This window comes from Thalassophryne amazonica, chromosome 12 (genome assembly GCF_902500255.1).
Source record: "Thalassophryne amazonica chromosome 12, fThaAma1.1, whole genome shotgun sequence".
NCBI lineage: Eukaryota > Metazoa > Chordata > Actinopteri > Batrachoidiformes > Batrachoididae > Thalassophryne > Thalassophryne amazonica.
In genome coordinates, this window is record NC_047114.1 from 6,405,934 (window position 1) to 6,529,034 (window position 123,101).

Consider the following 123,101-nt stretch of genomic DNA (forward strand, 5'->3'; position numbering starts at 1 on the left):
AGTAAAAAATCATTTATATGAACACTTCACTAAGACGATTAAATCACTTTCACAGTTTTCTTTAGATTAGTCAGCAGATGAACATTTCCAAGTCACTGAACTTCATTTATATAGAGATTATTAAGTAACACAAAATCAGTTGTTCTGTGTAGAAAATAGAGTGTCAAAAATTGAGGGAAGCCACCAAGACACATCTGACAATACTGAAGGAGTAATAGATTGAAAAGGGATACTTTTAGAAATCTGAATAGTGGTAGAAGCCTGAATGTTTAAAAATGAGTAAAATCCCAAACATGTCCAAAACATTTGCATGCCCATGTAATAAAAATAAGAGAAAACCAAAAATAAACCTGTAACTGTATCAGACTAATAAAATATCTGCAATAGTTTCTGATTTTAATTATGAGTTTACATTTCCTTCAAATTTCATAATATTTATATAGACTACTGTGAGAGTCTAAAAAGATTAAAATTCCGATGTAATAAATATGCACGTGTTAATTGTCTATAAAGAAATGCAAAGACTCATAGCAATTTAAAGAAAACAAAGATATTAAAACTGCAGTTAACTACAAATAATGAATAAAACAAACATTTAAATATTCACCATATTAATTTCAGTGTAGTATTACATCAACACCTGCTATATAATTATTATTAAAGTTAAACAAAAATGAATTTTGGTATATATTGTCAAGATTTAATTAATTTTTTGTAAATTACACTTAATTACAGATTGCAGACTGTTTTGCTTTTTATCTGTATACAGTTACCATCAAAATTCCTTAACTCACTGACCATTTTTAATAACTTAAAAATAAAAATTCATGTCATACACTTATTTCTTTGCATAAATCTTTTCTGAATGACAATAACTGCACAGTATTGTAAAACTTTTTTTTCTGCATTGTCTCTGATGATTTAAGAGTTAATAAAATTTAAATACGTATTTTCATTTGTACACAATGAACATTCATGACCTGAAGAATCTTAACTTTATCTCAGTAAATATTATACGTATTACGTTTCACAATATCTTCCTGACAGCTTTATTTGGCATTGAAACAGTCTGTTGCATTACGATTAGATTGTGAGGGTCGTGCAGCGGGCGGAACATGCACTGGACCAGTTTTAGGGTCGTGCAGCGGGCAGCACTGCATTGGAACAGGTTCAGGGTCCTGCAGCAGTTGCATATGCACTGGATCTTTTTTAGGGTCACCAGGCTGTATGTGCACTGGACCAGGTTTAGGGTCAGGCACCAGGTTGCACATGTACCGGATCGTTTTTAGGGTCATGGACCGGGCCACATGTGCAAAGGATGAGGTTTAAGGTCGTGTAGCAGATGCATTGAACTAGATTTAGGGTTTTTGCACCAGGCAACTCATGAACTGGACCAAGTATTAGATAGTCCACCACGCTGCACATGCACTGGATGAGGTTTAAATTCCTGCACCAGGTAGCACATGCATTGGACTAGTTTTAGGGTCAGGCACCGGGCAGCACTGCACTGAAACAGGTTTAGGGTCCTGCAGCAGTTGCATATGCACTGGATCTGTTTTAGGGTCACCAGGCTGTACGTGCACCGGACCAGGTTTAGGGTCGTGCACCGGACTGCATGTGCACTGGACCATGTCCTGGGTCGAGCACAGGGTGAGGTTTAGGGTCATGCACCGGGCGGCATGTGCAATGATGAGGTTTAGGTTCATGTATCGGGCTGCACATGCACTGGACCAGGTTTAGGGTCATGCACTGGGCAGCGCATGCATGTTCACTGGTGGTGAGAATGCGATGAGCATATGATCGTGGTAACAGCGGGGGGGTGGGGGGGAGTTGAAATCAAAACAGAGTTTGTGTTCAATAAAAATAATTTATTTACAGTTAGACAATCCATAAATTAATCAGCAGACTTGGCAAATGCAACATTAGAGTCAACAGATTCTATAAAGTGTGAATTTTGCACAATAAAAAAAAAAACAGATCTGTATTAAACAGTGTTGCTGCTGAGACATTTAATATGAACATCACAGCAGGAAGGATTATTTAAAAAAAAAAACCAAACACTTGTGTAAGCGTCAAACTGCTACATTCTCATTTAGTTTTAATATAATCACTCCCTTTTACAATAAAAATGTGAAAATTTTTCTAGACATCTAAACAACAGGTCAAATAAACTCAGAATAAACACTTTATGACATCACAATTCTGGAAATATATTCTTCAGATGGGCAGTAAATATGTTTCTAATCGGACGTAGCACCAAAAATAAATAGAAATATTCTGTTTTTAAACAATCTCTGTGGCTCAGCGTGGTCACTAAATTATTTTCTCCCCACATTTCTGGCAGTTCATGGAAGAATAACTTTGGACCCATGAAAGTGACTATAAAAATGCAAAGTGATGGGATTCCTATGAGTCACCAGCAGAGATCCACAGTGGTCTGTTGGTGCTTTATGCGCAATTCAAGGTGCAACAAGACTAGGCAACTAAAATAATAATAATAATAATATATATATATATATATATATTTACACTTAAACCATGTGTTACACAAAGCAAACAATGTTAATGTGAACTTCTATTGATACAATGATCAGACAGATAGTAAAGTGTCACTGCTTAGGAGCAAATGTAAAAAAAAAAATGTCAGTCTAATTACGACGCCAATGACAAAGTAAAACACCAAAATGACCTCACAGTTAGTCAGCAAACCCAAAGCTACAAATCTAAGATACTATGCAAAAGTACCTTTTCAAAAAATATAAACCGCATGAGTGAAACCCAAAAGAAAAAAGATTTACTGATTGAACCTTTGAAAAGAGTCTGACATCCAGAGAAGTTTCATAACTTACATCTTTTCTTGGGGCATTTTTGTAAAATCGTTCAAGCTTTACTGCAGCATATAGGTTTACAGTACAGGAAGCTGAGACAATATTTTAGAGTGACTGAAGAAGAGCTACAAAAGAAAACAAAACAATATTTCAAATAGTCAGGATTTTCATAAAAACTAAACTCTCTTTAAACAAACTAATGTTTAATTTTAGTGTTTCATTCCTGAAACGGTCAAAAGATTTAAACATACAGTAGTAATTATTAGTATCATTATACAATACAAATATTTTTAATAAATCATGTCCTCAAACTTTAATATTTTACATTTTTTATGTGCCATCTTATTTATTTATCATAAAGTGTGCCGATTTGCCTCATGTATGAAATGTGCTATATAAATAAGACTTTTTGTTGTTGTAATTGTTTGTCAGTTTGTTGTTTTGGCATTTTTCTTCTGAGAAGAATTTCAAAATAGAAAAGAAAATTGTGAATTTGCTTTTACAAGTTAAAATTTTCAGTTTCATGTTAATTAACTGACATCTTCAACTTTAGATGTCCAAGCTTCCAAACTGATGGATGTTACAAAGGGAAGCATAAGTACTCTCCTTTTACAGAGGTGTCTTTAGATTTGTTTGACTGGGGTGCCCTCTTACCCCCTTACAGGGGGTACAAGCACACGCATGCAAACACACTGCTCGAGCTTATGTGATTAAAAACAAAACATAACATTCAGGCTCAATTGGAGTGATGACATCATCAGCATTTTTCTACGTAGACTAAAAGATATGAAGCTCAGCCCACATCAAGAAAACAACGCAACAACTTCCCCTGCATTCACCCTGACAAAATGTTGAAAAACGGTCGTTATTATTGACCAATCACAGCAGTTAATAACGCAAACGCTAAATTTTGTTGCAGCTAACGCAGGGTTTTGCACACTATAATCGACAGGCTTTCCATCAAAGAGTTGAATCTAGCCAATCACATTTCAGGGTTGCCACAAATGGCATGAATATTTAAAGATCATCTGCAATTAAAAATGTATGCCACCACAAGATTTTCTTTAAAGCAACGAAATGGCCATTTCTGAGTCATAAAAATCTTGAGAACTTCATCAAAACTCTAAAAGTGTAAAATCAATTTCATGTTTTCAGTCAGGCTCAAATACGGAACCGTAAAGCTCATTTATTCTCTGAATACATTCACTCGGACGTCACAAACAGCAGTTGTGTGGCTTTAGTGGGAATACATTCATGTGAGCGGAAACATGCCGCAAGTTCATGAATGTGATTAATTACACTTTTTTATTTCAGCAGGACTCGACAGAAAGTGTGAAACGAGTTTCACCTCAGAGCACAAACTAAATTAAACTTGACTTGTAGAAACTGAAGCATCAGTCGTCTCTGATTTCTGCGAGTTTCCCATTTTCCCTGACCGATGCGCAGAAGGAGCTACAACAATCAATAAATGTAAAAAAAAAACAAAAAAACAACAAAAAAAAAAACCTCTGAACCTCCAGTGTGGATTTGGACCGGCTGCACAGAGCAACATGCAGTGCAGCAAAGTTTCTGGATTCCAGCGGACACAGTTGCCATTTTCCTGCCCAGCGCTCACTTTTAACAGGTATGTTGGTCTTAAAATGCACTTTGTTCAGTGCAGCATTGGCACAACACCATCGTGAGGCAGCAGGAAGGAACTGCACCATCGACCAACAAATGGCAGCACAGTGGATTAGTGGTTAGCACTGGTGCCTCACAGCAAGAAGGTCATGGGATTGATTCCCGGCCTTTCTCTGTGGAGTTTGCATGTTCTCCCTGTGTCTGTGTGGGTTTCCTCTGGTTTCCTCCCACAATCAACAACATGCTTATTTAGGGTCTGCTCCTTTCTCTGCCCCTGATCAAGGCAACGTTTCTACATCTGGAGTTGGTCCCCGGGCGCCGGACTGTGGCTGCCCACTGCCCCTAGTGGTTGGACTGTGTCTAGGATGGTTAAATGCAGAGGACAAGTTTCGTTGTATGTATATATGTGCAATGACAATAAAGTTTCTATTCTATTCTAAATGTCTCGTGCAGGGATTTATGGATCAATGTGCCTTACATAGGCGGGTTCACAACGGGCAAACAAGCTGTGTGTGCCTCAAAGAACAATATTATATATATATATATTTTTTTTTTTCCAAAGGCATTTTCAGTGTTCTTCAACTCTTCAGTCATTTTCTCATGGCTGATGTGTCCCCCACCCCATTTTCTAATTTATTATTATTATTATTATTTCTGTGTATTTTTTTTAGTTTTCTTTATTTTTAAATTTAGGTATTTACATTTTAACTTATTTTTCTTTGGCTTACCCTCTCATTAGGCTTACTTTTATTTAGTAGGTAAATACCTTAAAAATGTTTTAAGTAATTAAATGCTGCTGAATATATAATATTTATAAGAAAATGGTTGATCACAATATAATATTTTGAAGGAAATAAAAGTAAAAACTAATGGAAAAAATACAAAAACTTTCATTATTTAGTCCTCTGTGAGTTTGCTGGTGGGAAACCTCCAGAGTGGTCGGGACCCCGCACCTTACTTTGCGCTCAGATGACGTACCGTGTAATAAATAAAGAGTTGGACACACCCAAAATGGACTGTGTGCTTTAGCCTGCGCACTATAAACTGTCAAGGTCAGGTCCATAAAGTTATTAATTTTTAATTGTGAAGTCAAAAGGTTCTTCAAAATAAATTTAAAAAGAAAAAGTTTTCGATGAGGCTGTCAGCATCCGTTAAACTCCCTGACAATGAGCTTATTTGTTCCTGATAATTACAGTGTAACTTAAAATCAACCCCCTACTTACAGAAGCCACTCGTCTTCATCTTTACAAAGTTATTGTGCAGCCAAGTGTTGTTCAAACCCACAAAACCTTTTCTTTTTTTCAACAGTGGCAAGTGTAAATCATCAGATTTGCGCTGCTTTGGTTTTCCGTCATTCGTTCTTTAGCTGTCAGGATGGTTCAGGTTGCAGTTTTCCTGTAAATTCAGTTTTTGCATTAATTCTTAAAACCAGTGTGGATGAGGCCACAGTGTAGCATGTTTCGGTGTCCATGACATTTTCCAATCCTTGACCGTAGAGCAGATCATACCTCAGTGTGTCGGTTCGGTGATGAAGACTCAGACACAGCCAGGGTCAGCAGTAATTCTATGAAAGAATCACTTTATTATATAAACTCCAAATCATGTGAAAGTTAATGTAGTAGCACATGTTGAACCAAACAATCAAAGACCACTCCAAACATTAATTAGGTGCTCATGTTGTGTCATAAAAATTAAGAACAAACAGGGTCCTAACATTGAGCCCAGAGGTGCACCGCACTCCTATCTGCACATACAACAAAAACTACTTACCAAAACAAAAGGAACCTTTTCACCTCTTCTTGCAATAACGCAGTAAAATCAATGGTTAAAAACTAAAATGGACCAGCACATAACAGTGGCAGCTGCTTCTGTCAGGTTCAGAATTTTTACAAAAAAAAAATTAAAGCACATAACACTACATGAGCTAAATTGTATGATCAATACATACATACAAGAAAGAACACATACAATGAAAAATACTAGACAAACTGTGTTTTACTTACAGAATTAGCTTCATCATCCTGTGTCAACATGTTACTTCCTGTCAACTGTTCCAGGATGAGGCTGCTGTCGCTCACCTGTACAGGAAAAGTCATAACAGCTAAAAAAGAAGAAGAAAGCTTTATTCTTTGCAACTATGTAGATATGTATATGCTGTTATACTGGAACCTTTGTGTTTTGTTTTGTTTTTTTTGGTGGCGGGGGAGAGGCTGTCTGGAGAAATATTTGACTTCTTTTATCTGTAGCTATGTGCTGCTGTTGTTCAGACTGTGTTGGATATAAATGTCTATGGACAGGCATATATGCCTAGTTTTATGTGATTTTATACAGGGGGGGTATGCACTGATAAGTGTTGCTTCTGCCTACACCTTTAGACACCATGTATTTTGTTTATTTTTTTTCCTTATATTTCTTTTCCCCTTTGACTTTTCTGTTATGAGTTTGGTTGTTTGTATACGAGTGAATTTCTGTTATGCATGAGTGTCTAATAAATTCAAATTCAATTCAACTGATGTCACAAACCATCATCAACCCTCACGGATACAGAACCCAGTTCACTAGATGACTTTGAAAGACATCTTGAGATGAGAGTAGATTTTAAGGTTTTGCTGTTGATTTATAAAGCTCCACATGGTTGTGCACCCACGTATTTGACAAAAACTTTTTTAACCTTATGTGCCTTCTGTGGTCTCGAGGACTGTGGTAGAGCCTTTACTTATCGTGTTCCTACTCTGTGGAAGACTTTTCTGGTCGATATTAGAATATCCACTTCTGTTGAATCTTAAAGCTGAGCATATTTATTTTCTATTTCTCACAATTAGTTTATGGACTTACCTCATTAACTACATTTGTTGGTTTGATATAGTGGCTTGCAAAAGTATTCTGCCCCTTGGTATTTCACACATTTTGTTTGTGGCATTTCAAATACAAAAAGTAAACCAGGCTTCTCAATATAACAATTTCTAAAATTATCTTCCTTAAACTCAAACTGAAAGTAAATCTCTACAACCCAATATAAATTTATTAAAAATATAAAAGCCAAGATGATAAGTAATGGGCCTCTTTGGTATAATACCTGGAAATAATCAGTTTTATTGACAGTTTTCTTCAGACAAGTAAGGGGATGGATACATAAACATTTCCATGTCACTGAATATGTCTTGGACTTTATTTACATCAGTTAAAAAAAAATACAAACAATATGGCGTTCTATGGTAAATCTGTGTGGAGTAGACAGTTCTCAAAAACTGAGTGACTGTGCAAGAAGGAGAACAGTGAGCAAAGCCACCAAGACACCCAGACAACCCAGAAGAAGTTACAGGTTTCTGTGGCTGTGATTGGAGAACATGTGCACAGTGCATGTTTTGGATTTTATATCCCCAGTTATACAGCTTCATGATGAAGTGGAGCAGAGGAGGATTTTCTTACAAAGAAGATCTGAAAGTTCACCTACAATTTGCCAGAAGGTCCATCTGAGATGCAAGCCTAGATTTGATGTTTTAGTGAAAGAAGACCCTTGTCTATACCACTTCATCATGAAGCTGTATAACTAGAGATACAAAACGCAGAATTTGCACTGTGCACAATTTCTCCAATCACAGTAACAGAAGCCTGTAAATAAAGTTCAAGACATATTCAGTGACTTGGAAATGTTCATGTATCCATCTCCTGACTTGTCTGAAGAAAACTGGCAATTAAACTGATTATTTACAGGTATTATACCAAATGGGCCCTTTACTTATGGAGCCCATCATCTTGGCTTTTATAGTTTTAATTAATTTATATCAAGTTGTTGAGATTTGTTTTTAGTTTGAGTCTAAGGAAGATAATTTTAGAAATTTTTATATTGAGAAGCCTGATTTACTTTTTGTATTTGAAATGCCATAAACAAAATGTGTGAAATACCAAGGGGTTGAATACTTTTGCAAGCCACTGTATGTGTGTATTTGGTGTTTATAATGTGTTCTTGTGGATGTTACTTTTTTATCTGTTTAATGTTGCCCGTGTTTGTGTGGGTTCCCTCTGGGTGCTCCGGCTTCCTCTCACATCCAAAGACATGCAGGTTAGATGGATTGGAAACTTTAAATTGTCCGTAGGTGTGCGCGGGGCTGTGAATATGTTTGTCTGTCTATATGTGGCCCTGTGACAGACTGGCATCTTGTCAATCAATCAATTTCAATCAATTTTTTTATATAGCGCCAAATCACAACAAACAGTTGCCCCAAGGCGCTTTATATTGTAAGGCAAGGCCATACAATAATTATGTAAAACCCCAACGGTCAAAACGACCCCCTGTGAGCAAGCACTTGGCTACAGTGGGAAGGAAAAACTCCCTTTTAACAGGAAGAAACCTCCAGCAGAACCAGGCTCAGGGAGGGGCAGTCTTCTGCTGGGACTGGTTGGGGCTGAGGGAGAGAACCAGGAAAAAGACATGCTGTGGAGGGGAGCAGAGATCAATCACTAATGATTAAATGCAGAGTGGTGCATACAGAGCAAAAAGAGAAAGAAACAGTGCATCATGGGAACCCCCCAGCAGTCTACGTCTATAGCAGCATAACTAAGGGATGGTTTAGGGTCACCTGATCCAGCCCTAACTATAAGCTTTAGCAAAAAGGAAAGTTTTAAGCCTAATCTTAAAAGTAGAGAGGGTGTCTGTCTCCCTGATCTGAATTGGGAGCTGGTTCCACAGGAGAGGAGCCTGAAAGCTGAAGGCTCTGCCTCCCATTCTACTCTTACAAACCCTAGGAACCACAAGTAAGCCTGCAGTCTGAGAGCGAAGCGCTCTATTGGGGTGATATGGTACTATGAGGTCCCTAAGATAAGATGGGACCTGATTATTCAAAACCTTATAAGTAAGAAGAAGAATTTTAAATTCTATTCTAGAATTAACAGGAAGCCAATGAAGAGAGGCCAATATGGGTGAGATATGCTCTCTCCTTCTAGTCCCCGTTAGTACTCTAGCTGCAGCATTTTGAATTAACTGAAGGCTTTTTAGGGAACTTTTAGGACAACCTGATAATAATGAATTACAATAGTCCAGCCTAGAGGAAATAAATGCATGAATTAGTTTTTCAGCATCACTCTGAGACAAGACCTTTCTGATTTTAGAGATTGTCCAGGGTGAACCCCGCCTCACGCCCTATGACTGCTGGTATAGGCTCCAGTCCCACTCTGACCCTTAGTGGATGGATCATCAACTCCAGATCTCAACAAAGTTATGATGGACAATGAGGTACGTATGAGGCATTCCACCTAATTACTAATAAATCAGTTTGTTTGTTTGTTTGCTTTTTTACAAAAAAGTTGGCAATAACTCAGTTATGTAGTTTTCTGTCACATTCCCCTCTTAAAAAAAAAAAAAATAAATAAATCAGATGTAATTTATTCATCATGCTATATTTGTACAAAAACAATAAAGTTTATCAGTTTGAACATTAACTATCTTGTCTTTGTGTTTGTATTCAATTGAAAATACGTTGAAGAGTATTTGCAAATCATTGCATTCTGTTTTTATTTACATTTTACACAACGTCCCAACTTCATTGGAAGTGGGGTTGTATAAACTTTCACAAATAAACAAAAAGTGTTAGAAAAGAGAAATGAACTCATTCCATCTTGTTATTGTGTTGAGGTTGGAACCAATCCCAGCATTCACCGGGTGAGAGGCAGAGCCTATCAAACAGGAAAACTGCTCATCTCTAAGGTTCAAAAATCTGCATGACTCTAGGCTGCGGTCTGAAAGGTCAGGCTAGAACCCATGACCTTCTGGCTGTGAGCCAAAAGTGGATCATTTTCAAAGCAATCTTCCTGACGGGGCAAAATAAACAGAGCTCGTTTCGTGCAGCGCGATAGCGAACGTTATCCTCTGAGAAATTGTCTGACCTGCTCCGGCATCACAGCGCCCATCTGTGCGGACATCTGGTTCAGGCTGCCAGAGCCGGCGCTCAGAGCGACTCTTGGGTTCACACTGCCGCCATGGTACATTCCTGCGCTGGCTTGTGTGGAGTACGGTGACTGCTGGGGGTAAACGCTGGAAGGAGACGCACAGAACGTTCAGTTTTGTCGTATAAATAATCTCAAAAACAGAAACTTTACTCATCAAATACATGTGAAAATTAAATTTTATAATAAATGAATAAATCAGCAAGTGTGACATCAAACATCTGTGTGAGCATATGAATATATTAATACTAATATTCATATATGAATGCATGAACAGTTTTTACCCATTACTGGAGGACATGTTGGAATGTTGGGGCCACCCATTGAGGTCGGTGCTTAGCTGGTAGCTGGAGGGAGCCTGGTTTTGTCCCTGAGCTTGGATTTGGCTCTGGTTCTGTGGCAGGATGGGATTGTGACTCTGAGCCATCCTGGGGGACAACAGGGAGCTTGGGGAGACTGCAGCCCCACATGGAAAACCTGATGCTGGATCCTGCTGGTTCACTCCTGCAGTGGAAAAGAAGCCTGATGACGATTCACCTCGTAAGAACCAAATACAAGCCAAGTTAGTTGATCCCTGCCCTTTGATCTTAAAAGTGTCTTCAATGACACATTAAACATTAATAAACTTTCCAACAATTATTTTATATAAAAAGATGTCATAATTTAATGGCATCCTGTGTGGAGAATGAGACAACACTCCCTCTGTGCTCTGCGCTTTTCTGTCCTCTGTTTACATTCCTGGTGTGGCCACTCATGTACACTGAGTACATGACATTTACACCTGTGCATGATTAGCGCATGTGAGTGCTGTCCTATGAAACTGTATTCCCTGCTCTCTGCATAGCTGTTTAATTTTTTAGATGGCAATAGTGAACAGCAGAGACTTTTCAGGAATCAATCCATATACTGTGTGTATATATATTTACAGGCTAAAAAACATTCTCTGAGCAAGAACATGGTCAGACTGGACTCCACATACATAGGGCTTTATCTTGTCTGTTAGACCTGTTAAAAGTGTCTGACCATTCTTTATGCTTGATACAGAGGTAGGACGGTTGAGGAGGAGTGGCTGAGAAGGGAAGCATTGTTTTGACCCTGAAGACAGAGCACGTCTGACATCTAGTGGCAGACAAAAAATAAATAAATAATGTAGGGGACCTTTAATAAGTGATGACAATATTTTGAAGTAGAGATGTTCTGATCACATTTTAGTTATTTTGCCTTTGTTCCAGACAAAAAAAAAGAATGAATAAATAAAAGTAACACCAAAACAAAAAAAACAAATGTCAAGTCCAGGTTTTGATCTAGATTTCAAAATGCGAATGTGACCAAAGAATGTAGTAAACTGGTTTGAGCCTGCATAAAAAAACTATGAACCAAACACAGCGAGCTCTCAAACACACACACAAAATAAACCGTATCATCAAAAAAGCATCTCGTGGTGTCGTGATGTTGCAGACCTGCATTATGCCATCATCCATCACATTTTTGCTTCTTTGGCGATGGGGATTCATGCTCTCTTATCTTCTTGTGATCAGTAATATGTACGATCCTTCATTTCACAAAAATTAAGTTTCTCAAACTTGTTAGCCTGCACTAGTGACCAGTAGATGGCGTATTGGGGAGCAACAACTGATTTGTCTAATTCTTCAGTCTTCTAGCCGGATGTGGAAAACGGCATGAATATGGTCCTTTTGGGCTACCGGGCATTTCTATGGTCACGGAATTACAATGACTGCAAAATCTGGCCATATTTTATTTTACTATTGAAAATCTACTCTGATTATAATCCCGTTACTGTACAATTTCCTGACTGTATCAACATGAAGGTGCACCATGGCGGCCTCCACGAGGGGGGCGGCTCCCAGAGAGACATGAAGGACTCATTCTAAGCTCATGAAAACACATGGATTCATTGCTGCAGCTAATTATATGCTGATGAACAGATGATTATGAATGCTACATTACATGCTTGCCAATAAACACACCTAAATCTTACACACTGTAGCTTTAATGGTTAAACTGACTTGGAAATCAGTCCCTCCAGAAATTTGCATGCCAAGATTGCAACAATTAATCCAACTAGTATCTCTATACATTTCTGTAAACACATATATCCATCTGTCTCTCTATTTTTGAACATTGGTTGAATTAATTGTTCTTGGCTTTGCATATTTCTGGACAGTCTGAGAAATGTGCTTACTGTAAAAGTGATGATTTCATTGCTTTAAACTGAGTTCTTGGGCAATCCAGGAGTAGATTTTTTTTTTTTTTTTGATGTTATAAAGGAAAACCTTGTCTGAGGCTGTCCGCCGCTGTGCTCTGTACCTGAACAGGTGAACTGGAAGGCACTGTGCTGTGATGGTGGACTGATTACCCCGCTGTACTGCCCATCTACATTTCCCATCATGCCCTGGCTAGCCAGATGAGGACCGGGGGACACAGGGGAGGAGAAAGGGCTGGAGGAGCTGAAATGAGGAGGATGGGGAGGAGATGGAGGGGACAGGCCGGTACCGTAGCTGGACACCGGGTAAGGGAATTGATGATGGCTGCCCTGTAAGAAACGAAGGTTAGCCCCGCCCACTGATGCAGGCATTGGGGCGGGGCCCCCACTGGGTACACTGAGGTCTTGAGTACGTAGTATCATGGGACGTTGCTGGTGCGCTTGTTGCTGCTGCGCTTGTTGCTGCTGCTGGCGTTGGCGAATGTGGTTGCTGAGGTACTCGCGCTGACGCTGGGCCAGCATCTGGGCATTCAGGGTTCGCTGGAGGAGAAAACACGCCGACTCATGAGAGAAGCGGTGAGCAAAGCTGTGAGAACTTTCAAACTTTGGGTTATATTGCTGAATAATTTGAACATTTGCAGTATTTTAACTGTGTAAACGCAATGAGCTGTGATGCAATGCCAGGTGTCAACGTGCTGAACGACCCGCAATATGAATTTGGCGGTGTGGTGAGAAGTCAAAATCCTCTCACACCATTACTTCTGATAAACATGAGGCATGTGGAACAAAATACATTTCACAGCTGTCTTGGGAACAGCACTGAGAATAGAGAAGTGTGGGATGAGCTGCTCAGTCTGCTGCCACCGAGAACCGGACCCGGATAAGCGGCAGAAAAATTTATGAATGTTTGCCGTCTCAGAAGGAGGATAAGTAAGGACAAAGAGACAGAGGACTGACCTGGTTTGGTACGTTAGACCTGAGGGGTAGATTCATGTTGGACACGCTGCTCATCTGGCCAATCACTGGCTGACGGCTCTAAAAACGACACAGCGACAACTGAATAACGCTTTTACACAGTTAGCCACAAATCAACCAAATCAATGTGTGTTAACTGAGTCAGTTCATCAATTTAAACATCAAACAAATAAAATTCAAACTAATTTGATGTGGAATTTCACACTGGGAGAGCAGCACTTTTATAATAGTGGTTGCAACATCTATTTAAAAATTGTCACTACTGTCATACTTATTATAATAATTCAAATAATTATAACTCTTAACAAAACTCTATCCCTGTGACGCTTAACTGGAGTAAGCTGTCGAAAATGAGCGAGTGAACAAAACTCTATTATGACAATAATTATTTCAAAAACTATATTAATTATTGCAACAATTGCAATCATTGCAGTTCTTAAAACTATATTAATATTACATTAATTATTCCAAAAATAGGACATTAACAGCAATCATTACAATTTTTAACAAAAGTGTATACAGTAGTGTTCAGAATAATAGTAGTGCTATGTGACTAAAAAGATTAATCCAGGTTTTGAGTATATTTCTTATTGTTACATGGGAAACAAGGTACCAGTAGATTCAGTAGATTCTCACAAATCCAACAAGACCAAGCATTCATGATATGCACACTCTTAAGGCTATGAAATTGGGCTATTAGTAAAAAAAAGTAGAAAAGGGGGTGTTCACAATAATAGTAGTGTGGCATTCAGTCAGTGAGTTCGTCAATTTTGTGGAACAAACAGGTGTGAATCAGGTGTCCCCTATTTAAGGATGAAGCCAGCACCTGTTGAACATGCTTTTCTCTTTGAAAGCCTGAGGAAAATAGGACGTTCAAGACATTGTTCAGAAGAACAGCGTAGTTTGATTAAAAAGTTGATTGGAGAGGGGAAAATACGCAGGTGCAAAACATTATAGGCTGTTCATCTACAATGATCTCCAATGCTTTAAAATGGACAAAAAAAAAAAAAAACAGAGACATGTGGAAGAAAATGGAAAACAACTATCAAAATGGATAGAAGAATAACCAGAATGGCAAAGGCTCACCCATTGATCAGCTCCAGGATGATCAAAGACAGTCTGGAGTTACCTGTAAGTGCTGTGACAGTTAGAAGACGCCTGTGTGAAGCTAATTTATTTGCAAGAATCCCCCACAAAGTCCCTCTGTTAAATAAAAGACATGTGCAGAAGAGGTTACAATTTGCCAAAGAACACATCAACTGGCCTAAAGAGAAATGGAGGAATATTTTGTGGACTGATGAGAGTAAATTTGTTCTTTTTGGGTCCAAGGGCTGCAGACAGTTTGTGAGACGACCCCCAAACTCTGAATTCAAGCCACAGTTCACAGTGAAGACAGTGAAGCATGGTGGTGCAAGCATCATGATATGGGCATGTTTCTCCTACTATGGTGTTGGGCCTATATATTGCATACCAGGTGGTATGGATCAGTTTGGATATGTCAAAATACTTGAAGAGGTCATGTTGCCTTATGCTGAAGAGGACATGCCCTTGAAATGGGTGTTTCAACAAGACAATGACCTCAAGCACACTAGTAAACCAGCAAAATCATGGTTCCAAACCAACAAAATTAATGCCTCACAGATGTGAAGAAATCATGAAAAACTGTGGTTATACAACTAAATACTAGTTTAGTGATTCACAGGATTGATAAAAAAGCAGTTTGAACATATTAGTTTTGAGTTTGTAGCATCAACAGCAGATGCTACTATTATTGTGAACACCCCCTTTTCTACTTTTTTTTTACTAATAGCCCAATTTCATAGCCTTAAGAGTGTGCATATCATGAATGCTTGGTCTTGTTGGATTTGTGAGAATCTACTGAATCTACTGGTACCTTGTTTCCCATGTAACAATAAGAAATATACTCAAAACCTGGATTAATCTTTTTAGTCACATAGCACTACTATTATTCTGAACACTACTGTATTATGACAATAATTGTAATAATTGCAATTCTTAACAAAACTGTATTATTATAATAATTATTCCAAAGATGTATTAATTATGAAAATAGTAATTTATTTTAAATTAAATTGATATATGTTATATATATTAATTTTATATTTTTGTTCAAATAATTATTACAATATTAATACAAAAAATGTATTATTACATTATGTATTATTATGTATATTATGTATTATTGTCTGATGACACGTTTTTAGTCAGATAACTGCTTTCATAATAGTCAATACAACAGCAAGTTAAACTGTACATCAACCACAGTTGTAATAATTAACAGAACAGACCGTCCCAAAGGGTTGTGAGATAAATCTGATGGGTGGCTCAATGACCTCATGGGGACCAAACTAACTACCGCTATTACCTAAAGTAAGTCAATCTGAAATTAGTGAACATCTGAATCAACTTGTGTAGTTGTCACATTGTCAGTCCCTGGAGACCAATCAGAGAAAGGGGACAAAACAAAAACAAAATGCACACTAATGTAGCACCAGCACATTTAGTACCACCTACCACCTGAGCCTGGAGCCTGTGCTGCAGCTGGAGCCTCAGGTTGTTGGGCTGAGAGGGAACTACTGGAATGGAACTCACTGGCCTCATTCCGCTAGGTCGAGACCCCAGTCCTCCAGGCATCCTCATCATAGGAGGGTAGCTGGGAGGCATTCGCTGAGGCTCCACGTGGTTATGGAAGCCAGTATCCAGAGACAAGCCTCCGTAGCCGGACTGTCCAGGGTAGTGCTGGCTATAGTGGGGAGGGTGAATACCAGCCGTTGGGTCAGAGGAGCTGAGGTACTGGTTCTGGTCTGACAGAGGGTCCTGTAGGGTGGGAAGAAAACAAAAAACACTCAAATCTGGTTAGGAACCAAAGAAATTCAGCGAAAATGTGAAGAGATCAGACTGATTGGTGACCTGCCCCATTCAACCAGATTTATGACCAATGGGGCTGCGGCTAATCAGGAGCCAAGTCCTGACTGGACTAAATTCTTCAGACTGCAGCTTTAACGGCCAACTTTAATGGTCAAAGTCAAAGAGAGAAAAGCTCCCAGAAGACTTTGATTCTGGACCAACACCAAACAAATAACACAATAAGTGATTTAAACCTCTCTTTGATGGCTGATCACCAGCCTGTGTTTGCACATGAATCAGAAAAATCAACATGTTTAAAAAGTGGAAGTGGCCAAGAATAGAAATGTAGAAAAATAATTTAGCTTCACTGCATGTTTGAGTAGTTTTTACCAGTTTGTCCTCCAGATCAGACTAATTAAAATTTAAATTTAGGGTTAAGATTTTGGTCTTTGTTGGAATTAGAAGTGAAATGTCATGTTTATGGTAAAATCAGAGTAAACCTCCAGGGACTGAATATACACCTCACCTGTCCAGCCAGTGTGGGGATTCCTAACATCTTATCGATCTCCTCCAGACCCTCAAAGTCCATCAGCACCGAGCACAGCTGGTTCATCAGAGCTCCTTCATCTGGTTGTCCATCATGCCCCAAACCACAGTAACCTACCCCGTCCTCCTGCGGGACGATGTGCGGCAGCCTGGAAGATAAAGGCCTATCGTAACAGCCTGTGAAGGTTCAAGAGTTCCGGTACCTCTGTCCCTTGTCGAGGTCAGAGCTCCCAAATGTGGTGCAGGGCTGCTGAAGTTGACCTGATCAGCTGAGATGGAGTGTTCTACATCCTGAAAAACCTGACTGTCCACATGGTCTCCTTAACATTGTCATATTCTTTCATGGGGTTCTATCAGATTCATTAGGGCTAAATCTGAAGTATTCAATATCATAGCATACTATAAGGACTTTTAAATTCCAAAAAATAAGCAAGATGTACAAATAAACATACAATGGACAACATATTGGATGTTAATTGATGCAGAAGACCACAGATTAGTGACCCACAGCATTGGAAACACTACAATAAAACATGAGCCCAGTTCTTTTCTTTCTTTTAATGAGTTCTTTAATTTTGGATTTTTGTACATTGTTGTCGTGTACTTTTATTATTGGAGTTTCTTTGGTTAAGTGCAGTAACTCCTGGGAAAGACCTAAAGCAGCAATAACAACATCAAATGTGTGATTTTTTTTCAGTACATAAGTTGCACTGGAGTATAAATCACAGGAATCCAAACAAACAAAAACCTCTCACTTATACTGTACATTTTTGAACGTTTTTTTTTTTTTTAAATCATGACAATTTCTACCACTAGTTTTAATGTGTCAGTAAGATTTGTATCATTAGTCAAAGTCTAATTTGCATTGAAAGACTCATATTCTGAGTTCCTGGTTGGGACTCGCTCAATACCTGTTTTGGTTTCCGTAGTGATCCATAGTCATCATTCGATCTGGCCATGGAGCAGATTGACTAGGCGGTGCTTGTTGCTGAGTGTAGGCGGGGTTTACCATCTCTACCTCTGATTGGACAAATGCAGGGAGAAAAACTATAAACAAAATCTGCCAATCGGGTAAAGATTCCATAAGAGCTGACAAGAAAACAAGTCAGCAAGTAAGCAGGCAACAAACTGAGCAAACTAAAAATAGAAGCTATAAGTTAAGAAGTAAACATGTAAAGATGCTTGTAACAAAGTAAGACAGAAGGACTTAAACCAGCATGTAACCAAGCAGCAATTAAACTAGTCAGCAATTAAGGAAGCAACTAGGAAGCAAGTAAGTAACTAACTAAGCACACAAAGAAACAAAGAAGCAAACAATGACATGAAAAAAAAAACATGCATACACATTAGCAAGCAAGTAATCAAGGAAGCAAATACATACTGTAAGTCAACAAGCAAATCAGTTGGTCTACTCACCACTGCCCATAGGTCTGGATCCAGGCTGACTGCTGACTCTCGTGGATGGTACAGTGTTCATATTTGGAATCATCCGACCAGGTCCAATCCCTTGGTTCATTGGTATCCCTGGAGTGCCCCCTAAAGGCCCCTGAGGGCTCCAGCCCTGCTGAACAGAACTCCGGGCTAACATACCACTTGGCATACCTGGTTTAAAAAAAAATGCAAATAAAGTTCTTTCATTAACTTTCTTGAATGCCATAGAATTTTGTTTTGTCCTATGATTCATCTGGATGTAACATTTTAGATCAGTCATGCAGAAACATTCATACTGGACAAACGTTTGTCTATTTTACGTGAATCCGATATCGACCCCGAGGCCCACTGGTCTGGCTGCTTATCCCCGGTGAAGCAAATGAGCGGCTACAACTACCCTTGGACAGAATCCAGTCCATCGAAGGTTACTTCCACAGCCAAGGCTGGTACCAACTTACAGCTGGGTGGATGGGGACAATGCCGGAGAAGTGTCTCGTACAAGGACACAGAGCTGTGGCATGACCAGTAGTCAAAGCAAAGACTACAGTCCTGAGCTTCTGCTATGTATTGCTCTAAAGTAATTCCTTTTTCCTCTCACCTGCACTGGCCATTGCTGTCTGGTTGGTCATGCCTGTGTGAATTGCCATTATGCCTTGCTGCAGCAACGAGAATGGGCTGTTGTTCCTGTGTGATGACAGGAAGGGTCTGGGGGTGCTGGGGTTAGTGCCCGCACTGCTGTCCAGAGACAGACTCCTGACCGGAGGAGCAGCTTGGCTTTGCTGTCCCAATCTGGCAACGTGGAAGTCTGTTGAAAAGCAGACAATGAGTATATTTGCTCACATTTGATGCAGAGTGTAGATTTATACAGAAACTAGGGCTGCAATGATTGTTTCTTTACTTAATTTACACAAACATATACATACACACAAACATACATACATATGTATGTATGTATGTATATATATATACACACACACACACACACACACACACAGTAGTGTTCAGAATAATAGTAGTGCTATATGACTAAAAAGATTAATCCAGGTTTTGAGTATATTTCTTATTGTTACATGGGAAACAAGGTACCAGTAGATTCAGTAGATTCTCACAAATCCAACAAGACCAAGCATTCATGATATGCACACTCTTAAGGCTATGAAATTGGGCTATTAGTAAAAAAAGTAGAAAAGGGGGTGTTCACAATAATAGTAGTGTGGCATTCAGTCAGTGAGTTCATCAATTTTGTGGAACAAACAGGTGTGAATCAGGTGTCCCCTATTTAAGGATGAATCCAGCACCTGTTGAACATGGTTTTCTCTTTGAAAGCCTGAGGAAAATGGGACATTCAAGACATTGTTCAGAAGAACAGCGTAGTTTGATTAAAAAGTTGATTGGAGAGGGGAAAACTTATACGCAGGTGCAAAAAATTATAGGTTGTTCATCTACAATGATCTCCAATGCTTTAAAATGGACATGAAAACCAGAGACACGTGGAAGAAAATGGAAAACAACCATCAAAATGGATAGAAGAATAACCAGAATGGCAAAGGCTCACCCATTGATCAGCTCCAGGATGATCAAAGACAGTCTGGAGTTACCTGTAAGTGCTGTGACAGTTAGAAGACGCCTGTGTGAAGCTAATTTATTTGCAAGAATCCCCCGCAAAGTCCCTCTGTTAAATAAAAGACATGTGCAGAAGAGGTTACAATTTGCCAAAGAACACATCAACTGGCCTAAAGAGAAATGGAGGAATATTTTGTGGACTGATGAGAGTAAAATTGTTCTTTTTGGGTCCAAGGGCCACAGACAGTTTGTGAGACGACCCCCAAACTCTGAATTCAAGCCACAGTTCACAGTGAAGACAGTGAAGCATGGTGGTGCAAGCATCATGATATGGGCATGTTTCTCCTATTATGGTGTTGGGCCTATATATCGCATACCAGGTATCATGGATCAGTTTGGATATGTCAAAATACTTGAAGAGGTCATGTTGCCTTATGCTGAAGAGGACATGCCCTTGAAATGGGTGTTTCAACAAGACAATGACCTCAAGCACACTAGTAACTGAGCAAAATCATGGTTCCAAACCAACAAAATTAATGCCTCGCAGATGTGAAAAAAATCATGAAAAACTATGGTTATACAACTAAATACTAGTTTAGTGATTCACAGGATTGCTAAAAAAGCAGTTTGAACATAATAGTTTTGAGTTTGTAGCATCAACAGCCAATGCTACTATTATTGTGAACACCCCCTTTTCTACTTTTTTTTTAACTAATAGCCCAGTTTCATAGCATTAAGAGTGTGCATATCATGAATGCTTGGTCTTGTTGGATTTGTGAGAATCTACTGAATCTACTGGTACCTTGTTTCCCATGTAACAATAAGAAATATATTCAAAACCTGGATTAATCTTTTTAGTCACATAGCACTATTATTATTCTGAACACTACTATACATCCAGGTTTTGGAGCAACACATGCTGCCATCCAAGCAACGTCTTTTTCAGGGACGTCCCTGCTTCAGCAAGACAATGCCAAGTCACATTCTGCACGTGATACAACAGCGTGGCTTCATAGTAAAAGAGTGCAGGTACTAGACTGGCCTGCCTGCAGTCCAGACCTGTCGCCCATTGAAAATGTGTGGCGCATTATGAAGCGCAAAATACAACAACGGAGACCCGAACTGTTGAACAACTGAAGTCGTACATCAAGCAAGAATGGGAAAGAATTCCACCTACAAAGCTTCAACAATTATAGTCCTCAGTTCCCAAACGCTTATTGAGTGTTGTTAGAAGGAAAGGTGATGTAACACAGTGGTAAACATACCACTGTCCCAGCTTTTTTGAAACGTGTTGGCATCCATTTCAAAATGAACAAATATTTCCACAAAACAATAAAGTTTATCCGTTTGAACATTAAATATCTTGTCTTTGTGGTGTATAATTGAATATAGGTTGAAGAGGATTTGCAAATCGTTGTATTCTGTTTTTGACTACAAACTCTTTAACAAGTAAGTGCTGAAATCTTTGATATCAGATTTAACAAAGGTTTTTAGCTGTTAATGCTTGATTCACTTCACCTGTAAAAACATATTAGCGATCTAAAAAGTATCGGACCAAAATTTATCGGAAGATAATTGGTCTGATGATGCTTTTCAAAGTTATCTGTAAAGCTAATCAGATAATGAAAACATTAGCTTCAATAATTAGCAGTTAGCGGATTAGTGGAACTGTGCCCACCACTGCTATTTAGTCATCTATTTCTTTGAATGTATTTGGTATCAGGTCCATTAATGTTGCACATACATAGTACGTCACTCTCTGTGTACGTCACTCTCTGTGTACGTCACTCTCTGTGTACGTCACGCTCTGTGTACGTCACTCTCTGTGTACGTCACTCTCTGTGTACGTCACGCTCTGTGTACGTCACGCTCTGTGTACGTCACTCTCTGTGTACGTCACTCTCTGTGTACGTCACGCTCTGTGTACGTCACTCTCTGTGTACGTCACTCTCTGTGTACGTCACGCTCTGTGTACGTCACGCTCTGTGTACGTCACTCTCTGTGTACGTCACGCTCTGTGTACGTCACTCTCTGTGTACGTCACTCTCTGTGTACGTCACTCTCTGTGTACGTCACTCTCTGTGTACGTCACGCTCTGTGTACGTCACTCTCTGTGTACGTCACTCTCTGTGTACGTCACTCTCTGTGTACGTCACTCTCTGTGTACGTCACTCTCTGTGTACGTCACTCTCTGTGTACGTCACTCTCTGTGTACGTCACTCTCTGTGTACGTCACTCTCTGTGTACGTCACGCTCTGTGTACGTCACTCTCTGTGTACGTCACTCTCTGTGTACGTCACGCTCTGTGTACGTCACTCTCTGTGTACGTCACTCTCTGTGTACGTCACGCTCTGTGTACGTCACTCTCTGTGTACGTCACTCTCTGTGTACGTCACTCTCTGTGTACGTCACGCTCTGTGTACGTCACTCTCTGTGTACGTCACTCTCTGTGTACGTCACTCTCTGTGTACGTCACGCTCTGTGTACGTCACTCTCTGTGTACGTCACTCTCTGTGTACGTCACTCTCTGTGTACGTCACGCTCTGTGTACGTCACTCTCTGTGTACGTCACGCTCTGTGTACGTCACTCTCTGTAGCCTTCTAGTTGTGCCACAGTGAGGTGATCTGTATGTTGATTCAGCTGTGTCTCCATGCTGAGCAGGTATTAAGCTCTGAAACTACACTGGTTAATAGTCCAGACAGTACCTTTTAAAATAGTATATTACAATCACATATTTTAAGGTGCTTTATTTTCTACCATACTCGTATGGTGGCCAGAATCTGTACGTGTTCCCAGGCTACGAGCGTAGAGTCAATATCCTTTGGTTACTTTACCAGTAAATAATAACAAATTCTACTAACTTTCAACTTTGGCTTTAAACAGTTTGTCATAAAAACTATTTATTTTATGAATTAAAAAACCCAACATATAAAGCATATAAAATTAATGAAAAGGAAAAAAAACCATGAAAAATCACGCTAACTCTGCCTCCTCTTGAGACACAAGAAGAGACCACTGTCTTTTTAACTACACAAATTCAGTGTTTTTATGAAATTATTCTCACATATTCACACATATTCAAGGTATTCCACATATTCTGGAGGGTTAAATGAATGTTATGAAGCCCCTTTGGTTGGAATTTGATGGACGATGTTAATGTTTTAAGATCAGAGTTTGACAAAATGCTGTTGTAATGATAATTTCTTCAATGTACTTTTTTAAAAATAAAGATACTTTACTGGAGTGTTAAAATATCAAGTAATCAGATTAGCCCTCGCTGCTGACAGAGACATCCAAACATGCAAACATACTTGAAGAACCGACGGTAATAAAGGTCCTGGGCTGGGTCGGGGGGCTGCCGCTGCTGCTGTCAGTCATCTGGAGGAAGTCACCAGCGAGGGTCTGTTTTTCCACGGGGGACGACGGCGGCATCGAGGTGGACGCGGACAAGGGGGCCATCCCTTTGGATGGCGGCTGGTCCGGGAACAACGAGTGCTGAGTGCCTTTCTGCAGGTTGTCCAGCAGGTCGTCCAGCTCACTGGTCTGAGATCAGCCAGGGACAGAGACAGAGTCAAAGAAATGACAAATCTAATGTTTGGACAGACTTTGACATGATGAATTTGGTTTCTCAGTTTACTAGTCCAGGTCCAGGTATGTGAAAGTATCCAAGTGTAGCAGGTTGATTTAGGGTTTAGTTAATCATCTCACCATAAACAGCTGTCAAGTAGAGATTAAACATTAAGACAGAGCTTAAAAATATACGTAAAAACAAACTTTCTTGTGATTTCATAGAGACATAAACTGAAACATTTCTAATCAGATAGAGATCATAGAGTGGAATGATACATTGCGTATCATGATGAACGCATTGTATCCTATCACAATACCATGAAAAGTTAACCCCTGCATGGAAGAAATAATGACCTCTTGCAGAGGAATCATAAATGATTCATAAAATATGAAAATAGGAAACAGATACAATGTCGGACTCTGTAGTTTTCTCTGGGCCCCTCCCCAATCGGACCGGGAGTGACATGTTTAGCTGCATGTTCTCCTTGAATTGCTGGCTGTCTGAGTGGTGTCCAAAAAATGAGGTGGGCTTCATAGATAATTGGCAAAGCTTCTGGGGAAAACCTGGTCTTGTTAGGAGAGACGGCATCCATCCCACTTTGGATGGAGCAGCTCTCATTTCTAGAAATCTGGCCAATTTTCTTAAATCCTCCAAACCGTGACTATCCAGGGTTGGGACCAGGGAGCAGAGTTGTAGTCTTACACACCTCTCTGCAGCTTCTCTCCCCCTGCCATCCCCTCATTACCCCATCCCTGTAGAGACGGTGCCTGCTCCCAGACTACCAATAACCAGCAAAAATCTATTTAAGCATAAAAATTCAAAAAGAAAAAATAATATAGCACCTTCAACTGCACCACAGACTAAAACAGTTAAATGTGGTCTATTAAACATTAGGTCTCTCTCTTCTAAGTCCCTGTTAGTAAATTATATAATTGATCAACATATTGATTTATTCTGCCTTACAGAAACCTGGTTACAGCAGGACGAATATGTTAGTTTAAATGAGTCAACACCCCCGAGTCACACTAACTGCCAGAACACTCGTAGCACGGGCCGAGGCAGAGGATTAGCAGCAATCTTCCATTCCAGCTTATTAATTAATCAAAAACCCAGTGTTATGAAGGTGTCGTAGCACGGACCCACAACAGGGGGCGCAAATGAACGGACAATGAGTAAGCCAAAAGGTAACAATTTAATGTTGTGATATTACACAACGAAACGTGTCTTAATGTTCACAGTCAATAAACACCAGGTGACGTGTGGGCAGGCTCGAAGATAGAAGACGCCCGACGAGAGAGAAGCCGCGTCCCACACGGCCTCCACCACCAACGGCCTGAAGAACACCGGAGCCGCCAAGTCCCGAGTCCCCAGGTGGTCTCTGTCTTCGGCTGTCGACCCTGGTACTGCTGGCAGAAAACAGAAAGATGATGTGTGAGTGTGAGTCCGCACACTCAGTAATTAACAGTCCAGACACCGTTAGGAGGGAGCACCTCCACCTCCAAATCACACACACTCGTGCAGCTCCTGATCAACCACTTATCTGGGACGGGGTGCGAGGTGAAGCCGTCACTGACACACCAAAACGCCAATCCTCCAGACAAGGAAACACTTCAGGAAAACGGCTGCAACAGAAGTTCAGTTGGTTACACAATGTGTCAGTCAGCAGAGAAATTACCTTAGTACTGGTAGTCGATTTCTCGGCGGGGAGGTGGAGTTGCAGTCCGGCTTATATGGTGGTGTAGATGAGTGACAGCTGGAGTAATGAGTGACAGCTGTCACCTCCTCTGGGTCTGGCGCCCTCTTGTGCTTGGAGCCCGCACTCCAAACAGGGCGCCCTCTGGTGGTGGTGGGCCAGCAGTACCTCCTCTTCAGCGGCCCACACAACACCCAGACAGAGCTTTAATTCATTTGAAAGCTTGACTCTTAGTCTTGTCCATCCAAATTGGAAGTCCCAAAAACCAGTTTTATTTGTTGTTATCTATCGTCCACCTGGTCGTTACTGTGAGTTTCTCTGTGAATTTTCAGACCTTTTGTCTGACTTAGTGCTTAGCTCAGATAAGATAATTATAGTGGGCGATTTTAACATCCACACAGATGCTGAGAATGACAGCCTCAACACTGCATTTAATCTATTGTTAGACTCGATTGGCTTTGCTCAAAATGTAAATGAGTCCACCCACCACTTTAATCATATCTTAGATCTTGTTCTGACTTATGGTATGGAAACTGAAGACTTAACAGTATTCCCTGAAAACCCCCTTCTGTCTGATCATTTCTTAATAACATTTACATTTACTCTGATGGACTACCCAGCAGTGGGGAATACGTTTCAGTACAGTAGAAGTCTTTCAGAAAGCGCTGTAACTAGGTTTAAGGATATGATTCCTTCTTTATGTTCTCCAATGCCATATACCAACACAGGGCAGAGTAGCTACCTAAACTCTGTGAGTGAGATAGATTATCTCGTCAATAGTTTTACATCCTCATTGAGCACAACTTTGGATGCTGTAGCTCCTCTGAAAAAGAGAGCCTTAAATCAGAAGTGCCTGACTCCGTGGTATAACTCACAAACTCGCAGCTTAAAGCAGATAACCCGTAAGTTGGAGAAGAAATGGTGTCTCACTAATTTAGAAGATCTTCACTTAGCCTGGAAAAAGAGTCTGTTGCTCTATAAAAAAGCCTTCCATAAAGCTAGGACATCTTACTACTCATCACTAATTGAAGAAAATAAGAACAACCCCAGGTTTCTTTTCAGCACTGTAGCCAGGCTGACAAAGAGTCAGAGCTCTATTGAGCCGAGTATTCCTTTAACTTTAACTAGTAATGACTTCATGACTTTCTTTGCTAATAAAATTTTAACTATTAGAGAAAATATTACTCATAACCATCCCAAAGACATATCGTTATCTTTGGCTGCTTTCAGTGATGCCGGTATTTGGTTAGACTCTTTCTCTCCGATTGTTCTGAGTTATTTTCATTAGTTACTTCCTTTTAAGGTGGCAGTAATTAAACCATTACTTAAAAAGCCATCACTTGATCCAGCTATCTTAGCTAATTATAGGCCAATCTCCAACCTTCCTTTTCTCTCAAAAATTCTTGAAAGGGTAATTGTAAAATAGCTAACTGATCATCTGCAGAGGAATGGTCTATTTGAAGAGTTTCAGTCAGGTTTTAGAATTCATCATAGTACAGAAACAGCATTAGTGAAGGGTACAAATAATCTTCTTATGGCCTCAGACAGTGGACTCATATCTGTGCTTGTTCTGTTAGACCTCAGTGCTGCTTTTGATACTGTTGACCATAACATTTTATTACAGAGATTAGAGCATGCCATAGGTATTAAAGGCACTGCGCTGCGGTGGTTTGAATCATATTTATCTAATAGATTACAATTTGTTCATGTAAATGGGGAATCTTCTTCACAGACTAAAGTTAATTATGGAGTTCCACAAGGTTCTGTGCTAGGATCACTTTTATTCACTTTACACATGCTTCCCTTAGGCAGTATTATTAGACAGCATTGCTTAAATTTTCATTGTTACGCAGATGATACCCAGCTTTATCTATCCATGAAGCCAGAGGAGACACACCAATTAGCTAAACTGCAGGATTGTCTTACAGACATAAAGACATGGATGACCTCTAATTTCCTGCTTTTAAATTCAGACAAAACTGAAGTTATTGTACTTGGCCCCACAAATCTTAGAAATATGGTGTCTAACCAGATCCTTACTCTGGATGGCATTACCCTGACCTCTAGTAATACTGTGAGAAATCTTGGAGTCATTTTTGATCAGGATATGTCATTCAATGCGCATATTAAACAAATATGTAGGACTGCTTTTTTGCATTTGCGCAATATCTCTAAAATTAGAAAGGTCTTGTCTCAGAGTGATGCTGAAAAACTAATTCATTCATTTATTTCCTCTAGGCTGGACTATTGTAATTCATTATTATCAGGTTGTCCTAAATGTTCCCTGAAAAGCCTTCAGTTAATTCAAACTGCTGCAGCTAGAGTACTGGTAGGGACTAGAAGGAGAGAGCATATTTCACCCATATTGGCCTCTCTTCATTGGCTTCCTGTTAATTCTAGAATAGACTTTAAAATTCTTCTTCTTACTTATAAGGTTTTGAATAATCAGGTCCCATCTTATCTTAGGGACCTCGTAGTACCATATCACCCCAATAGAGCGCTTCGCTCTCAGACTGCAGGCTTACTTGTAGTTCCTAGGGTTTGTAAGAGTAGAATGGGAGGCAGAGCCTTCAGCTTTCAGGCTCCTCTCCTGTGGAACCAGCTCCCAATTCAGATCAGGGAGACAGACACCCTCTCTACTTTTAAGATTAGGCTTAAAACTTTCCTTTTTGCTAAAGCTTATAGTTAGGGCTGGATCAGGTGACCCTGAACCATCCCTTAGTTATGCTGCTATAGACTTAGACTGCTGGGGGGTTCCCATGATGCACTGAGTGTTTCTTTCTCTTTTTGCTCTGTATGCACCACTCTGCATTTAATCATTAGTGATCGATCTCTGCTCCCCTCCACAGCATGTCTTTTTCCTGGTTCTCTCCCTCAGCCCCAACCAGTCCCAGCAGAAGACTGCCCCTCCCTGAGCCTGGTTCTGCTGGAGGTTTCTTCCTGTTAAAAGGGAGTTTTTCCTTCCCACTGTTGCCAAGTGCTTGCTCACAGGGGGTTGGTTTGACCGTTGGGGTTTTTCCGTAATTACTGTATGGCTTTTGCCTTACAATATAAAGCGCCTTGGGGCAACTGTTTGTTGTGATTTGGCGCTATATAAATAAAATTGATTTGATTTGATACAATCAAGGACAACAACTTACACTTCAGAATAATTTGTTTCTTTAAAAGTTAAACATTCACCAAAAATTACTTTCCACATAATTATTGCAAACAGCAACTTTATGACATTTCATGATCTGTACTGACTCGTGGAGCTCGTGTATCGTTCCAAATTAGCACAAACATTTAACCAGCTCCTTCCTGACCCCCATAAAACTTCAAACAAATTCATCCTGTACTTTTTGAGTCACCGCCTGCAAAATATCCTAAAGCCCGCAGCTTTGGAGGAAACAAAAAACTCTGCTGAACACTGTATTCCAGCAACACACACACACACTAATGGTTTCCTCCAGCACTTTGACTGATGAAAGAGGTGGGGCATTAATGAGGTCATGTGTTCAGTACAGTTACACACACAGTCACAACTGTTTATCCACAGCACACAAACAGTTTCTAATTTCTACTGAGAACGTGACCAAAAGTCCAACACTTGTCAAAGACCAGGATTTCGTGGACCAAATAAAGAACCTATGACACACTCAGCAAGGCCACATAATCATTTTAGTTCAGCTTCCTGAAGTGTTGCAGATTGTTACACTTTCCCAAATAAAAGTCATTCATGTTTCTAGCACGTCACACCCGACTGGAGCCAGGTTCGCCCAGAAACCTGCGCGAGGGTTTGCCAGTGAAAACACCTGCACCGCTATTTATCTGTTTATTGTAATTCCATTTTATACAGATTTTTTATTTCATTTATTTATTTTTGACTTATTTTGAAAGGTTTGACGTGGTAGGCCTTATCAACGCAGAGTTAATTGTCACACACAAACATCTAATGTGACAACCATTAGGTTAAATATTTATTTATTTATTTTTTATTAATTATGTGTTAAAATAATAACCAAGGCGGTTCTGTAGTGTGGCAGATGTGGCGATGTGCGTCACCAGCGCACACTCCCACACCTGACCTGTTGAGCTGAATATTTTATAATGATCACATCATGCTCTTAAATGAGGTAAACAAGCTTGTTTTATGCTAGGTACAGGCTAACTAGCCGAGTTAACTAGCACCATGTGTTACCGTGGTGACTGGCCTCAGTTAGCGAGCTTGCAATCCAGTTTGGTCATGGTCTTACAGTTTGTTTTTGGAAGTGCAGAATTTGGTGGAGCGGGATTTGACAAAACGGGAATACGTTACACTATTATTATAGCAGCTTCCACTTCGGATAGAAACATTCGCTTGTCAATGTGTTGCAGTTTTCAAGGCATGACCCAGCAGGCAGGGTGGGGATGGATGGCTTGTCTGCCATCTAGTACTCAAGGTGGGACTATAGTGTGGTGGATGCAGCAACATGGTGCACCAGCATCCAGACCAGACCTGACCTGAGCATGGACAGCTCACCTCTCCATCACTTCACGGATTAATGCTATCAAAGCTACTCTTCATTGCCCACCGCTGAAAATGATTTTCTACAAAAGCCGAAATCAAAGCAAGCTATTCACACAAACTACTGCTTGACATGATCCAATAAAATCCACTGGTCGTAACTGCACCAGCTTTAAACTTTATCAAATAAGAGCAACGCAAAGTGTAGCCTATGTCCTGCTCTTATGTAAAGTTGGTGTATGGGTTTATGGTAGAGGTGACAATGACATCTGGAAGTGATTACAAATGGTCAATTTGCATAAAGAAAGATTGATGCTTTACAGTTTGTATGTTGTGTATTGATGCCCATTTTCAAAAGGAACCTTCTTAAAGTCTCCTGCAGTACACCACTAAGAAATAGTTTAAATCACACAAGATGTCTTTTAGTCAGTCTGCGGAAAAGAAACTCAAGATGGCACCTGTGGCGGCCATATTGGATGACTGACGGCCATTTTCAAAAGGAACATTCCTCTGGCCTCCCTCAATACACCACTAAGAAATGATTTCAGTCAGACTAGGAGTTTTCTGCATGGAAATTAGACTTTTTTTATGTGGGGGATGCCCAGACGGACGAGGCAAAAACACCCCCCCCCCCCAAATCTTGTTGAGCGGGGGTAAATAAATTAAGTATCAAAAAGCTAATTTGACCAGTTCCTACAAACATTAGGTTCAACATTTGTGTGATGTGTCTTTGGTGAGTTAATCATTATCTAGTCTTGCCCACTTTGTTGCCATACTGTGACTGAACATCCAAACCTGATCACTGACCCGGTCTGACAGGTTGACTCCCACTTCTTGCTTCTCAGCTTTTATGCAGGACGGCGTGAGGCTGTCACCAGGTTCCAATTTAACACCTTTCTCCAGGATGCTGTTATCATCCCTATCCAGCAGATAACGAAGCAATGCATTGCCCTTCTTTTTGGAACTGCTCGTCTCCTGTTTGGTGTTGATTTCACCCAAGACGCCCGTGGCGTCCCCCGTTGCAGACTCTGAACCAAACGAATCTTTGCCAGTAGCTTCTGCTGTTATCTTAGCCAACTCAACAGGTGAGGCGCTGTTCTGGAGTAACCTGTGGAGGATCTTGTGTTTCTCCTTTAACAAGGTGGAGTGGCTGTTATTAAGACACACACCCAGAGTCCCACTGATGTCGTCTTTAGCATTCTGTTCATTTCCTGAGGGGTCGTGCGGCGAGCACGGTTGGGGAATTTCAGACTCGGTGGTGAGGAGCTGAAGCAGCTTGGTGTGGCCTTTGTTATTCAAAAGGTGGTTTGGTGCCATGCTGAGCTCCCCCGCCCCTTCATTAGCTTCAAGGCTCTCAGTGAAACCATATTCGTCTTCGCCTCCCAGGTTCTGAAATGGCAACAGGCTTTCGCGGTCCCCAAAAGTCCCAAATAGGCCTGTCTCTGTGTTGGGTTTGTGTTTGGCCAACTGGTTACTGGAGCTGCTGTGACTGTGAAGGCTGACCAGGTTTCTGTCAGGAGACTCTGGATTCTGTTCGATGGTGAGTCCGTGAGAAGCTCTGCGGCCCTGGTTGAGGGCCTGAAGAGCACTGAGGGCGTTGTTGCTGAACCCTAGTCCACTTCCTGTGCTGCTGCATGCAGATGATGGTGAGTGAAGACCTGCTGTAGGAGAAAAATGTTGAGGCAGGTGAGGGCTACTACTGCTGTTCGCCACCATGCTGGGGCTCTGACAGTGACATGGAGACAAAATAGGGTCTAGGACCCCTGAGGTGATGCTGGGGCTTCCAAGGGCTGCAGGACTGGCCTGCTTGAGTCCGTGGATGTTTTCCTGAGGTGCGGGTGCTTGGCTCGGTAGGGCACTCTTGTACCCAAAACTACTTGCAGGGGTGTTGGCGGCTGACATGGGGCGGGGAGTGTTGCTGCTAACACAAACATCAGGGGAAAGTACAGGAACACATGCAGTGGGCGGGGACATGGGGTGCACGCTAATTGGCTTAGCAATGCACTGACTGTCAGGCATATCTGGGTTCATACCACCAGTGTTCTGCTCCCTGAGGAAAGACAAAAAAAACAACAATTAACAGGACTCTGAGTGAATAACACAACCTGGCACCAAACCTGCAAATCAAGGCCAAAATCTAAAGGATTCTAATCTAGGTTGGCCCCATTAAGAGGAATCACCAGGTACAACCTTGACCATTTGGCATGCTTTATTTTGCACGATGTGTTGTAGTATCAAGGACCCTGGTAACTGAATAAGACCACGGGGATGCCTACATATCAACCGGGGGCAAATCAATGGGTACTTTCAGTGGGGGTGGATCGGTGTAGTGTGCCTTAATTGAGAGAGTGGCGACATGACGAGTTGGGGGGGTCACATGACTTATGGTGCCATCTTGAGGAAAGTGGACCAGAGTCATTTCTGTGATTAAAAGTCTGACCGTTTAGTTTTTTCACACCATGTTCAGACTGGGACCCGAAGTCTGACGTGCACCTGTTAAATCAGACACAAAAGGCTGTGATTTGACACTTTTCTGCTTTCAATCCTTTGTCTGCCATCATATTAGAACAGTTTTTACAGTGTGCACTGATTAAAAATGGATCAGAAAAGTCCACAACTTTACAGCATGAAGTCGGAAAAAGAGGAAATTGTCCAGTTTACCTTTGATTTGGAGGTGATGACTGTAGAAAGAAAAACTTGTTGAGGGTCAAATTAGTCCAGAATAAAGAAAAATCCAGAGACGGAAACCTTTAAAAGTGTCACACACCTCATTGCAGGACACAGAGTTGCAGAGCTGCAGCTGCATAAATCAGGCTTTAAATTAATTAAATAAATCATCATAAATTGTACATTTATGTCGATTTGATAGCTTAACTATGTTGATATTTATTTTTGATAGTAACTGTACCTGGATGTGTTGCTGTATGTGGTTAAATAAAAAAAATGTTGAAAAATAAAAGGTTCATTCAGTAGTTCAGCACAGTTGGAACCAAAATGGCGCCATGTTCTGAGTTGATGTTACTCTCTCAATTAACGGACTCTAGACCGGTGGCCTGCCTGGTGGTTGGGATAAATGTTCCAGAGTACGACTGATGCAGGGACACACGGCACTGTGTTCCTGGACGTGACCAAGCCCCAACATTTTCAGCAGGTTTTGTGAAAATGGGTTTAACAACATGCGTTTTACATAACAAAAGGAGTGCGTTTAAACATTCCTGGCATCACGCATTATGTCACTATACACTAATTAACACACAGTTCTGAATGCTATATTCCATTTCTGCTAATAAACACCCCTAATTGCTGGTGTATGACAGTACAAACACTGAGGAACCTTAGCAGATTTTCAGAGCGGGACCAGGCGGCTGGTACCTCTGCAGGATGTGTAACGACATGTAGAGCTGCGGCTCATTGGTGGACGAACACCGGACCAGTTTGCTTTTAGTGTGAGCCGAGACGGCCGTACCGTCTGACAGAGTGAAGCGGTACAGAGGGCTGAGTGCATGGCCGTGTCCCAAAACTGCAAAGAGACCAACAGAAATGGACAAAGTTAACATGACTATGATGAGGGAAAAAAAATTAAAATAAACACACAATGACTGCCGAGTTGGCCATGCTTTTTCTGCAAATAAATTCTCAAACAAATAACAAAAGACAAAGTGATGAGGACTCATGGTGACCAAAAGAGCAATGAAACAACAGATAAACTGACTGACTGGAAAAAAAAAAGAGTTTAAGCCCAACAACCGCACCAAATCTAACCCTGTGAATCCTGTGGCCAAAGATGGCTAAAACCAGATACCTGCGGAAGTGGTCTAGAACCTTCAGGAATGATTACTAGAGCTCTTGGCGAAATTCTATTGGACCTGCATTAATGGCAAATGTCCAGCAGGTGGAGATATTCCATTTCAAGTATGTTGGGATATGATGATGACCATTCTCTTGTTTAGAGTACTGGTAGTACCGTATTTTTCGGACTATAAGTCGCACTTTTTTACATGTTTTGGCTGGGGCTGCGACCTATACTCCAGAGCGACTTATAAATGAAAAATATACCGGTAGATTCTCAATTAATTTACCGTAATAAAACAATTTTACGTGACAGAGTCGCTCTATGTTTTAAAATAGCCACCAGAAACGGAAATACAATGCATCATGGGCACTGTAGTATGGCGGCCGCCCTATAGATCACGCTGGTCGCGATAACCAATCAGAGAACAGAACATTGGACGCGTATTCCTCACCTCACCCAGACAATGATTGTGAAACAGCGTGTGAAGCAGACGAACACGGTGCTTGCTGTTATTCCGGGAGGGCTAACAAAACAGCTTCAACCCTTGGATATCAGTGTGAGCAGAGTGTTTAAGTTGACGCTGAGGGCTGCGTGGGAGCACTGGGTGAGCGACGGCGGAGGATTAGCGTCTGCACTTCGAAGGAGCTGGTGTCAACACCACGGGGAGGTCATGAGCTGCGCAGGTAGGTGCTGCACGAATATTGGCAGCTGACACCTGGTGTGTACTATGGTCCACAGCGGGTAATATGTTAGAAAAGAACAGTTCAGCGATGGTGCGGGTTATGGTTCGGCTCGCAATGTGGTCCGCAAAATACAAACATATCCGTAGGTAAAATGCAGCTCACGAGAGGGCACTCAAGGCTTGTGTGACTGTTCCTGCGACTTCTGACTACCATCAAAAAATAAAAATTTCAACATTACTGATAACTTAACAAGACAACGGAGAAGGCCTGAAAAAATGCCACCAAAAAGAAAATCATACTCTGCAGATTACAAGTTGCGACTGGTGAAATATGCATCTGAAAACGGTAGCCGTCACAATATTATCATCTGAACTTTTCATGTTAACATACCTGTATGTCCATGCGACTTATAGTCCAGTGTGACTTATTTATGATTTAGTTTTCTTTATAAGGAATAAAGTGGCTGGTGCGACTTATACTCCGGTGTGACTTATAGTCCGGAAAATACAGTAGATACCTGGTTACAGGCACAGGTTTTGCAATTGATACACTGATCAGGACAAAGCTGTTACGTTTATTTATCGGCAACAGTATTTTCAAAAGGGACTGACCTGGAACATTCATTAATTTTTTTTGCCTCTTATCTGGGCCATTGTGGTGGCAGCAGAACAAGAAGCTCATCTCACACTTCTGTAACCTGTCCTGTAACTCTTTCAGGGGATCCCGAGGCCTTCCCAAGCCAGTTGGTAAATACACTCAACAAAAATATAAACGCAACACTTCTGGTTTTGCTCCCATTTTGTATGAGATGAACTCAAAGATCTAAAACTTTTTCCACATACACAATATCACCATTTCTCTCAAATATTGTTCACAAACCAGTCTAAATCTGTGATAGTGAGCACTTCTCCTTTGCTGAGATAATCCATCCCACCTCACAGGTGTGCCATACCAAGATGCTGATTAGACACCATGATTAGTGTACAGATGTGCCTTAGACTGCCCACAATAAAGGGCCACTCTGAAAGGTGCAGTTTTGTTTTATTGGGGGGGATACCAGTCAGTATCTGGTGTGACCACCATTTGCCTCATGCAGTGCAACACATCTCCGTCGCATAGAGTTGATCAGGTTGTCAATTGTGGCCTGTGGAATGTTGGTCCACTCCTCTTCAATGGCTGTGCGAAGTTGCTGGATATTGGCAGGAACTGGTACACGCTGTCGTATACGTCAGTCCAGAGCATCCCAAACATGCTCAATGGGTGACATGTCCGGTGAGTATGCCGGTCATGCAAGAACTGGGACATTTTCAGCTTCCAAGAATTGTGTACAGATCCTTGCAACATGGGGCCGTGCATTATCCTGCTGCAACATGAGGTGATGTTCTTGGATGTATGGCACAACAATGGGCCTCAGGATCTCATCACGGTATCTCTGTGCATTCAAAATGCCATCAATAAAATGCACCTGTGTTCTTCGTCCATAACAGATGCCTGCCCATACCATAACCCCACCGCCACCATGGGCCACTCGATCCACAACATTGACATCAGAAAACCGCTCACCCACACGACGCCACACACGCTGTCTGCCATCTGCCCTGAACAGTGTGAACCGGGATTCATCCATGAAGAGAACACCTCTCCAACGTGCCAAACGCCAGCGAATATTGCCCACTCAAGTCGGTTACGACGACGAACTGGAGTCAGGTCGAGACCCCGATGAGGATGACGAGCATGCAGATGAGCTTCCCTGAGACAGTTTCTGCAGAAATTCTTTGGTTATGCAAACCGATTGTTTCAGCAGCTGTCCGAGTGGCTGGTCTGAGACGATCTTGGAGGTGAACATGCTGGATGTGGAGGTCCTGGGCTGGTGTGGTTACACGTGGTCTGCGGTTGTGTGGCTGGTTGGATGTACTGCCAAATTCTCTGAAACGCCTTTGGAGACGGCTTATGGTAGAGAAATGAACATTCAATACACGAGCAACAGCTCTGGTTGACATTCCTGCTGTCAGCATGCCAATTGCACGCTCCCTCAAATCTTGCGACATCTGTGGCATTGTGCTGTGTGATAAAACTGAACCTTTCAGAGTGGCCTTTTATTGTGGGCAGTCTAAGGCACACCTGTGCACTAATCATGGTGTCTAATCAGCATCTTGATATGGCACACCTGTGAGGTGGGATGGATTATCTCAGCAAAGGAGAAGTGCTCACTATCACAGATTTAGACTGGTTTGTGAACAATATTTGAGGGAAATGGTGATATTGTGTATGTGGAAAAAGTTTTAGATGTTTGAGTTCATCTCATACAAAATGGGAGCAAAACCAAAAGTGTTGCGTTTATATTTTTGTTGAGTGTATAATCCCTCCGGCATGTCCTGGGTCTTCCCCAGGGCCTCTTCCCAATGGGGCATGCCTGGAAAACCTCCGCTAGGGAAACGACCAGGGGGCATCCTCACCAGATGCCCAAACCACTTCAGCGGGCTCATTTCAATGCGAATGAGCAGCAGCTCTACTCAGAATCCCTCCCAGATATCTGACCTTCTCACCCTGTCCCCAAATGCAAGCTCAGACACCAGACGGAGGACTCTCATTTCTGTAGGCATGTAAATCGAGAATCTCGCATTCTGCGTCATCTGTTTCTTCACCATGGCAGTCAAGAGCATCCGCAGGACCTCAGTCACTGCCCAGTCAGTCTATTGATCTCACACTCCATATTACCCCATTTGAGAAAAACACCCAAAGATACTTGAATTCCTCCATTTGGGGCAGTAACTTTCTTCTGACCCAAAGGGGACGGTCCAGCCTTTCCCAACAGAGGACCACGGTCTCAGATTTGGAGGTGCTGATCCTTATCCTGGTCGCTTCACACGCTGCCTCAAACCTGCTCAGTGTGCAGCGGAAATCACATGAAGCCAACAGCATCACATCATCTGCAAAAAGCAGATGCAACTCAGGTCACCAAAGTGGACACCCTCCGGTCCCTGACTGTGCCATGAAATGCCATCCATGAACATCACAAACAGGACTGGTGATAAGGGGCAGCCCTGGCAGAGTCCAACAATCACCTGGAACAGGTCTGAACAGACACAGTTCATTTTTGAGTGTAACTGGAATACAGGCACCAAGAGGAAGCATATGAAAGTTTTTAATATTAAAATCCAAGTTTTGAGTGAAAAAGCTTCCAAAATATTTTTTTTTTTGTCAATTAGAGACCACCTGATGTAGTCATTTTAGTTGTGTTACCATCCTGTTGGTGTTTCTTGGCCAAGGATATTTCCCCATCTTTCTGCATGTGGAACCTTTTGATGCAGTGGCGAACCAGGTCCTCCCAGCCCGGCTTCAGGGATGCTTGTAGCAGACTGGTGTCCAGAGATGTGATCTTACCTGGAGGGGTCACAGACCGTGAAGAGCTTTTTACACAGAGCAGCACTGAGTGGAAACCTCTTTCAACAAGAGGACCGGAGTTCCACTCATTACATCAAGAACCCTGCAAATGAGCAAGGCACAAGCAAGGCTACCGCCCATCTGCAGCTAAATCCTGACTTCACTGAGGGTTTGGGTGGTACAGTTACAGACCTGAGTGTGGTACTGATCGTGTCAGTGCAGGTATTGCAATTTTTCAGGAATTAAATAGAACAAACCCAGTCATCGCTCTGATGTGGACATTAAAAATTAAAATAAAAAAATTGGGTCAATAATTTGAACGGTATTAATGATACAAGTGCAGAGAAAAAAATCCATATTAACTGCAGATGTGGACAAACTGTAGTACTCATCTTCAGTATTCTACTCTGATACTTTGATTGTACTCCAGTTTACAGGACACTGCTGTAGCTCCACCTCTTGCACTCGTACCTTGGAGGTCCTGTCGCGTGGTGAAGCTCTCATGTGTGTGCGTTATGGGCTGCTTTTTGACCAGAACCCTCCTCGCCACGCAGATCAGACAAGACTGGAAATCTGCACATATAATAAAGGAGGAGCAAAAGACGCTTACTGGAAAATAGTTTTCCTGTCCAGAACAAAAGTCAGACCATCCAGCAATATGTCATTTAAAAACAGTTTTTCCCAGTGACCTACTTTCTCAGAGGTCAAGGGTCAAATCAGAAGAACACTTGCAACATATGTCCAAAAACAACAACAAAAAAAGGTGTTAACATAGAAGCAAAAATCGTACAACTGTTTGGGATTCATGCACGCATTAAACCAATGTGACTTTTGACCTTGCCCAAGGTCCTAGGGGAAAAAAGCTCATATATACGGTACTTTTGGTCATGGGTGGATATTTATGTTTTTGTTTTTTTGTTTTTTAGATATTTTGGTAAGTGGACAAACAAAATTAAATACAGTAGTGTTCAGAATAATAGTAGTGCTATGTGACTAAAAAGATTAATCCAGGTTTTGAGTATATTTCTTACTGTTACATGGGAAACAAGGTACCAGTAGATTCAGTAGATTCTCACAAATCCAACAAGACAAAGCATTCATGATATGCACACTCTTAAGGCTATGAAATTGGGCTGTTAGTAAAAAAAAAGTAGAAAAGGGGGTGTTCACAATAATAGTAGTGTGGCATTCAGTCAGTGAGTTCGGCAATTTCGTGGAACAAACAGGTGTGAATCAGGTGTCCCCTATTTAAGGATGAAGCCAGCACCTGTTGAACATGGTTTTCTCTTTGAAAGCCTGAGGAAAATAGGACGTTCAAGACATTGTTCAGAAGAACAGCTTAGTTTGATTAAAAAGTTGATTGGAGAGGGGAAAACTTATATGCAGGTGCAAAACATTATAGGCTGTTCATCTACAATGATCTCCAACGCTTTAAAATGGACAAAAAAAAAAAAAAAAAAACAGAGACATGGAAGAAAACGGAAAACAACCATCAAAATGGATAGAAGAATAACCAGAATGGCAAAGGCTCACCCATTGATCAGCTCCAGGATGATGAAAGACAGTCTGGAGTTACCTGTAAGTGCTGTGACAGAAGACGCCTGTGTGAAGCTAATTTATTTGCAAGAATCCCCCGCAAAGTCCCTCTGTTAAATAAAAGACATGTGCAGAAGAGGTTACAATTTGCCAAAGAACACATCAACTGGCCTAAAGAGAAATGGAGGAATATTTTGTGGACTGATGAGAGTAAAACTGTTCTTTTTGGGTCCAAGGGCCGCAGACAGTTTGTGAGACGACCCCCAAACTCTGAATTCAAGCCACAGTTCACAGTGAAGACAGTGAAGCATGGTGGTGCAAGCATCATGATATGGGCATGTTTCTCCTACTATGGTGTTGGGCCTATATATCGCATACCAGGTATCATGGATCAGTTTGGATATGTCAAAATACTTGAAGAGGTCATGTTGCCTTATGCTGAAGAGGACATGCCCTTGAAATGGGTGTTTCAACAAGACAATGACCCCAAGCACACTGGTAAACCAGCAAAATCATGGTTCCAAACCAACAAAATTAATGCCTCGCAGATGTGAAGAAATCATGAAAAACTGTGGTTATACAACTAAATACTAGTTTAGTGATTCACAGGTTTGCTAAAAAAGCAGTTTGAACATAATAGGTTTGAGTTTGTAGCATCAACAGCAGATGCTACTATTATTGTGAACACCCCCTTTTCTACTTTTTTTTACTAATAGACCAATTTCATAGCCTTAAGAGTGTGCATATCATGAATGCTTGGTCTTGTTGGATTTGTGAGAATCTACTGAATCTACTGGTACCTTGTTTCCCATGTAACAATAAGAAATATACTCAAAACCTGGATTAATCTTTTTAGTCACATAGCACTACTATTATTCTGAACACTACTGTAAATATTTAACAAAATGTTTCCAGTTCAATGTGAATGTCCGCAACAACTTCACTTGTCTCTGAAGTCAAATGCAGGATGAAAACCAGCCGTACAGCCATCGTTTGTATTTCCACTGCTGCTTCAGCTCAATGCAAGCTTTCCTCACATGATGGGTGCTTCTCATCATAGACAGTCTGTTGTTCCATGAAACCACAGATTTTGTTGTGCTTTCTGGCTTTTTTTTAAAGAAAAAAATCCTGAATGTGGTGCCTCTTGATGCTGGAACCAGGAACCAGTAACTCGTATACCCTGACTTTGTTTCCCAAAATGAAGGCACAGTGATCCATTTTCACCACAGGGGACAATACAGTCCCAGGAGCCAGTCCAAGTTGCACTGAAAGAACTTGTGCTAACTGATCATCTGCAGAGGAATGGTCTATTTGAAGACTTTCAGTCAGGTTTTAGAATTCATCATAGTACAGAAACAGCATTTGTGAAGGTTACAAATGATCTTCTTATGGCCTCGGACAGTGGACTCATCTCTGTGCTTGTTCTGTTAGACCTCAGTGCTGCTTTTGATACTGTTGACCATAAAATTTTATTACAGAGATTAGAGCATGCCATAGGTATTAAAGGCACTGCGCTGCGGTGGTTTGAATCATATTTGTCTAATAGATTACAATTTGTTCATGTAAATGGGGAATCTTCTTCACAGACTAAAGTTAATTATGGAGTTCCACAAGGTTCTGTGCTAGGACCAATTTTATTCACTTTATACATGCTTCCCTTAGGCAGTATTATTAGACGGTATTGCTTAAATTTTCATTGTTACGCAGATGATACCCAGCTTTATCTATCCATGAAGCCAGAGGACACACACCAATTAGCTAAACTGCAGGATTGTCTTACAGACATAAAGACATGGATGACCTCTAATTTCCTGCTTTTAAACTCAGATAAAACTGAAGTTATTGTACTTGGCCCCACAAATCTTAGAAACATGGTGTCTAACCAGATCCTTACTCTGGATGGCATTACCCTGACCTCTAGTAATACTGTGAGAAATCTTGGAGTCATTTTTGATCAGGATATGTCATTCAAAGCGCATATTAAACAAATATGTAGGACTGCTTTTTTGCATTTACGCAATATCTCTAAAATCAGAATGGTCTTGTCTCAGAGTGATGCTGAAAAACTAATTCATGCATTTATTTCCTCTAGGCTGGACTATTGTAATTCATTATTATCAGGTTGTCCTAAAAGTTCCCTAAAAAGCCTTCAGTTAATTCAAAATGCTGCAGCTAGAGTACTGACGGGGACTAGAAGGAGAGAGCATATCTCACCCATATTGGCCTCTCTTCATTGGCTTCCTGTTAATTCTAGAATAGAATTTAAAATTCTTCTTCTTACTTATAAGGTTTTGAATAATCAGGTCCCATCTTATCTTAGGGACCTCGTAGTACCATATCACCCCAATAGAGCGCTTCGCTCTCAGACTGCAGGCTTACTTGTAGTTCCTAGGGTTTGTAAGAGTAGAATGGGAGGCAGAGCCTTCAGCTTTCAGGCTCCTCTCCTGTGGAACCAGCTCCCAATTCAGATCAGGGAGACAGACACCCTCTCTACTTCTAAGATTAGGCTTAAAACTTTCCTTTTTGCTAAAGCTTATAGTTAGGGCTGGATCAGGTGACCCTGAACCATCCCTTAGTTATGCTGCTATAGACGTAGACTGCTGGGGGGTTCCCATGATGCATTGTTTCTCTTTTTGCTCTGTATGCACCGCTCTGCATTTAATCATTAGTGATCGATCTCTGCTCCCCTCCACAGCATGTCTTTTTCCTGGTTCTCTCCCTCAGCCCCAACCAGTCCCAGCAGAAGACTGCCCCTCCCTGAGCCTGGTTCTGCTGGAGGTTTCTTCCTGTTAAAAGGGAGTTTTTCCTTCCCACTGTAGCCAAGTGCTTGCTCACAGGGGGTCGTTTTGACCGTTGGGGTTTTACATAATTATTGTATGGCCTTGCCTTACAATATAAAGCGCCTTGGGGCAACTGTTTGTTGTGATTTGGCGCTATATAAAAAAAAATGATTGATTGATTGATCAGTCTGTCATCTCTGAAGGAGCCATCAATCACAGAGAGATGCTGAGAGGAAAAAGGTCTCCCTCAGTGACATGTCACTCACCGTAGTCACAGTGGAGACTGAGACAAGAGACGAGAAACCCCCCAAAAATGCTTACGTTTGGCAGATGTTATCTCCAATACCACCTGAAGCAGGCGGCACGCCACATTAGCTGCCACTTCCTCAGTACGCAGACCACTGGAGCAACCAGACCAAGAGCAGGTGCATGCAGCCACTGAGATTTGGACACTTCCAGGGTGTTGACCTCAGAAAGCGCCACCACTCCAACATGGAACCAGGGGTGGTGATGGTCTAGTGGTTAAGGCACTGGGCTTGAGACCAGAAGATCCTCGGTTCAAATCCCAGCCTGACTGGAAAATCACTAAGGACCCTTGGGCAAGGTCTTTAATCCCCCATTGCTCCCGGTGTGTAGTGAGTGCCTTGTATGGCAGCACGGCATGAAGTGCCTGAAGGTTTGAGCCCAGTGCCACCGTGCAGCAGGAAACTCCTCAGCACTGCACCCCAGACAAGACCCCGCCCACGCACACACACACAAACACACCCCAAGGCTTACTTTGTTTTACGACATCAAGTTAACAGTTCAGGCTTCTTCATGTAAAAATATTTAGAAGACATATATATATATATATATATATATATTTTTTTTTTTTTTTACTTGATGCTGTATCTACATATTTCAGAAGATGCAGGTGGGCAGAAAAAGGAACCGTCCTCTCTACCTTCGCCCTCTTCCTTCACAGACTTGGGTTGTGAGATGGCGAAACACTGCATGGTCTCGTACTTCTGCTGCAGCGCCTCCTGCTGGTTGTTGGCGGGCTGGGCTTTGCCGTCGGCGTGAGGGTTAACCAACATACGACAGTTAAATGTGTGGCTGTTCCTGCTGCTCCGATGATTGACTGGACGTAAATCAAAGGCAGTATTTCATGCTCAGAAACAGGTTTATTCCAAACAGCTGCCAGTTTTACAGATTGCAACTTTTACCACAGATAACAGAGAGCACGTCAGCCCTCCTGGCTAACAACTTGTGGTTCCTACCCAGACTCTTGGGCAGGAGGTTCCTGATGAACTCTGCATGGTCTCCAACGTGGAGCACGCTGTAGACACTCGTACTCATCAGCTCCTCCTGCTGGTAGCGCAGATACTGACTGACGTTCTCCGACACAAACACGATGTTGCCCTCCATGTTGACCACAAAGAAGAAACCATCCAGGGCCTATGAGGAAGGCGGAGAAGGAAGTGGACAAGTGGAGGAAACAAGGACAGATGAAGACAGATCAATGGAACAGAAATCAATGTCAAAGAAATATCTTTTGTTAATCCCAAATGGCCAAATCACACAGTGCATAAATCACAGTGACTGAATGCAAATCATCACTTTAAAAAGTAACTTGTAGCATGACGTGGCGTGTAGCACGAGTGAGCATCCTGATGGAAAGAAATGATAAATCTTTGATTTCAATTAGTTGTAAATTAGAAGTCCAGATTAATTAAAGGAAATGTTTCCTGTATCTTTTAACAGTCAAGATCAAGTCTGTAAACACACACTGTGCGTGTGTGTCTTTGAACTCCTCACATGTATGGAACAAAAGTCTCATATTGTGAGAAATCACTTTAAAGTTCAATGCAGCTTCCTCAAAGGTGGCAAAAATAAGTGTGTGTGTGCTGCTTTAGGCCCCGCCCCTCCCTTCTCAATGAGATACTGACACCGCCTCATTTTCTACACGATTGGAGAAGTGATAAGCAAAAGTCACAGCGAGTGAAACTAGTTGTACGTGTTTTGGTGTCTTCCCTCGCGAATCTCCCGTGCACACGCTCGCTCAGGTTTTGAAGACGTTGTCTTCCAGGAACACTGACTATTCAGGAAAACACTGTTTACATTTCTTAAATAACAATTTAAATCAGCCCAGAGAGACGCACTGTGACTTGCAAAAATTAAAATAAAATTACACATTATTAATTTTTGTTTTCCAATTTTTATTTAAATTTCAGCATGTTGCAGAGATTTGGTTTCACACTGACATTAAAGAGCATACCTTTAAAAATTATTGTATGATGCAAACTGATTGTGATGATTAGTGTATGATGCAAAAAATGTACTTGTCATTAAAAGCATAAAAACCTGAAGTCTAAAAGTGACGAGTACTGTGTACGTGATGCTGTGGTTCCTGTTGGATCTGTGAGTACCTCCAGCATCATGGGTCCAAGAGAGCCTTTATCAATGACGGCCTGTGCGGTGGACGAGACGTCAGCCTTCTGCACCTCGTCAGCTCCACCCCCCAGAGTCTGCTCTGTAAATACGTTTTAATAAAGAACAGTTAAAAGACTCATCACAGGTCTGACATACAGTAGTGTTCAGAATAATAGTAGTGCTATGTGACTAAAAAGATTAATCCAGGTTTTGAGTATATTTCTTATTGTTACATGGGAAACAAGGTACCAGTAGATTCTCACAAATCCAACAAGACCAAGCATTCATGATATGCACACTCTTAAGGCTATGAAACTGGGCTATTAGTAAAAAAAAGTAGAAAAGGGGGTGTTCACAATAATAGTAGTGTGGCATTCAGTCAGTGAGTTCGTCACTTTTGTGGGACAAACAGGTGTGAATCAGGTGTCCCGTATTTAAGGATGAAGCCAGCACCTGTTGAACATGCTTTTCTCTTTGAAAGCCTGAGGAAAATGGGACGTTCAAGACAATGTTCAGAAGAACAGTGTAGTTTGATTAAAAAGTTGATTGGAGAGGGGAAAACTTATACGCAGGTGCAAAAAATTATAGGCTGTTCATCTACAATGATCTCCAATGCTTTAAAATGGAAAAAAAAAAAAACAAACAAAAAAAAACAACAGAGACGCGTGGAAGAAAACGAAAAACAACCATCAAAATGGATAGAAGAATAACCAGAATGGCAAAGGCTCACCCATTGATCAGCTCCAGGATGATCAAAGATAGTCTGGAGTTACCTGTAAGTGCTGTGACAGTTAAAAGACGCCTGTATGAAGCTAATTTATTTGCAAGAATCCCCCACAAAGTCCCTCTGTTAAATAAAAGACGTGCAGAAGAGGTTACAATTTGCCAAAGAACACATCAACTGGCCTAAAGAGAAATGAAGGAATATTTTGTGGACTGATGAGAGTAAAACTGTTCTTTTTGGGTCCAAGGGCCGCAGACAGCTTGTGAGACGACCCCCAAACTCTGAATTCAAGCCACAGTTCACAGTGAAGACAGTGAAGCATGGTGGTGCAAGCATCATGATATGGGCATGTTTCTCCTACTATGGTGTTGGGCCTATATATCGCATACCAGGTATCATGGATCAGTTTGGATATGTCGAAATACTTCGAAATACTTGAAGAGGTCATGTTGCCTTATGCTGAAGAGGACATGCCCTTGAAATGGGTGTTTCAACAAGACAATGACCCCAAGCACACTAGTAAACGAGCAAAATCTTGGTTCCAAACCAACAAAATTAATGCCTCACAGATGTGAATAAATCATGAAAAACTGTGGTTATACAACTAAATACTAGTTTAGTGATTCACAGGTTTGCTAAAAAAGCAGTTTGAACATAATAGGTTTGAGTTTGTAGCGTCAACAGCAGATGCTACTGATGCTACTATTATTGTGAACACCCCCTTTTCTACTTTTTATTACTAATAGCCCAATTTCATAGCCTTAAGAGTGTGCATATCATGAATGCTTGGTCTTGTTTGATTTGTGAGAATCTACTGAATCTACTGGTACCTTGTTTCCCATGTAACAATAAGAAATATACTCAAAACCTGGATTCATCTTTTTAGTCACACAGCACTACTATTATTCTGAACACTACTGTATCAATTCACCACCTACCATGAGCCATTTTAAAAATCAATTTACTGCCTATAATTTATCCAATTTTATTTCAACAAGCGGAATAAAACCATCCAAACAAATGTCCGACTGTGATTTACATTTAGAGAAACATATTCATTTGTTAGTCCCTCACCAACGTTTCAAATTGCCTAATATTGTTCTTTTTTCCTAACACTTTTACAATTGATTTATTATGTTAATGAGACCCAGTCTAAGGACCTCAGTGGAGTTGACAGTTGGACTGTTTGGATTTAGGGGTGGTTCCAGAGTAGCATATATAAGATGCCTGGAAGTAGGTTTAGGTTTGAGGCATTCCACATGGGTTGTGGGTAGCAGACACAAAATATTTGATATTGCTGGAACAGCCAACTGGCCATCCTCAATTTCAACATCATCCAATGTAGTAATGGTATTAAGTTTGCAAAGCATATCCCTTTATGATTTTTATGGACATGTCTACGAAAGCAGGCCACAGTCTCAACTTGATGAAGTTCCTCCCCTGCCACAAGGTCTCAGACCTGCTCTGTGGCCTACTGTAAAGTCCTAATGTTACCCTCCCTGTAGATCTCTATCTATGTTCACAGACAAGATGGTGGCACATTCCCCAGTAGGGCGAAGGCCATCTGGCATCAGCAAGCCACGGCAGCCCCAGAACGAAGGCCAGTTATCAATAAAACTAAAGCCTTGCTGTCTACAAAATTGTGCCAACCACCTATTTAACGATATCAGCCTGCTAAACGCCTCATCATTATCCCGGAAGGGGAGGGGACCAGAGACTATTAATTGATGCCGACATCTTTCTGGCAAGGTCACAAGTCCTCTCTATGTCCATTTTGTGACCTCAGAGCGCCTCATCCTGACATCATTGGCGCCAATGTGAATAACTATGTGACTGTTCCATTCTCTGTCTACTCTTCTGCAGCATCAGCACCCTAAGATGGGGGGCAATGTCGGGCGCTCTGGCCCCAGGAATACATTTAACATCAGCCGGTGTCTGTAACCTGATTTTGCGTCAGGAAACAAGGATTATCTGCCAATCAGATTGAACAGCTTGGTCAGATCAATAAAGGCAACATGAAAAGGTTGTTCTTTCTGTTGTTCAAGAGACGTTTCCAGAAACTGCCGGACACAGAAGATCATATATGTGGTACATATGTGGTACTGCCTGGATGAAATGTGCATTGAGATTCAGGATAAATTTCTTCAGCAAAGAGATTCAATGATAAGGGTCTATTGGTGGCCATTTTTGATGCCATTTTGAATCTTAAATCCATGAATGAATTTAGTTTAGGCACAAATGAGTTTACTGTGAACTGCAATGGTCTTCCCATTGAATCTCTGTGATATTTAAGTTGTTTAAAGGTGTTTTAGTGGAAAAACTGTATTTTGGTGGCCAGCTTGGATACCATCTTGGATAACTGGCTTGAGGTCAGTTTTTATTATTGGGAACATCCTAATTGTGCTTTGGGGTCATCTAAGGAACCTAAAATAGTTGGTTTGGTTTAGTCCTGGGGGGGGCGCAAAGGTAGTGGTAGTAGCTCCCCTAGTATTGTTGACTGAGACTGATCTTAGTTAGTACCTTTCCTGTGACACTTAATAGGGAAATGCCTAGTTTGTTGTCTCCTTCATCGCCCTTCTGTTTGTATAAGGTGGTGATCTTAGTATTTAAAAATATTGCATTTATTCCAAATATTCTATTTTTGGAAAAAGAGAGAGAATGCCGTTACAATTCTTAAATATTATGAAGTTGATTTTGGTTGCACCCCCCCCACATCCTCAATTCTCGCAAGCTAAACAATTCCAAGAATTTTATTAGAAAATACAGTATAATTTCATGTTGTAAAAGAGAAGTTGTATGTAAAATATCGGTCCTTAAACTTTTGCACTGTGGTAACTAAAGGCATTCAAATCTGCTGCAAGTGTTCCCACAGTCTGAGAAAATTCAAAGACCTGTCATTCTATGCTCAACTACAGCTACAGTACTGAAACTCCACATCCACAGAGTCATAGCACCAGAAATTTACCTGAAAAATCTGAAGGTCTAGCTCAAGCGTTTTTAGAGAAGCTGGTTTTATAAGATAAACAATGGCAAACACCTAACATTTTGAACTTTGTCTGTTATGAAAACTACCTTCAACCTGGAAATTTTTATTATTTAATTGTTACTTATATATTTATTTTGCCAGAAAATCTGAGATTGCCAGGTGCAGTTTTCCCCATATTTGATGAATTGAGATGGAACAGCCCATGTAGCAATTACGATTAAATACTATAGTTCTGTAGTATTTAAACCAGAGAAATTATATAGCGACTGTGCTCAGAATGCATATGTAATATGGAGTCTTATCATATAACTCTAAACCATAATTTGTTTAAAAATAATTAGTAGCCAACTCACTAAAGCAAGATTTGTTGGTTTGAGCCAGTGAATGAATGAGTGAAATACAACTGACTAAACAAAAATGTGTTACAGTTTAATGGAAACGAGACCAAGAAACGTTCCAGCAGGGACTCTGTGAAAGGAAAAGCTGTAGAGTGGAGGTCGTTCCTTTCAGAAAGCACAGATGTTCTGGTGATTCTTGGTGCCGCCATTAAAAGGACAAGACAAACTAAGGCTGAATCTCAATTCTCCCCCTCGGCCCTTCCCCTTACCCCTTCCCCTCCGTTTGGTGCGGACACGAGAGACAGAGGGGTGTCTCAATTCTCTTGTTGGAGCGAGGCGGAGGGGTAGGCGGAGGGCTACAAACCCCTTCAAACGGAGTGAATCTGGATGCACACTCTGTTTGGAGGGGTAGGAGGAGCTTACCACTGTCTCCAAAGAAACAAACATGGCTCCAAAAGAGCCGCACAAATGAAGCGGCTTTCATTACAAATGACACTGTTTAACTTGCCAAAAAAAAAACAAAACTTTACAGGCAGTTGTCTATGACAGCAACATGTATGCTGCTGGATGCATGTTGCGTATAGTGTCGTTCTGAAGAATCGTAACTTTGCTCGCGTGCTGAGGCGTTACGATGCACATACACACAAACGCTACGATAAGACACTTTTATTTCTCACAATGGAGAAAATCATGATAAAGGATAAGCACGTTAATTTGTATCTTCATTAATCTTTGGATAATAGCGACCCCTGCTGTTGGATTTCAAGGTCTGTAACGTGTGTGTATTTTGTAAACAAACAGGGAGCCCTGAACACACTCAACTCCTAATAAGAAAATGAGGCAGAAAATGAGACGTTTCATCAATGGGAGTAAGCTGGAAAATGTATACACACACATGTATATGTGTAACACATAACCTGACGTCCTGCTATTATTTGTCAAGGAAATTTCTAAAGGAAATAGGGCTGGATGCAAAAAATGAAAAAATTTGAAAAAGAAATATAAGGTAAACAACTAGATGCAGCCCATAACATACATACAGGTGCTGGTCATATAATTAGAATATCATGAAAAAGTTTATTTATTTCAGTAATTCCATTCAAAAAGTGAAACATGTATAATGTATACATTCATTGCACACAGACTGATATATTTCAAGTGTTTATTTTAATTACTAATTAATTAATTACTAATCAATCAAGTATTGATTAATCAATTAACAATATTAAGTATTACTATTATTAGCATTATTAACATAAATTAATTAATACTATTCATTTATTATTATTATAAATGACTAATTCATTCATTCATTCATTCATCCGGGGGGCTGGAGCCTATCCCAGCAGTCACAGGGCGCGAGGCGGGGTTCACCCAGGACAGGACCCCAGTCCGTCGCAGGGCCACAAACAGACAAACAAACACAGACAAACCCACACACACAACTACGGACAATTTTAAAGATTCCAATCCACCTACCCCACATGTCTTTGGATGTGTGAGGAAACCGGAGCACCCGGAAGAAACCCACGCAAACACGGGGAGAACATGCAAACTCCACACAGAAAGGCCACGGGAATTGAACCCACGACCTTCTCACTGTGAGGCAACAGTACCAACCACTAAGTCACTGTGCTGCCCTAAATTACTAATTAATTAAATTAATTATTAATACCACAAAATTCTCTGACATGATTGCGATTCATCGAAGAAATCTGCGACTTCTTCCATTTCTTTGCATTTACGCAGAAAAGCGAGAAAATAAAAAGAGCAAACAGGCTACTGCAACAAGTTGCGTTTCAGTTGCCACGTTGACAGACAGTGAAGACGGCAGTTTGAGACAGGCAGTTTTTTTTCCCGTAAGGCAGAGGGGTGTCTCAATTCATAGGGCTAGAGGGATACCCCTTCACCTTACCCCTTGTTTTAAAGGGGTAGGCGTAGGGGTAGGGCCAAGGGGAAGGGGTACAAAAGAGAATTGAGATTGGGCCTCAGTCAGAAATGCTCCATGCACACGTGGTGCAAAACTTCACCTTGCTCTTTGATCTGCCTGATCTGCTTCACTGTTTCTTTGAGGATGGGGCATTTGTCGGGCTTGACGTTGAGGTCGTCCATGTCATTAATGTTGGCGAAGATCAGCTCAGCCAGCTCCTCGATGTACTTGTTCTCCTGCTCCCGGTTCCTCCTCTCGGTGCTCTTCTTTGGGCTGGAGGACAGACAGACAGACAGACATTCTCAATCCTGCATAGCAAAAAAGAACTAATAAATGTTTCTGCTGAATGGTGGTGTAACGGACTACAGTTGAGCTGTCATCCGTACACAACAGGAAAGTTTATGCAATAGAGTGAAATGCAGATTTATTGTCACAGTGACATGTTTTAAAAGTAAGAACTGTGTAAATCTCGATGCAGTGAGATCAAAGCAACTGTGCATTTGTGTGAATATAAGCACATTAAAAGCAGACAGCCTCTGCCGTTGTGCACTTGGATCGGCCTAAATTGGCTGAAGTAGCTTCCCAGCTCTCATAGCTCTAGAGGGGATAGGAGAAAAAAAAAAAACTTTTCACGACTCTTTCCGAGTGGTGCGTCACTCGTAAAGCAGTCATATTTGTCTCCCCTTTTATTGCTGATCTAAATAATCATCCCATGTATGACTAAGAACCAAGATCCGATCCAATCTGTGAGTTTTGTGACCTGTTGCACCCCAAATGTTGAATATTTGTGACTAATCAGCACAATAACAGTCGTACAAACACGTTGCTCAGATCTGCACAGCATCACTGCCTGAAGTCACTCAGCATTTCAATGAATATAATTTGGATAATTTTATGAAATCATAAAGCTGCTCTTAAGTTTTTTATAGTAATAGAATTTTCAAAAATAACTTCAGTTATACGTGGGCTACGACAAATTCAAGTCAAACCAATCTGAATTTGTCATGTTATATTTATAAATGGAGCTCAATTAGCTGCAAAACTTTGTAAGATAAACTGCTTTTCACAACATTTTCCTGACATTTGAGCTCGTTAACAGAGAATGCAGGTCACTGCCATAATATATGGTACTTTCCACCTGCTCTGAAGATAAAAATGCAAATTTTAACTGGTAAATCTGGGTACTTTTTGGAGTATTAGGGACTTATTTTAGTGGACCAATGAGAGCGGACGGTGCATCCTAAATAACACTTACCTGTCAAACATTAGTCTTTTATCAGTTAAGCTTGTTAATCTCATTTGAAGCCCAAAAAGTCTGCTTTTCACGTATTACTGCTCCTAATGTCTCTGAAGCTCTGGAGGTTTGCAGCTCAGCAGATAGAACCTGTAGGTACTACACCTGCAGGTGGCACAGGTGAGGCACTTTAGTACAATATTTGGTTCTGTGTAGCCATGAAGTTTAATCAGTTCTCTTGAAAACTGGACCATTTTATTGTTGACCAACACACAACCCTCACATTGCATTTAATCCACGATGGTTCCAAAGTGTTCGAGTTAAACAGATATGACCTTGAGTATGACCTTTCAAGGTCACCTGAGGCCAAAGGGCATGTGATCATTAGAAATGATATGACTTCATGGTCAACAGGAAAAACAGACATCTTTAACCAGTTCCTCAGAATAAGCACTTTATATATATATATATATATATATATATATATATATATATATATATATATATAAGCAATGACACCAAATTTTGACCTTTCTTGGCCTGTGACCTTGAACTTTAACCAATTTTACTCAAAGTCAAATGGCTTTTTCCTTGGTTGTCCCTCAGTCATTCCACCAACTTTGGTCTGAATAAAATCAAACTCAAAATCAAGTTATTTTGTTCACAAGTGAATTTACAAACACAGGGGATCAATAACAACAGTTCTAACATGTGCTCCATTGTGGCGGCATAATTAGAAAAAGGTACAGGTCAAAGGTGAAAAATGTACTGTTGTGCAAAGGGCCCAAACTGTATGTTTCAATATCTTCTCCAGTTTTCAAGATTTCACAGAAGAGATGTTTAAAACTGCAAAACAGTCCACTATTAACTTTCAACCCACATCACACTCAACCATGTTTCCACAATGTCTGCGAGGAAGCAGTAACAACCTGTACACCGCATTAGGAATGCAGTAGAAATACTGATAAGAATGTGGTGTATTCTCCAAGAATGTGGATTTTAAACATGTTCAAAAAATACACAGTAAGGACGCAGTCGAATCAAAATGCAGTAAGAACTTATGAAAGACATGCTAACAACATAATTAAACCCAGTGGGGATGTAACTGATGTCGTACAAGTGTGGTGTGGACGGGCTCTCCCACTGGCTTTCTGTAGACTGCTTTGTGAATGAAATGTGCCAGTCACTGTCCATGGTGCTGAAACAGGACCTCCCCCCCCTCAAAAAAACAAAACAAAAAAACAATTGCCCACATCTTTGTAGAACTCGTGCTTCACTTTAAACCATGCACACGCCTACATGCACGGAATATATTTGAGTGTGTGTTTAAATAGATACCACCACGCTTAGCAGGAGAGCTGTTTTCCAGACCATAGTTTACTGTGGACACAAGAAAACTTGCAGCACAAAAGGAAAAAGTGCAGCGTGTGGTGCACGATCGATAAGGACATGATAAACGCAGTGCTAAGATGGTACGTGAATAGTGTGAGGCGACTGTTCCTACTAAGAAAGTTGAACGAACAAATTGCACATTCTACGTGCATGATCATGCATGTGGAAAGAAATGAGTAAGCACGTGTTTGTCCTTATTACATCCCTGCTGTCATCTTACCGCATCTAAGTATGAACTTGAAACTGAATGACCTTTTCCATTTTGACCATGTTCCCGCTGTGTTAATCAATATTTTAAGAAGGTAGTGAGGTTTTCATGGCCTACGTAGTACTGCATATATTAATATCATATTAGCAACAAATTGTACACGAGTCACATTGAGGCAGTGAGAAAACAAAAGAAAGCGAAAAAAAATTTTTTTTTTCAGTGACTGCTGATGGAGGGTTCAGAGGTGGCTGCAGTTTCACACACGATGCATCAATATTGCAGAGACGATAATGTGACGTTATGCACCGACATTGGCTCTACTGTCCGTTGGCTGCATGGTGGTGTTACACTGAGAGTGCACGTGAGCGAGGAGGCTGCAGTCTGGCTCTGGAGGTTTGATTTTGTATTTGGTGTGGGAGAGGTGCTGCACCTGGGCTCCAGAAGGTCTGACGGACAGCTCTTCCTCTTCACAGACTCTCCACCCCGAGGAGGCTCTGGGGTGTTCTCACCCCCACTACTCATCTTCAGCAAGTATCAGCACCTAGAGGAAGAGAAGAGACATTTGGAAAGAGCAATGATGTGACTGCTGGAATATTCAGATCACAAACTTTTTTACTAGAAGAAGAAGGAGAAAAAGTCCTACACAGACCTTGAGGCCTGCAGGTGCTTGTGCTCATCTCTGGATTGTGTTGTGTGAAGCAGGTCTATGACTCCCGTTGGACAGATCACCTGTCCCACGGACTACTTCCTCATCCAAGGCCGTTAGCCCCCCCCCCCCCTTTTTTTTTTTTTTTTTTAAAGCCGGGTGGTCTGACACAATGCAGATGAACCATCTTCTCCAAGGAGACAGACATGGTAGCATGACTGGGAATCAAACCCAAATTCTACTCCATATCCTACCCAGCTATCTTCTCCCTGGAGGCCGGTTAAGGTACAGGTGGTGAACCACGCCTTGCTCATATGGCAGACACCCAGACAGAATTGCGTCACGTGACTGCAGAAGGTTGTCGTAAACTGCAGCCAAAGATGTGCAAACATGGCTGCCAGTGTGGCGTTGGGAACCCTTCCTGTGGATAAGTGGTTCAGTTTTCTTTCAAGATATACTGATAACAACACAGTACTTTATTATGTCGCAGGCTCAAAACCAGCACGACACTTTTTTTTTTAATAAAAAACTCTGTTTTATATTTTAAAAAGCATGCGTAGGGCATCTACAGCCAACACCATCATGCCTTCTTCTTTTAACCTTGTTAAACTAGCAGTAATGATTTCTAGCATTAATTACGTGTCGGGAAGGGTACATTTGAGATGTAACAGATTGCTAGTTACTCTGTGAAGTAATGTAACTAATTATTTATTGATTACGGTAGTTGTCTTATAAATGTTTTAATCTGGACAATAAAGCTGAAAAATCTTAAAAATATGAATTTAAATTTGACTGTCGATCTTGCAAGAAAATTGAAATAAAATTGAATTGAATTGAAACAAATCAAATCAAATCAATTTTATTTATATAGCGCCAAATCACAACAACAGTTGCCCCAAGGCACTTTATATTGTAAGGCAAAAGCCATACAATAATTACAGAAAAACCCCACCGGTCAAAACGACCCCCTATGAGCAAGCACTTGGCGACAGTGGGAAGGAAAAACTCCCTTTTAACAGGAAGAAACCTCCAGCAGAACCAGGCTCAGGGAGGGGCAATCTTCTGCTGGGACTGGTTGGGGCTGAGGGGAGAGAATCAGGAAAAAGACATGCTGTGGAAGACAGCAGAGATCAATCACTAATGATTAAATGCAGAGTGGTGCATACAGAGCAAAAAGAGAAAGAAACACTCAGTGCATCATGGGAACCCCCCAGCAGTCTAAGTCTATAGCAGCATAACTAAGGGATGGTTCAGGGTCACCTGATCCAGCCCTAAAGCAGTTTGACAGAAACACTTTTATATCTGGTTTGAAACAGTTCAAAACCAGTGAACAGAACTTTGAAGTCTCTATGATGCAGTTAAACAGAAACTAGAAAAATCACATCATAATGGATTTTATGTGAACAAGTTAAATGTAAAAATTTTAAATTTCATTTCAACTTCAGATAAAAAGAGTTTTGACTAAACTGATTCATTAAATTAACTAACCATGATGGTGATGTCACGCTGTGTTGTTTGTGAACTGTGGTGCGTGGTTTACTGTGTCAACAGTGACTATGGTTAAATTGTTTCTCCATGTATTAGAGTGCACAGTCACCTGCATCCCCCAGCGTCCCCCAACATTCCCAACAATCCCACTGTTACAAAACTGAATGCTTTGTGTGGAATAGAAGTCACCAGACAGGATTTTTAGTCACTAACAAAGGTCAAAAAGTGGCTAAATCTAGTGACCAACACTTCTAGATGTTGCTTAGCAGACAGGATGCAGAGGTGCAAAGTCATAATCAACCCCATTCATCAGCACATTGATCTGCCACAGCGGCCAGGTGGATGGATGATTCTGGAAAAGCTGAAGTGCTCACGGACACTGATTTTCAGTTTGTGACCAAAATGTGACAGAAACAAGCCTTTCGATGCAAACATCAATGCATGAACAAATGGAGCGAAAACAGAAGTGCTGCGTAGTCGAAGACCAGCTGAGACGTGTGTGCACATCATTAGGAGAGGAGAACTCAACTAGACTAATATCACCCCAATGAACAACTTGGGATATGTGCTAAAATCTATCCGGGATGAACAGCTTGAATATGACTCTGCCCTTTTGAAAAATGACCACACCCTTTTAAAACATGACCATGCCCTTTCGTTCCAAGTCGTACTTCAAATACTATCAGGCTGAATGGTCTGGAACTGCAGGACACAAATGCATGACTCAAGCAAACAGCTCTGGTTTTTAGATGGTTTTACTGTAGAAGACAGCGGAGGTTGGTACACGAGAAGGCAGTCCAGGAAAAGCAGCAGTACAAGAAACATCAGGCAATCAGGCGTGGTCAAAGCAACAGGCTGGAGGTCAGGTACACACAAAGAGGCAGGCAGAACTATGGAACGCAAGAACAGAGCTGGATTGAAGGCACAAGGCACGACAAACTGGCGAGAGACAAACACACCCAGTGAGCTAAAATAACTGCAGGTCGTAATCAGCAAATCAGGGACAGGTGTGCATGGAAAGCACCAGAACAGGGCGTGTGGCCAGAGAAAGAGAGAGAGAAACACCCAGCAAGAGAAGAAGCCAACCATACCCAATGAAACGCAAAAAATAACTAACAGCACAAAAGAACAAACAACCCAGAACACCAAGCAAAACTCAAACCGTGACAAATACAGCTGTATTATCGGGTAGCTGGGATCCATTGCTAAAAATGCAAGAGAGGTGATTGCTGCAGAAACCCTAAGACTGAACGAGCACAGTCTTCATATCTGGATTTTGCTGGTTTTACATGTTTGAAAAAGAAACAGTAACGTGATGTCATAAGTTCAATTATTGTCTGTTGGGAAATTTCCCCTATAATCATTATAATCATTATTGGTTATTGGCGACTCTGTTTTGAGAAATGTGAAGTTAGCGACACCAGCAACCATAGTCAATTGTCTCCCGGGGGCCAGAGCAGGCGACATTGAAGGAAATTTGAAACTGCTGGCTAAGGCTAAGCGTAAATTTGGTAAGATTGTAATTCACGTCGGCAGTAATGACACCCGGTTACGCCAATCGGAGGTCACTAAAATTAACATTAAATCGGTGTGTAACTTTGCAAAAACAATGTCGGACTCTGTAGTTTTCTCTGGGCCCCTCCCCAATCGGACCGGGAGTGACATGTTTAGCCGCATGTTCTCCTTGAATTGCTGGCTGTCTGAGTGGTGTCCAAAAAATGAGGTGGGCTTCATAGATAATTGGCAAAGCTTCTGGGGAAAACCTGGTCTTGTTAGGAGAGACGGCATCCATCCCACTTTGGATGGAGCAGCTCTCATTTCTAGAAATCTGGCCAATTTTCTTAAATCCTCCAAACCGTGACTATCCAGGGTTGGGACCAGGAAGCAGAGTTGTAGTCTTACACACCTCTCTGCAGCTTCTCTCCCCCTGCCATCCCCTCATTACTCCATCCCCGTAGAGACGGTGCCTGCTCCCAGACTACCAATAACCAGCAAAAATCTATTTAAGCATAAAAATTCAAAAAGAAAAAATAATATAGCACCTTCAACTGCACCACAGACTAAAACAGTTAAATGTGGTCTATTAAACATTAGGTCTCTCTCTTCTAAGTCCCTGTTGGTAAATGATATAATAATTGATCAACATATTGATTTATTCTGCCTAACAGAAACCTGGTTACAGCAGGATGAATATGTTAGTTTAAATGAGTCAACACCCCCGAGTCACACTAACTGTCAGAATGCTCGTAGCACGGGCCGGGGCGGAGGATTAGCAGCAATCTTCCATTCCAGCTTATTAATTAATCAAAAACCCAGACAGAGCTTTAATTCATTTGAAAGCTTGTCTCTTAGTCTTGTCCATCCAAATTGGAAGTCCCAAAAACCAGTTTTATTTGTTATTATCTATCGTCCACCTGGTCGTTACTGTGAGTTTTTCTGTGAATTTTCAGACCTTTTGTCTGACTTAGTGCTTAGCTCAGATAAGATAATTATAGTGGGCGATTTTAACATCCACACAGATGCTGAGAATGACAGCCTCAACACTGCATTTAATCTATTATTAGACTCTATTGGCTTTGCTCAAAAAGTAAATGAGTCCACCCACCACTTTAATCATATCTTAGATCTTGTTCTGACTTATGGTATGGAAATAGAAGACTTAACAGTATTCCCTGAAAACTCCCTTCTGTCTGATCATTTCTTAATAACATTTACATTTACTCTGATGGACTACCCAGCAGTAGGGAATAAGTTTCATTACACTAGAAGTCTTTCAGAAAGCGCTGTAACTAGGTTTAAGGATATGATTCCTTCTTTATGTTCTCTAATGCCATATAACAACACAGTGCAGAGTAGCTACCTAAACTCTGTAAGTGAGATAGAGTATCTCGTCAATAGTTTTACATCCTCATTGAAGACAACTTTGGATGCTGTAGCTCCTCTGAAAAAGAGAGCTTTAAATCAGAAGTGTCTGACTCCGTGGTATAACTCACAAACTCGTAGCTTAAAGCAGATAACCCGTAAGTTGGAGAGGAAATGGCGTCTCACTAATTTAGAAGATCTTCACTTAGCCTGGAAAAAGAGTCTGTTGCTCTATAAAAAAGCCCTCCGTAAAGCTAGGACATCTTTCTACTCATCACTAATTGAAGAAAATAAGAACAACCCCAGGTTTCTTTTCAGCACTGTAGCCAGGCTGACAAAGAGTCAGAGCTCTATTGAGCTGAGTATTCCATTAACTTTAACTAGTAATGACTTCATGACTTTCTTTGCTAACAAAATTTTAACTATTAGAGAAAAAATTACTCATAACCATCCCAAAGACGTATCGTTATCTTTGGCTGCTTTCAGTGATGCCGGTATTTGGTTAGACTCTTTCTCTCCGATTGTTCTGTCTGAGTTATTTTCATTAGTTACTTCATCCAAACCATCAACATGTTTATTAGACCCCATTCCTACCAGGCTGCTCAAGGAAGCCCTACCATTATTTAATGCTTCTGTTGGGAAAGTGTAGGAACACGGACCCACAACAGGGGGCGCAAATGAACGGACAATGGAGTAAGTCAAAATAACAAAGCTTTACTGTTGTGAATGTGCACAACGAATACAACCAATCACAGCAATGGACAACAGTCAATTCACAAAAGTGTCGTGTGGGCAGGCTCGAAGATAGGAGACGCCTCTCCAAGGTAAGACCGGAACCACACGGCTTCCTCCGCCACAGGACCCCGGGAATACTGGAGCCGCCAAGTCCCGAACTCCCAGGTGGCCACTGCCTCCGCGTGTCGGACCTGGTACTGCTGGCGAGGAACAAAGGACAGTTAGATGGGGGCGCGTTTGCACCCAGGACTCCGAACAGCAGGGAAGTTACCTCCACCTCTCGTTGGAACAGTAATCCACAAACTAAGCACAAATCCAAAAAGATACACTCCGTAGCTTCGATACGTTACCTCTCTGGTAGAAACGATATCTCGGCAATGAGGTGGAGGTGCCGTCCTGCTGATATACCCCACAGATGATTGCCGTCAGCTGTCTCAGGTGATGGGTGACAGCTGTCACCGTAGCTGCTCACGTGAGGCGGCGGCGCCCTCTGGTGCCTGGAGCCCGCACTCCAGGCAGGGCGCCCTCTGGTGGTGGTGGGCCAGCAGTACCTCCTCTTCAGCGGCCCACACAACAGCTTCGATCTTAAATATGATCAATCTATCTTTGTTAGTTGGCTATATACCACAGGCTTTTAAGGTGGCAGTAATTAAACCATTACTTAAAAAGCCATCACTTGACCCAGCTATCTTAGCTAATTATAGGCCAATCTCCAACCTTCCTTTTCTCTCAAAAATTCTTGAAAGGGTAGTTGTAAAACAGCTAACTGATCATCTGCAGAGGAATGGTCTATTTGAAGAGTTTCAGTCAGGTTTTAGAATTCATCATAGTACAGAAACAGCATTAGTGAAGGTTACAAATGATCTTCTTATGGCCTCGGACAGTGGACTCATCTCTGTGCTTGTTCTGTTAGACCTCAGTGCTGCTTTTGATACTGTTGACCATAAAATTTTATTACAGAGATTAGAGCATGCCATAGGTATTAAAGGCACTGCGCTGCGGTGGTTTGAATCATATTTGTCTAATAGATTACAATTTGTTCATGTAAATGGGGAATCTTCTTCACAGACTAAAGTTAATTATGGAGTTCCACAAGGTTCTGTGCTAGGACCAATTTTATTCACTTTATATATGCTTCCCTTAGGCAGTATTATTAGACGGTATTGCTTAAATTTTCATTGTTACGCAGATGATACCCAGCTTTATCTATCCATGAAGCCAGAGGACACACACCAATTAGCTAAACTGCAGGATTGTCTTACAGACATAAAGACATGGATGACCTCTAATTTCCTGCTTTTAAACTCAGATAAAACTGAAGTTATTGTACTTGGCCCCACAAATCTTAGAAACATGGTGTCTAACCAGATCCTTACTCTGGATGGCATTACCCTGACCTCTAGTAATACTGTGAGAAATCTTGGAGTCATTTTTGATCAGGATATGTCATTCAAAGCGCATATTAAACAAATATGTAGGACTGCTTTTTTGCATTTATGCAATATCTCTAAAATCAGAAAGGTCTTGTCTCAGAGTGATGCTGAAAAACTAATTCATGCATTTATTTCCTCTAGGCTGGACTATTGTAATTCATTATCAGGTTGTCCTAAAAGTTCCCTAAAAAGCCTTCAGTTAATTCAAAATGCTGCAGCTAGAGTACTGACGGGGACTAGAAGGAGAGAGCATATCTCACCCATATTGGCCTCTCTTCATTGGCTTCCTGTTAATTCTAGAATAGAATTTAAAATTCTTCTTCTTACTTATAAGGTTTTGAATAATCAGGTCCCATCTTATCTTAGGGACCTCGTAGTACCATATCACCCCAATAGAGGGCTTCGCTCTCAGACTGCAGGCTTACTTGTAGTTCCTAGGGTTTGTAAGAGTAGAATGGGAGGCAGAGCCTTCAGCTTTCAGGCTCCTCTCCTGTGGAACCAGCTCCCAATTCAGATCAGGGAGACAGACACCCTCTCTACTTTTAAGATTAGGCTTAAAACTTTCCTTTTTCTAAAGCTTATAGTTAGGGCTGGATCAGGTGACCCTGAACCATCCCTTAGTTATGCTGCTATAGACTTAGACTGCTGCGGGGTTCCCATGATGCACTGTTTCTTTCTCTTTTTGCTCTGTATGCACCACTCTGCATTTAATCATTAGTGATCGATCTCTGCTCCCCTCCACAGCATGTCTTTTTCCTGGTTCTCTCCCTCAGCCCCAACCAGTCCCAGCAGAAGACTGCCCCTCCCTGAGCCTGGTTCTGCTGGAGGTTTCTTCCTGTTAAAAGGGAGTTTTTCCTTCCCACTGTAGCCAAGTGCTTGCTCACAGGGGGTCGTTTTGACCGTTGGGGTTTTACATCATTATTGTATGGCCTTGCCTTACAATATAAAGCGCCTTGGGGCAACTGTTTGTTGTGATTTGGCGCTATATAAAAAAAATTGATTGATTGATTGATTGATTAAAACATTTAAGATCTCTAGATACTGCTGTCTGTTAAAGAAACAAAGTTTGTTTTGTATTTTTCACTTTAAATCTACATTCCATTGATAACAGTATGACTGAAAATAAAATTTCATTATATTTGGCAAATGTTCATTTTCTTTTGATGTACAGTAATCAGTCGACCCATTTATTTTAGCCATTTTCTCTTAAAGATTAGATTAGATAGAACTTTACTGATCCCTTGGGAAGACTCCCTCAGGGAAAATTGAGGTTACAGGATCTAATTAAAAATTTTACACTTTTCTATGACCCTCCCAAATGTGTACTGGTTGTTCTGAACATTTTGAATACCTCAGAAAATCTGTAGCTGCTGCATTTCAGTAAATACAGCTGTATTTGAAGTAACACTCTGGATGAAAAACGCCGTGGTCATTTTTCAAAAGGGCGTGGTCATATTTGAGCTGTTCGTCACGGACAGATTTTGGCACATATCCCAAGTTGTTCATTGGGGTGTTATTAGTCTTGAACAGCTGAGTAATCCTCTCCTAAATGAAGTGCGTACATGTCTCAGCTACGTCCTCTAATAGCATTTATAATTTGTTGAGATTTCTTTTAATGTGCATCTTTTCACACGTATGATGTGCAGCCGTGTTTACAGTGCCAGCGAGCACGAGAATCATAACACAAATTAACGTGCACATACGGAATGTAATTATAAGGTTTTTCATAGCATGTGATGATGTGATGCCTAACTGCACCACGATTCATAACAAGCACCTTTTATATCTCCGAGGTAAACACAGTGACAACAAACTCTCATCTGTGTGAAACTTTTTTGTGTGTGTGTAAACTTAATGTCTTTCTGCGTTGTGTAAGATGTGACGCTGTAAAAATCTCAAGCTCTCTTCATTCTGATTATCCGCCGGCCTCTCGTTTTTGTTAGTTTGTGTTTTACAGACGGCTCGTTTGCAGCCGCTGCTCATTACTTCACTGTGAGGGCGAAAGGCCGATCGATACACACCAGAATCAATATAAGTGAACACGCCAGCCTGGGTGGGTGTGCATGAACACACACACACACACACACACGCGCAATAGTTCATACACACGCACCAAATTTCCAGTGTGTACTAATTAACACACGGTAATCTGAAACGCTGTGCAGACGTGGTCAGAATAACTGGCACGTCTGTGTTTAAAGGACAGAATGGAAAATGTGTTGATAAATAACTGCACATTAATCAATTCTGTATAACAGCAACAACTTAAGAATAGACTTAAAATATACATGTTACAGGGACATTCTATATCAAATCACCCAATTTCAGAAAAATCTCCCAGGTCTCCCTCTCACATCCCCCTGAAACTCTTCACAGATGCTCCTAAACCAAACGTATGGAGAAATGACAAATATCAGCATGGTTCTATCACCAATACTTTTGAAACTATGACTCTTTCAAATATGTAATTGTAATTTTGTGTATTTGTACAAATGTCCTTATTTATTTATTTTTCAGATTTTTTTTTTTCCCAGACACATAACATGATAAAAATATGAAAAACTGCCCACATGGTCAAATCAGAACAGGAAAAAGGGGCTATTTTCAATAAAGTTGAAAATCTAGCAAATATCAACAAGTTTACTCCAAAACAGTAATAAATATCAATCAATCATCAATATATAGCGCCAAATCACAACAAACAGTTGCCCCAAGGCGCTTTATATTGTAAGGCAAGGCCATATAATAATCTGAGAGAAAGAGTCTAACCAAATACCGGCATCACTGAAAGCAGCCAAAGATAACGATACGTCTTTGGGATGGTTATGAGTAATTTTTTCTCTAATAGTTAAAATTTTGTTAGCAAAGAAAGTCATGAAGTCATTACTAGTTAAAGTTAATGGAATACTCAGCTCAATAGAGCTCTGACTCTTTGTCAGCCTGGCTACAGTGCTGAAAAGAAACCTGGGGTTGTTCTTATTTTCTTCAATTAGTGATGAGTAGAAAGATGTCCTAGCTTTACGGAGGGCTTTTTTATAGAGCAACAGACTCTTTTTCCAGGCTAAGTGAAGATCTTCTAAATTAGTGAGACGCCATTTCCTCTCCAACTTACGGGTTATCTGCTTTAAGCTATAAATATAGTTACTGCAACCGCATGCCCTAATACAGGGGTGGGCATCGAGGGCAGAGACACTGCAGGTTTTCCGTGTAACCAATCACCTCAGCAGGTGGGTTGCTGATGAGCTTCTGCTCTGAACATAAACACCTGGTTGTCAATGAAATCACCTGCTGAGACACCTGGTCATTAACAAAATCTCCTGCCGAGACACCTGGTCATTAACAAAATCACCTGCCGAGACACCTGATCAATAACAAAATCACCTGCCGAGACACCTGATCAATAACAAAATCACCTGCCGAGACACCTGGTCATTAACAAAATCACCTGCCGAGACACCTGGTCATTAACAAAATCACCTGCCGAGACACCTGATCATTAACAAAATCACCTGCCGAGACACCTGATCATTAACAAAATCACCTGCCGAGACACCTGGTCATTAACAAAATCACCTGCCGAGACACCTGATCATTAACAAAATCACCTGCCGAGACACCTGATCATTAACAAAATCACCTGCCGAGACACCTGGTCATTAACGAAATCACCTGCCGAGACACCTGGTCATTAACGAAATCACCTGCCGAGACACCTGATCATTAACGAAATCACCTGCCGATACACCTGGTCATTAACGAAATCACCTGCCGAGACACCTGGTCATTAACAAAATCTCCTGCCGAGACACCTGGTCATTAACAAAATCACCTGCTAAGACACCTGATCATTAACGAAATCACCTGCTGAGACACCTGATCATTAACGAAATCACCTGCTGAGACACCTGGTCATTAACGAAATCACCTGCTGAGACACCTGATCATTAACAAAATCACCTGCTGAGACACCTGATCATTAACAAAATCACCTGCTGAGACACCTGATCATTAACGAAATCACCTGCTGAGACACCTGGTCATTAACGAAATCACCTGCTGAGACACCTGATCATTAACAAAATCACCTGCTGAGACACCTGGTCATTAACGAAATCACCTGCTGAGACACCTGATAGAGAGAAAACTGACCCACCTTTCGTCAAAAAAGTGACAGCTGCCAATCAAAATCGGCCACGTCACTAAGCCCCGCCCCCTCTATGACGTCATAGCCAATCAGAATCGATGACGTCACTATGTCCCGCCCCTAAGCCCCTCCCCTAGTCCCGCCTCCAAGCCCCGCCCCTTATGACGTCACAGCCAATCATAATCGATGACGTCATTATGCCCCGCCCCTAAGCCCCGCCCCTGATCCCGCCTCCGAGCCCCCGCCCCTTATGACGTCACATCCAATCAGAGTCGATGACGTCAGTATGCCCCGCCCCTAAGCCCCGCCCCCAGCTCCTCCCCTAGTTCCGCCCCTGGCTCCTCCCCTAGCCCCACCCCCAAGCTCCTCCCCTAACCCCGGCCAAGCACCGCCTCCAAGCCATACCTCCCCTCCCACCCAGGGTCTAATATTTTAATGTCATTTTATTTCATGAATTAAAGAACGATTAAAAATACCTAGATCTTTTTAATGTATTAAAGAATTAACTAATTCTGAAATAATTAAACATAAATCACTGTCTATTATTTAATGACCCTTTAATATCTTTAATTCTTAAATTATTACGTTTCCTTTTCTGTTTTTTAATTCGTAAATTAAAGAAGGGGAACAAATACCCGTCTCTCTCGGCTGTAAGTCTTTGCAGCAAGACGGTCAAATACCCACGCATAGAGCCGCTCGCGGAAACATGACCCTGTGTGTGTGTGTGTGTGTGTGTGTGTGTGTGTGTGTGTGTGTGTGTGTGTGTGTGTGTGTGTGTGTGTGTGTGTGTGTGTGTGTGTGTGTGTGGCGGGACACCCGCTGAGCGGAGATGCTGCCCCGAGGTGATGAACCCGAAGAACAATAAACAATGCTCCTTATCACTCACGCCAGATGATGTTTTCTTTTAAGATATTAGCCGATCGATCATGGGGCGCGGGACACCCGCTGAGCGGAGATGCTGCCCCGAGCCCGAACAATAAACAATGCTCCTTATCACTTACGTCCCTGGGAACGAGTCAGCGAGCATTTCCACTACGACCGGTGAAGAGTGAAGATGCCTGGACCCCCAGCTATGGGTATAAAATAGAATAAATTTGCGGAAAAAATCCTGGAAAACCATGTTGTTTAATTAAGTTTTCTTGTCTTCGAGCAGAGTGCGAAAACCGCATCAGCTTTCAGGGTAAGTGATTTAAGTAATCTGTTTTGATAGAAATGAGTGTTTTTAAATGATGCACGCCGTCTGAAACTGTTTTTTTTTTTTTTTTTTTTTGACAAAACCACGCAGACGGTCCAGAGCGCGTTCGGACCCGTCCTCGGTAATATATTTGAAATAGTACAGAATATCCGCTTGCGAGGGTGATGCTTTGTATTCATTTATTTATGTTAATTCTAGAAATCAAGTCAGAGCCCCCTGAAGAAGTTCGAAGGCTGGAAGCCCCGACTTCACCACGCAGATGTAAGTACAGCGATCGAGATTAAATCACGATTAAAACTCTGGAATAACCCGATTTTTTCTGTCACAGCCCATGGAGAAGCGGGTCAGTGGGAGAGACCCGTAAAACGATCCGCGGATGTACACGGTAAGGAGTCGGAGTTTATGTATTTATTTATTTTAAATATTTAATAACTAACGATTTTCTCTTTTTTCAGCACGCGGTGGAGGGAGACCGTCTATTTTCCACAGAGACGCAAGGCTCGAAGATATTCTGAGCTGGGATTAACCTCATCACGCAACTTTCTTGAAAATGTGTAGTCTGTTTTTATTTTTTTATTTTTTCTCTTATTCCGATGGAACGGGAGAATTCATTTTGAAGAGGTATATTAACTGAATTTCTTGAGGTAGATTCTTCCTGCTACAGATTTTAAAAGATGGAAGGAGAGAATTCACATCGGGAAAATAACTTCGGACGTGTATTGGATTTAAACGCTTCAATAATCGACTCAGCGGGGAGCGCTCCTGGAGCAGATGGTCCATTACCCGAGGCGTTAAATTCGCCGCCTCAAAATAACATCGAGTCCGGAGAGAGACTTTTAAGCCGTGTTCGTTTAACACCGTTAAATGAGGCTCTTAACAATTTAGCGGCTGAACGAGAATCGGAAGAAATTAACCCCTACATCATTTCTGCGATTAACGCTATAAATTCGACGGTCCAGTCTGATACTGAAGAGCCCCCTGACCCCCCGCACACCTCACCTCCAGACGAGTCCGGTCCCGCGGCGTTGAACCAGGTACGTCTGACTCCGTTAAATAACGCCGTAAACCTCCTCGCGTGTGAAGTTAATCCTCACGTCCAATCCGCGGTGGATGAATTAAATCAAACGCCTAACGACGCTCGCGCTTTTTCACCTTTAAGAAGTCCCTCCCCGCGCAATGCGCGCGGAGAAGAGATTTTAAACAGAGCTCGTTTAACCCCGATAAACGCGGCGATCTCTGTTTTGATGGAAGACGGAGATGATGCACGACCGGGACCCAGCCGACACTCTCCCATGACGGGTGGTGGGGCTGCTAACGTCATCAGGAGACCTGCTTTTAACAATATCGAAATCAGGCTGCCTCTCAATTTCCAGCGCGCCGACGAAATTCCCGACTACGCGGAATTTTACCGTAACGTCGTTGGGGCTCTTCATAACTCGGTCGAAAAGGCTTTAACACACGCCAGGGCCGGGGACTTTATCCAAATGGAGATTCGTGGGGACTCAGTCTACAACGAGGCCGCTTTGATCAGCTCATATAACGACGCTGGCGATGTGACGGGCTTCCAAAATCTGTTAGAACGATTGATACAATCAAATTCCAACGTTTTAGCCGACGAGTCTCTGGAATTAGTGGTTCAAGTCATCCGCAACCAGAACGGCGCGGGGAAGCGCAGAATAGATGACCTCCTCCATCACGAGGTTCTGAGGAAAAAATCCAAATGCCTTAATATCGTGTATAATCCTGACAACAGTTTATGTTTCGCGATAAACCTCGTTCAGTTATTGAATCCTCATCTGAGTACGCACGAGGCGGAGCAGCGCGGACTGGCGTTACAAAATAGCGTCGGATTAACGGAAGCTACGCCGGTATCTTTAGAGCAGGTGGGAAAATTTGAAAACGCTCTGGGTTGTAAAATTGTGGTGTTTTTCAGAGCCGAAGGGGAGAGAAAGCTGACAAAATTCCAGACAGGAATACCGGCGCAGCAGAAAACTCTTTTCGTTTTTCTGTTAATAATCATTTTTACGGAATCATCGATTTAAAGAGATTTTTGGGAGTGAAATATGTATGTAAGTTTTGCTTTGAGGGGTACAATAACCACGCCTCCCATAATTGTCCGTCATATTGTAAAATTTGTGAATCCACGCAGTGTTATGAGAAAAATAACCCTGTATTCTGCAGCGAATGTAACAAGGAGTGTCGCTCTCCCACCTGTTACAGCCTGCATAAACAGCCGAAGTATCGTCCTTCCGCCGGTAAGTTCGTTAATGTGTGTGATAACAGAAAAAAATGCTCTCGATGTAAACGTGAGTATTACATAGCGTTTTCTAAAAACAGCGCTCCGCACGTGTGTAAGCAGAAGAGGTGTCATATATGCGGCGAGGCTCTCCAGGAGCCGAGCGAGGGTCACCTCTGCTATATGACCCCGCTCAAAGCTGAAGAGACGCATTCAGAGAAATATGTTTTTTATGATTTTGAAACGTATGTCGATAATAACGGGGAACACGTACCGTTTTACGTCAGCGCTGTAACAAAGACGGGTGATTTTTGGAGCGCATGGGGGACAGACTGCGTAGCCCGCTTCTTTAAACATTTTAGAACGAGAAAATTCAAAGAATACGTGTTCATCGCTCACAACTCAAAAGGTTTTGACGGCTATTTGCTTCTAAAGTATTTAGTCCAGCAGGGCGTAACCCCCGCTGTGATTATGACCGGGAGTAAACTATTACTCATGACAGACGCCGCCTTTAAACAGAAATATATAGATTCGTTATCTTTCCTTACAATGCGCTTATCTCAGATGCCTAAAGCCCTGGGGATCCGGCTGAAAGACGAAATCATCCGCAAAGGTTACTTTCCGCACCTGTTCAGTTCAGAAAAAAATCTGAACTATGTCGGTCCGTACCCTGACTCAGCGGCTTACGGGGTCGCAAATATGTCAGAGGGAGAAAGAGAGGAATTTAACGCGTGGTACGTGCGGAAAAAAAACGCAATTTTCGATTTTAAAGCCGAGGCCGTTATGTATTGTGATAACGACACAAAATCTTGGCTGCAGCCTGCTCCAAATTTATGTCTGAATTCATCGCTGAAACACTCGTGGATCCTTTTACCTGCGTTACAATCGCCTCGGCGTGTATGAAAGTCTTCCAAACTAACTTTCTTGCTCCAAAAACGCTGGCGATCCCCTCCGCCGACAATTATAGAACGAGGCATAAAAAATATTCGGACGTGGCCGTGCAATGGTTAGAATGGGTTGCTGAGACGCAAAACATTATCATCGATCATGCTCTAAACAGGGGCGAGAAAAAAATAGGAGGTTATTATGTTGATGGGTATGCTCAGATTGACGGCCGGATAAAAGTGTGGGAGTTTCTCGGATGTTTTTACCACGGGTGTGCAAGGTGTTTTACACAGCATGAAATAAACCCTCTCACAAACACCTCATTTGGAGAGCTCCACGCAGCGTGTCAGAAAAAAATAGCCTTTCTGCGGGCTATGCCGGGCGTCACCCTCAACGTAATTTGGGAGCATCAATGGCTTGAAATGAGGCTGAGGGATGAGAGCGTTCGGTGTTTCCTCGCCCACAGGGGGTTACCGCCGCCCCTCGAACCTCGCGACGCTTTATACGGCGGTCGGACTTGCGCGGCCCGTCTGAGGTACACGGCTGAGCAAGATGAGACGGTCTATTACGTCGACGTGACCTCGCTGTATCCTTACGTTAACGTAAATTTCACATATCCCACGGGGCATCCGGAAATTATAGAGAGAAATTTCAGAGACCCCAGGACTTATTTCGGGCTCATCAAAGCCATCGTGTACCCGCCCCAGGGGCTAAAATTCCCCGTCCTCCCACACAGAACTCCTCACGGTAAACTGGTGTTTACTCTGTGTCGCACCTGCGCTGATGAAAATAATCAAGCTGCAGCGTGCACACACAGTCAGCAGCAGAGAGCTCTGTCTGGGACTTGGACGACCCCGGAATTCCACAAAGCTCTGGATACAGGCTATGCTGTAGCTAAGATTTTGAAGTCTGGCATTTTGAGGAAAAAAGTGATAAAATCTTTGAGGGGTACATAAACACCTTCTTAAAACACAAGCAGGAAGCCTCTGGTTTCCCTCCCGAATTTGATAAAGACTCCGAGAGCAGAGAAAAATACATCACGGACTACTGGCTGAATCAGAAGATTCGTTTAGACCCAGAAAAATCAGTCACAATCCGGCAAAACGTCAGATGGCTAAGATCTGCCTCAACTCCTTCTGGGGGAAATTCGCCCAGAGGGCAAATCTGACGCAGACCGCGCTCGTTAAAAATGCTGACGATCTGTTCAGGTATCTGTTTTCTGAAGAGTACGAGGTCACATATCTAACATTCCTCAGCAGTCAGGCGGCTATGGTTCAATGGAGGTACGGCCCGCGGCACGTCAGCCGACCGGGTAAAACCGTCAATATTTTCATCGCGGCGTTTACAACGGCGTACGCGCGTTTGACCTTGTACGGTTTTATGGAGGCTGTGGCAAATCCTGACAGGATTCTGTATTATGATACCGATAGCCTGATTTACGTTTGTAGGCGGGGTGAAACCCCGCTGCCTACCGGTAATTATCTGGGGCAGCTCACCGACGAGTTGAACGGCGACGTCATCACAGAGTTTGCAGCGGCGGGACCTAAAAGTTACACATATAAAACCGCACGAGGTAAAACGGTCATGCGTGTGAAGGGGATCACTCAAACCCACGAAAGCTGTCAGAAAATAAACTTTGACAGCGTCAAAGATCTGGTCGAGGGTTATATAAAAGATCCCGCCCTCGCTGCATCTATCATAACGCCGCAGCAGGGAATTAAACGTCATAAAAGCAGTTTCAGTTTGACAAACGTGTCATTTCAAAAATCCTTCAGGGTGGTGTATGACAAGCGGCGTCTTTTAAAGGACGGGGAAACCGAACCGTTCGGATTTTGAAACATGTCTCACTCTGGAAATACGGTGGAGATTGACCCCAGACTTCAGCTCCCATTCTCCTGTCTCATCGTTGGACCGAGTGGTTCGGGAAAGACTGTGTTTGTGAAAACATTGCTGGAAAATTGTAGCCACGCTATGAGACATGTGCCTGACAACATTGTATGGCTGTATACGTCTGAACAACCTCTGTATTCTGAACTGAAGAATAAAAATATTAAATTTGTAAGAGGACTCCCTGACTCATTTCTGGACGACAGCCTTTTCCCTGAAGGTCAGAGCCATCTGGTTATTTTGGACGATCTCATCTTTCAAGCAACGGATCATCCTGAAGTTGTAAGAATTTTCACCCAGTACAGACATCACCGGAATATGAGCGTCATCATGATCACACAGAACGTGTTTCATAAAGGGAAATACAGTCGAACCATCAGTTTGAATTGTAATTATATGGTGCTGTTTAAAAATCCCAGAGACAAGTTACAGATGAACATTCTGGCTCAGCAAATGTTTCCCGGCAGAAAACAATTTTTTTTGGAGGCACTTGATGATGCTACGAGCGTACCTTACGGGTATTTATTACTGGATTGCACGCAGGAGTGTCCAGATCAGTTCAGACTGAGATCGGGATTACTCCCGCACGAGTGGCCCACAGTTTATTTACAGAAAGATAAACGGATATGAGCTCTCTTTTAAAAAGGAACGCCCCCGCTCTTAAAGCGCTAATCAGAGCCGGGGCGAGGGAGCGTCACCACAGCCTGAAGACCTGCAGGGCGGAGCTTCTGAAAACTTTATCCGAGATCGCTTTGAATATATTAAAGGGGAATATCGCCTTGAGCGACTCTCAATTCCGGGCCTTGAAAAAACGAAAAAGAGTTTTACGTCTTCTGGCCGACAGAAAAACCAGTTATAAAAAGAAGCGGGGAGCGCTGATTCAGACGGGCGGCTTTCTCCTGCCTCTGCTCGCCGCGGCCCTGCCCGTTATAACGAGTCTAATAGTACCCAGAGGATAATGGCGTTCAAAGCGGCGCAAAAGATGTTTTTACTCACTCCACAGCAGATGCTTCAACTCAGTCATTCCGTTCCGCCGAGCGGAAATAACATCAGACAAACGGCGGAAAATGATTTAGACTCGCGAATGCGTGGTATACTGGAAGAACGTACTCACTCTCCTTATGAAAAAATTAAAAAGTATGAGGCTCTGCTGCAGCGCTATTTAACCCTGATCAAGCAGGGGGAACTCGAATCACGCGTTTCACCCCCGCAAGAGACTCGCGTCGCTAAGCAACCTGAGGAGGAGGGGGTGGAGGAGGAGGAGGAGGAGGATGAGACTGTCACAGAGGTCCTGAAGAATATCCCCTCCAGAGAGCGTAGAAACGCTGAATATATTATGAGGAAATTATCGAAGGGTGATACGCGCTGGAGTCCGTCGGGGGAATTTATTTACAAGGGGAAAGTCGTGAGGGGGTCTCACGCCATAGATCTTATGAAACATCTCGGATCCTCGTTCAAGAAATCAAGCCCTCCTACAGGCTGGGTGAAGTTCCTCAATATTTTACAGGAGCGGAACATCCCGGTGGCGTGCGTATCAAACCCGCAAGCCCGCGAGCAGCTTCAGAAGCTTAAAAAAGGCCGGAGCAGCTCGCCGGATGAATCCCTTCTTTTAACCGATTCGCCGGCCAGGATAGGGCCCATGTCCGTCAGGGCTGATAACGGGCTGACTTCAACGTATTGGCTTTGCTCGATGGACAGCTGGGTCCCGGGGACGGCGAATAAATCCAATTCGCTCATGGTGCATTCGGGGGAATTATTTCGCAAAAGAGACATTGTTTAAGAGAAAATATCCCCGGACAACCTCCTCTTCTTATGCTTCCTTCGAACTGTTCTGCTTTTTCCGGGGGTCTTTCGCTTTTTAACTGTTTTGACCCGTTTCCCCGGGGGGCGTTTCCGGGGCCTTCTTGAGAGCACCATGATCCCGGACCCCCGCTGCTGCTCGGGCTCCTGACTCCGTCCGGCCCTCTCAACAACGCGGCTCACTACGTCGGAAGCGATGCTTCGGGCTGCGTTTTTCAGGTGAGGTTTGGCGATCGTGTATCCTTGTTTAATCAGCGGCGACACAAATTTGAACAGTTTCGAAAATATGTTCCCGAGCCCGCGCCCGTACATAACAGGAGCGCCGTGGAAGCCGTGAAGGCCATTCCCGACTTGATTTTCATAGTAAGGCACAAATCTATAAATGTCGGCTTTGTGCGCTGCCCCAGCCATTTTTTTTTTATCCCGCCGGTTTAAAATGTAATGTCACAACCACTTTACCGTATCTGAAATCCACCGTTTGATCTTGATCGCTTTTGATTTCGATGCGTATTGTCTCAATATGTCTTTTGGAGACCGGGATGTAATAAGCGGGGTTGAATTTCTTTGTAATTATTTCCCCGAAACGACCTCCAATTTCGAACGCTCGGAGGAGAGGAGCAAAAGCGTCACCCACCGCCTGAGGCTGTACAACGTCTGTATAACAGAACAGGTGATACATCCCTGCTTTTATATCGGGGTAGCGGGGACAGCTCGTGACCCCGGGTCCGCATCTCAGCCATTGATTAGGGTGCATCCCCAGCATGTACGCCGTCGGGGCTTCAAAATATACCTGGCTGGTACCGTCTCCTTCCCACAGAAACTTTTTCTGGATATCGTCATATTTTAAAGTCAGATTCGGATCTATAGTCTTCAAACGAGGGTTTATCAGCCCTGCAATAACCTCAAAGTTATCATAATATCCCGTGTCAAATATCGCGAGTGAACGGCGAGTTTGTTCTTGCCCGTAATTTTCATCACCTGGAACGTACAGGAAGGCTTTTCCGGGATATTTAACCAGGTGTGCGGATAACAAATTTCCGTCAGCGCCACATCCCAGTCACCCTCTAGATCCAGGTGTCGAGCCAAGTCCACCTGGTAGCATGAAATTGTGTTGTCCGGGAATACTTTTAGGCTGGCGTTTGAAGGCAGAGTCATATAAAATCCGTGTTTCAGATCCCGATCCATTTCTCATATGTCGGTTGAAGATGGAAGTTCTCATATTTATACGGCCATCAGCTGGTCCGCGGGAACCCAGGAGTTAAATTTCTCGGGCCAATTTTTCCATCTGACAAATACAAATTTCTTTCCCTTGGTAAAACGTTCACGAATAATTTCTTGAACCTGATACGGTCTGTCTTTTGCTATTTTAACCTTCTGCAATTCCGGTTCATAGAATGAGCCTTCAATGATCTCACCGTCATAATCTTTCAATTATAAACGGGCGGCGTACGTTGTATACATTCTGACACCGTGAACATTTCATCCGTAAAACTTTGTTCATATTTTTTATCAAAAACTCCCCTGAGCTTGGAGACCCTGACTATATCTCCGACCTTATATTTACACTTCACAGGCCTCCTGCGTAGGGTGGATGCCCCATACAAATTTTGAAACACTTGATCGACATTTCGATCATTAACCTCATTCGGCCTCATCTTAATGCTTTTATGATAACTCTCGTTATAAGCCGTGAGTAAAGACGGTAGGACGTCGATGTATCTTCTCGTGTTTTTAGCAGTAAAATATCTCCACATTCTCGTCTTTAGCGTGCGATTAAACCTCTCGACAACCGAGGCTTTCAGATCACTTGCGGTGGCAAAATGTAGAATCCGGTGTTTTTTCATTAAATCCTTGAACGATTTGTTAAAAAACTCTTTCCCGGCATCAGTCTGCATCTTCAGAGGCACCCCGCTCTGCTTTAAGAGTGAGGCAAAGGCCTGTGAGACTTCGCGCCCTTGCTTTGACTTCAGAGGTCTGGCATACGCTTTTTTTGAGAAGATATCGATAACGGTCAGCAGGTACTTGTACCCGTCGTTAAAATCTGATAACCCCTGCATGTCGCATAAATCCGCCTGAAATTGGTTAAGCGGGTTTGTGACAAATACTCTATTTCTTGGAAAATGCGTCCTGGCAGGTTTGTGTAATGTGTATGCATCTTCCCCCGACAGGAAATCTCTGATATGCTTCATACGAATTTTAGAGCTGTGTTGATCATGCAGAGCCCTGCGTAAACGCTCCGGCCCTCCAAAACTCCCCGGATTTACCGGACTATAATATACATCCTTCATTAAACCCTCATCACCCATCTTTTAAGACGGATCTCTTCAGAATGATGAACCGGATAGTCCTTTTGCATTTTTATATGTTTTAGCGACCATAAATATTAGTCTTTTGTTTTAAATTGAACTCTGATTCAGCACCGCGGAGAGCGCTCACAGAGCAGCCTCGAGCTTTTAATAAGACCGTGTTAAAACCCCTCATTAATTCATACGAGCACCTTTTTTCCACCAAAACCTCGTTTGTATGACTCTGTCTTGCAATATGAAGCGCCTTGAGGCAACTGTTTTGTTGTGGTTTTGGCACTATATAAATTTGATTTGTAAAACATTTCACCCTTTTTCAACAATATTATAGGAAAGAACACAGGCCGTATAAGGTTTAGAATATATGCTTTATTACATTCATTAAAGTCACGCACAGAGAAAAAAGCAATTGTTCATGTTTATTAAACACAACATGTGTGAAGGAAAAAAGTATACGTTTTAAATAGGAGCTCTTGGAAACGTTAAATTGAACTCTGATTCAGCACCGCGGAGAGCGCTCACAGAGCAGCCTCGAGCTTTTAATGAGACCGTGTTAAACCCCTCATTAATTCATACGAGCACCTTTTTTCCACCAAAACCTCGTTTGTATGACTCTGTCTTGCAATATGAAAAACATTTCACCCTTTTTCAACAATATTATAGGAAAGAACACAGGCCGTATAAGGTTTAGAATATGTGCTTTATTACATTCATTAAAGTCACACACAGAGAAAAAAGCAATTGTTCATGTTTATTAAACACAGCATACGTGAAGGAAAAAAGCATACGTTCACGTACAAAACTGGAAAACTCTCAGTAATACATCTCCCCCGCATTTACGGTTTATTTCAGTATTCAGCTGTAAAAGTGTAGGAACAATCTCCCCTCTGGACACCCCCATCTGTTTCACCCGGCACGCTATCACATCCACAAACAGAGTGTATAATGTAAGCAGATGCATCGTATTACACCGTGTAAAATCGTCAGTGGTCAAAACAGAGATTTTCAGTAATACGTTGTACAGAGATTTTTCAGATGAATGGAGAGCCGCGCTGTAGATATGATCTGTCCAGACTCCGGGCCCGGGGCGACGTCTGATAACGTCGAAAACCCTCTCCATAGCGCATAAAGGCGGGGCGTCTGGGATCTCCAGCCTGCGAATGACTACCCGCTCCAGCTTATACGAGAGTCCACGTATAATATAAACTTCCCGCAAGCTTTGAAAGAGAATCATCACACAATTACCCATGACTGTAAAACAATATAATGATATTTAAAAAAAAAAAAAAAAAAAAAAAAAAAAAAAAAAAAAAAACAGGTTTTTCTTCAGTCGTCTGGGTTATAGACGGCTACCATCCCCTCCAGGTCGAGATCTGCGTCTTCACCGAAACATGTGTACAGTTCGTTGATCTTTGCTTCAAAGTATCAGTGTATTTCAGCTCAGTGAGGATGTTTTCTACCACCCCCTGAACCCTCGCAGCCGATGGGTTGAGGAAGCGCTGGGCTAGGAGCTTTACCACAGCCGGGATGAAGGTCGGTCTCCAGAGTCTCACCATTAATCTCTCAAAATGTCCGGTAAAGAAATATTCATTTAACGGGTCCAGGCACTCGTGCTGGCGCTGGCTGGGGTGATCGATCTCACACCCGTAACAGAGTTTTTGTCTGTAACTTTTGATCACAGCCAAAAGTAAGTGTGCCACGCCGACTTTCACCGTTTTCAGGAATTCCTCTGACAGGAACCCGTCAGGCCGGTCAGATGCGAAAGATGTGGCGTATTTCTCAGCCGGCTCGAGGTCTTGTACCTCCCGCGGACTCGCGGCCTCCGTGACAGCGGGAAGAGACCCCACGCCTCCCGGGATGGAAAGCGCGTGAGAAGGATGGATCTCGCCCCAGACCGCCTCGAGCTGAACTCCCCACGGGCTCTCGTACCCACCGCGGGTCCGTGAAGCCTGGCTCAGGGAGGGCCGGTCTCTTCCACAGTCGAGCGCGCAGTCACAAGCGATGTCGTCGGCCGCTGCAATGGGAGAGGTTGAGGAGCTCATGCTGGTTCGTCGTCCGATGCTTGAATGAGATGTGGTCCCCTGGTTTTATAGAAATCCCCGTGCATGCGGGGAGGAGCTACGTCAGAGTTTTTTTTATTTTTTTTATTTTTTTTTATTTTATTTTTTATTTTATTTTTTTATTTATTTTTTTTAAGTAAAAAGAGGGGCCAAGTTTTTTCGGACTTCGATAACGTCCCTCCAGGCCAGGCACCTTGTAAAGAGGCCCGTAATCCTGTCGTTGCAGGTGTTGAACATCTCATGCCAGCTCTCAGCCGCAGCTGTGACGCTTCTGACGTGGCCGCTGGCACTAACCCGCTCCAACTTAATTTCACCCTCAGAGACAGTGTCAGGAGGTCCACGCTGGAATATCACCCTATAGCGAGGCCCCTGGGCGCTGAGCCAGGTGAGTTGGAAGCGTGTTTTCTTCTTTTCCGGCGTCCGATCTCCTGGAGGTTCAGGGTTGACCGTGTCGCGAATCATCGAGCCCGCCGCCGCGGAGAAGACACCCCAATCGGCGGAAGTAAGCGCCACCCGTGGGGTTCCTCGAGTGGCAGTCTCACCCTCGGCCAGAGTGAAGAAACTTACTTGGGCATAATACGGGTCGAACGTGTAAGTTAAACGTTCGTGCCCCTCCAGGCTGTACGTCAGATCTTCCTCCGGTATCGGCTGGCTCAGACGGCTGACGTACATTCTCGCTTTTTTTGGGGCAAGCGAGCCTTCTGTTGTCATGGTGATGTTAACCGGGGTCTCGCAGATGTAGCGGAGGATCGGAGTTCGTCTCGCCATGGTGAATGCTGTATGTCACTCTATCGTCGAAAGGGGATTTTTAAACCCTTCTTCGTCCGCGGGGCGTAATTCCTTACCTTTTGCTCTAAAAACACCGTTTGGCGTAAGTGATAAGGAGCATTGTTTATTGTTCGGGCTCGGGGCAGCATCTCCGCTCAGCGGGTGTCCCGCGCCCCATGATCGATCGGCTAATATCTTAAAAGAAAACATCATCTGGCGTGAGTGATAAGGAGCATTGTTTATTGTTCTTCGGGTTCATCACCTCGGGGCAGCATCTCCGCTCAGCGGGTGTCCCGCCACACACACACACACACACACACACACACACACACACACACACACACACACACACACACACACACACACACACACACACACACACAGGGTCATGTTTCCGCGAGCGGCTCTATGCGTGGGTATTTGACCGTCTTGCTGCAAAGACTTACAGCCGAGAGAGACGGGTATTTGTTCCCCTTCTTTAATTTACGAATTAAAAAACAGAAAAGGAAACGTAATAATTTAAGAATTAAAGATATTAAAGGGTCATTAAATAATAGACAGTGATTTATGTTTAATTATTTCAGAATTAGTTAATTCTTTAATACATTAAAAAGATCTAGGTATTTTTAATCGTTCTTTAATTCATGAAATAAAATGACATTAAAATATTAGACCCTGGGTGGGAGGGGAGGTATGGCTTGGAGGCGGTGCTTGGCCGGGGTTAGGGGAGGAGCTTGGGGGTGGGGCTAGGGGAGGAGCCAGGGGCGGAACTAGGGGAGGAGCTGGGGGCGGGGCTTAGGGGCGGGGCATACTGACGTCATCGACTCTGATTGGATGTGACGTCATAAGGGGCGGGGGCTCGGAGGCGGGATCAGGGGCGGGGCTTAGGGGCGGGGCATAATGACGTCATCGATTATGATTGGCTGTGACGTCATAAGGGGCGGGGCTTGGAGGCGGGACTAGGGGAGGGGCTTAGGGGCGGGACATAGTGACGTCATCGATTCTGATTGGCTATGACGTCATAGAGGGGGCGGGGCTTAGTGACGTGGCCGATTTTGATTGGCAGCTGTCACTTTTTTGACGAAAGGTGGGTCAGTTTTCTCTCTCCTGATCATTAACAAAATCACCTGCTGAGACACCTGATCATTAACAAAATCACCTGCTGAGACACCTGGTCATTAACGAAATCACCTGCTGAGACACCTGATCATTAACAAAATCACCTGCTGAGACACCTGGTCATTAACGAAATCACCTGCTGAGACACCTGATCATTAACAAAATCACCTGCTGAGACACCTGATCATTAACAAAATCACCTGCTGAGGCGATTGGTTGCACGGAAAACCTGAAGTGTCTCGGCCCTTTATGGCACATGATTGCCCACCCCTGCCCTAATATGTCATAAATGATAACTCAAACATCTAAAAAAAAAAACCCTCTTGTTTTTCAAAATTCAGAATTTTCAGCCATTTTCGGAGTCTTCGGAGGAGAAAGAGTTCCTAAAATAAACTTATTGTGATTCCTTTTTTTTTTTTTTTTTAACTTTACAGGAAAAAACTTAGCCTTAGCTGCAGATTTCCAAAGCTCTAGATGTCACGTCAAACAAGATATGAATGCTGGAAATTGCATGAAAAATCTTGTTTGGCCAAATGCAAACAAACAAACCAAAAAAGAAAAGAAAAGAAAAAAAAACCCACATTTTTCAGAGTATACGTAAGTCACAGGTTTTCCTAGTTTGTGAGGCCCTGCAATTTATACTCCAGTGTGGCTTATATAGTGAAAAATCACAAGTTGGTTATTAATAACAATAATTATGACAATCAATCAACTTCAATCAACTTGTTTCTTATATAGCGCCAAATCACAACAAACAGTTGCCCCAAGGCGCTCCACATTGCAAGGCAAGGCCATACAATAATTACGAAAAACCCCAACGGTCAAAACGACCCCCTATGAGCAAGCACCCGGCCACAGTGGGAAGGAAAAACTCCCCTTCAACAGGAAGAAACCTCCAGCAGAACCAGGCTCAGGGAGGGGCAGTCCTCCGCTGAGACTGGCTGGGGCTGAGGGAAAGAACCAGGAAAAAGAGATCGATCACTAATGATTAAATGCAGAGTGATGCATACGGAGCAAAAAGAGAAAGAAACAGTGCATCATGGGAACCCCCCCACAGTCTACGTCTAAAGCAACATAACCAAGGGATGGTCCAGGGTCACCCGATCCAGCCCTAACTATAAGCCTTAGCGAAAAGGAAAGTTTTAAGCCTAATCTTAAAAGTAGAGAGGGTATCTGTCTCCCTGATCTGAATTGGGAGCTGGTTCCACAGGAGAGGAGCCTGAAAGCTGAAGGCTCTGCCTCCCATTCTACTCTTACAAACCCTAGGAACTACAAGTAAGCCCGCAGTCTGAGAGCGAAGCGCTCTAATGGGGTAATATGGTACTACGAGGTCCCTAAGATAAGATGGGACCTGATTATTCAAAACCTTATAAGTAAGAAGAAGAATTTTAAATTCTATTCTAGCATTAACAGGAAGCCAATGAAGGGAGGCCAACACGGGTGAGATATGCTCTCTCCTGCTAGTCCCCGTCAGTACTCTAGCTGCAGCATTCTGAACCAACTGAAGGCTTTTTAGGGAACTTTTAGGACAACCTGATAATAATGAATTACAATAGTCCAGCCTAGAGGAAACAAATGCATGAATTAGTTTTTCAGCATCACTCTGAGACAAGACCTTTCTGATTTTAGAGATATTGCGTAAATGCAAAAAGGCAGTCCTACATATTTGTTTAATATGCGCTTTGAATGACATATCCTGATCAAAAATAACTCCAAGATTTCTCACAGTATTACCAGAGATCAGGGAAATGCCATCCAGAGTAACGATCTGGTTAGACACCATGCTTCTAAGATTTGTGGGGCCAAGTACAATAACTTCAGTTTTATCTGAGTTTAAAAGCAGGAAATTAGAGGTCATCCATGTCTTTATGTCTGTAAGACAATCCTGCAGTTTAGCTAATTGGTGTGTATCCTCTGGCTTCATGGATAGATAAAGCTGGGTATCATCTGCGTAACAATGAAAATTTAAGCAATACCGTCTAATAATACTGCCCAAGGGAAGCATGTATAAAGTGAATAAAATTGGTCCTAGCACAGAACCTTGTGGAACTCCATAATTAACTTTAGTCTGTGAAGAAGATTCCCCATTTACATGAACAAACTGTAATCTATTAGACAAATATGATTCAAACCACCGCAGCGCAATGCCTTTAATACCTATGACATGCTCTAATCTCTGTAATAAAATTTTATGGTCAACAGTATCAAAAGCAGCACTGAGGTCCAACAGAACAAGCACAGAGATAAGTCCACTGTCCGAAGCCATAAGAAGATCATTTGTAACCTTCACTAATGCTGTTTCTGTACTATGATGAATTCTAAAACCTGACTGAAACTCTTCAAATAGACCATTCCTCTGCAGGTGATCAGTTAGCTGTTTTACAACTACCCTCTCAAGAATCTTTGAGAGAAAAGGAAGGCTGGAGATTGGCCTATAATTAGCTAAGATAGCTGGGTCAAGTGATGGCTTTTTAAGTAATGGTTTAATTACTGCCACCTTAAAGGCCTGTGGTACATAACCAACTAACAAAGATAGATTGATCATATTTAAGATTGAAGCATTAAATAATGGTAGGACTTCCTTGAGCAGCCTGGCAGGAATGGGGTCTAATAAGCATGTTGATGGTTTGGATGAAGTAACTAATGAAAATAACTCAGACAGAACAATCGGAGAGAAAGAGTCTAACCAAATACCGGCATCACTGAAAGCAGCCAAAGATAACGATACATCTTTGGGATGGTTATGAGTAATTTTTTCTCTAATAGTCAAAATTTTGTTAGCAAAGAAAGTCATGAAGTCATTACTAGTTAAAGTTAATGGAATACTCAGCTCAATAGAGCTCTGACTCTTTGTCAGCCTGGCTACAGTGCTGAAAAGAAACCTGGGGTTGTTCTTATTTTCTTCAATTAGTGATGAGTAGAAAGATGTCCTAGCTTCACGAAGGGCTTTCTTATAGAGCAACAAACTCTTTTTCCAGGCTAAGTGAAGATCTTCTAAATTAGTGAGACGCCATTTCCTCTCCAACTTACGGGTTATCTGCTTTAAGCTACGAGTTTGTGAGTTATACCACGGAGTCAGACACTTCTGATTTAAAGCTCTCTTTTTCAGAGGAGCTACAGCATCCAAAGTTGTCTTCAATGAGGATGTAAAACTATTGACAAGATACTCCAACTCCCTTACAGAGTTTAGGTAGCTACTCTGCTCTGTGTTGGTATATGACATTAGAGAACATAAAGAAGGAATCATATCCTTAAACCTAGTTACAGCGCTTTCTGAAAGACTTCTAGTGTAATGAAACTTATTCCCCACTGCTGGGTAGTCCATCAGGGTAAATGTAAATGTTATTAAAAAATGATCAGACAAAAGGGAGTTTTCAGGGAATACTGTTAAGTCTTCTATTTCCATACCATAAGTCAGAACAAGATCTAAAATATGATTAAAGTGGTGGGTGGACTCATTTACTTTTTGAGCAAAGCCGATAGAGTCTAATAATAGATTAAATGCAGTGTTGAGGCTGTCATTCTCAGCATCTGTGTGGATGTTAAAATCGCCCACTATAATTATCTTATCTGAGCTAAGCACTAAGTCAGACAAAAGGTCTGAAAATTCACAGAGAAACTCACAGTAACGACCAGGTGGACGATAGATAATAACAAATAAAACTGGTTTTTGGGACTTCCAATTTGGATGGACAAGACTAAGAGACAAGCTTTCAAATGAATTAAAGCTCTGTCTGGGTTTTTGATTAATTAATAAGCTGGAATGGAAGATTGCTGCTAATCCTCTGCCTCGGCCCGTGCTACGAGCATTCTGACAGTTAGTGTGACTCGGGGGTGTTGACTCATTTAAACTAACATATTCATCCTGCTGTAACCAAGTTTCTGTAAGGCAGAATAAATCAATATGTTGATCAATTATTATATCATTTACCAACAGGGACTTAGAAGAGAGAGACCTAATGTTTAATAGACCACATTTAACTGTTTTAGTCTGTGGTGCAATTGAAGGTGCTATATTATTTTTTCTTTTTGAATTTTTATGCTTAAATAGATTTTTGCTAGTTATTGGTGGTCTGGGAGCAGGCACCGTCTCTACAGGGATGGGGTAATAAGGGGATGGCAGGGGGAGAGAAGCTGCAGAGAGGTGTATAAGACCACAGCTCTGCCTCCTGGTCCCAACGCTAGACAGTCACAGTTTGGAGGATCCCCAAAAAAAAAAAAATTGGCCAGATTTCTAGAAATGAGAGCTGCTCCCTCTAAAGTGGGACAACAACCTATATCAGGCTTTCCCAGGAATCCAAACACTAATCAAATACACTACAACTAGCGTGTTACCTGTGGGGCTCCACGGGCTCTAGATTGAGTCGCGTTTATAAAATAGGTAGCTGATATTTTTCCAAGGGTGGTAATAAATTGTCCAAAGCTTGTATAATGAGTAGGAATGGTATGTGGGTCCAGAATGTTTTTTAGAACCTTAGACCTCAACAATTTTTAGAAGACGAGCTCAACCCTTTTATTTCCTATTAATTATGTAATTTTTTTTAATGTTAATTTATTTTCTCAATGTCAATAAATTGTTTAGGTTCTTGTTATCATATATACACTATTATTACTTTTATTATCAGTATTATTAATGTTATTATTTTATTTTTACTTCTGTTTTTGTCATTTGATTTTTAAATGGCTGGTGAGCACACACACACACACACACACACACACACACACACACACACACACACACACACACACACACACACACACACACACACACACACACACACACACACACACACACAAAAACAAAGAGCAATCAGATTTCTGATGTTCCACCAATCTGGATCCAGATCACCTCCAAAATTCAGTGGAGTCTTCCATGCCCTAATATGTATCTGTGGTGAAACTTTGGTGAGAATCCATGAAGTAGCTTTGACACAATCTTGCCAACAGACAGACAGACAAATAAATAAATGCCAATGATTTTATTACATCCTTGGCATATGTAGAAAAAAGCATGAGTGGAAAAATGCAGCCAAGCTCTCAGAGTGAAGTTTGTACCAAGAACATGAGATATATTGATGCAGAGAGAAGAGAGATTTTTCCTTTTTGTCAGGGATGCGTCACTTTCTTGTCGTGGTTCGTGTAACGGCTCGAGTGTTGCCGAACATCAAACATGCTCAACTTTCATATCAGCTTTTTGAGACGGATAATATTTCTGATGCAGAACTTAATGAAACGGACAGACATGATTTATGGTTTATATAAAGGAATTAAAGAATGACAATAATCCTACAGCAGGATAATTAAAGCTACAGCGTGCAGGATTTAAGAAATGGACTATAGCCTCATAACTATCTGTTCATTTGTGTATTATATAACACCTAAATAGATCCTTGTCATTTGATTGGTGGTTTCTATGTCATGTGATATGGATCATTTGTACCATTTGTCATTGTGTTCCATTTACCGTACAATTTTAGTTCCATTTACCGTACAATTTTGGTTCCATTTAGCATGCAATTTTGGTGCTGTATGTTTTTTGCTATTGCAGGCCATAACCACTGCACGCTCACACTACCATTGACAATGCTTAGCTTAAAAAACAAACAGTGCCCAGACTCACTGGGTAATGGATGGGAAGGCTGGATGCGCCAAGGTAGCTCGAGAGCGAGTCGGGTGGGGGGTGGTCCTGAAAAAGCAGTATTTGACGGAGGCAGAGCCGCACAGGCCGGGGCTTGCAGGCACCACTGGGGCACAACAGGCTCTGTCACATGACACCTGGGTGAGACGGGGGAACTCAGTCTCGCTACAGAGCTTTGCTGGACTGTAGGACCGAGAAGGGACGTAAGTCCCTTTTCTCTTATTTTTAAAATAATAAAACATCAAATGACAAGGGTCTATTTTAGATGTTATATAAAATAAATAATTAATATTTTGTCAGGTGTGTAATGGCAGGAATATTTCATGAGGTGAAAGATGAAATGTTCCATTCAACAAGGCTATGCTAACTAAACTAACATTCCATCTTTCACCTCATGAAATATTCTTACCATTACACAAATGAAAAAAACATTCATTATGGTAGACGAAGGCAAAAACTGGAAATGGCACAAAAAATATGCCCAGTGGGGAAAAAGCCACAAACTGGACAACATTGTCATAAAAAGCCGCAAACCGGAAATGACATGGTGAGGTGCTGAAGAGCTTCACTCATTCATGTCCACGACATATACATATTACAACATTTACATGCAACACTGAATCGATGTGTTTGAGAAAGAGACTGTCATATCGACACGGGGCGGGCCCCCTCATGGAGGCTGCCATATTGGACAGCAATGTTGTCATAACAGCCTAAAAGGAACAAACACACACTGTCTTTGGCATTTATTCTGTGGTCAGAAGACTGATGAATGAGAAGCGGAATCCGTGGCTGCTCCCCATTACACAGTCTACTGGTTGCTAGTGCAGACTATTAATGTTGAGAAATGGAGGATTGTATATATTGTTTATAAAGAAGACAAGGGAGCATGAATCTATCAAAGAGGAGAAAATGTGAAACAAAATGACCAGTGACAACATATTGCAATCTGCAACCTCACCACCAGACAACAGTAAAACCTACACACTCTAGCTTTAAATAGCTAATTAATTCTAATCAACACTATTATATGAAAGAAAACTTACAAGGTATGCTGACAAGAGAATTTCATTGCTAAATCTTAATACTCTATTAATGCCTGAACATGTTATCTTCACATTCTTATCTTCAGTTTGTAGTCCAAATTTCTGTTGTAATAAAGAATGTAAATGTCATTTATGTCTTATATGACGGAGAAATTAGCAGATAAGGTGAATGACATGGCTTCAAAAATGAAAAGAAAAACCAGATCTAAAGTGCTGAGAGAGAGCACACAGAAGCCACGCCCACATCCCAAAGTATCAGGAAGAAGTACCATATTTTTCAGAGTGTAAGTCGCACCTGTTAAAAAACTGTCTCTTGAAGAGAATATCCCCATATATAAGTCGCAGTGGAATACGTATACGTCACACCATTTTTTCCTGTATTGTCAGATCTTTAATTTAGGATTTTTGCTTCTTGTTGTGTAAATTTTATTACTGGTATTTATCCTTTCATGATTAGAGTTTGTTTTTTAATGCTTTGATTCCTGGGAAAGTCCTGTCTAAATAGTCATTATAGTTATTATTAACAAGTAATGTGATTTTTTTTTTTTTTTTGGTATATAAGTTCCCAACTCCTAAACTACCCCCCCCCCCCCCAAAAAAAAAAAAACCCACTGTGCTTTTTACTCTGGAAAATACAGTAAGCCCTAAACCGGACCCATGGCCCAATGGGCCAGTGTTTATCCCCACATTTCACAGGGTGAAATGCATGAGGGTCTTTGATAGGACACCAGTCCATCACGGGTTCCTTCCCCTTCCAAGGCTGGTAACCTTTTACAGCTGGGTACAGGCAGCATGAGCATGCACCGGGAGTCAAACCCAACTCCAACCCCACAGACCCACCTGCTCTGCTCTAAAGTACTGTATCAGGTGCTTAGAGAAAATGGCCTTTTTCAGGCTCAACAATAAAATATCTCAACTAATTTCCAGAAAAGGAGTAATTTTCCTGTAGACTAGCATAGGCCTTTAAACCTGACCTTGACCTCTGACCTGGATCCATGGCTGATCTTGATGAAAGTCAAATCACTTCTTCTGATTCAGAGTCCCAAAGCATCTGCCAAGTTTGATCAAAATCAGATCAGGTGTTCTAAAGATATCTTGCAAACATACATAGAACAATAAGTTAGAGAGTCCAAGACGATCGCCACCACAACACCCCACAAAAGACGAACACTGTCCCACTGACACAGAGGTCAAACTCCAACTTCAGCTTGCTGATTCATTTATTTGCAGCAGCTTGTGTCAAAGTGAAAATTAACGACCTGTCACAGTCGCGTCGCTTCACAAGACAAAACACGACACATCACAAGACTCGCCTGGATTAATGAGAAATTAAGTATTATTTTTTGTTATAAAGTGTAAAAACTATTCAACATTCAAGCTCTGGTCTGCAACACTGAATAAAGAAAAACGCTTTTAGTAAACCAACAACAACAACAGCAGCCGGCGGTGAGACGGGCGAACACACCGCAAACACACCGCCGGCCGTTTTGACCCAAAGTGCCAGCTACAGGGCTGCTGACTGTGCACTCTGCACATGCACGCACACAGTGATTCACTCGGCCACGCCCACCACAAACGCTGTGTCAAAACCACAAGGATACACGACAGCTCAAAGTCCAACTGTGACTCAGACAGAAGGTCACATGGGCGGCCAGTGTCAGTGCCCGGCAGCAAAACAAACTCAACAGCACTTCAACAGCTCATTTTTTTTAAAGCCAAACATTAAACATTTAACAAACAAAAAGCTGAACCATGATAATACGTTGAAAACAGTAACAATCTGATCCAAAAGTAAAACAGGTGTGTTTATTACTCATTGTTTTAGCTATAACAGTTTGAAAAAAACTCAAATAATGCAAAATCTGAATAAAAAAATAAAGTGTTTTTGTATGTCAACTGATAACTAAAAATAAAACTTTTTTTACTGATGTGTTAAACATCTAAAGTAAACTAAACATCTTTAACTGAGTTATAAAGCTGCATTATCTCGATTATCTCCTTTTCTCAATAACAATTTCAATAAATATTGCAGATTTTACAGTTTTCAAATATGATGAACATACATACATATATATATATATATACATACATATATATATATACATGTACATATATATATATATATATATATATATATATATATATATATATATATATATATATATATATATATATGTACATGTATATATATATATATAATTTAAGGCTTTTGAATGACTGAATGTGAGTGGACTTTGATTTGGTTCCTACCTCGGTTCTGGTGGCAGGAGTCCAGAACCCGTCCATGACAATCAGCTTTTGCAAACGCTGGCTTGTCTTTTCTCCTTCAGATTACCTCCCCGTGTGTCATGTGTGCCTAATGACAGCTGACAAACTACATACCACAAATCCTCTCTCACCCGCTCACTCTCTCACCCCTCCCCCATCCTACACACACACACACACACACACACACACACACACACACACACACACACACACACACACACACACACACACACACACACACACACACACACACGCTGCTTTTCCTTCACATTTCTGTCCAGCTCTTGTGTTTGTTCCACTTTGAAATTTTTCGCTCTTTAAACTTTGACACCATCCAGTAAAATCCATCTAAAACACTAGAGAGGAAAAAAAAAAAAAAAAAAAGAATATTAGGGAAGAACTAACTTTAATCTGCTCTTCCTGATCCGAGAACATCCCAATTCTTTTCTGAGACTTTAGACACACAAACTGAGAGGATTGATCACATAATTCATTCATTCATACACTTCAGCCCCTCCTCTCTTTGAAGCTGGAAGGCACTCATAAGTTAAAACCGGTTTAATCACAGAGGCGGCGTAACCACGGGAACAAAACAAGGAAAATATTCAGCCAACAACAACAACAACAACAACAACAACATAAATATTACAAACTAAAATTGCGTCCAAGCATTTATCCCCACACAGCTAAACATTAACGCTAAGCGGACTGAATTTAGACAGCGCCAGGTCCTCTCAGGGAGACGGACACTCAAAAACTTTGCTCAATGGCACCTCGGTGATGGTACCCGTCTGCTCAAGGGATTGAACCTATGACCCTCCAGTCACAAAGCTGCTTCTCTCAACACCAATATGACAGAAAAGCTAACAGCACAGCAAAGAGATTTGCCTTCGGCCAGAGATAACGTGCTCTAATCTGCCCCTTAAAACCAAAACCACATCAATACGATCAACACTGAACTGACTGAAATATCATGAAGTTTTCTTAGCTCGGATTATTTTCACTTCAAAAAAAAAAAAAAAAATTCACTGTAAATTTCCTGACAAGCTATTGATTAACTCTGCTAAGAACAAACAAACATGACTAACACAACCTATAGAGTTGTGGTCATAGGTTTACATACACCTTGGAAAAAAATAATAAAATAAATAATAATAATAATAAAATGTAAAACTCAATTTTCCTTCACCGCACAACATTCCATTTTACCAAACAATATCCAGCTGGAATGTCAACTTTATTTCTCTAAAAATGCATGCAAAAATAATAGTTATATTTCGCATTTTCGCTGAGTCCAAACTAGAGCCCAACTGACATATCGGTTGCCAGATATGAGCCTTTCACAAATATTTCAGTATCTGCATTACTTTTGCTGATTTGAAAGACTTTGGCTTTTAGAAATGGTGCTATTTGCTGTCAAGCATGGCTGGGACCCCATCACCCCCTTGGTCACATTAGTTACAGTTACAAGGGCAAAGCAACCAGGTGCCATTTATTTACAGTCACAGTGGGTGTTTTACAGCCACAACAGATAGGTGGTTACTATGCTACCAGCTAGGCGGGGTCAAAGTAGACAGGAAGTCTATGTTATGCAAATGAGTGATACAACACAGTGTCTGCCAGTCCAAGGCAGTATGAAGACTGCGTGATATACGTTGGTTGGGTGTTGGTTATATTTATAGCTATTTATAATAAAGTCCATGTTAAAACTCTCAAACATCAAGCCTCAGTTACATTCCTTTGTCCTAAAGGTTTCAATTATTGCCAATTTAATGTGTATATGGGCAGATATATCGGTACCTTAAGTTTTTAATTCTAATATCAGTATCCCCCACCCCCAAACAATCCATATCAGTCAGGCTCTAGCAAAAGGTAAGATATATCTTTAATCAGCATGGAAGCTTCCAGAAATTGATGGAAACTTCTGACTAAGTAGTGTAATTTGAGGTTAATTGGAAACCCTTATGTATTTAATGGGGGATGGCGTCATATTTCCATCAGATTCCTACAACACTTCAGTTTTTTTTTTTAATATCAATCAATCAATCAATCAATCAATTTTTTATATAGCGTCAAATCACAACAAACAGTTGCCCCAAGGCGCTTTATATTGTAAGGCAAGGCCATACAATAATTATGTAAAACCCCAACGGTCAAAACGACCCCCTGTGAGCAAGCACTTGGCTACAGTGGGAAGGAAAAACTCCCTTTTAACAGGCAGAAACCTCCAGCAGAACCAGGCTCAGGGAGGGGCAGTCTTCTGCTGGGACTGGTTGGGGCTGAGGGAGAGAACCAGGAAAAAGACATGCTGTGGAGGAGAGCAGAGATCGATCACTAATGATTAAATGCAGAGTGGTGCATACAGAGCAAAAAGAGAAAGAAACAGTGCATCATGGGAACCCCCCAGCAGTCTACGTCTATAGCAGTGTTGTGTGGGCCGCTGAAGAGGAGGTACTGCTGGCCCACCACCACTAGAGGGCGCCCTGCCTGGAGTGCGGGCTCCAGGCACCGGAGGGCGCTGCCGCCTTACGGGAGCAGCCAGGGTGACAGCTGTCATCTATCACTGGAGACAGCTGATCCCAATCACTGAGGAGGTATATCAGCAGGACGGCATCTCCACCTCATTTGCCGAGATATCGCTCTACCAAGGAGGTAACGAACTCAGCCAGCCCTTCATCATTTGTGAAAGGAACGTATTGGATAAGTATCCTAGTTACTAGACAGTGTTGTTTTCTGATTAGAGGTGGAGGTGGTGTTTTCCACCCCACGTGTTGTTGGGTGCAGCCGCACCCACGTCTGACTGTGTCTGTTCCTCGCCAGCAGTACCGGATCCGACGAGCGGAGGCAGAGACCACCTGGGAGTTCGGGACTTGGCGGTTCCAGTATTCCCGGGGTTCGGTGGCAGAGGAAATCGGGTGGTTCCGGTTCATCTTGGACAGACGTCTCCTATCGTCGAGCCTGCCCACACGACACCGTTGGAATTTAACTTGAGACCGAAATTGTGATTTGTTGTATTTGTTGTGCGTGTTCACAACAGTAAAGCCTTGTTATTTGACTTTCTTCATTGTCCGTTCATTTGCGCCCCCTGTTGTGGGTCCGTGTACTGACACTTTCCCAACAAGCAGCATAACTAAGGGATGGTTCAGGGTCACCTGATCCAGCCCTAACTATACGCTTTAGCAAAAAGGAAAGTTTTAAGCCTAATCTTAAAAGTAGAGAGGGTGTCTGTCTCCCTGATCTGAATTGGGAGCTGGTTCCACAGGAGAGGAGCCTGAAAGCTGAAGGCTCTGCCTCCCATTCTACTCTTACAAACCCTAGGAACTACAAGTAAGCCTGCAGTCTGAGAGCGAAGCGCTCTATTGGGGTGATATGGTACTACGAGGTCCCTAAGATAAGATGGGACCTGATTATTCAAAACCTTATAAGTAAGAAGAAGAATTTTAAATTCTATTCTAGAATTAACAGGAAGCCAATGAAGAGAGGCCAATATGGGTGAGATATGCTCTCTCCTGCTAGTCCCCGTTAGTACTCTAGCTGCAGCATTTTGAATTAACTGAAGGCTTTTTAGGGAACTTTTAGGACAACCTGATAATAATGAATTACAACAGTCCAGCCTAGAGGAAATAAATGCATGAATTAGTTTTTCAGCATCACTCTGAGACAAGACCTTTCTGATTTTAGAGATATTGCGTAAATGCAAAAAAGCAGTCCTACATATTTGTTTAATATGCGCTTTGAATGACATATCCTGATCAAAAATGACTCCAAGATTTCTCACAGTATTACTAGAGGTCAGGGTAATGCCATCCAGAGTAAGGATCTGGTTAGACACCATGTTTCTAAGATTTGTGGGGCCAAGTACAATAACTTCAGTTTTATCTGAGTTTAAAAGCAGGAAATTAGAGGTCATCCATGTCTTTATGTCTGTAAGACAATCCTGCAGTTTAGCTAATTGGTGTGTGTCCTCTGGCTTCATGGATAGATAAAGCTGGGTATCATCTGCGTAACAATGAAAATTTAAGCAATATCGTCTAATAATACTGCCTAAGGGAAGCATGTATAAAGTGAATAAAATTGGTCCTAGCACAGAACCTTGTGGAACTCCATAATTAACTTTAGTCTGTGAAGAAGATTCCCCATTTACATGAACAAATTGTAATCTATTAGACAAATATGATTCAAACCACCGCAGCGCAGTGCCTTTAATACCTATGGCATGCTCTAATCTCTGTAATAAAATTTTATGGTCAACAGTATCAAAAGCAGCACTGAGGTCTAACAGAACAAGCACAGAGATGAGTCCACTGTCCGAGGCCATAAGAAGATCATTTGTAACCTTCACTAATGCTGTTTCTGTACTATGATGAATTCTAAAACCTGACTGAAACTCTTCAAATAGACCATTCCTCTGCAGATGATCAGTTAGCTGTTTTACAACTACCCTTTCAAGAATTTTTGAGAGAAAAGGAAGGTTGGAGATTGGCCTATAATTAGCTAAGATAGCTGGGTCAAGTGATGGCTTTTTAAGTAATGGTTTAATTACTGCCACCTTAAAAGCCTGTGGTACATAGCCAACTAATAAAGATAGATTGATCATATTTAAGATCGAAGCATTAAATAATGGTAGGGCTTCCTTGAGCAGCCTGGTAGGAATGGGGTCTAATAAACATGTTGATGGTTTGGATGAAGTAACTAATGAAAATAACTCAGACAGAACAATCGGAGAGAAAGAGTCTAACCAAATACCGGCATCACTGAAAGCAGCCAAAGATAACGATACGTCTTTGGGATGGTTATGAGTAATTTTTTCTCTAATAGTTAAAATTTTGTTAGCAAAGATAGTCATGAAATCATTACTAGTTAAAGTTAATGGAATACTCAGCTCAATAGAGCTCTGACTCTTTGTCAGCCTGGCTACAGTGCTGAAAAGAAACCTGGGGTTGTTCTTATTTTCTTCAATTAGTGATGAGTAGAAAGATGTCCTAGCTTTACGGAGGGCTTTTTTTATAGAGCAACAGACTCTTTTTCCAGGCTAAGTGAAGATCTTCTAAATTAGTGAGACGCCATTTCCTCTCCAACGTACGGGTTATCTGCTTTAAGCTACGAGTTTGTGAGTTATACCACGGAGTCAGGCACTTCTGATTTAAAGCTCTCTTTTTCAGAGGAGCTACAGCATCCAAAGTTGTCTTCAATAAGGATGTAAAACTATTGATGAGATACTCTATCTCACTTACGGAGTTTAGGTAGCTACTCTGCACTGTGTTGGTATATGGCATTAGAGAACATAAAGAAGGAATCATATCCTTAAACCTAGTTACAGCGCTTTCTGAAAGACTTCTAGTGTAGTGAAACTTATTCCCCACTGCTGGGTAGTCCATCAGAGTAAATGTAAATGTTATTAAGAAATGATCAGACAGAAGGGAGTTTTCAGGGAATACTGTTAAGTCTTCTATTTCCATATCATAAGTCAGAACAAGATCTAAGATATGATTAAAGTGGTGGGTGGACTCATTTACTTTTTGAGCAAAGCCAATAGAGTCTAATAATAGATTAAATGCAGTGTTGAGGCTGTCATTCTCAGCATCTGTGTGGATGTTAAAATCGCCCACTATAATTATCTTATCTGAGCTAAGCACTAAGTCAGACAAAAGGTCTGAAAATTCACAGAGAAACTCACAGTAACGACCAGGTGGACGATAGACAATAACAAATAAAACTGGTTTTTGGGACTTCCAATTTGGATGGACAAGACTAAGAGTCAAGCTTTCAAATGAATTAAAGCTCTGTCTAGGTTTTTGATTAATTAATAAGCTGGAATGGAAGATTGCTGCTAATCCTCCGCCCCGGCCCGTGCTACGAGCATTCTGACAGTTAGTGTGACTCGGGGGTGCTGACTCATTTAAACTAACATATTCATCCTGCTGTAACCAGGTTTCTGTAAGGCAGAATAAATCAATATGTTGATCAATTATTATATAATTTACCAACAGGGACTTAGAAGAGAGTGACCTAATGTTTAATAGACCACATTTAACTGTTTTAGTCTGTAGTGCAGTTGAAGGTGCTATATTATTTTTTCTTTTTGAATTTTTATGCTTAAATAGATTTTTGCTGGTTATTGGTGGTCTGGGAGCAGACACCGTCTCTACGGGGATGGGGTAATGAGGGGATGGCAGGGGGAGAGAAGCTGCAGAGAGGTGTGTAAGACTACAACTCTGCTTCCTGGTCCCAACCCTGGATAGTCACGGTTTGGAGGATTTAAGAAAATTGGCCAGATTTCTAGAAATGAGAGCTGCTCCATCCAAAGTGGGATGGATGCCGTCTCTCCTAACAAGACCAGGTTTTCCCCAGAAGCTTTGCCAATTATCTATGAAGCCCACCTCATTTTTTGGACACCACTCCGACAGCCAGCAATTCAAGGAGAACATGCGGCTAAACATGTCACTCCCGGTCCGATTGGGGAGGGGCCCAGAGAAAACTACAGAGTCCGACATTGTTTTTGCAAAGTTACACACCGATTTAATGTTAATTTTAGTGACCTCCGATTGGCATAACCGGGTGTCATTACTGCCGATGTGAATTACAATCTTACCAAATTTACGCTTAGCCTTAGCCAGCAGTTTCAAATTTCCTTCAATGTCGCCTGCTCTGGCCCCCGGAAGACAATTGACTATGGTTGCTGGTGTCGCTAACTTCACATTTCTCAAAACAGAGTCGCCAATAACCACAGTTTGATCCTCGGCGGGTGTGTCGCCGAGTGGGGAAAAACGGTTATAAATGTGAACGGGTTGGCGGTGTACACGGGGCTTCTGTTTAGAACTACGCTTCCTCCTCACAGTCACCCAGTCAGCCTGCTTTCCCGGCTGCTCGGGATCTGCCAGGGGGTAACTAACGGCGGCTACGCTACCTTCGTCCGCACCGACTACAGGGGCCTGGCTAGCTGTAGAATTTTCCACGGTGCGGAGCCGAGTCTCCAATTCGCCCAGCCTGGCCTCCAAAGCTACGAATAGGCTACACTTATTACAAGTACCATTACTGCTAAAGGAGGCCGAGGAATAACTAAACATTTCACACCCAGAGCAGAAAAGTGCGGGAGAGACAGGAGAAGCCGCCATGCTAAATCGGCTAAGAGCTAGTAGCTACGCTAAGCTAGCGGATTCCTAAAAACACGCAAAGTGAATAATGTGTAAATAATTTAGAGGTGATTCAGCAGAAGGAGTGCTTTACTTAAGGCACGTAAAGATTACATTGTGAAACAAATCGTAATCTAGATAACTAGATCAATCTAACTGCGCAGATTAAACAGCTAACAGATACAGAAAAACACAGCTGTGCTCCGGAACAGGAAGTGATACAATATCGCAGTGAGAGCCTCCATGTGATCCTGAGTTTCTGGTGGAGCTTTAGATCAAAAGCCCATTCATTCCTGAGAGTTAATTTGAGCCTCCTTCCTCAAAGACATTAAGTCTGTATGGCCCCATGCTGCATATAGTTTTGCACAGTAGGTAGCTCCTAAGTGGGAACCTGACTTATTGGGAAATTTGCTCTGGGAGTCTTAAGAATTGTGTTTCTGCTCTTAAACATAAGAAATCACTGGTTCTTCAATTAGGCCCTTAAATACAGCCAAAGGTTCCCCAATTTACTCTGAATTATGCCAATTAATTATTCAAATAATAAGCCAATAACCATAAAATTTTGGGAAAGAGTAATGGAAGCTCAGCTTAGAAAAGAGGTGAAGATGTGTGAGCGGCAATATGGCTTCATGGCAAGAAAACTCACTACAGATGTAACGTTTGCTCTGAGAGTACTTACGGAGAAGTATAGGGAAGGTCAGAAGGAGTTACACTGTGAATTTGTGGGTTTAGAGAGAGCTTATGAAAGGATGCCAAGAGAAGAGTTGTGGTATTGTATGAGATCTGGAGTGGCAGGGACATATGAAAAGATGGCGAATGATATGTACAAGGACAGTGTGATGGTAGTGAGATGTGCAGTAGCAATGACAGATTCATTCAAAGTGGAGGTGGGATAACATCAAGGATCAGCTCTGAGAGCTTTCTTGTTCACAATGCTGATGGATAAGATCATACAGGAGTCTCCATGGACTATGATGTTTGCAGATGACATTGTGATCTGCAGTGAGAGTAGAGACCTTGTTGAGATGAGCCTGGAGAGGTGGAGATATGCTCTGGAGAGAAGAGGAATGAAGACCAGTAGCAACAAGACAGAGTTCCTGTGTGAATAACAGGGAGCCCAGTGGAATAGTGTGATTACAAGGAGGAGAAGAAGCTAGAAGAGTCTAAATCAGGGGTGGGCAATCATGTGCCATGAAGGGCCAAGACACTGCAGGTTTTCCTTGCAACCAATATCCTCAGCAGGTTGGTTTGCTGATGAGCTTTTCTCCTGAACATAAACCCCTGAACAATCCTGAAATCACCTGCTGAGGATATTGGTTGCAAGGAAAACCTGCACTGTCTTAGCCCTCGTTGCCCACCCGTGCCCGAAATACTTGGGGTCAACTGTTCAAAGTAATGGAAAGTGTGGTAGAGAGGTGAAGAAGAGAGTGCAGGCAGGGTGGAGTGGGTGGAGAAAGGTGGCAGGAGTGATTTGTGACTGAAGAATATCAGCAAGAGTGAAGGAGAAAGTTTACAAGACAGTAGTGAGACCAGCTGTGGTGGATGAATTAGAGACGGTGCCATGAACAAAAAGACAGGAGATGGAGCTGAAGAATTCTGAATGAATTTCTGTCCATAAACCAGTATCCCTCCAGTTAACACCTGGAACCAGTGTCCAATAGCAGAGCCATTATTTAATGGGGTTTCTGATACAAGGGCACACAGTTTGGCCGAGATGCCGACTACAATTTTATGTTAGTTACCCTTAATTGCCACAAAACTGCTCGAGCACATACGTTCAGCAGCCGCTTACACTAAATGCAAGGTGATTGATCTCTATAAAGACGCTGATGCACATTTAGTGTGCACAAATACCTCAAAAATGACAGAAATCATCAACAACGGTGCACAAAAGATTTGACTCACCTCCAATGCAAAGCATGCTGGGTAAACATCCACAGAGGGTCAAGTTGAGTCATCACTCACTCATCCCTGTGAGCAACAAAAAAACAGTATGAAGAACTTAGCAAAACCACATGTACAACTTTACAAAGTGTCAGAAATCGGTGGACGTTGCAGTGAGTCAGTCTCGGAGGAGTTCTGCCATAATTGTGCAGAATTAATTTCACCTCAGACCTGAGTTAATGAGTGGAACTCCGGCCCACAATAACAAGAAAACCTGCTGCTTTTCTCAGACTCTGACCCGTCCCGTGAGGGGGGTTCTGGGCCTCCTTTCCCACTGTGGGGCTGACCTGAGCCGGTATGAAGCAGAGTTCCCACTGGCTTCACTTCATCTAAACATCCCAAATCGTAAGGGTTTCTGTGCCTTTATTTGAACAGCTGAAGTGATGTGGAAACTCGCTTCAGTGTCTGAAGAACTGAATCTTTACTGCATGAGACCAAACAGAACAAAATAAAAAATACACTGGATTTTTGGTACATTTCAAATTAGATTTTCTGTTGATTCCTGATTAAGAACAAAAAAAAGAAAAAAAAAAGAAAAAGAGAGACTCAAACCCAACACCCAGTGGCACCTACATCAACGTGGATGAATGTACAACAGACACATTGTACAGCTACTCTTAATTTACCATAATCCAGCCATCATCCACAAACCCTCCAGCAGGTGGCAGAAATGTCTGTCGGATATTAGAAAAATAATAAAGATGCTTTTTTCATGGACTTCACACTTCAAACTTCACCAAATTTTAAAGAGTTTATCCTCATTATATAATCAATTAATATGGTGAGTTACAAGATGATTGCACTTATTATCCTGTGCACTAGCAAGGTGGCAACTTCTCACAAGCATACTGTTGTGTGGGCCGCCAGAAGAGGAGGTACTGCTGGCCCACCACCAGAGGGCGCCCTGCCTGAAGTGCGGGCTTCAGGCACGAGAGGGCGCAGTCGCCTCACAGGAGCAGCCAGGGTGACAGCTGTCACGCATCACCTGCAACAGCTGTTACCCATCATCTGATCAGCAGGGGAATATCAGCAGGACGACGCCTCCACCTCTTTGCCGAGATATCGTTCTACCTGGAAGGTAACGTACCTCAGCTGACTGTTTGACAGTATTCTTTGGTAAACTTTGTGCGTTGTATTGTGGACTACTTTTCCAACGAGAGGTGGAGGTAGCTTTCCTGCCATACGGATTCCTGGGTGCAAACGCGCCCTCATTTAATTGCTTTTTGTTCCTCGCCAGCAGTACCAGGTCCGACACGCGGAGGCAGTGGCCACCTGGGAGTTCGGGACTTGGCAGCTCCAGTATTCCCGGGGTCTGGTGGCGGAGGAAATCGTGTGGTTCCAGTTCTGCTTTGGACAGGCGTCTCCTATCTTCGAGCCTGCCCACACGACACCTTTGTGAATTGACTTTGTCTATTGTTGTAATCTGTTGTATTTGTTGTGCACATTCACAACAGTAAAGTGTTGTTATTTGACTTCCTCCATTGTCCGTTCATTTGCGCCCCCTGTTGTGGGTCCGTGTACCGACACTTTCCCAACAGGATATCTCGGCCAACGTCATGGATCCCGAGGGGCGTCAACCGGCTGTTGAACGGCCAATGGAAGAGCAGGGCGCACAGGCGTCTGCAGGAGGAATGATCGGTGAGTTGCAGCGAATCCTCACCGCTTTTACGGCTCGGCTGGATCTGATGACCGAGCAGAACGTCCTCCTTAACCGCAGGGTGGAGGCTCTCGCCGCGCAGGTGGAAGCGCGCCCTCAGGGCGCTGCTGCGGCTCCCCCTCCTGTCGATCCTGTGCGCAACAGTGACGTTCCACAGGTCGTTCAACGACCCCTCCCACCTTCCCCTGAAGCATACATAAGCCCTCCAGAGCCGTACGGGGGTTGTGTGGAGACATGCGCGGACTTTCTTATGCAGTGTTCGCTCGTCTTCGCACAACGTCCCGTCATGTACGCGACTGACGCTAGTAAGATAGCTTATGTGATTAATCTGCTTCGCGGCGAGGCACGCGCTTGGGCTACAGCACTCTGGGAGCAAAATTCGCGGCTCCTTCTGATATATGATGGGTTTGTGAGGGAGCTCAGAACAGAGTTCGATCACCCAAATAGAGGAGAGACCGCTTCAACCGTGCTGCTGTCAATGAGACAGGGGCGCCGGAGCGCAGCTGCTTATTCAGTCGACTTCCGCATCGCGGCTGCGAGGTCCGGCTGGAATAGCACTGACCTCCGTGCCGCCTTCGTAAACGGACTGTCGTTAGTCCTAAAGGAGCACCTGGTGGCCAAGGACGAACCACGGGATTTAGACGGGCTTATCGATCTCGTTATACGATTAGACAATCGGTTAGAAGAACGCCGTCGGGAACGAGACGAAGGGCGTGGCCGGGCACGCGCCGTCCCTCTCCCTTCCGGTTCCGACCGCGTTCCGCCCTCCCCACGCTCCACGGCCCCTACGCTCCGTGTGGTTACAGCTTCCCCTGCTGACGAAGCTATGGACACGAGCAGGGCCACATTTAGGGCACCAGAGAGACAGAGGAGGCTGGCCCGCGGAGCGTGTTTTGTTTGTGGCTCGATAGAGCATCAGGTAAGAGACTGCCCCGAGCGGTTAAAACACCAACGCCCACCCCTAGAAACTGGGCTAGGGGTGGGCCGAGACATTCACGTGGGACACACCCACATTGCCACACGACTCCCAGTTACAATCCTTTATGAGGATTTAACCCTGAAGGCCCCAGCACTGGTGGACATGGGCTCTGAAGGGAATCTGTTAGACAGCAGATGGGCCAGGGAGATAGGGCTCCCTCTGGTGGCGCTTACCTCGCCTGTGCAGGTGCGGGCACTAGATGGCTCCCTACTCCCTCCAATCACATATAAGACACCACCAGTAACTCTGGTGGTGTCAGGAAATCACCGGGAGGAGATAGAGTTTTTTGTGACTCCTGCTACCTCCCGTGTGATTTTAGGGTTCTCCTGGATGTTAAAACACAATCCCCGGATCGATTGGCCGTCCGGGGTAGTGGTTCAGTGGAGCGAGACCTGCCATCGGGTATGTTTAGGTTCCTCGGTTCCTCCCGGTTCCCAAGCTAAGGAGGAGGTCAGAGTCCCGCCCAATCTAGGGACGGTGCCGGTGGAGTACCAGGACCTTGTGGATGTGTTCAGTAAGGATCTGGCACTCACCCTCCCCCCCCACCGTCCGTACGATTGCGCCATTGATTTGGTTCCAGGCGTTGAGTTCCCGTCCAGCAGGCTGTACAACCTCTCACGACCTGAGCGCGAATCAATGGAGACCTACATCCGGGACTCTTTAGCTGCCGGGTTGATCCGGAATTCCACTTCCCCGATGGGTGCAGGTTTCTTTTTTGTGGGAAAAAAGGATGGCGGACTACGTCCATGCATTGATTACAGAGGGCTGAACGAATTCACGGTTCGTAACCGATACCCGTTGCCCCTGTTGGATTCAGTGTTCACGCCCCTGCATGGAGCCCAAATATTCACGAAGCTAGATCTTAGAAATGCGTATCACCTGGTTCGGATCCGGAAGGGAGACGAGTGGAAGACGGCATTCAACACCCCGTTAGGTCACTTTGAGTACCTGGTCATGCCGTTCGGCCTCACAAATGCCCCCGCGACCTTCCAAGCATTAGTTAATGATGTCTTGCGGGATTTCCTGCACCGATTCGTCTTCGTATATCTAGACGATATACTCATCTTTTCTCCGGATCCTGAGACTCATGTCCGGCATGTACGTCAGGTCCTGCAGCGGTTGTTGGAGAACCGGCTGTTTGTGAAGGGCGAGAAGTGTGAGTTTCACCGCACATCTTTGTCCTTCCTGGGGTTTATCATCTCCCCCAACTCCGTCGCTCCTGATCCGGCCAAGGTTGCGGCGGTGAGAGACTGGCCCCAACCCACTAGCCGTAGGAAGCTGCAACAGTTCCTCGGCTTTGCAAATTTCTACAGGAGGTTCATTAAGGGCTACAGTCAGGTAGTTAGCCCCCTGACAGCCCTGACCTCACCAAAGGTCCCCTTCACCTGGTCGGATCGTTGCGATGCCGCGTTCAAGGAGTTGAAACGGCGCTTCTCGTCTGCACCCGTTCTGGTGCAGCCCGATCCTAGTCGCCAGTTAGTGGTTGAAGTGGACGCCTCGGACTCAGGGATAGGAGCTGTGCTTTCCCAGAGCGGGAAGACCGATAAGGTCCTTCACCCGTGTGCCTATTTTTCCCGCAGGTTGACCCCGGCCGAACGGAACTATGACGTCGGCAATCGAGAACTCCTTGCGGTGAAAGAGGCTCTTGAAGAGTGGAGACATCTGTTGGAGGGAACGTCCGTGCCATTCACGGTTTTCACTGACCACCGGAACCTGGAGTATATCAGGACCGCCAAGCGGCTGAACCCCAGGCAAGCCCGCTGGTCACTGTTCTTCGGCCGTTTTGACTTCCGGATCACCTATCGTCCCGGGACCAAGAACCAGAGATCGGATGCCTTGTCCCGGGTACATGAAGATGAAGTCAAAGCGGAGTTGTTGGATCCACCGGAACCCATCATCCCGGAGTCCACTATCGTGGCCACCCTCACCTGGGACGTAGAGAGAACCGTCCGGGAGGCCCTGGCACGAAGCCCGGACCCCAGAACTGGGCCGAAGAACAAACTATACGTCCCACCAGAAGCTAGGGCTGCAGTCCTGGACTTCTGTCACGGCTCCAAGCTCTCCTGTCATCCAGGGGTGCGAAGAACCGTGGCAGTTGTCCGGCAGCGCTTCTGGTGGGCGTCCCTAGAGGCCGACGTCCGGGATTATATCCAGGCCTGCACCACCTGCGCCAGGGGCAAGGCTGACCATCGCAGGGCATCAGGCCTACTCCAGCCGCTGCCTGTGCCTCATCGCCCCTGGTCCCACATCGGCCTGGATTTTGTCACGGGCCTCCCGCCGTCCCAGGGCAACACCACCATCCTCACGATAGTGGACCGATTCTCCAAGGCGGCCCACTTCGTGGCCCTCCCGAAGCTCCCAACAGCCCAGGAGACAGCAGACCTCCTGGTCCACCACGTCGTCCGGCTGCATGGGATTCCAACAGACATCGTCTCCGATCGCGGTCCCCAGTTCTCCTCGCAAGTCTGGAGGAGCTTCTGCCGGGAACTGGGGGCCACAGTGAGTCTCTCGTCTGGGTACCACCCTCAGACCAACGGGCAAGCAGAACGGGTAAACCAAACTCCCCCAAGCTACAGGACCGTTACATCGGCCCATTTAAGATCCTTAAAGTCATCAGTCCAGCCGCGGTGAGGCTTCAGCTTCCGGCCTCACTGCGGATCCATCCTGTGTTTCATGTGTCCCGGATAAAACCACATCACACCTCACCCCTCTGTACTCCGGGTCCGGCACCGCCTCCTGCCCGGATCATCGATGGCGAACCGGCTTGGACTGTATGCCGGCTTTCGGATGTCCGTAGGATGGGCCGGGGCTTCCAGTATTTGGTGGACTGGGAGGGGTACGGCCCCGAAGAACGCTCCTGGGTGAAGAGGAGCTTCATCCTGGACCCGGCCCTCCTGGCCGATTTCTACCGCCGCCACCCGGACAAGCCTGGTCGGGTGCCAGGAGGCGCCCGTTGAGGGGGGGGTCCTGTTGTGTGGGCCGCCAGAAGAGGAGGTACTGCTGGCCCACCACCAGAGGGCGCCCTGCCTGAAGTGCGGGAGGGCGAGAGGGCGCAGTCGCCTCACAGGAGCAGCCAGGGTGACAGCTGTCACGCATCACCTGCAACAGCTGTTACCCATCATCTGATCAGCAGGGGAATATCAGCAGGACGACGCCTCCACCTCTTTGCCGAGATATCGTTCTACCTGGAAGGTAACGTACCTCAGCTGACTGTTTGACAGTATTCTTTGGTAAACTTTGTGCGTTGTATTGTTCATTTGCGCCCCCTGTTGTGGGTCCGTGTACTGACACTTTCCCAACACATACATGAGCAACAAGCGCGTGGGTCTGGTAACTCAAAGCAGGTGGAGAGATTTCCTTCAAATGTGGTGGGAATATTACATGAATAGATATCTAAAGGTGGTTATATTTTGGAGGGGTTTGGTCAAAGGTCAAGGAAAACATGATGAGGAAAAGAAAAGAAAATCATCTTTCTGTTTATACAGTGGAGAAAATAATCTCAAAATGACACTGACATACCCCAGAAACAGGTTACAACCCTACTTAAGAAAATAAAAGTAGGGTTGGCTGCTGGCCCTGATGCTGTATGTCAGCGCACACTGCGCTTTTATGCTGACCAGCTTGGTGAAATCTTCACAATTCTTTTTCAAAAGTGTGCAGATCGTGGGCAGATACCTCCTGTATGAGAACACATACAGGCCAACTGCACTTACCTCTCTGGTAATGAAAAGCTCTGAAAAAAATTGAAGGATGAAATTTTGTCATCAATTAGACAAATTGGATTCTTTGGCATTTGCCTGTCAGGCAGGTCAGGGTGTGGAGGATGCCGAGATCTTCATTTAGAGTATATAAGCATCTCAAACAATCTATTTTATGATACCTGATCAGGTTTTTTGATGGTTTTTAAAGTTTTAAACAAACAGATTGGAGCAGGTTTTGGTGAATAGACACATGTGCTTTGTTATACAGCAGTGTTCAGAATAATAGTAGTGCTATGTGACCAAAAAGATTAATCCAGATTTTGAGTATATTTCTTATTGTTACATGGGAAACAAGGTACCAGTAGATTCAGTAGATTCTCACAAATCCAACAAGACCAAGCATTCATGATATGCACACTCTTAAGACTATGAAATTGGGCTATTAGTAAAAAAGTAGAAAAGGGGGTGTTCACAATAACAGTAGTGTGGCATTCAGTCAGTGAGTTCATCAATTTTGTGGGACAAACAGGTGTGAATCAGGTGTCCCTTATTTAAGGATGAAGCCAGCACCTGTTGAACATGCTTTTCTCTTTGAAAGCCTGAGGAAAATGGGACGTTCAGGACATTGTTCAGAAGAACAGCGTAGTTTGATTAAAAAGTTGATTGGAGAGGGGAAACTTATACGCAGGTGCAAAAAATTATAGGCTGTTCATCTACAATGATCTCCAATGCTTTAAAATGGACAAAAAAAAAAAAAAACAGAGACGCGTGGAAGAAAAGGGAAAAGAGGACGCCTGTGTGAAGCTAATTTATTTGCAAGAATCCCCCGCAAAGTCCCTCTGTTAAATAAAAGACATGTGCAGAAGAGGTTACAATTTGCCAAAGATCACATCAACTGGCCTAAAGAGAAATGGAGGAATATTTTGTGGACTGATGAGAGTAAAATTGTTCTTTTTGGGTCCAAGGGCCACAGACAGTTTGTGAGACGACCCCAAAACTCTGAATTCAAGCCACAGTTCACAGTGAAGACAGTGAAGCATGGTGGTGCAAGCATCATGATATGGGCATGTTTCTCCTACTATGGTTTTGGGCCTATATATCACATACCAGGTACCATTTTTCTGAGTGAACATATTTCTAAAGGTGCTAACGATATGACTTTTTCACCAGATGATGGTAACAACCCAAGTAATCCATAAATATAAAGAAGCTAAAATATAAATAAATAAATACAGAAATTAAGTTGTGTCAGAAAATGGAATGACACAGGGAAAAAGTACTGAAAACACTTACTGAAAATGATTTAATGCATCGTACAAAAACTTTTGTTGGTAATGAAGCTTCAAGGTGGCTCCTGTTTGGAGAAACTAGTCTCATGCATTGCTCAAGTCTGATTTTGGTTTATTCTTCCACGCAAACAGTCTTCAGATCTTGAAGGTTCTGTGGACCTCTTCTATGAACTCTGATCTTTAGTTCTTTCTTTTGACTTTCTATTGGACTCAAGTCAGCTGATTGGCTAGACCATTCTAACAGCTTTATTTTCATTCTCTGAAGCCAGTTCAGAATTTCCTTGGCTGTGTGTTTGGGATCACTGTCTTACTGAAATGTCCACCTTCATTTCATCTTCATCATCCAGGTAGATTTTTATTAAGAATGTCTCTGTACATTTTTCCATTCATCCTACCTTCAACTGTATAAAGTTTGTCATGGCTAGATGCTGAAAACAAGTCCCACAACCATGATGTTCCACCTAACAAACATCACTGTTGGTCTGGTGTTTTTGGGCTGATGTGTAGTATCATTTATGGTGTGTATTATGGCATCCAAAGAGTTCAGTTTTGGTCTCATCTGACCAGACTATCTTCTCCCAGTATTTCACTGGCTTGTCTCAATGTTGTGCAGCAAACTTCAACATGCTTTTTCTTCAGTCTTTTGTGGTGAGCGTGCACACAGGCCACGGCAGTTGAGTGCATTACTTATTGTTTTCTTTGAAACAATTGTACCTGCTAAATCCAGGTCTTTCTGGAGCTCTCCACATGTGGTCATTGGCTCTTGGATATATCTTCTGATAATTCTTTTCACTTCTGTCAGAAATTTTATGAGGAGCACCTGGTCACAGCCACTTTATGGTGAAATAATGTTCTTTCCACTTCCAGTTTATGTCCCCAACAGTGCTCACTGGAACATTCAGAAGTTTAGAAATCCTTCTGTAACCATTATTGTTGCAAAACCTTATGTTTTGCAACAATAAGGTTATGAAGACCTTGAGAGAGCTCTTTGTTTTTACCCATCATGAGATGTTTCTTGTGACATCTTGTTAATTAAACACCTTTTTATAGGCCATTAATTGGGACTGAACCAGCTGATATTAATTTGCACTGACAAGACACAGGACTGCTTTCTAATTACTCATAGATTTCAGATGGTGCCTTGGCTTCCCATGTCTTTTTGCACTTCCCTTTCTTCAGATGTTCAATACTTTTTTCCTGTGTTCTTTCATTATGGGACAAAACATAATTTATGGACATCTATGGTTTGATTTCTTTGTATGTGTGGATTACTTGGGTTGTTACTGACATCTGGTGAAAATTTCATGTCAACAGCACCTTTAGAAATATATTTCCTGAGCAAAATGATAACACGTTCAATACTCTTTTAACCCACTTTATATCTCAAACAACAACAAAGAAGCTTACACTCAAAAAATGGCTCATTGGATGAAGACAATTCAATTATGTGCAGGATTTCCATTTAATAAATATATGTAGCCCCAACTCAAATAAATTACATCCATGCAGGATAATGTAACTTTATTTAATTGGGACCACATATATTTATTAGATGGAAATCCTGCTCATAATTGAATTGAGTTCATCCAATGCATTAGTTTTTTGATTAAACGGAGTGCATTTATATAGCACTTTTCCATCTGCATCAGATGCTCAAACAGTGAGTGTAGATGGTTCAATCTTGGTGGGAATTTTACTTGGATGGATATCTAGAGGTGGTTAGATTTTAGAATAGTTTGGTCCAAGTTCAAGGAAAACAAGGCCAGAACACTCCTTTTTTGTATATCTAAACAACCAACAAGCTGAGATGGCACTAACATTGTAGGAATACTACTTGGATAAATATCTACAGGTGTTTAGTTTGGAGTGGTTTGGTCAAAGGTCACGTAAACCATGGTCAGAAAAAATAATTTTATGTTAATATATGCCAACAACCAAGAAACCTAGATGGATGATCTAAAGTCATGTTTCCATTCATGTTGTGGTGTGTAGAGCGTGCATGGCCTTTTCTATGTTAAACCGACCTGTTATGGTCTTCTGAAGCAGCTGATAGATGTATTTTATAACTTAAAAACGGGAGCGATGCTAACGTGTTAGCATGTCTATGGCATTTTCAATGTTAAAAGTTAGCATGAAGCAGTTCCAGCTGTCTTCACGTTCGGGTGCATTTGTTTTCAAATTGGAATATTTCTTAAATTTATTTTTGTTTATATTTTAATAATCTAATGATTATTATATACAATTTCAGAGAAAGAGACAAAAAGAACCTGAATAGAAACAACAGAAAATAAAATATGAAAGCAACTAACAATGAACATACATACATACATACAGAAATAAATGTGTTTCCTGTGAACACCTAGTGACTCTTCCACCTCCATTTCATCCCTGTTTTATTTAAGTTTAATGACAGTTTGTTTCGGTCAAACCATATTTTCAATTTGTTAATTTCTTCAGTGATTTCCTCCAGAACTATCTGACAAACTAGAAAACTGCTGCATCCTAGTAAGAGCAGAATACTACTGGAATGAATCTGAATAAGGAAAGTTGTTTTTTTTTCTCACTAAATGGATGCTGCACTCACTGCAGTTTATTGTCTGGAATAGTCCCAGATTGCATTTCAGAGCTTCTAGAATTGAAACATTTTTGTGCAGGTGGTGTTGGGGGTAATTTTGGGTTTTGAGCCACATGTAGAACGAATCAGTTTTTAAATTAAGCTTTCAATTCATATAGTGGCATCTACCTTTTTTTTTTTCTTTTTTTTTTAAAGGTTACTTTATACTTTTATACTTTAAGTAGGTTTTGGAGCACATACTTTTTCACTTTTACTTGAGTAAAGAGGTCAAGTTGATACTTCAACTTTTACCAGAGTGTTTTTAAACTGCAGTATCTATACTTCTACTTAAGCAACAAATGTGTGTACTTTTGACACCACTGCCTGAACGTCACATAAATGCAAAGACATTTTGAGAGTATTTACAGCTTAATTTGATTCAAATGAAATATAACACTGATTTCTCCAGTGACACTTATCAGTTCGCAACCTAGAAAGTGTGGCGAACACAACAATTAGCTCACGGTTGGTCTGCAAAAGCTCGTTATGCTATTAGCCGGTACAGCATTATCAGGCTGGAAGCCTGTAGACTTTCAAAGTCAGCTCTGTTGTCACAGCACTGCACAATTACTGCCGTCAGCTCCAGCTAACCAAATTAGCACTCGTTATGTAACCTGCAGCCTGCACAGCTTCGCACACAGCTCAGCCCTGCTGCAATATTTGACTGTTCGTGCCGGTGGAGGATCTAAACTATGTAAACACAGCGAACTTACTTTAACATTGTGATGCATTTCGTTCACTGCACACTGAGAGCAACGGGGGGATTAAGGACCTTGTCCAAGGGCCCTTCATGATCTTCCAGTCTGGCTAGGATTTGAACAGAGGATCCTCTGGTCTCAAGCCCAACGCTGAACCACTAGACCCTCACTTCTCCTTGTATTCTACTCCAGCCAATGACGATGTCCGTTCTACTCCTTTTTCATCTCTATGGTCACAATGTTGAGCAGTTTAACGACTTAGCATGCAAATCTATAGACCTGGGTTCAAATCCTGGTCATACTACCCATCTATGTCCATAAATAAGACATTTAATCTGGACTGTCTCTGTCCATCTAGCTGTAAAGTGGGTTGAGGCATCGGACTGTCATCCCATTCAGGGAGAGTCGCCGACTCTCGTCTGATTCATGCTACAGAATCCAGGGATAAGCACTGTCTAGATGCTGAAAACCAGTCGCGCAACCATGATGTTCCAAAGGGCACTGCTTGCGCTATCTCAGCTTCTTGTTCTGCCATAGAATGTGAATGGCACTGGCCTGAAATGCCTCGTCTGGACACTTCGGGCCAGTGCCCGAAGGGCCTTCGGTCCTGTTTGGGACAGCAAACCCAGTTCAGGACGAAAATGCCAAGGGGTCGGTCCTATTCCAGAGTGAAACTGGACGATATTTAAACACTGTGACTGTTTATATTTGTGGAAGACTGAGTAAAATTGTGTTTTGTCTTCCTAATGACAATTCTTCCACCTTGTGGAGGGTGTTCTTGAACTGGCCACATTTTTGAATGTTCCTCATTAATCAGGGTTTGAGGAAAAAAAGTGCTGGCCACTTGAAAATCCAATATGGTGGCCAGGTAGGGGTCAATGAAGAATTACACAGGGGTCAAAATTTAAAAATGCTCCAATCATATTGAAAGCTATACCACATTATGTGTCTGATCACAAAGATTCTAAAAAGGTATAATTTGGACTATATATATATAAACAGAATGTTATGGAGTTATGGGGTAAAAACATTAAAAATGATGACAAAGGTCGATTTCAGTTTGTACAGGAGTTAAAAGTTAAGTTGCTCCAATTTTATAAAAAGTGTTGCAAATTATTGGTTGAACTAATAGGATAGACAACGGAAAAGTCTGACTGTGTTGAATGTTTGGTCTCCAAAGTAAATGTCAAACAATGTCAATGTACAGTGGATTCTATGACATGTGACATACAACATGACAACTATGCATGACACATGTCGCAAACTATTCCTTTTTAAAACCCTAGTAACTCAACCAATAATGTGCATGACAATTACAAAAATTGGAGCAACTTTAACTTTTGATCCCTGTATAAACTGAAATGGACCTTTGTCACCATTCTTGCTGTTTTTACTCCATTAATATTCAGTCACAGATAGGCCATACTATACCGTTTTGGAATCTTTGTGATCAGACAAATAATGTGGTATAGCTTTCAATATGATTGGAGCATTTTTTTTTTTTATTTTGACCCCTGTGTAATTCTTCATTCTCCCCTAGTTGGCCACCATATTGGATTTTCAAGTGGCCAGCACTTTTTTTTTCTCAAACACTGATTTATGAAGAACATTCATGTCAAATCTGATAGGTATCGCCAAGTGAACAATTCTGGCCAAAAGTTGTACTTATCTGCTCCACTGGATGGACTTTTTAAAATGACTCAATATGATTAATTAATTATCCAAGAAGATATGGCTTTAATCGTCAATTAATTGGTTAATCACTGCAGCTCTAATGTTGAGTGTCTCATTTCAACTCTGCTGTTGGTGTACAGAGACAAAAATGAGTAAAATGGGCTCGCTGTCCAAATACTTACGACCTGAATGGGACGCGATAGCTTTGAGTGACTGACAAAAATCCAATGACTAAAAAATAAATAAATTGGCAACTACTTCATGATCTGTATAATGATACTCCAGGATGTATTTACACTTCAAAATACAGAATATTTCAGAAAAGTCAGCAGAATAATCAGACCGTTTATTCTGCTGGAGGTTAGTTACCAAGTCTGTGCTGCATCCATGCTGGAATCTTTTTCAAAGTTCACTCTGGGGTGCAGGGAAGAGCAAACAAACGAGAAAGTCAAGAGATAGGGAGAGAGAGAAAAAAAACACCCTGAGTGCTGAAAAGATAACAAAACCAGAAAAATCAGAGGGCACCTGTCACGTAGGCAAACCAACAGGTTTTCTACAGTAAACACTACGGCAAATAATGTCCGATTCCAAAACCTGATCTTCAACAAGTCCACACAGCCACACTTTTCTTTTTCTAACAAACTATTGCAGAATGTGAAATCAGTCTGAATCTTATCAGGCTTCATGGCAAACACAAGTTCAGTCTCATCCCCAACGTGTACAAACTGGACGGCTTTCAGTGTCACCACTTCTGCAGATTAATGCTGAAATTATACATTGAATAACCTCACCAATCGCACAATATTTCTTAAACTGTCACCCAAACACACACGGCTAATCTACACCGTAAAACCAGCAGGTTGGCTGGTCATCCAGATGGCATTTCATTAATGTTCTACACAGTATGCAAAACATGAAAATTTCAGAATTGTCCCTGGACCATATCAGAATTCTGCTACTTCAAGACTTCCAGAAAAGTGCAAAGCCACTGTCTGTATGAGAAAATAATGTTGAAATTTCAAGACAATTTGTGCATTTTTGAAGAATTTTACCCTAACCATTATCTTAATCCCAAACTTAAACCACTTAAGAGAAAGTCATTTGCAGATCTTCTCGGCAGCTGAGACATCAGGGTAAGATCCTCATTTAAAAACCAGAGGCGCACTGCACAATTCCAAAAGTGGCAGTCAGTTTCAGAATTGCACAATCTTCCAGATTTGTCCACCACTGCATACTGCATAAAACAAATATACAGTACACACGCCTGAATCAACAATGCCTAGTCAAAAATATTTTAATGTTTTCAGGACAGTCCAGGTAGATCAGTGGGATAAGGAGTTGAGAGTTCTCCATATGCAGTGGTGTCAAAAGTACACACATTTGTTACTTAAGTAGAAGTATAGATACTGCAGTTTAAAAACACTCTGGTAAAAGTTGAAGTATCAACTTGCCCTCTTTACTCAAGTAAAAGTGAAAAAGTATGTGCTCCAAAACCTACTTAAAGTATAAAAGTATAAAGTAACCTTTAAAAAAAAAAAAAGGTAGATGCCACTATATGAATTGAAAGCTTAATTTAAAAACTGATTCATTCTACATGTGGCCCAAGACCCAAAACCCCAAATTACCCCCAACATCACCTGCACGAAAATGTTTCAATTCTAGAAGCTGTGAAATGCAATCTGGGACTATTCCAGACAATAAACTGCAGTGAGTGCAGCATCCATTTAGTGAGAAAAAAAAACAACTTTCCTTATTCAGATTCATTCCAGTAGTATTCTGCTCTTACTAGGATGCAGCAGTTTTCTAGTTTGTCAGATAGTTCTGGAGGAAATCACTGAAGAAATTAACAAACTGAAAATATGGTTTGACCGAAACAAACGGTCATTAAACGTAAATAAAACAGGGATGAAATGGAGGTGGAAGAGTCACTAGGTGTTCACAGGAAACACATTTATTTCTGTATGTATGTATGTATGTTCATTGTTAGTTGCTTTCATATTTTATTTTCTGTTGTGTTTCTATTCAGGTTTTTTTTTGTCTCTTTCTCTGAAATTGTATATAATAATCATTAGATTATTAATATATAAACAAAAATAAATTTAAGAAATATTCCAATTTGAAAATAAATGCACCCGAACGTGAAGACAGCTGGAACTGTTTCATGCTTTTAACATTGAAAATGCCATAGACATGCTAACGCGTTAGCGTCGCTCCCGTTTTTAAGTTATAAAATACATCTATGAACTGTTTCAGAAGACCATAACAGGTCGGTTTAACATAGAAAAGGTAAATAATACTCACAGACGTGTGCTCTTTAGGGTTTTAGCGGGGGAAAATTAAGCGAAAGAAAGAAAGAATAGATGAAACAATAGGTCGAAGCATTGCTTCAATCTGCGAACCACTGCTTCGATCGGTTCAAAATCCATTCCTTTATCTTCATTGATCCATGTTTCTGATATAGCAATTATGTTAAATATTTTTTTTAAATTGACTTAAATATTCTTTAATGTTGTTAAAGTTTGCATACAGACTTCTCCTGTTGAAATGTATTATTGATAATTTGTTATCCGTTTTAATGATCCGATTAAACTGTTCATCTGTATAATAGCAACAACTGTCATTAATATTTGAGAAGAAATTATTGTCCGGGTCTATATCGTGCTCCAAGTCCAGTACATTGTGGTCTGTGTATTTAAATGTTCTCAGTTCTAGTTTTCCATGATCAGCAATCCTTTGAGTTATATCCTTCTTGTCTCCAGATGTAGATGATGTAGTAGATGAATAGGTTCCTCTGGTCTGTGTCATGGTGTTGTGATGTGTTTGTGTCCTCATACCTTATTGGTCGTATTTGTCCAGTTCCTCGATGTTTCTGATTACCATAACCTTCGCTTGTTCTGGTGTATTGAATTTTTCCCTGCTTTTTTAAGAGACAAGCTTTCCTGGCGATGTCTGCGTTTCTTTTGGTCAGTTGTTCATTGATGAATACGTTTGTTCCTTTGAGTTTCCGTCCCTGTTTTAACAATGCCATTTTATGTTTTCTGTTGACAAACCTCATTATAACTGCTCGCTTGTCTCCATCCTCTCTCCTGGGCAGGGGGTGGCACGCTTCAATGTTATTACAGTCCATTTGAATACCTTTAGATTGCAGGAAGTCAGCCACCTGTTGTTCCACTGAGCTGGCCTCCTGCTCACTGGCCTCCCCTCCGCTGTCTTCTGACACCGCCCGTGCGTAGGATCGAGGTTTAATATGAATCCCTGTAATAATAACGTCGTTCATCCTTGTGTACTGTTCCAACTCCGCAACACGGTTCTCCAGGTGCACCAGACGCCGGTCTTTCTCAGCATTCTGGATCCGGAGAGCCTTCACTTCTTCCACCAGCTCCATAATGGATTTCTGCTGCATTTTAACAACAGAGATTTCCTCAGACAAAAAGTCCAGGGACTTCTTGATATCGTCTCCCTCCTCCGCTGTCAGTGCCTTCTTCGGACCCATGGTCAGATAAATCCGGGCTGGCACCTCGGTAAAGCCACGCCGGTGGAACTGCGCTGGCGCCTCGGGCTTCAGGTGGAGCCGCGCTGGTGGCAGTGCAGCGCACATCCACCGGCGCTGAAGCCAAGAGTAACGAGGCTGTTCGTTTTAAAAATGTAAGGAATAGAAAGTACAGATACTTGTGTAAAAATGTAATAAGTAGAAGTCAGAAGTAGGCAGAAAAATAAGTAATGGAGTAAAGTATAGATACCTAAAAAGTGTACTTAAGTACAGTAACAAAGTATTTGTACTTCGTTACTTGACACCTCTGTCCATATGCTGACCTGGGTTCGATTCCAGGTCACGCTGTCTTTCTGCATCATTGGACAAGACACTTTATCTGTGTTGACCCAGGTGTAGAGATGTACTGGCCTTGGCTGGGGAAGTAACCTGTGTCAGACTGGTGACTCGTCCAGGGAGTTAGAGCCCCATATGCGTAACTGAGGAATCCAGAGATGAGCACCGTCACCAACAGCTGTTGGGGCCTTTATAGGATTTAAGGATGACACAGTGACATTTTAAATACTATTTATTTTTCATTAAATTTACTGGACATATACCAGCTACAACTTAATCACTTTGGAAAAAAATGTGCTTTTTCCCATTCCTCTTTGCAGCACCTCTCAAGCTCCTTCAGGTTGGATGGGGAGTGTCAGTGCACAGCCATGTTCAGATCTCTCCAGATGTTCACTCGGATTCAGGTCTGGGCTCTGGCTGGGCCACTCAAGGACATTCACAGAGTTGTCCTGAAGCCACTCCATTGATACTTTAGGTTTATGACATGATAATTAGAAAACGTGTGCTTTATTTTGAAAGGGCTTTCCTGATTTGTTGTGCTTACGTGTTGCCAGGTTGCATAATATAAGTATTAGATTTTGGGGCTTCAGCATTGCTTCCTCGAGAGCACTGAGCCCTAACTGGGGATCAAACCCATAAACCTGTCATTGTATGGCATTTGTCCCTATTATGGATATGTTATGGTGACATACTTAATATTACTGTTCAATCTGCTACAAATCCAAATCTTTTGAATCCTGGTGCACAGATCAATTTCTTAACTAACCAAAAGTTTAGATTAAAAATATTCAGTTGCGTAAATCATCCAATCAAGGTGATTAAAAAAAGACGAGGAAAAAACTTCTAAAAACTACTATTTTTCTTGGTTTATTTTCTTTCTTAGGAGACAAAACGGCTTTTTATTTGGCCAAATCTGGCAACACCGGAATTGTTTAAGTCATCGATCGAGGAATAAAACTTATTTATTGCAAATCAAAGTAATATACAAAAATATTACGAGGGCAACACATTATATTTTTTTAAGAGTAGTAAAACAGATGTTAAAATCTGTTTAATTCCGTAAGCTAGCAGCCAAATTATAAAGTTACAGAACTCGGTTAAATGTTAACGTTTGACAAGACAAACTACACGATAAACACCGGCCGATTATACCGGCGTTTATCGAACCAAAGCGTAACAGTTTCTGCGAATATTAAAGCGAAGATAAATTCAAACCGTTTAAGCGTGAGCGGATTATTTTGAGGAAACAGGTGGCAGTGACGTCACACTCACCCGAACGCTGAGCAGGTGCCGGTGCGAGCCGAACCCAAAGTACCGGAACCGTCCGGTGTTCCAGCGGGACGCGGTAGCCGCTGCTGCCGGTGTCCTACATTTCATCCTACAGATCGAAACGTCCAACCGAGGCTTAATGCGCATGCGCACAACACAACCCGTGTTTTGTCTGTGGTCAGTATTGTTTTCCACTTTGTAAAAGTTAATATTTGATTTCGAATCGTTGAGTTCACTTATTGTTCGTGCCTTGCTTTTTGATTAATATTCTCTGAATTAGCATACTTGTGTTAGCGTGGTGTTAGCTTTGTGGACCCCGTGTGTTTGGTGTCGGTTGCCAATAAAGTTGTTTACATTAATCCTGCATCCCAGTTTTGCTGGTTTTAAGTCATTCGAGACAGCAGATAAATGCAGCTAATAACTACTGTAAGCCACTTAGCAGATGTCTCTATTAGAGGTGGGCGGATCGATCCTAATAACGATAATATCGATACCAATATTGTTATTGAATGAGGTTCGTGTAAAAAGATCGATACTCAAGCTTTTTTTCTCTCCCGCGCACACTGACTGCTGCGCACGCAGATTCATCAAAGTCTACTCTCTGTAAGAGCAGCGCTGCGCTGTGTCACACAACACGGAGCAGCGCACCCTTGTATTGTGGTTTGTCAGCCCTCTGCCTCAGGAGATTTTGTTTCAAGTTGTGTTGAGTGATTTTTTTTTTTTTTAAACAAAAATGTTGATTGTGATAAAGTATTTTGTTGTCACGTACAATGTTTGGCGAAATTCTATCCTAGGTCTTTTGGATCCATGAAGCTTAAATATGAAAAAGTATCGGTATCGATATCTGCGATACTGGGTCTGTATTTACTTGGTATCGGATCAAAACCAAAAATCCCGGTATCGCCCACCTCTAGTCTCTATAAAGTCACAGTATGGTGGGATGTTTCTGACGCTGAACCCCGCCCCCTCAGTACACACTGAAGGTCTCTCTACCTCTCGAGTGACAGTTTTGATAGCAATCAGGGGCGAAGCCTGTAAGTTTTTAATGGGATGGCCAGGGTGGAACCAGTGAGCATTTTGGGGTGGCATAAATTCTATATACAGTGCATCCAGAAAGTATTCACAGTACTTCACTTTTTCCACATTTTGTTATGTTACAGCCTTATTCCAAAATGGATTATATAAATTTTCACTCAAAAGTCTACTCACAACACCCCATAATAACAAGGAATTTTTTTTTTTTTTTGCAAATATTTGCTCAATACTTTGTTGATGCACCTTTGGCAGCAATTCCAGCCTTAAGTCTTCTTGAATATGATGCCACAAGCTTGGTGCACCTATCTTTGGGCAGTTTTGCCCATTCCTCTTTTAAGCACCTCTCAAACTCCATCAGGTTGGATGGGGAGCGTTGGTGCAGCTCTGACAGTGACCAGCAGGTTCTTGGTCACCTCCCTGACTAAGGCCCTTCTCCCCCGATCGCTCAGTTTAGACAGGCAGCCAGCTCTAGGAAGAGTCCTGGTGGATCCAAACTTCTTCCATTTACAGATGATGGAGGCCACTGTGCTCATTGGGACCAGAAATGTTTTTGTCCCCTTCCCCAGATTTGTGCCTCGAGACAATCCTGTCTGAGGTCTGCAGACAATTCCTTTGACTTCATGCTTGGTTTGTGCTCTGACTGTCAACTGTGGGTCCTTATATGTAGACTAGGGATGGGTATCGAGAACCGGTTCTTTTCGGGTATCATTAAGAAATGATTCGATCCACCGACATCGAATAACCTTTTTACTTAACGATTCCCTTATCGGCCCTACAGAGTGGCCATTGTTTTTGGGGGTTTTTGTCAGGAAAATTATAATTTCTCTACATTGATTACAGACCCTGCAGCGGGTCTGTAATCAACTTTTCTGCAGCGTGGCTTTGCTTTGAACCTTGAACCAATCGAAGCAGTGATTTGCAGATTGAAGCAGTGCTTCGATCATTGCTTCGTTGATTCATTTTTTTCTTTCGCTTATCTTAATTTTCCCCCGCTAAAACCCTAAAGAGCATATGGCTGTGAGTATTATTTACCTTTATGTTAAACCAACCTGTTATGGTCTTCTGAAACAGTTGCTGTATTTTATAACTTAAAAACAGGACTGATGCTAACACGTTAGCATGTCTATGGCATTTTCAATGTTAAAGTTAGCATTAAGCAGTTGCAGCTGTCAAGCATTTGTTGTCGTAAAAAAGTCAAATGTATTACAAATTGTAATATTTTTTTAATTTTTGTTTATATATTAATAATCTAATGATTAGTTATTATATAAATTTTAGAGAGACAAAAGGAACCTGAATAGAAACACAACAGAAAATATCAAACCAACTAACAATGAACATAAATAAATATAGAAATAAATAAGTGTTTCCTGTGAACACCTAGTGACTCTTACACCTCCATTTCATCCCTGTCTTATTCAAGTTTAATGACAGTTTGTTTCGGTCAAACCATATTTTCAATGTGTTAATTTCTTCAGTGATTTCCTCCATAACTATCTGCCAAACTAAAAAACTGCTGCATCCTAGTAAGAGCAGAATACTACTGGAATGAATTTGAATAAGGAAAGTTGTTTTTTTTTTTTCCTCACTAAATGGATGCTGCACTCACTGCAGTTTATTGTCTGGAATAGTCCCAGATTGCATTTCAGAGCTTCTAGAATTCAAACATTTTCATGCAGGTGGTGTTGGGGGTAATTTTGGGTTTCAGCTTTTTTTGTTTTTCACCACTTTCATCTCTGAATATGTCAATCGTGAGTCACTTTTGTGCAGATTAAAGTTACTAACTGGGACTCCTGTCTTGTTGCGAGAAAGAAATGAGAATTGTCCTCCGTTCTGTTCACACAGCTCCAAACGCTGCGCGGCTCTCTGCCGAGTCAAGTTAGAACGATAGAATCCAGTCGGTATTAATAACTTCAAAGCGAAACACTGTTTTGTTTATTTTTATTTATGTCCAGAGATCAAGGATACAGTGACCAATTTCATATTTATTTACTTTAAGACTCAGTGAAATACATAGAAAACCTGTGAAGTCTACTTTTAGTACAAAATTCACAAGAGGTATCGATAAGGGAATCGATAAGCAGAATCGATAACGGCATCGATATCGCTAAAATCTTATCAATACCCATCCCTAATGTAGACAGGTGTGTGTTTTTCCAAATTAGTCCATTCAACTGAATTTACCCAAGGTGGACTCCAATTAAACTGTAGAAACATTTCAAGGATGATCAGTGGAAACAGGAAACCACTTCATGGTAAAAGCTGTGAATACTTATGTACATGTGATTTCTTAGTTTATATATATATATATATATATATATATATATATATATATATATATATATATATATATATATATATATATATATATATATATTTAACAAATTTGCAAAAAAAAAAAAAAGCTTTTTCATGTCATTATGTTGTATTGTGCACAGAATTTTGAGGGAAAAAATGAATTTAATCCATTTTGGAATAAAACTAACATAACATGGAACTTGTTAAATATTAAACATGGATGTGGTCATGTTTGGTCCCACTGTTGAAACTTGCAATGAAGTGTGAAACCTTTTTTGGGGGGTATGAAATATTTAGTTTAAATTGCTTATGTTGAGACTGGTGCTCCACCTACTGTCAGAGCTTTGTACTGCAAATACAGATTTCTGACGTTCAGATTTTTTTTTTTTTTACTACAGATCAATACATTATTATTTTAAAAGGTTACATTTTCCAACTTTTTCCCACCAAAATGAAAAAGGCTTTGAAGCGGTGTTACAGCATTTTAATTTGTGTCTATTTCCCCATTAATTGTTTTTTTTTTTTGCCAGATTCCTACTCAGACACTTGTCACATACTGCCACCCAGCAACTGATGAAAATAACACACACACACACACACACACACACACACACACACACACACACACACACACACACACACACACACACACACAAATAAAGAACTCACAAAAATTGCATCAAATTTCTTATGTAAAAACTTAACAGAAAAGTTATATTTTGGCCTTGGCCTCCCGACCCACCAGTTAGAAATCAGAGTGAAAAACTGAAAACTCAAATCACAACAATATCTTTTTATTTATTTGTTTTCAAGCCAAGAACAGTTTTCATGTGCACAAGATCATATTGCATTCAGGTGACGTGGGAACAACAGCACTTACTGGCTTCAGTTCTCCTTTGATCAGATAATAAAAGAAAAAGAAAAAAAAAACAGCTTTCACTTTATCAGGCAGCCAAGCTCAGGTATGATCAATTTATAACATCCAACAACAACAACATCTCTGCTTCATCGTGTTCAGACATTATATCCAGTGGTGGGCACAGTTAACCAATAAGGTAGCTTCGATAACTGCTAATCAGAACTGAAATGTTATCCTTTATAATGCTAAACTGATAAACTGCAAAAAGCCATGAGGCAGAGGTCTTGAAATGGAAAGCAGGTTTGACTTATGGTTTTGATTTATAAATCAAATTAATCTGGATAGAATAACTACATTAATGTAAACTCTTAAAATGTACAAAGTGATACATAACACATCTGTTCACTTTAAAATAATGCACTAATTTTGAAAATTTGCCCAAAGGGATTATGTAAACTTAGCCTGCGCTCATACTGATTGGTTGACTAATTCATTCTATGTAAAAACCAACACAAGTGAATTAATGTAACGTGTGTTGGTGTTGACAAATAAATGTGCTTTTGTAAAATATGTCATTTTTTGAGCACCTAAGCACATGCGTGATGAAGTCACAACTCTATTCGGTTAGGCAGATGCAGTTTCTTTCAACAAGAACTGTCAAAAAACTCGTGTGTGGTTGGAGTTGTGTGGCGATAGGAATAGCCTTTTGAATGCTTGAATAATGATAGCAGTCGCACAAAGAAGTCAAATAATAGTGGAAACATGTTCGATGCACCCAGAATGTTGGTACTGGTTGTTGAACTTTGCGGTGCGGTGTCATAACGACGCATCACTCAGTCGCTCCGTGCAGTGTCATAACAACGGATCTGTTAAAGCTGGGCTTACACTGTGTGAGTTTTGGCCCCTTTTGGGACGATTTTTCACTCGTGTGAGAATTTTTTGGATCGCACTGAGTTTCAGCTTAATCGCGCGTCCTGCATCGTGTAGTATACATGGAGTAACGAGCTGTGTTTAACCTCTCACGACCACCTCCCGATCGGCAATCGTATGGTCAGATGAAAATCAAACCTGTTTGATATTCTGGTCGGCCCTCGTGAGGGTATTGCGCTGATGAAGCAGCGCTATAAGCGTCTACGAGCTGATTTACCTCAACCTCTCGTACTGTGCATGTGCAAACACCTTGGGAGAGCAGCTTCTGTTTCTTTTTTCCCCTCTTATTCTTCAACTCATGTAAAGTCTTGTATTTTTTTTTTTTTTTATTTGATGTCTCCCATCGAGAGTTTTTGTAAAAATTTGAAATGTAAATAAAGTTAGAAAAAAAAAGCGCCTCTGTTTATATTTTGCTTCCAGAAACACGAGTCCGACTTGTGGTTTTTGAACGTCCAATCTGAGTAGTCAGATAACGTCAGAGCATCGAGCCATATAGTGAGAACATAAATCGTGTGCTCTGAACTTTTACACCCTGCGGTTTTGTCGTACAGTTTGAGCTGCAGCAGAGACCAATGATTGAAACTATTGTACAGTGTCTGCCCAACTTAAGCCTGGTTCACACGGCAGGACAATTAGGCCGATATTGGACCCAATCTTCCCCTTCCGACAATCTTAAGGACGCCCCGACAATCATGATGACGCTAAAGATAATCTTATCAGATATTCCTGCCGTGTGTGGTGTGTTCAGAGCGCTCTGATCTGCTCGGAAGGACATCAGGAGCGCTCCAATCGCAAATCGGGGATATTCAACATTTTGGATCGTCTTGGCCCAATATCGCAGCGTGCATGGTGTCCTCTGACCACAAACGAGCACGCAGCCTGCTGAATGTGACATGCAGCCAATCAGAAAGCGAGGTGACGGACGCATGGATCACGCTGTCTCCACTCCTTTAAAGAACGCCTTTTCTTTTTCTTTTTGTATAGTCCACAAACTATCTCTGTTTGTTTACTCTGAAGTTACGATTAATCGAGAGATTTTGCAAGATTTCCTGTCTGACCTGGGAATGTTCATGTATGAAATCTGTTCGTGTGTGGTGCTGTTGTCTTTGCCGTGTGGCTGAACACCACACATTGGGTGACCAAACCTGTCAGATCTGATTTTTTTATTTCCATGTGTGTGGTCTCTCAGGTTTTGGAAACCTACAGATAATTTTGAAATCCTGTGGTCAACAACACTGTGATATCACGGGTCGCCAGTAGATGGTAGTGTGCTATGCATTTTGACGGCAGTTATATCACACAGCCTGAATCACAATTTAAGACTTTTCAGCTTTGCAAATTTTTTTTATTTTTTTTTTACAAAAATGAAAAAAAAAATACATATTTTATAAAAGCACATTTGTTTGTAAACACCAATACACACACATTGATTCACTTGTGTTGGTTTTTACATAGAAGGAATTAGTCAACCAATCAACATGAGCGGAGGCTATGTGTTCAAATCTTCTGAATTAATGCAATATTTTAAAATTAACAGATATGTGTTATATATCACTTTGTACACTCTAAAAGTTTACATTAATGTAGTTATTCTATCTGGATTAATTTGATTCATAAATCAAAAGCATAAGTCAAACCTGCTTTCCATTTCAAAACCTCTGCCTCATGGGTGGACCACTGCATGGTGTTAAGGAATAATTACTTTTTTGTGGCAGTCTGGTGGCCAGGCCCCTTCTGCTGGGGCAGAGTTGAGCTCAGCTCCTCTTAGCTACCTCACTGCTGCAAAATAAATAGCAGACAGGAGCAAAAGGGATTATAAATGTTTAACATTACTAGCTATTTAAAAAAAATGTTAGCGGTCTAAAAGTTAGCAGACCTAAACTTATCGGAAGATAATTGGTACAATGATGGTTTTAAAACTTATCTGAAAAGCTAATCTGCTAACAAAAACATTATCTTCAATAATTATCAGTTATCAGATTAGCTGAACAGTGCCCACCATTGATTATATCCAATCAAAACTAAAATCTCACCAGTGAGATCATACAATCAGGGTTCGGATTCTCTGTGCCGAGTGTTTGCAGCTCCAACATTAATGGTGAGTGGATTCAGACCCGCCATCATCACTCAGTTAAATGTCAAACATTGTGTTTGATTTCACAAGTTCTGTTGTGGAAAAGGTGAACAGAAGAAAAAACAGTAGAGAGGAAGCAGCGTGTGACGTCTCAGTTCTTACGTGTCAACAAAGTCCAGCAAAAAACGCAGATCTCACATGAAATCAGAAGGACAGATGAGAATTCAAGTAGACAGGATCTGTTTAAGAAAATGAACTTTATGTAATAAACATTTTAAAGATACCATGTGTAGGACTTGGTGACATTTAGTGGTGAGACTGCCACCTGCATTATGGTCCTGATTTTGTTTCCCTTTATGTTTTCTCTATTTTGGTGTAGGCCGTTCATGCTCCCTTGCCTTCTCTTTTGATAATATGTACAATCCTCCATCTCACAAAAATGAGGATTCTTAAACTTGTTAATCTGGACTAAGTAGTCCATGAGTTAGTAGACAATTTTGACCTATTCTGTGCCACTTAAGCAAAATAAATTACACCAACTTTCCAGCCTCAGTGTTTCATCACCTCCTCAAATGTATGGTGGTCATCCCAGGGTGGTAACTATTACCCGGTAGGGGGGTCAATACTGAAAAATGCTCCAATCATATTGAAAACTACAACCCCAATTACAATGAAGTCGGGACATTGTGTAAAATGTAAATAAAAACAGAATACGACTTTCAAATCCTCTTCAGCCTATATTAAATTTAATACACCACAAAGACATAGATAGACATAGACAAAGATATTTAATGTTCAAAATGATAGACTTTTTTGTTTTTGTGCAAATATTTGCTCATTTTGAAATGGATGCCTGCAACACATTTCACATTACACAACGTCCCAGCTTTATTGGAATTGGGGTTGTATACCACATTATTTGTCTGAACGTAAAGATCCCAAAAGGGTATAGTCTGGACTATCTATGACTGAGTATTATGGAGGTATAGTGTAAAAATTGTGACAAAGGTCCATTTCAGTTTCTACAGGGACCAAAAGTTAAAGTTGCTCCAATTTTGTAAAAAGTGATGAAAATTATTGGTTAAGCCAACAGGATTAATAAATGGAATAGTTTTGACTACGTTCAATGTTTGTCTCCAATCTAACAATCAAACAAGATCAATGTCCATTGGATTCCATGACATGTGACACGTTACCCCGTAACATAACTAAACACAGCAGATGGTACAAACTATTGCTTTTTAAAACCATACTAACTTTGTAACAATTAAATTTTGACCCCTGTGTAATTCTTCATTAACCCCTCCCTGGCTACAGCTACTACCCTGGATAACCACCGTACAATTTGTCTAGGTCATGGTACACTGAGGCAGGACTGTGTTGTGTAGTTGTGTTGTCTCCTTAAGTGGTACCAAAAACCTGCCTGGCCCATGGACTAAACAACCAGTTGACAGTATAT

The 123,101-nt window shown here is 41.9% G+C and overlaps 1 protein-coding gene across 3 annotated transcripts; it reads right to left on the reverse strand.

Annotated features, from left to right (window-relative positions):
* Positions 1-4,964: 4,964 nt before the first annotated feature.
* LOC117521548 (nuclear receptor coactivator 2-like) lies at positions 4,965-114,585 on the reverse strand. Of its 3 annotated transcripts, none has more exons than XM_034182870.1 (23): positions 114,450-114,585; positions 96,701-96,766; positions 53,580-53,690; positions 50,416-50,588; positions 44,334-44,437; positions 43,185-43,362; positions 42,869-43,045; positions 38,081-38,182; positions 37,469-37,609; positions 33,122-33,269; positions 30,557-31,799; positions 23,311-23,542; positions 19,034-19,240; positions 18,421-18,606; positions 17,916-18,024; positions 16,985-17,153; positions 16,126-16,428; positions 13,573-13,650; positions 12,720-13,155; positions 10,679-10,895; positions 10,332-10,482; positions 6,452-6,526; positions 4,965-6,012 (listed from the first exon to the last, which is right to left on the reverse strand). In XM_034182870.1, exons 3-23 carry the CDS (start codon positions 53,669-53,671, stop codon positions 6,001-6,003), a joined length of 4,533 nt encoding a protein of 1,510 aa, XP_034038761.1. In that variant the 5' UTR covers positions 53,672-53,690; positions 96,701-96,766; positions 114,450-114,585; the 3' UTR covers positions 4,965-6,000. The 3 variants fall into 3 exon arrangements, with proteins under 3 accessions (XP_034038761.1, XP_034038762.1, XP_034038760.1); XM_034182871.1 differs by having other exon boundaries at positions 10,332-10,479; positions 10,676-10,895; XM_034182869.1 differs by having other exon boundaries at positions 10,332-10,479; positions 10,676-10,895; positions 30,545-31,799.
* Positions 114,586-123,101: the final 8,516 nt, after the last annotated feature.

Bases quoted from the DNA above. Each gene is read 5' to 3' on its own strand.
- LOC117521548 (XM_034182869.1), bottom strand. From the start codon at position 53,671: ATGAGTAGTGGGGGTGAGAACACCCCAGAGCCTCCTCGGGGTGGAGAG. The intron at 43,363-44,333 runs GTACTCACAGAT...CCTTCCTCATAG, and splicing joins TTGGACCCATGATGCTGGAG to GCCCTGGATGGTTTCTTCTT. The intron at 13,651-16,125 runs GTAGGTGGTACT...TGTCGTTTTTAG, and splicing joins ACAGGCTCCAGGCTCAGGTG to AGCCGTCAGCCAGTGATTGG.